Source organism: Mobula hypostoma, chromosome Y (assembly GCF_963921235.1).
Source record: "Mobula hypostoma chromosome Y, sMobHyp1.1, whole genome shotgun sequence".
Lineage (NCBI taxonomy): Eukaryota > Metazoa > Chordata > Chondrichthyes > Myliobatiformes > Myliobatidae > Mobula > Mobula hypostoma.
Window position 1 is genome coordinate 1,329,189 of NC_086130.1, and position 132,027 is coordinate 1,461,215.

General features: G+C 41.8%; 1 protein-coding gene across 1 annotated transcript; it reads left to right on the plus strand.

Moving 5' to 3' along the window:
* Positions 1-7,512: 7,512 nt before the first annotated feature.
* On the plus strand, positions 7,513-121,336 carry LOC134341068 (nucleolar transcription factor 1-like). Its single transcript, XM_063038818.1, has 20 exons — positions 7,513-7,567; positions 12,918-13,090; positions 18,022-18,105; positions 45,331-45,486; positions 45,619-45,683; positions 46,601-46,721; positions 49,597-49,707; positions 52,654-52,787; positions 56,154-56,295; positions 56,569-56,610; positions 58,660-58,791; positions 64,532-64,687; positions 73,389-73,553; positions 76,381-76,491; positions 84,599-84,681; positions 93,136-93,325; positions 100,796-100,843; positions 101,153-101,224; positions 119,022-119,150; positions 121,238-121,336. The coding sequence occupies exons 1-20, from the start codon at positions 7,513-7,515 to the stop codon at positions 121,334-121,336; spliced, it is 2,268 nt and encodes a 755-aa protein (XP_062894888.1).
* Positions 121,337-132,027: the final 10,691 nt, after the last annotated feature.

Below are 132,027 nucleotides of genomic sequence, written 5' to 3' on the forward strand. Positions count from 1 at the left end.
CCATCATAGGAAACATCCTCTCCACATCCAATCTTAAAGGTATCAATGAGGTTACTCCTCATTCTTCTAAATTATGGTGAATACTGGCCTAGAGCCACCGAACATTCTTCATCTGACAAACATTTCAATCCTTGAAGAATATCATTCCCTCTTGAGTTTCAGGACATCCTTTCCAAGATAAGAGGCCCAAAATGGCTCTACTCCCCACGTGTAACAAACCAAGCAGTTTCTGTGTTTCGTGAGTATATTGTTCTCTGAACTGAAGCCTCTTTCAACAAGATAGGTGGATGGAAATGCAATGTGAAGCAGTTTGTCTCTTCTCCAAGGACCAGGAAACTTTGTGTCACAGTGTACCACATACCACACAAGCTGACATATGTGAAAAGCTTTTTTGCTTCTTCGTCATTCTGAATTTCTTCCTGCAAGCTCTCTCCTGTTCTTCCACCTTGCAAAGAAATGGGTTAATTACCCAGTCCAAGATTTCTAGGTTGTTCAAATCCTTGAATCGATTCTTCAGAGACTGCAGGTGTAAGCAATACTCTTACAAATCACTGTCTGTGAAAGAGAGTGCCATACCTTACATGCGGGGAAATTGTGAGGATATTCTTTTCTCAGTGTTTTACTTACATATTACCAAATTTCTGATAAAAGTGGGTACTGTATTTTCTGCCTGCATTAAATGGAAATTCTCATTCCATAGTTTAATATTTAGAATGTTTATTTTGTCATGCAGATCAGCCAGGTATGTCACATCTCCACGTAGAAGTTCAGTCTTGTTTTCCAAGCTCTTGTTGACTTTGAGGAATAATTCAGACATTGTCAAAAAGATCAAAGAAACATTTTAAGCTGCAGCCTTTTGAAAGCCAACATACTTCAGTACGAAGAAGCAAGCATTCAAACTCTTCATCATTATCTTGGTGTAACTGGCGAAATATTCTGCTAATTGATGGATGAGTTTAGTTTGGTTGATAGCAGATATTATAAGAGTCATGCTTGAAAAGAATCACTGGCTGAAGTCTTTGGCTGCAAGATGTTTGTTGATGAATTGCACAGTGGATTGCAAACAGACTTGGAGTTTCTTTTTGAACTGGCATGGTGACCTTTTGTTGCACAAGAAATCATGTTCCTAATCAGAATATGTTTATCCTCAATATACATTTTGATCTCATCGTAGAGAGATTCTCCATTGATATTTGTTTGTAACTTTATAAAAGAGAATCTTACATAAACTTATCCATTTTTGATAAACTGTACATATGCCTTTAGCAATGCTTCATTGTTTCACATAGTTGATTCATCCAGTTGTAACCCAAGTTCTGTTTTTTTGTAGCTCTGTGCATAGTTATACTCAATGTCTTCACCCAATTTGTCAATAAGATGAGCTACAGAGTTACTATTTAGAGGAATTGATTTTAAAATACTGGAATCCATTCTGAGATCAGTGGTGAGCAGTTCTGTTACAGCAGGCATTATTAATCTTTAACCAATTGTATGAGATTTTCCACACTTTGCTATTATTTTGGAAATTTTATAAGAAGCAATGAGACCACTCTCAAAGTCATTTTTAGCTGTCTAGGCAAATTACTCGAATGTGCAATGCATTTCTTTCTTGCACCATACACTAGGATGTTCTCTTTAATTACCTAATGAGTTAACTGAAGCCTTTGGCCAGTGACAGATGTCGTTAGGTGGTGTCCAAGCTTCAGAGTGTTTTGACCCATGACCAATACATTCTCCACTTGGTGGGTCAGCAGTGGTGGGCAAGTCACAGTCTTTCTGCTTCCTCCTGCATCCTGTGAGCTACTTGGTTCTTGCTCTTTTCATCAAGGCCCAGTGCAGACAGCAACCTCCATACCAACCTTACCAGGAACCCTCTGCAAATAATCTCCACAGGGAATAGTCCTATCTAACAACCTTGGCCCCTGCACTCCTGGACTAAGTCTGGTATTTCAGGGCCTTCTCCTTGTGAGCTTCCTTGCAACCTTCCTCCCATGGTACTGTGAGCACCACCAGCATGATTTTCTTAACTTTGGTGGACCATAGTATGATATCTGGTCAAAGTGTGGTTTGCACCACCTGCAGGAACTGCAGCTTCCTCTCCACATTGACTCTCATCTACCATGATTTGGCAGTTTGCTGCATTTTGGATTTAGACCCCTTTGATATGACTACCATTGCTCTCTCCTTGATGAAAGTGACTGCATTGTTTGCCTCTCTGTTAGATGCTCTCTTTACACCTCTCCCGCTCCAGTGTGTTAGCAAGAGACAGCAGGACCTTGTTGTGGCGCCACCTATACCATTCTTTGTTAAAACTGTTTTGCATGAACCCCGCTCTCCACAAAACTTGCAGTTAGGGTCCTCTCTCAGCTCCCATATGTGCAACTGGGATGGTTTAGGGAGAGTGTCATTGACGAACTGCAGAAGGAAAGAAATGCTGAAGGACTCCAGTGTCCAAAGCTCTACTAAGTGATCATGTGTTTGGGAAGATCCCATTTCATCCAGATACCCTGTGACCCCAACTCCACTGTCACAGTTCCATACCTCTGCCTGGACCATGTCACACCCATCCCTTGCACTTGCACTCCCCCATCACTGGAGGTGTGCAGCCAAGGCCTTACCATCCCAGGCATGGGTTGCCACTGATGTCTCTCAATTGCAGGAAGCTCACTGCTTGGTCTATGACTGAGCTGACTGCCCACTTTTGGTACAGACATTTCTTAAATTTACCAGGGTGTCCAGTTTTGTCGATCTTCCTCGGCCATTCTTCTGTCTACAGTATCGGTGATGTTGTCTGTCATTGCTGCATTAAACCACTTTCCAAGACAGTTTATTGGATTGTCCTCTATAGATGGAATGACTTCTCTATGTACCTGAAGACTGACCTTGCTAGTAACATTGCTGTTTTTGATTACCATGCAAGTAGATTTCAGGCCTTGAAGGACATCCTAGTCCATCTGGCTACATTGTCCTTGGTTTCCAACACCCATCTTGCTTGTACATGAGTTACAATACGAGGATATTGCTGATCCCCCAGTGGACTCGACCACAAGATGCTCTAAAAAGTCATCTTATAGGAACTCTAGATATTCCCGTCCTGTAATCCGGCAGCAGTCTGATTTTCCCCATCTACCTGCATATTGAAATTCCTCATGACTGTTGTAACAATGCCCTTTTGGCATGCATTTTCTATCTCCTGTTGTCATTTGTAGACCACATCCTTACTACTGATATGTAGTCTGTATACAATGCATGTTGGCACGTGGCCAAGTGGTTAAGGCGTTGGTCTAGTGATCTGAAGGTCGCTAGTTCGAGCTGTGGCTGAGGCAGCGTGTTGTGTCCTTGAGCAAAGCACTTAACCAGACATTGTTCTGCGACGACAGTGGTGCCAAGCTGTATTGGCCCTAGTGCCCTTCCCTTGGACAACATCGGTGCGTGGAGAGGGGAGACTTGCAGCATGGGCAACTGCTGGTCTTCCATACAACCTTGCCCAGGCCTGCACCCTGGAAACCTTCCAAGGCGCAAATCCATGGTCTCACAAGACTAACGGATGCCTATATACAACTCCCATCAGAGTCTTTTCATCCTTGCTGTTCCTTATCTCTATTGGCTATGAGTCTGTTAGGGTCATATACTGTGTTCAATGCTCCCAGTGTGACCTCTTGTATATTGGTGCAACCTGACATAGATTGGGAGACCGCTTCGTTGAGCATCTACACCCGTCCGCCAGAACAAGCGGGATCTCCCAACAGCCACCTACATTAATTCCACTTCTATTCCTATTCTGATATGTTCATCCATGGCCTTCTTCATTGTTGTGATAGGGCCACACTCAGGTTGAAGGAACCACACCTTATATTCTGTTTGGGTAGCCTCCAATCTGATGGCATGAACATTGATTTCTCAAACTTCCAGTAATGTCTCTATCATACCCCCCTATCCATTTCCCAGCCCCTTTTCCCTCTCTCACCTTATCTCCTTGCGCATCCATTGCATCCCTCTGGTACACCTCCCCACCAGCACCACCCCTCCATCTGCTTTCTTCTGTGGCCTTCTTTCTCTTTCACCTATTACCTGGCATTTCTCTCTCTCTCTCCCCTCCCCCACCCACCCACCCACCCACCCACTTTTCGAATCTACTCCTCAGCTTTTTTCCCTTTAGTCCTGCTTAAGGGTTTTGACCCAAAATGTCAGTTGTACTTTTTTCTATAGATGTGGCTTGCCTGCTGAGTTCCTCCACCATTTTGTGTGTGTTGCTGTTCTGTACAGGTCCCACCTTCTCTGGAAGAGAGCTCAATGATCCCAAAATCTTATGCACTCCTTCCTACACCAGCTCCTCAGCCAGCTGTTAAACTGCATGATCTGGCCTCACTAGCACATGACATGCGTGACAATCCTGAGATCACAACACTATAGGTTCTGCTCTTTAACTTAACACCTAATTCATTGAACTCCCTTTGCGGAACCCCATCACTCATCTTACTCGTGTCATTAGTTCCTACATGGCCACAATTTCTGGCTGTTTGCCCTCCCACTTAAGAAAGCCAAGGATTTGATCACCCAGGAGGCAACAAATTGTCGCAGGAAGAAGTTTGTGAACCCTTTGCAATTACGTGGTTTTCTACCTTAGTTACTCATAAAATGTGATCTGATCTTGATGTAAGACACAAAATAGACAAAGAAATAATGCACAAGCAATTGTACTTTTAAAATCTTTCCCCTTTCTGACTGTTAGCCAGCTTCCTGCACCTTGGGTGTAACTACCTTTCGATATATCCTATCACCCCTTCGGCGTCCCAGATTAACCGGAGTTTGTCATTTCCATCTCCTTAACACCGATTGATAGAAGCTGCAGCTGGGTGCATTTTTGCAGTAGTCGCGACACTGGAGGTCTCCCTGCATTTCACTTCCCACAAGAAGAGCATTTGGCTACCCTACCTGACATCTCTCCTGTTCTAACTGAGCAGCTATAAGAAGGAAAGGAAAAATTATTTACCAAGAGCTTTTTTTCTTTGATTTCTCTGACTGAAGAAACCTCAAAAAGCACTCTGAATGCACACTCCAACAATGGCTACTGCGACAATGGCCACTGTGCTTGCCTCTGCCTTCTTTTAATTTGCTCTTGCTAAAGTTGGTGGTCAGAGCTCAATTACAGTGCTGCAATCTACTGCTGCTTTGTTCCACTCAGGCAGTAGACCTGAGTGAAACACCCTTCTCTGAAACTTTGAATGTTGGATTGGTCAATGATTAAAGCATGGACAGGCCGACAACAGTTGGATCAGACTTCGCTTCACTTTGGAAACACGCCTTTTATAGGCTAGTTTTTTTAAGGGCAATTTGAATATTTGTCAAAGCCTTGAGCATAAAGGAATTGAACAACTATAAATAACTTGGTCTTAGCAATGCTGAAGGGGTAATTTGAGGAATGAATTGTTTGAATTAGTTGAAAAAAGGAAGTGCATTACTACAGACATTTGCTAATCTTTTATTAAATTGTACGAATAGGAAATATTCAATCTGAAATTTTTAAGCATACATTTTGAGGTTGGTGATTGTCATGCAAAAAGTAATATGTTTGTCAATGGCAAAGTGTGATGTGGTGAGAAAATTAGTTGAAGCTGTTTAGAGGAGTATGTTGTTGCTTAAAGCTCCAATTTAATATTTAGCAAGTGCGAATTATGCTGTATCAGGTGTGAGAAACATAATGTTTGATAGAAGACTGGGCTTGTACTCGTTGGAATTTAGAAGATTGAGGGGGGATCTGATTGAAACGTATAAGAACCTAAAGGAATTGGACAGACTAGATGCAGGAAGATTGTTCCCGATGTTGGGGAAGTCCAGAACAAGGGACCACAGTTTGAGGATAGAGGGGAAGCCTTTTAGGACCGAGATGAGGAAAAACTTCTTCACACAGAGAGTGGTGAATCTGTGGAATTCTCTGCTGCAGGAAACAGTTGAGGCCAGTTCATTGGCTATGTTTAAGAGGGAGTTAGATATGGCCCTTGTGGCTACAGGGGTCAGGGGGTATGGAGGGAAGGCTGGGTTCTGAGTTGGATGATCAGCCATGATCATAATAAATGGCGGTGCAGGCTCGAAGGGCCGAATGACCTACTCCTGCACCTATTTTCTATGTTTCTATGTAAGACAGCGGGTCAATCCAGATTGTGCTATTTGTCAGCATTTCAAAGAAGCACTTACATATTTATACTTGTGGGAAAAGATACTTAAGTGTCTATTAATTGTGATGTGGTTATGTGGATTGAACTTTGGATTGTAAGCATCAATGATGGATTCCTCATTGGTGCAGAAAATTTTGTATTTTAGTCTCTGTGGCTAGGAAGCTATCATTTTAATATCTAAAATAAAATTCGTGTTTTTATCATTTATCATTTCTGCCATTTGTCATTTTTGTTGTGTTTTTGTCAGACTATTATTTAGATGGGGAGAGAATTCAAATAGAAAAGGGACTTGGAGGGCTGGCTGGTGGCGCAATGAAATCGGCGCCGGACCCGGGAGCGGAGGTTCCCAGGTTCAAAACCAGTCGGGTCCGCTCGCGAGTACGCTTTCCATCCGTGCTGGGTTGAGTGTCGAGAACGCAACTGGACCGCGTAAAATAAAGGGAAAATACTGTGAAAATGTCTGTGTGAGGAGTGGCACGTCACACAGTCTCTCTCTGTCTCGCTCCACGCCTTGTAACGGCATGAGAAAGACATTATCACAGACTCGCACGCGCCAAAAAAAAGAAAAAGGAATCCTGGGAGTCTTTGTGCAGGATACTCTAAAGGTTAACCTCCAGGTTGAGTTGGTGGTGAAGAAGACGAATGCATGTTGATTTTCATTTCTAGAGGTATAGAGTATAAGAGTAGGGGTGTGTTGTGAGGCTCTATAAGGCACTTATGAGACCACACTTGGAGTATTGTTTGCAGTTTTGTGTTCCTTATTTTAGAAAGGATATACTGACTTTGGAGAGATTTCAGAGAAGATTCATGAGAATGATTCCAGGAATGAAAGGGTTACCGTATAAGGAATGTCCAGCAGCCCTGGAGTTTAGGAGAATGGTGGCGGGTGGGGGGGGGGGCGGATCTCCTAGAAACATTCTGAATTTTAAAAGGCGTGAACAGATTAGATGTAGAAAATTATTTCCCATGGTAGGGGAGTCCACGACTTCAGGATTGAAGGACATCCTTTTAGAACAGAGATGTGGAGAAATTCCTTTAATCAGAGGGTGGTAAATCTGAAATTTGTTGCCACGATTGGCTGTGGAGACCAAGTCTCTGGGTGTATTTAAGACAGAGAAAGTCAGGTTCTTGATTAGCCAGGGCATCAAAAGGTATGGGGAGGGGGGACTTCCGGTAGAGCTCATGGAGTGAAGTCGTGTTCTTGACTTGCTCCATCAACTCTTGAGTTTTTTTTTCCTATGATCAGCTATATTTAACTAACCATTAAGGCATCGACTTTTACAATAATCTGAAATAAATTGGGCTTTTTGATATTTGGATGCTTTTAAGGTCTGCAATGTCTAAGAACGGAAAAAATGGGAAGGACGACAAACCTCCGGTTAGACCGAAAGGTACCGATCTCCCTCTGACTGAACCACCTTTGACTCTGAAAGTCATATCGGATCTAATTCAAAGGGAAATTTCAACCTCTATAAAGGAGCTGATTCGTGTGGAAATTTCAATTAATTTCCAGAAAATTGCCGATTCAATCGATAAAATGCAAACATCTATCACGGAACATCAGTGGGCTATTTTTAACCTTCAAAAATCCACGCAACAAAATGACCTCAAGATGGAGAAAATTGAAGAAACAGTTGCTTCAATGAAGAAAAAACTTGACTTTCTGACTTTTAAAAACTCTGACTTAGAATCCAGAATGCGACGGCAGAATATTCGAATTATTGGTGTTCGTGAAGCTGCTGAATCTGACAACCCTATAAAGTTTTTTTCTCAACTTTTAAAAGATGCATTTCCTACTGTATTTCCTGACCAACCACTGTTATTGGATCGGGCTCACAGAGGTCCATCATATTCGTCTAAGTCAGATAAACCTCGGCATGTTATTTTACGTTTTCATTACTTTCAAGACAAGGAGAAACTGCTTTGATTTGTTCCATCTAAAGGTTACATGGGGATTCGTGGAGGACTTCAGCAAACAGATTCGGGATCAACGGGTTCGTTACAGATCTGTGATGTCGGAACTCTACAAGATGGATTTAAAACCAGCACTGCTTTACCCGGCGTGTTTAAGGATCCGCACGCCTGACGGAGCTTTCCGTTTTTTTGGAATCTCCATCGGATGCCCAGAGTTATCTGGATCAATTTTCACCTTCAACATCTTAATCGTAATTTTTAATTATCTCTGTTTGAGTGGAGGTTTTGAATCTGTCGGGTTTAATTTTTGTTTGCTTTATATGGGCAGAAAAGTTTATTTTCGATTAATTAATATGGTTGCCAAACTTCCTTTCTAACTGCGTCATTCCTTTCTTTTTCTCTGGGGATTATGGGTGGTTATTCCCTTAGTATCATTTTGCGTATTTCCTTTGAGGCCTTAAATTTCGTAGTCTTTAAATGTACTTTTTTTTGTAGGTTTTCCTAACTAGTTTATATTAATAATTTCGTTTCTTTTTTTTTGGTTAATCATAGGGTCTGTGGTCTGTTGCGGTTTTCTTTATATTTTCTGGCTTTTTCTCTGTTTTACGTTGTGCTTGTCTTAATTGATGTACCTTTTTTTATTCTTCTACTGTTTTATAACTAGCTGATCTTTTTTATATTTACACTTTTTTTTAGTGAGCATCTATTGGAAGTCATGGGGGTAGTTTTAGTGCTTGCTTCTTTCTGGCGGGTCTGCTTTAGATTTAGTCTTGGGGTCATGGGGTGGGGGGTGGTGGGAGGGGCTTCACGTTTTAGTTTTTTTCTTCTTGGGCTACTTACTTTACTGAAGTGTTGGTTGCGTTCTTCTTCCCGTTATCTGTGGTTTGTTCTGCTCCCTTTCCGGGTTCGTGGGTCGAACCTATCGTCAATCTTTTTTCTTGCCGGTTGAATTTAGGGTTTATGGGGTCTATTATTAATTTTGTCGCCTGGAATACTAATGGTTTTAATCATCCTATTAAAAGGAAAAAAGTTTTTAAAGTATTCCGGAGACTTAACGCACATGTTCTATTTTTACAAGAGACCCATGTGCGGAGGGGGGACAGACTACGTTTTTTTTAAATTCTGGAAGGATTTTGGAGGCTTCATTAAAACTTGGTAAACTTCCTGAATCCTTCTATAGAGCGTCAATCTCTCTAATATTAAAGAAGGATAAAGATCCTGCTCAATGTGCATCTTATAGACCAATATCTTTATTAAATGTTGATTCTAAAATTTTTTCTAAATTATTAGCAAACAGATTAGAAAAAGTTCTCCCTTTTATTATTTCGGAAGACCAAACGGGTTTTATTAAAGGTCGTTACTCTTTCTATAACATTCGCACACTGTTAAATATTGTTTATACCCCCTCACAAAATGTTCCTGAGTGTGTTATCTCTTTAGATGCTGAAGAAGCTTTTGATAGAGTAGAATGGCCTTACTTATTTAAGGTGCTTGAAATGTTTAATTTTAGCTCGAAATTTATATCTTGGATCAAACTGTTATATCATTCTCCTATGGCCTTGGTCCGTACTAACTCTTTAAGCTCACCTTTTTTCCCTCTTTTTCGAGGTACTCGACAAGGTTGTCCTCTTAGTCCTTTATTATTTGATATTGCATTAGAACCTCTTGCAATTGCCATTCGAGAATCTCCAAATATTACTGGGATAACTTGGGGCTTAAAGTCTCATAAAATATCACTCTATGCTGATGACTTACTTTTATATTTTTCTAATCCTCAAAAATCTATCCCTGCTGCTTTAGATTTATTAGCACAATTCAGTCTTTTTTCAGGTTATAGGTTAAATCTTAGTAAGAGTGAACTTTTTCCGATTAATGAACAACTTCCCTTGTATCATAACTTTCTGTTTAAATTGATTAATAATTATTTCTCATATTTTGGGATTAAAATTACTTATAAACACAAAGATTTATTTAAGACTAAATTTTTACCCTTAATTGATCATATTACTCAACTTTCATCTAAATGGTTTCCATTATATTTAACTTTGATTGGTCGTGTTAATGCAGTTAAGATGTTTATTCTGCCAAAATTTTTATATATATTTCAGGCATTACCGATTTTTGTTCCAAAATCTTTTTTTGATAAAGTTGACTCTAAAATTTCTTCATTTATTTGGCAAAATAAAAACCCGAGACTGGGTAAAATACATTTACAGAAAGCTAAGAGAGATGGAGGTTTAGCATTACCTAACTTTAGATTGTATTATTGGGCAATTAGTATTCGACATATGAAATTTTGGTTACTTGACCAAGATACACTATCCATCCCTAAATGGGTAGTATTGGAATTACAGTCTGCTCAGGGCTATGCACTTGGCTCTATTTTAGATTCCTCTCTTCCTTTCGATTTGAAACGTCTCAAACTGGTTTCTAACCCGATAGTTAAATATACCTTACGTACTTGGTTTCAATTCAGAAAATTTTTCGATCTTAACCAATTTGGGCTAGCGATCCCTATTTTAGGTAACGTATTTTTTTCTCCCTCTTTCATGGATCGTGCGTTTCAAATTTGGAAGACTAAGGGTATTTCACGGTTTTTGAACAATTATCTAATAAATATAATTTACCAAGAATACATTTTTTAGATATCTTCAAGTTAGAAATTTCCTCAGTACTATACTTTCTTCCTTTCCACTGCTTCCTCCTACATATATTTTAGATACTATAATTAACCTTAATCCATGTCAGAAAGGTGCAACGGCTATTATTTATAATAATTATTATGAAACTTAGGAAAGCTCCATTTGATAAGATTAGGTCAGATTGGGAACAAGAATTGGGTTCTATTATTTCCGTGGATGACTGGGGGCAGATTTTACAATTAGTCAATACTTCCTCTATCTCTGCTAAACATTCCCTAATTCAATTTAAAGTTGTTCATAGAGCACATATGTCCAAAGATAAATTAGCTCATTTTTATTCTCATATTAATCCTTTTTGTGATAGATGTCCAGGACAGATAGCTTCCTTAACTCATATGTTTTGGTCTTGTCCTACTCTGGAAACTTTTTGGAGAGACATTTTTAATATTATCTCAAAGGTATTGAATATAGATATCTCTCCTCATCCTATTACTGCTATCCTTGGATTACCTAAAATTTCCAGTAATATTTCCCCTTCAGCCCGTAGAATGATTGCATTTCTTACTTTAATGGCGAAAAGATGTATCTTACAACATTGGAAAGAGCCTAATGCTCCAACTACCTTTTTTTGGTAGTCTTTGGTAGTCATAAAGTAATCTTTATGATTCCTCATTTAAATTTGAACAGACCTGGAGATCTTTTATTCAATATTTTCATTTAATGTAATTTTTTTTTCTCTTTTGTTTCATATTTATATTCCCTTCTTGCTTTTTTTTAACTGTTTTTAATGGAGGTCGGGTTTGAGGACGTGATTTTAAGTTTTTTAACTCTACCTGTTTCCAAGTTAGCCCATTGCTTTGCTTTGCTTTTAGTTTAGTTGCACGGTGGGTTTTTTTTGGGGGGGTTTTCCCTTTTCTCTATTGATATATATATATATATAAAATTAGTATACTATTATTTTACCTTATTATTTTATGTTTAAATTGCACTGTTTGTATCAATTTTTTTCTGTATTAATATCTCCTGTAATTTCTAACAGTGTATTAGTGCTTATATGGTTTACCTTTTGTATACTTATTTAATAAAAAGATTTAAAAAGAAAAAGAAAGAAAAGGTATGGGGAGAAGGCAGGGGAGTGGGGATGATTGGAAGAATTGGATCAGCTCATGATTGAATGGAGGAGCAGTATCTGCTCCTATACCTTATGGTTTTAATGGTCTTATTTAGCCATACAAATATATACCAAGTGAAATGACATTTCTCCAGACCAAGGTGCACAACAGAGTACCTACAATTAACACACATAAAGTAATATTAATACTAACAGAGAATAAGGTGCGCTTACAATTCAAGTTTAAAAGTAAACAGTATAATGCTACTGGCACTTGATGCTTGATAAGACCTGGGTACAGCCTGGGAGTTCAAACCATAAGTGGATTTGAATACTTGTGGACAGTCTAGATGTGGTCTTTAGTAACTGCAACAAAAGACAAGATTGTTAACACGAGGAATTCTGCAGATGCTGGAAATTCAAGCAACACACATCAAAGTTGCTGGTGAACGCAGCAGGCCAGGCAGCATCTCTAGGAAGAGGTACAGTCGATGTTTCGGGCCGAGCCAGGACTAACTGAAAGAAGATCTAGTAAAAGATTTACTCTTACTAGATCTTCTTTCAGTTAGTCCTGATGAAGGGTCTCGGCCCAAAACGTCGACTGTACCTCTTCCCAGAGATACTGCCTGGCCTGCTGCGTTCACCAGCAACTTTGATGTGTGTTACAAGGTTGTTAATCTTTTTTAAAATTTGAAATGCTGACCCATATCTTAAGATTCATGCATATGCAGAGACTGGGCAGAAAGTCAACAATTCTCATGACTCCATTCTCAGAATTTCATACTTTATTTCCTTGCAATATCGGGGGAAGCCATTTACCTTGAGCCACCAGTCCTACCTTACTGATGTTTCTTGAAGGGTTTTTTCTTATCACTGTGGTACTTTATGGTATTTCAGTTAAATGGAAACCTACAACTTGCTGTGTTTTGATACTGGTAGATTGTTATTGTTGAATTCCTGGTTGTTGTATTTAAGAGAGATCAAATTTCTGTTTGAGTGAAGAGTTAATTTCAAAGGGTAGGGGAGAATTTATTGTTTATGTGCTGTAAAGGTTGATTCACTTCTTCTTTACAGAGTGGCCAAAAGAGGATCTCCTGGGCCTATTGAACAGCATGAGAACCATGGTTCCTACCAATGATGTGATGAAGTTTAAAACAACAGAGTCACATATGGACTGGAATAAGGTGACCTTCTCACATTATACAGCAGAAATGTGTAAACAGAAGTGGTCGGAGATCTCACATGAGGTAAGTGTCGACATTTAACTCTTGTACCTAATAGGGCTCAGTTTTAAATATCAAAGTAGCTGCATGCCATAATTTTTAAAGTGAATAGTACCATTTTTGTGTAATGAATATGATAGGGTTAGGTTCTAACTCTAGATTAGTGAGTGTTGCTTTTGGTAATGAATTAAAGAATGTTCTACAGCTCAGAACTTCCACTTTATAATATTTTTAAAACAAACTTCAGATTTTATTGAGTGGGGTTAATGACATATACCATTTAACGCGGGTAACTGGAGGTATAATATTTCTGGGAATGGAATTCTGACTATGCCAAACCACCTGGTACCTGATAAACCATGAAAAATTTTAGGTTGTCAGTGTTGGCCAAGAAGTTGGAGCGCTATTGATAACAAAATAAATTTTTGATGTATTGGCAGTATCATTCCAATTTGAGAAGGAATACCTATAACTTTCACAGAGCACAATTTTAGGAGCTCATCATTTAGGAGTTTGGGTTTGACAGGACAATACCCCAGATTAATTTCTTCATGAACATGTTTAAGTTAAAGGTTGCTTTTGAATTTTATTCATTTCGTGAGGTCTCATTAATTCGCCTTGGTCCTGCAGTCAGTTGTGAATCGATAGCATTTGCATTCATTGGTTAAGCCTCCTGAGGATGACCAGTCCTTTCCATACGGTCAGATATCAAAGCATAAGTACCTCTTGCATCCAGAACTTGTCATGCCATCAAACCTACAAATTCTATTATTGAAATCACACCCTGGAATACAGGATGAAAATATTCAAGACCTTTAATATAAATCTTTAACAAGGACTGTAAACATGATTGGGACTTAAAATGGAGGATGAAATAACAATTATTTTAAAAGATAAGGGGTTAGAAGGGAGTCAGAATGTGGAGTGGAAAAAGAGAATACATGGAGGGATGGGGAGAAATTACTTCTTACCCCTTTTCTTCACCTGTCCATCACTTCACGCTGGTGTACCTCACCTTTCTCCCATGATCCACTCTCCTCTTCTATCAGATTCCTTCTTCAATCTTTTATCTTTTTTACCTATCATCTTCCTGCTTCTTACTTCACTGACACTTCTACGTACTCAGTCATTCATTTCCTCACCTGGTTTCAGTTATCACCTGTTAGATTGTACTCCTTCATCCATCCACTTTCTTATTTTCCCTTTTCCTCAGTTCCTTACTGGTCTTGATGGTCTTGCCCTGAAACACAACTGTTGATTACCTGCTGTTACCTGCTGAGGCCATGCCTTCGACACAGAGTCTGGCCCTGTGGCTCAGAAGGGTAGGGAAAGGTAGAGGATGGCAGTAGTGATAGGGGTCTCTATAGTTACGGGGTCAGACAGGTGATTCTGTGGACACAGGAAAGTAGTTTGCTTTCCAGGTGCCAGGGTCCGGGATGTTTCTGATCGCATCCACGATATCCTGAAGTGGGAGGGAGAACAGCCAGAGGTCGAGGTACATATTGGTACCAATGACATAGGCAGGAAAAGGGGAGAGGCCCTGAAACCAGACTACAGGGAGTTAGGAAGGAAGCTGAGAAGTAGGACCACAAAGGTAATAATCTTAGGATTACTGCCTGTGCCACGTGACAGTGAGTATAGGAATAGAATGAGGTGGAGGATAAATGTGTAGCTGAGAGATTGGAGCAGGGGGCAGGGACTCAGATTTCTGGATCATTGGGACGTCTTTTGGGGCAGGAGTGACCAGTACAAAAAGGACGGTTGCACTTGAATCCCAGGGGAACCAATATCCTGGCGGGGAGGTTTGCTAAGGCTATTGAGGAGAGTTAAAACTAGGATTGCTGGGGGGGGGCAGGGGGTGGTTGGAAACCAAACTAAAGAGACGGAGGAAGGGGCAGTTGGCTCACAAATAGAGAAAGCTTGGAGACAGTGTGAGAGGGAGGATAGGCAGGTTATTGAGAAGGGATGTGCTGAGACAGATGGTTTGAGTTGTGTCTATTTTAATGCGAGGACTATTATGAATAAAGCGGATGAGCTTACGGCGTGGATCAGTATTTGGAGTTATGATGTTGTGGCTATTACAGAGACTTGGATGGCTCAGGGGCAGGAATGGTTACTTCAAGTGCCAGGTTTTAGATGTTTTAGAAAAGACAGGGAGGCAAAAGAGGTGGGGTGTGGCACTGTTGATCAGAGGTAGTGTCACGGCTGCAGAGAAGGAGGAAGTCATGGAGGGATTGTCTACGGAGTCTCTGTGGGTGGAAATTAGGAACAGGAAATGGTCAATAACTCTATTGGTTGTATTTTATAGACCGCCCAATAGTAACAGGGACATCGAGGAGCAAATAGGGAGACAAATTCTGGAAAGGTGTAATAATAACAGGGTTGTCATGGTGAGAGATTTTAATTTCCCAAATATCGATTGGCATCTCCCTAGAGCAAGGGGTTTAGATGAGGTGGAGTTTGTTAGGTGTGTTCAGGAAGTTTTCATGACACAATATGTAGTAAAGCCTACAAGAGGAGAGGCTGTACTTGATCTGGTATTGGGAAATGAACCTGGTCAGGTGTCAGATCTCTCAGTGGGAGAGCATTTTGGAGATAGTGATCACAATTCTATCTCCTTTACTATAGCATTGGAGAAGGATAGGAACAGACAAGTTAGGAAAGCATTTAATTGGAGTAAGGAGAAATATGAAGCTATCATCAGGATCTTGGAAGCATAAATTGGGAACAGATGTTTTCAGGGAAATGTACGGAAGAAATGTGGCAAATGTTCAGGGGATATTTGTGTGGAGTTCTGAATAGGTACGTTCCAGTGAGACAGGGAAAGGATGGTAGGGTACAGGAACCATGGTGTACAAAGGCTGTGGTAAATCTGGTCAAGAAGAAAAGAAGAGCTTACGAAAGGTTCAAAAAACTAGTTAATGAGAGAGAGCTAGAAGATTATAAGGCTAGCAGGAAGCAGTTTAAGAATGAAATTAGGGGGTCCAGAAGGGGCTGTGAGAAGGCCTAGGCGAGCAGGATTAAAGAAAAACCGAAGGCATTGTACAAGTATGTGAAAAGCAAGAGGATAAGATGTGAGAGAATAGGACCAATCGAGTGTGACAATGGAAAAGTGTGTATGGAACTGTAGGAGATGGCATAGGTACTTAATGAATACATTGCTTCAGTGTCCACTATGGAAAAGGATCTTGGCGATTATAGGGATGATTTACAGCGGACTGAAAAGCTTGAGCATGTAGATATTAAGAAAGAGAATGTACAGGAGATTTTGGAAAGCGTCAAGTTGGATAAGTCACCGGGACCGGATGAGATGTACCCCAGGCTACTGTGGGAGGCGGGGAGGAGATTGCTCTGCCTCAGGCAATGATCTTTGCATCATCAAAGGGGAAGGGAGAGTTTCCAGAGGATTAGAGGGTTGCAGATGTTGTTTCCTTTATCAAGAATGGGAGTAGAGCTAACCGTTGGAAATTATAGACCAGGGAGTCTTACTTCAGTGGTTGGTAAGTTGATGGAGAAGATCCTGAGAGGCAGGACTTATGAACATTTGGAGAGGCATAATATGATTAGGAATAGTCAGCATGGCTTTGTCAAGGGAAGGTTGTGCCTTACGGGCCTGATTGAATTTTTTGAGGATGTGACAAAACACGTTGATGAAGGTAGAGCAGTAGATGTAGTGTATATGGATTTCAGCAAGGCATTTGATAAGGTACCCCATGTAAGGCTTATTGAGAAAGTAAGGAGACATGGGATCCACGGGGACATTGCTTTGTGGATCCAGAACTGGCTTGCCCACAGAATGCAAGAATGGTTTTAGATGGGTCATATTCTGCATGGAGGTTGGTGACCGGTGATGTGCCTCAGGGATCTGTTCTGGGACCCCTTCTCGTTGAGGTTTTTATAAATGACCTGGATGAAGAAGTGGAGGGATGGGCTACTAAATTTATTATTGACACAAAGGTTGGGGGTGTTGTGGATAGGGTGGAGGGCTGTCAGAGGTTACACTGGGACATAGATAGGATGCAGAACTGGGCTGAGAAGTGGAAAATGGATTTCAACGCAGACAAGTGCGAAGTGGTTCAAATTTGGTAGGTCAAATATGATGGCAGAATATAGTATTAATGGTAAGACCCTAGGCAGTGTGGAGGATCTGAGGAATCTTAGGGTCCAAGTTCATAGGACACTCAAAGCTGCTGCGCAGGTTGTCTCTGTGGTTTAGAAGACATACGGAGTATTGGCCTTTATCAACCGTGGTATTGAACTTAGGAGCTGAGAGGTAATGCTGCACCTGTATAGGACCCTGGTCAGACCCTACTTGGAGTACCGTGCTAAGTTCTGGTTGCCTCACTACAAGAAGGATATGGAAACCATCGAAAGGGTGTGGGGGAGATTTACAAGGATATTGCCTGGATTGGGGATCATGCCTGATGAGAATAGGTTGAGTGAACTCGGCCTTTTCTCCTTGGAGTGGCGGAGGATGAGAGGTGACCTGATAGAGGTGTTCCAGGTGATGAGAGCATTGATCGTGTGGATAGTCAGAGGTTTCTTACCAGGGCTGAAATAGCTAACACAAGAGGGCACAGTTTTAAGGTGCTGGGGAGTAGGTACAGAGAAGATGTCAGGGGTAAGTTTTCTTACGCAGAGAGTGGTGAGTGCGTGGGATGGTTTGCTGAGGACAGTGGTGGAGGTGGATACGATAGAGTCTTTTAAGAGACTCCTGGATAGGTACATGGAGCTTAGAAAAATAGAGGGCTATGTGTAACCCGAGGTAACTTCTAAGATAAGGACATGTTCGGCACAGCTTTGTGGGCCGAAGGGCCCATATTGTGCTGCAGGTCTACAGAAATGATATGAGTTATAGGCTATCAGATTCTTTACCCCCATTTATGATTTGCCTTCAAGTACTGCTGTTAGGAGTTTTTGTTTTTACTAGTTTAAGTAATAAATTTCGTGTTTAGGTGAGAAAGTTTCGCACTTTATCAGAATTGATTCTGGATGTCCAAGAAAACGTGAAAAATCCCTATAAAGGGAAGAAACTCAAGGTAAGCATTCCGTATAGGAAAATAATTTTTTGCTTTGCTTTAAGTTCAAACAGACTTTAATAATGTGTGCCATCTATAAAATTCTGATATTACACTATATTTTGATTTGAATTGAAAGCAATTTGGTATTTTGGAAATGCTAATTATTTTTTGCCACATTTTTGAAGAGAGCAATGAAATTGTGGTGGTGGTTCATTGAATTTTATTCATGCATTGATATATTCTTTTAAGTACAGCTAATAATATATTTGAGTTTTGTTTGATGCATTTCAGTGGTTGATGAAATTTCATTCTGAGTTGATTTCTTGTGATGACTACATTAATCTATACAGTCAACTCTTTAGTATGTAGTAGTTTCTCCACAATTACACAGTCTTGGTAATGTATGATCAGTGAAGCAGTATGAATCTGTTGTAACTATGGAATATTCATGCTGTTACCTTTGATCTTAAGCTTAAAAATATTATGAAGTAATGGATCAAAGAGTCTCTTCCTTCAAGAGTGTCTCCAATACGACGCCTGCTTGTTGTGCTGAATAATAAAGACTGCCATATCACCAGCTTAAGTGTTTCTTCAATGACTTTGTTCATCACAATATTAAACCTGGTTCTAATTCTGAATCCAGTAATACCACATCAAGAGAAGGATGAAATTAATATCTTAACCTCAAAACGGATTGCTACAACTTTGTACATTGTGAAACTGTAAAATCGTGTGTGTGTGTGTAACAGCTGGACAATTCCATGGTTACAATAGATTCTTAAACACAAAATAATCTGCAGATACTGTTGTCAAAGGAACACTCACAATTTGCTGGAGGAACTCAGCAGGTCGGTCAGCATCAGTTGAAAAGATTAGTTGATGTTTTGGGCCGAAACCCTTCGTCAGGACTGAAGGAAGAACTTTGGGGAGGGTTTGAAGAATGCTGGTAGTGAAAAAAAACAGTAAATTGAAAGACAAAGGGGTGGGGAAGGGGAAGCAGGGAGGTGATTGGCAGGAGAACAATGCGCAGTAGTAGAAGGAGGCGGAACTATGAGGGAGGTGATGTGAAATAGGGATAGAGGAAGGGAGGGGGAAGGAATTACCAGAAGTTGGAGAATTCTATGTTCATACCAAGGGGCTGGAGACTACCTAGATGGTATATGAGGTGTTGCTCCTCCAACCTGAGTTTAGCCTCATTATGGCAGTAGAGGAGGCCATGTATGGACATATCTGAATGGGAGTGGGAAGCAGAGTTGAAGTGGGTGACTACCGGGAGATGCTGTCTGTTGTGGCGGACGGAGTGGAGGTGCTCGACGAAGCGGTCCCCCAATCTGCGTCGGGTTTCACCGATGTAGAGGAGGCCGCACCGGGAGCACCGGATGCAATAGATGACCCCAACAGATTCGCAATGGAAGTGTTGCCTCACCTGAAAGGACTGTTTGGGGCCCTGAATGGTGGCAAGAGATGAGGTTTAGGGACAGGTGTAGCACTTACACTTACAGGGATAAGTGCCGGGTGGGAGATCCGTGGGGATGGACATGCGGATAAGTGAGTCGCGGAGGGTTCGATCCCTGTGGAAAGCAGAGAGGGGTGGAGAGGGAAAGATGTGCTTAGTGGTGGGGTCCTGTTGAAGGTGGCAGAAGTTGCGGAGGATAATGTGTTGGATCCAGAGGTTGGTGGGGTGGTAGGTGAGGACAAGGGGAACTCTGTCCCTGTTGTAGTGGCGGGAGGATGGGGTGAGGGCCGAAGTATGGGAAATGGAGGAGATGCGGGTGAGGGCATCGTTGCTGACGGTAGAAGGGAAACCACGATCCATTTGAGATGTCCTGGAACGGAAAGCCTCATCGTCGGAGCAGATGCGGCGGAGACGGAGGAACTGGGAATAGGGAATGGCATTTTTGCATGTGGCAGGGTGGGAAGAGGTATAGTCGAGGTAGTTATGAGAGTCAGTGGGCTTGTAGAAGATGTCAGTGGACAGTCTGTCTCCAGAGATGAAAACCGAGAGATCGAGAAAGGGGAGAGAAGTGTCTGAGATAGACCAACTGAATTTGAGGGCTGGGTGGAAGTTTGAAGTAAAGTCAATGAAATTGACGAGCTCAGCATGGGTGCAGGAAGCAGCACCAATGTAGTCGTCAATGTAGTGAAAGGAAAGTTGGGGAGCAGTACCAGAATGGGTTTGGAGCACAGACTGTTCCACATAACCAGCGAAGAGGCAGGCATAGCTGGGTCCCTGGGTCTCCTGCCAATGATCTCCCTGCTTCCCCTCCTCCACCCCTTTGTCTTTAAAATTACTGCTTTTTTCAACTACCAGCATTCTTCAAAACCCTCCCCAAAGTTCTTCCTTCAGTCCTGACGAAGGGTTTCGGCCCGAAAGGTCGACTAATCTTTTCAACTGATGCAGACTGACCTGCTGAGTTCCTCCAGCACATTGTGAGTGTTACAATGGATTATTATTTGATTCAGACTACTTCCACACTAGACTGGATAATTTTTGAAATGCCAGTTTCGCCTAAAAACGACAGGCGTCCACCCTAGGCGTTTTTGAAAATACAGTACCTCCGTCTACATTAAAACGGATATTCGGGTGAATCTCCTACTGGGCATGTGCAGGACACATCTACAGAAAACAACCGAAGAGGAGGCGGAATTCTGTTTTCGTTTCTGCTGCGGCGTTTTGCTATTTCCATTGGTCAAAAACTGGAGTATCTACAACAACAGCGAAAGAAAGTTTTCAACAATGTCTTCAAGGGATACAAAGAAAACCTCTGCTGGAGAAAGCAGGCCAAACTTCTTCATTTGGACAGACAATGAAATTGAGTTGTTTTTGCGAGTTACAAACGACTACAAAGTCAGCAAAGCAGTGGAGAATGTGGACTGGGAGTCGTGCCAAACCAAATACAGTGCTATCCTCGACTGCTATAAAGAACATTACCTTGCAGCAGAGCAGTCAGAACTTGTGGGTAAGGACTACCCGCACAAATTTGACGATATAACCAAGACAATTATTGTAAGCAAACTTAAGGCGATTTGCCACAAATACCATCAAAGATGATGGTGAACGCAACAGGCCAGGCAGCATCTCTAGGAAGAGGTACAGTCTTCGTGAGGACTAACTGAAGGAAGAGTTAGTAAGAGATTTGAAAGTGGGAGGGGGAGGGGGAGATCCAAAATGATAGGAGAAGACAGGAGGGGGAGGGATGGAGCCAAGAGCTGGACAGTTGATTGGCAAAAGGGATACGAGAGGATCATGGGACAGGAGGTCCGGGGAGAAAGACAAGGGGGGGGGGAAACCAGAGGATGGGCAAGGGGTATAGTCAGAGGGACAGAGGGAGAAAAAGGAGAGTGAGAGAAAGAATGTGTGTATGTAAATAAATAAGGGATGGGGTACGAGAGGGAGATGGGGCATTAGCGGAAGTTAGAGAAGTGAATGTTCATGCCATCAGGTTGGAGGCTACCCAGACGGAATGCTGGAGTCAGTTATCAAAGATGTGATAACAGCACATTTGGAAAGCGGTGAAATCATCGGACAAAGTCAGCATGGATTTGTGAAAGGAAAATCATGTCTGACGAATCTCATAGAATTTTTTGAGGATGTAACTAGTAGAGTGAATAGGGGAGAACCAGTGGATGTGGTATATTTGGATTTTCAAAAGGCTTTTGACAAGGTCCCACACAGGAGATTAGTGTGCAAAGTTAATGCACACGGTATTGGGGGTAAGGTATTGATGTGGATGGAGAATTGGTTAGCAGACAGGAAGCGAAGACTGGGAATAAACGGGACCTTTTCAGAATGGCAGGCGGTGACTAGTGGGGTACCGCAAGGCTCAGTGCTGGGACCCCAGTTGTTTACAATATATATTAATGACTTGGATGAGGGAATTAAATGCAGCATCTCCAAGTTTGCGGATGACACGAAGCTGGTTAGCTGTGAGGAGGATGCTAAGAGGATGCAGGGTGACTTGGATAGGTTGGGTGAGTGGGCAAATTCATGGCAGATGCAATTTAATGTGGATAAATGTGAAGTTATCCACTTTGGTGGCAAAAATAGGAAAACAGATTATTATCTGAATGGTGGCCGATTAGGAAAAGGGGAGGTGCAACGAGACCTGGGTGTCATTATACACCAGTCATTGAAAGTGGGCATGCAGGTACAGCAGGCGGTGAAAAAGGCGAATGGTATGCTGGCATTTATAGCGAGAGGATTCGAGTACAGGAGCAGGGAGGTACTACTGCAGTTGTACAAGGCCTTGGTGAGACCACACCTGGAGTATTGTGTGCAGTTTTGGTCCCCTAATCTGAGGAAAGACATCTTTGCCATAGAGGGAGTACAAAGAAGGTTCACCAGATTGATTCCTGGGATGGCAGGTCTTTCATATGAAGAAAGACTGGATGAACTGGGCTTGTACTCGTTGGAATTTAGAAGATTGAGGGGGGATCTGATTGAAACATATAAAATCCTAAAGGGATTGGACAGGCTAGATGCAGGAAGATTGTTCCCGATGTTGGGGAAGTCCAGAACAAGGGACCACAGTTTGAGGATAAAGGGGAAGCCTTTTAGGACCGAGATGAGGAAAAACTTCTTCACACAGAGAGTGGTGAATCTGTGGAATTCTCTGCCACAGGAAACAGTTGAGGCCAGTTCATTGGCTATATTTAAGAGGGAGTTAGATATGGCCCTTGTGGCTACGGGGATCAGGGGGTATGGAGGGAAGGCTGGGGCGGGGTTCTGAGTTGGATGATCAGCTATGATCATAATAAATGGCGGTGCAGGCTCGAAGGGCCGAATGGCCTACTCCTGCACCTATTTTCTATGTTTCTAATATAAGGTCTTGTTCCTCCAACCTGAGTGTGGCTTCATCTTTACAGTAGAGGAGACCGTGGATAGACATGTCAGAATGGGAATGGGATGTGGAATTAAAATGTGTGGCCACTGGGAGATCCTGCTTTCTCTGGCAGACAGAGCGTAGGTGTTCAGCAAAACGATCTCCCAGTCTGCGTCGGGTCTCGCCAATATATAGAAGGCCACATCAGGAGCACCGGACGCAGTATATCACCCCAGCCGACTCACAGGTGAAGTGTCGCCTCACCTGGAAGGACTCTCTGGGGCCCTGAATGGTGGTAAGGGAGGAAGTGTAAGGGCATGCATAGCACTTGTTCCGCTTACAAGAGTAAGTGCCAGGAGGGAGATCAGTGAGGAAGGAGGGGGGGGGATGAATGGACAAGGGAGTCGCGTAGGGAGCGATCCCTTCTCTAACTTCCGCTAATGCCCCACCTCCCCTTCATACCCCATCCGTTATTTATTTATATACACATATTCTTTCTCTCTCCTTTTTCTCCCTCTGTCCCTCTCACTATACCCCTTGCCCATCCTCTGGGTTCCCCCCCCCTTTCTCCCTGGGCCTCCTGTCCCACGGTCCTCTCATATCCCTTTTGCCAATCACCTGTCCAGATCTTGGCTCTATCCCTTCCCCGTCCTGTCTTCTCCTATCATTTTGGATCTCCCCCTCCCCCTCCCACTTTCAAATCTCTTACTAACTCTTCCTTCAGTTAGTCCTGACGAAGGGTCTCGGCCCGAAATGTCGACTGTACCTCTTCCTAGAGGTGCTGCCTGGCCTGCTGCGTTTACTAGCAACTTTGATGTGTGTTGCTTGAATTTCCAGCATCTGCAGATTTCCTGTTGTTCGCCACAAATACCAGCAGGCAGTGGACGCGGGACGAAAAAGTGGACACGGTAGAGTTGTTCTACTGTACTTTGAGTTATGTGAGCAGATCTGTGGGGGCGGGGGCTCATCAGCCACAATGGCAGTTCAAGGTGGCATTGAAACCTGCGATTTGGAGGATAGGGTCGACGCATATCACAGCGACCGATGTACAGCCTCTTCACCTGCTTCGACAAGTACGCCTGACTCTGACAGTTTGGACCAAGCAACAGGTGACGGGTGCAACATGTTTGGTGTCAAATCTCGCCGCGAAAAACTTGGTGTGCATTTGTCCAGTTACAGACTAGAAAAACTTAAAAGGAAATTACCATACGACGGACAGCTGTTGGCTGTCATGCAGGAGGACTTAAAACTGAAAAAAAAATACTGGAGCATATGGAGGGAACTGACAGGGAGTTCACGGACAGTATGACCTGGCTGACGATGAACATTGAAAAACTGATTAACTCTGTTGCAGAGAGCTTTTCAATGATGAGGAATATGATGGCTCCCCCCCAGTACTTTTTACTGCCATAATACCAGCCTCACAGCCACTACAGTAACTACACATACGGACACATAGACCCCCGGGTGGCCCCACCAACATCTTCCCCACTCCCACAGAGGGGTCACCCTGGAAACATTTCCTATAGCCATAGTCTCTTCACCGATGAAAGGGATGACAGCTACAACTAAATGCAATAAGGCTTGTTACCGGGCAAAAGTGAAATTTGCTGTTACCTCATTTGTTTGCCTTTACTTTTGCCAAGTCTTTCTGTATTATTTTGCTGTATTTAACATGTGCAATAAAATGAGATACTGGGCAAAAGTGATTTTATTTTTACCTGAGTAAAAGTGAAACTTAGCATTTTCCCTTTTTGGCCTTAACATTTTCACGTCCATGCCAAACATAAGCTACTACTTAAAAATAACATTTTGGAAGTAGTGAAAATTGCATTTATTGAATGTTTGCACAAGTAATATAATAATAAAGCACCTTGTTAAATGTATAAAACATGTCTGCATCAGTGTTATCTTGTATTTCCATACAATGTTACATTAGGCTGTTACACATCTATTGTCAGAGAAGTACTTGCATAATTAGGTAAACCACCTTCTACAAGCAAGGACAGAAAACAGAGCAAAGTGAGTACACTTATTTATTCAGTAAGCTATGGGTCAAAGTATTTGGTGAGTACATTTCTAACTCTTCTGGCTTCAGTCTCGTTGCCATCTGTTCTGAAGTTGTTAGGTTGTGTGGGGGGTTGAAATTCTCTGTCATACTGCAAAGCTGCAGTAACATTCTGCTCAGGAACAGTCTCTTTGTTTGTCTCACAGAAATTGTGCAGTACAAAGCATGCATAAATAACAAAGGGAAGGTCTTCCATATTTATGTCCATTGCTCTGCGCAGAGCACCAAATCTTGCCTTCAAACATCCAAAAGAGCATTCAGTTACCATTCTTGACTTGCAGAAGGACATGCCAAAGTACTGTTCCTGTGAGGTCACACCACCTTTAGTGTACTCTTTCAGGGGGCATCGGGGGTATGCAGAGTCTCCCAGCAAAAACTCAGGAATGGCATCCTCACCCCCCCATCACAACTCGTCTGTAAGAGGGGATCCTCTCGTTTTTCAAGTAGTCATTAATTTTTGAATTTGCAAATATATGAGCATCATGGACACTGCCTGGCCATTTCACAACAACATCCATAAAGCAGAATTTGTAATCACATGTAGCCTGTACCTTCAAGGAAAATCTGCCCTTTCTGTTCGGGTGATCTGTGGAGTTTGTTGTAGGCTGTTTAACTTCGATATGTATGCAATCAACCACCCCCAAACACCGTGGCATGCCATGAGCATGGTGGAAGTTGGTTACAAGGTACTTCACTTCGGACTCTGTGTGTGGGATCTTGATATATGCAGGGTCCAGATGTGCAGTTATAGCCTTGCATACTTCTCTAATTATCTTGGACACCACCTGCCTTGATAATCCAAACTTGTTAGCTGTTTTCCTGAGCCTTCCTTCGTCGCTTAGGTAGTACAAAGTGCAAGCAACCTTTTTAACCATATCCACTATCTCATTCGTGTTGTCTGGCCTTCGATGTGAGGACGTAATAGTTCACTTAGACGAAGCAAGGAGCTCCTGGACATTCTAAAGTTATCACATCATTCTTCAGGAACCACAAGTTCATTTGCAAAATTGTCCCACCACGCACTGGTTTGGCTGGGTCGACTCCAAAACCACCTGTCTTTGTACGGTTGATAATGGCGTTGACGTTGTGCAGATCCATTGCACAGCCACTGTGAGCACAAATAACGCCCTTTTGTACATAGATATGCTGTCTGTGTGTGGTAGTTAGCTATGTTTAACTCCAAACAAGCTATTAACGTAGACAAGAAAGTAAACAACACACGAAGCCGTCCGCCATTATTGTTGTGGTGTTGGAGGTTGCATTCAAGAAAACAATGAAATGCCGTGCTACTGCCACCATTTCTTCCGGCACGTCATGGCAGTGTTTTTAAAAAGAGCCGGTTATCCCGTATACGCTACACCGTCTAGTAGGCGTTTTCAGATTTATTCAGTCTGGAGATCGTTTCTGAAAAGCTCTGTTTTCTGGGGAGGAAAACGCTGTTTCAATGTGGACGGAGGGTCAAAATGAAGAAAGAAAGCTTTGGTTAAGGATTTATCAGGTTTAGTGTGGACGTAGCCTCCGTGACACCTAGGCCAATACTCCAAACACTCTAAATTGAATGTTAATGATTGGTATCTCTGATCTGCATTCATACATATGCAGAAACTCAGGTGTGTGAGGGTATGCTGGTTTGCAATCAACCCCAGTCTGCAGCTCTGAGAACATCATTGTTCTGAGTGTATTTTAAACTCAATCTACAATTTGCATTCTGATCTGAAGACTGGTTGCTGTTGAAATTAATATTTGCTATATTTGAACTCCAGAATACAATGCACCTTAACAAATATCACTGACAGATGTCTTGAAATTTGTTTTTTGCAACAGCAGTACATTGAAGTACATAATAATGAAAATATGTCCTGAGTAATGGGAGTCATTAATGATGGATGTCGCCTTTTTGAATAATTACCTTTTGATGCTGTCCTCAATGCTGGGGATGTTAGTGCCCATGATAGAGCTGGCTGTGTTTGCAACCTTCTGCAGCCTTTTCCCAATCCTGTGCAGTGGCCCCTCCATACTATTCAGTGATGCAGAATCAGAATCAAGTTTATATCACTGGCATGTGACATGAAATTTGTTAAACTTAGCAACAGTTCAATGTGATACATAATATAGAAGAAAAAATAAATAAATTTCAGGATCTATATACTGAATAGATTAAAAATTGTACAAAAACAGAAGTAATATATATTTAAAAAGTGAGGTAGTGTTCTGGGGTTCAATGTCTATTTAGGAATCAGATGGCCTAGGGGAAGAAGCTGTTCCTGAATCACTGTGTGTGCCTTCAGGATTCTGTACCTCCTACCGGATGGTAACAGTGAGAAAAGGGTATGCCCTAGGTGCTGGAGGTCCTTAATAATGGACGCTACCTTTCTGATACACCACTCCCTAAAGATGTCCTGGGTGCTTTTGTAGGCTATTACCCAAGATGGAGCTGACTAGGTTTACAACCCTCCACAGCTTCTTTCAGTCTTGTACAGTAGTCCCTCCATACCAGACAGTGATGCGGCCTGTCAGAATGTTCTCCACGGTCCAACTATAGAAGTTTTTGAGTGTATTTGTTGACATACCAAATCCCTTCAAACTCCCAAAGAAGTATAGTCACTGTCTTGCTTTCTTTATAGCCACATTGATATTGTGGGCTCAGGTGATCCCTCTATAAGAATTGGTATGTGATCCTTCATCTTACCCTTCCTGAAGTCTACGAACAGCTCTTTCGTCTTACTGACATTGAATGCCACCATTCCACTAGTTGTCATATCTCACTTTTGTATGCTTCTCGTCACCATCTGAGATTCTGTCGTCAGCAGAATGGTTGTATTGTCAGCAAATTTATAGATGGTATTTGAGCTGTGCCTAGCCACACGGTCATGTGTATAGAGAGCGTAGACCAGTGGGCTAAGCACACACCCCTGAGGGGCAACAATGTTGATCATCAGTGAGGAGGAAATATTAACACCAATCTGCACGACTTCCGGTTAGAAAGTCGAGGATCCAATTGCAGAGGGAGGTACAGAGGCCCAGGTTCTGCAACTTCTTAATCAGGATTGTGGGAATGATGGTATTAAATGCTGAGCTATAGTCGATGAACAGCATCCTGACATAGGTGTTTGTGTTGTCCAGGTGGTCTAAAGCTGTGTGAAGAGCTATTGAGATTGCGTCTGCTGTTGACCTATTGTAGTGATAGACAAATTGTAATGGGTCCAGAACCTGGCTGAGGCAGGAGTTCAGTCTAGTCGTGACCAATGTCTCAAAGCATTTCATCACTGTATATGAGAGTACCTCTGGGCGATGGTCATTAAGGCAACCCACATTACTCTTTTTAGACACTGGTATAATTGTTGCCTTTTTGAAGCAAGTGGGAACTTCTGCCCGTAGCAGTAAGAGGTTGAAAATGCCCTTGAATACTCCTGCCAGTTGGTTGGCACAGGTTTTCAGAGCCTTACCAGGTACTCCACCTGGACCTTCTGCCTTACGAGAGTTCACCCTCTTTAAAGACAGTCTAACATCAGCCTCAGAGATGGAGATCACAGAGTAATCAGGTGCCACAGGGATCTTCACACCTGTAGTTATATTTTCCCTTTCAAAGTGTGCATAGAAGGCATTGTGTTTATCTGGTAGTGAAGCCTTTCATTATTTTGGGTTTTGCTTTGTAGGAAGTAATGTCTTGCAAACCCTGCCAGAGTTGTCATACATCCGACGTTGTCTCCAATCTTGTTCGAAATTTTCTCTTCGCTCTTGAAATAGCCCTCTGCAAATCATACCTGGTTTTCTGGTACAGGCCTGGGTCGCCAGACTTGAATGCCACAGATCTAGCCTTCAGCAGATGACGTACCTCCTGGTTCATCCACGACTTTTGGTTTGGGAATGTACTGTAAGTCTTTGTAGGCACGTGCTCGTCCACACAGGTTTTAATGAAGTCAATAACAACTGCAGTTGTAATAAAGTAAATTTGATTCCTAGTGTTATCACCTGGACTTTTCCAGGTCCACAAGTGTCTCGGATGGTTTTTAAAGTAGGTATTCATAATCACCTGATTATTCATCTTACACCATTCTACCCAATTCTCACCTCTTTCATTTCTTTCCCCTAGTCCAAATTTTCCTATAGCATTTCCATCAGCAGCTTGTCCTACTTTAGCATTTAGATATCCCATGACAGTAACAATATCTTGAGATTTGTATCCATTCTTTGCTTGTTCAAGCTCTTCATTGAATTTATCTATATCCTCATTTGTTCCATCTGTTGTTGGTGCATATACCCGTATATTTGCTAATTCAAATGGTTGTCCTCTGAATCTAAAAAAGAACATTCTTTCTGATATTGCCCAATTTCCTAAAGCACTTTTTGCCAAGTTTTCATCCATAAGAATTCCTACTCCATTAGTATGGGATGTTCCACAAGAATGGTGTTTTATTTCTAATCTGACATGTTCCAGCACCTATCCAACGAACTTCGTTAATTCTGATGATGTTAATCTTTAGTCTTTCCATTTCATTTATCACATTGTCCAATTTTCCTGCTTGGTATAAGGTTCTTACATTCCTAGTGGCATTAATTTTCTTTTGTGTTACTTGAATTTTATGAGCAGTAGATTGATGACAGTCAGGGATCCCCTGCCGGTCAGAATCAACCCTACTGAGGGAAGCATCTTCAGAATTGCCTTGAAGATCCCCTTGACGCTGTTGTTGTGTGATATGTTTTGTGAGTTTGACCATGGTTTTCTTAGCAAATTACAACAGTGATTAGCTATTGCCTACCGTTGTGTGAACTAAAGAAATTGCCATTTCTATTCCCAAATGTTCATCCACCTATACTATAGCTGTTGACATTTGAGGTCATAGCTCATCTGCCTTCTCCGTTGTAAGTTCAGTTACCGAACCTGCTGGATCTGCCGTTGGCCCTCGCTCGTATCCTGAGCAGGAAACTTTGCAGGTGCTACTGTTCCGGGTCAGAGCGGCCCTGGGAGCAATGAATGACTAAGGGGTAACTCCACCTGCCCCAAAGCTCTGGAAGTCCCCAATCAGAGCCTCATCACCGGTTGCAGTTTAGAGTCATAGGCAGGACTGAATAATAATAATAATAATAATAATAATAATAAAAAAACTATAAATTACAATAAAATTTAAATATAAAATATAAATTAAGTAGTGTAAAAAGAGTGGAAAAAAGTAGTGAGGTTGTGTTCTTTCAGAAATCTGATGGAGGAGCGGAAAAGGTGTTCCTGAAATGGTGAGTATGGGTCTTCAGGACCTGTCCATCCTCCCTGATGGCATCAATGAGAAGAGAGAAATCCTGGGTGATAGATGCCATTATTTATGAATGCTGCCTTTCTGAGGCATCATCTTTTGATGCCGGGGAGGCTAATACCCATGATGGAGTTAACAGAATTTACCATTTTCTGCAGCTTTTTCCAATCCTGTAAGAGGCCTCTCCATGCCAGGTGATGCAACCAGTTAGAATGCTCCCCACAACACATCTGTAGAAATTTATAGGTGCCTTTAGTAACCTATGAATTCTCCTCAAACCTCTAGTGAAATATAGACATTGCCTTACCTGCTTTGTAATTCCTTTAATATATTGTGTATAGAATAGATCCTCAAATATACTGACAACCCAGGAGCTTAAAACTGCTCAAAATTTCCACTTCTGAAAAAGGATCTAGTGCTTTTCTGGTGTATGTCCCATTTTTGAAGTCATTGGCATTTCACCAGGAGGACAGGTACACCTCTTAATGGGTAAAGTACAGATGTAATTTATTTTTCTCCACTTGAGATTACTTTTATTGAAATAGCATTTCAAACAAACAAAAAATATATGCTTGTGAATCTACACACTACCTTAATCCTTCTTGGCAAAATGTAAACCTGGAAAATTTCAATTTGAATGTCATCTTTAATAATCCATCAAAAAAAACAATTAAGTCATTAGAATAAATAAATACTTGTTAACCACTGTTGAGAATTTATCCTGCATTATTACTTGCCACTGGCTGTTGAAGGTGGAATCATTATTGAATGAGTTACAAAGGTATTTCTATCAGAGAGCTATGAGACCTGAATATTTTTTTGAATGAGAAAATATTGGCAGCTGATAGACTTACCTTTTATAAAAATAAGAATGGTTTCGGGAGCCTAATTACCAAAACACATTTAAAAAATAAGATATAGAGTGTAAATGATAACATGATTGTTGACCATAGATGTGTGGTTAAGTTAATGGGGGAATTTTTTCATGCGCTGTCTGGGGATCAAAGATGATTTGCTTCTTCTTCAATCGGTAATGTGTAACTGATGAAGCCAAGGTGTAAACTACCAGATTTTGAACTGCTGGGGGAACTATGTACTCCCAATACATTGTCATAAGATCTTCATCACCATCCTGAATGCTCATAATTAAACCATTATCTGCTTGTATTTTAAGGAGCCTTTATAGACGTAACAGTTTAATACATCTCTAGTGGCTGTACAAAGTATATTTTTAAGATTCTTTCATTAAAAGGATTTGATCGATGGATGACTGCACAAGCATGTGGATGTCAGCAAGTTAGACCAGCAGGAAGAGCTTAAAAGGAGACAGTTTTTTCTTCAGTAGTTTGATCGAGGGACGACACGTAGGCACGTGAACATTAGTGAGTTAGACAGGCAGGAAGAGATTAAAGAGAAGACAGCTTTATAGAGTGGGCGCCAGAGGAATGGGCGATAGAATAGATGGAGTCAGAGTAGGATGGCTTTGGCTCAATAGGGCTTTGGTGATAATGGTGATATTGGTAGACTTAGTGGAAGATCAGGAAAAAAGATTCCCACTAGGGAACTCCTCAATGCCTCATTTGACAGTGGCCATAAAGCCACCAGCGAAACCTAAAGATGCCGGGTCAATGATAAAACAAATGGCGAAAGAAACCAAGGCTGTTAGTACTATAACTCTGCCGGTACTGGGACAAGAAGCACGAATTGAATTCTTTAACGAAAAGGAGAGGAGGATTATGTTAAAGTCCAAGAGCTGAGAAACAACCTTTGAAAAGTGACAGCCACTAGCAGAAGACCCTCTATTTCTCCCTAGAGCCTTAGCGCGGGTACCAGGGAACCTAAGGTGTGGGAAAGGCCCAAACAGGTCCGGAGCATAAAAGTTACTCAAAAAAGAATATGCCACTGCCCTGTATTAAACAGTACTGTATAGCCACTGAAGCTGAAGAAGGTGTCGCTCCAGTAATAGACTCATTGCAGCAAGGGGTGCTGGTGAAGACGCAAAGCCCGTGTAACACCCCTATTTTACCTATTACAAAAGCGGGCTGAAGGAATGAGTGGCATTTTGTGCAGGACGTTAATAAGGTAAGTCACCCTATCGCACCGCTGATGCCGGACTCCAACACTATACCTGCAGAAGCTAGTACCTTTACAGTAATCAATATGTGCTCAGCATTTTTCTCCATACCTTTGCACAAGGATAGCCAGTATTTATTTGCCTTTACTTATGAGTGTAACCAGATGACCATCGGATCTTATTCAGTACCGTTAAACGTGTACTTAGGCATCCATCCGGGTAATGCTAGAATAGTTGTCTGTGCCTTTAAACCTGAGCAATCCCTTGACTACTTGCAATTAATTAAAGAAGAAAACTTAGGACAAAAATTTGCAATTGAATTAAGGAATAGATTTCAAAGTCTAGAAATAGAATCTGTTGAAGATGTTAGCAATCATGGCGAAATGAATTTTAACTCTCTAAAGGATGCCTTGGTAGAATCAGCAAAGTCAGTGATTCCTAAAAAAGAAAAAAGCACAAAAAATAAATAGATGACAGATGAAATCAAAAATCTAATGGAAGAAAGGAGAAAGAAGAAAGCAAATTCTATAGAATATAAGCCCTTAGATAAAAAAGTTTAAAGCTTATGTCAAAAAGCCAAAGAAGAATGGTTAAACCAGGATTGTGAGCAAATAGAAAGAATCCCTATTACTGATCCAAAAAGGTTACATCAACAAATCAAGAATATCACTGGTGAAAAGCTCCTCTGTTCTTCAGGTGGAAGTTTGAAAGTAAAGGACGGTACCATTATCATGGAAAAAGATGAGATTATGAACAGATGGACTGAGTATATTCAGTTTGAAGTCGATCGAGGCGAAAAACCAGAAATTAAGAAAAACATTGAAGGTCCAAGTATTTTAAAATCTGAAGTTCATAATGCAATAAACAAGATGAAGAAAGGAAATGCAGCAGGCTCTGATGAATTAGTAATAGAACACATTATCGCCCTTGAAGATTATGGAATTGAAAAACTTACTGATTTAATCAATGACATTTATGAGACTGGAATAATACCAGAAGAGATGAAAAAATCAGTATTTATCACTCTTCCTAACATAGCTGGAGCAATAGAATTTGAATTACATAGGACCCTAAGTTTAATGAGTCACATCACCAAGCTGAAATAGGCAAAGAACAATGTGGTTTTGTGAAAGACAAAGGTACAAGAAACGCAATATTGATGTTAAGGATACTATCAGAATGAGCTATTCAAGTGCAAAAAGATTTGTTTGTTTGTTTTATCAACTACACGAAAGCATTTGATAAAGTGAAGTACAATAAGTTATTTGAAATATTACGGAAAACTCTAGATCTAGATTCGAAAGACCTCTGCCTAATCAGAAATCTGTACTGGGAACAAACTGCTGCTGTAAGAATAGATGGAGAAGTGAGTCAGTTTACGAAAATCAGGAGAGGTGTTAGACAAGGGTGTGTTTTCTCCCCTGATTTATTTAATGTGTATGGTGAAACAATATTACAAAAAATAAGAGACATCTTGGGAATCAAAGTTGGCGGTGAAAACATCAATAATTTCAGATATGCAGATGACTCTGTGTTAATTGCAAGTACAGAGGAAGAACTACAAAACTTAATTGATATAATTCTTGAAGAAAGTGCAAAACTGGGTCTGTCTATCAATTGCAAAAAGACAGAATGTACGGCGATATCCAAAAAGAAGGAGAATCCTATCTGCAGGCTTCAGAGTAAATGGGGAAGACATAAAACAAGTACTGAACTTTTGCTACTTAGGAAGCTGGGTGACATCAGATGGCAGGTGCGACATGGACATTAAAAGAAGAATAGGGATGGCAAAAGGCACCTTTACAAGAATAAAGCGTGTACTGACCAATAATACTAAACTAGGCATGACAACCGGCCTCAGAGTACTGAAATGTTATGTTTATCCAGTTATGTTATATGGCTCAGAATGTTGGACAATATCTAGTAACATGAGAAAACGAATTGTAGCAGCGGAGATGTGGTTTTTGAGGAGGATGCAAAGAATATGGATGAAACGAATATCTAACGAGGATGTCACGAACAGAGCAAACACAAAAAGAGAAATAATGTATGAGATCATGAAAAGGCAACGTAACTTCATTGGACATGTGATTAGGAAAGAGGAGTTAGAATGCATGGTAATTATGTGAAGATTGAAGGGAAGAAAGCAAGAGGAAGACAAAGACAAATGACGATGGAGACAGCAGCCAGAGAACTGGAAATGAATACCAGTGAATTGATCCACTTGACATGAAATAGGAGAGTGTGGACCATGGCAGTCAAAGATCAAACTGGGCATGGCACCTGCAGTATACTCATCCAGTTTTGAAGATGAATCCCTAAAACACAACAAACCCGAGGAAATCTACAGATGCTGGAATTTCAAGCAACATACATAAAAGTTGCTGGTGAACGCAGCAGTCCAGGCAGCATCTCTAGGAAGAGGTACAGTCGAAATTTCGGGCCGAGACACTTTGTCAGGACTAACTGAAAGAAGAGCTAGTAAGAGATTTGAAAGTGAGAGGGGGAGGGGGCGATCCGAAATGATAGGAGGAGACAGGAGGGGGAGGGATGGAGTCTTGGCACAAAGGTTGGTGGTGTTGTAGATAGTGTAGAGGATTGTCGAAGATTGCAGAGAGACATTGATAGGTTGCAGAAGTGGGCTGAGAAGTGGCAGATGGAGTTCAGCCCAGAGAAGAGTGAGGTGGTACACTTTGGAAGGACAAACTCCAAGGCAGAGTACAAAGTAAATGGCAGGATACTTGGTAGTGTGGAGGAGCAGAGGGATCTGGGGGTACATGTCAACAGATCCCTGAAAGTTGCCTCACAAATTCTGTGGTTGCTGCAGAGTTATCACCCCTATGTATATGGAACTCCTGACTCTTATAGAGGTGAACTGTTGGATTGCTGTCCCATTGACTCAAGGTCATCTAACCTACCTGGGTCACCTTATTGGTTCTACTCCAGGGCTACAAACAACATTGTTTCGTGACTCTGCCTACCCCAGCCTTGTGTATTTGTGACTTTCAATAGACAATAGGTACGGGAGTAGGCCATTTGGCCCTTCGAGCCAGCACCGCCATTCACTGTGATCATGACTGATCATCCACTATCAGTACCCCATTCCTGCCTTCTCCCCATATCCCTTGACTCCACTATCATTAAAGGCTCTATCTAACTCTTTCTTGAAAGCATCCAGAGAATTTGCCTCCACTGCCTTCTGAGCCAGAGCATTCCACAGATCCACAACTCTCTGGGTGAAAAAAGTTTTTCCTCAACTCTGTTCTAAATGGCCTACCCATTATTCTCAAATTGTAGTCTCTGGTTCTGGACTCCCCCAACATCGGAAACATGTTTCCTGCCTCTAGCGTGTCCAATCCCTTAATAATCTTATATGTTTCCATCAGATCCCCTCTCATCCTTCTAAATTCCAGTGTATACAAGCCCAGTCACTCCAATCTTTCAACATATGACAGTCCCGCCATCCCGGGAATTAACCTCGTGAACCTCCGCTGCACTCCCTCAATAGCAAGAATGTCCTTCCTCAAATTTCGAGACCAAAACTGTACACAATACTCCAGGTGTGGTCTCACCAGGGCCCTGTACAACTGCAGAAGGACCTCTTTGCTCCTATACTCAATTCCCCTTGTTAGGAAGGCCAACATGCCATTAGCTTTCTTCATTGCCTGCTGTACCTGCATGCTTACTTGCAGTGACTAATGAATAAGGACACCAAGATTTTGTTGTACTTACCCTTTTCCTAACTTGACACCATTCAAACGGTAATCTGCCTTCGTGTTCTTGCCATGAAAGTGGATAACCTCACATATATCCACATTAAACTGCATCTGCATACTCACCCAACCTGTCCAAGTCATCCTGCATTATCTCAACATCCTCCGCACATTTCACACTGTCACCCAGCTTTGTGTCATGTGCAAATTTGCTAATGTTACTTTTAATCCCTTCATCTAAATCATTAATGTATGTTGTAAATAGATGCGGTCCCAGCACCGAGCCTTGCGGTACCCCACTAGTCACTGCTTGCTATTCTGAAAAGGACCCATTAATCCCTACTCCTTGTTTCCTGTCTGCCAACTAATTTACGATCCATGTCGTTACCCTAGCCTCAATGCTCTAATTTTGCCCACTAATCTCCTATGTGGGATCTTATCAAAGGCTTTCTGAAAGTCCAGGTACACGGCATCCACTGACTTTTAACTCTGGCTGGTCCAAACCAGTTAAATGAGATGACCTATAGAGTGTAACGAGATTACAGATTGCAGGTATGGCATTTTACATGAGAAGTAGCTACTCCTGTGGGAATGGTCTCAGCTTTATTGTTCTGATTAGATTGTCCCAGGTCAAGAATCAGTTCATCGAGTCCACACCCTTTCCAAAACAAATAGGTACTTGTTTGAAATGGTCTCAGGTTTAGTAGATTTTCTCGTGTTTGTAATTTATACTGCCTGTTGCATCTGATTAACAATTGTATTCCCATTACACTCTGTTCCTATTACTGCAGAAAAGAGGTTCGTATTATAAGAAGTTGTAGTGGATGGTTATTGAGGTGTATAGCAGAGACAAAGGCCCTTTGGCTCAACGTGTCTATGCTAACCTATCTATAATAATTCTACTTGCTTACATATCCCTATAAGCCATACTCATCATGTACAAGTGTCCAGATGCATCCTAAATGTTGTTACTGTTCCTGCCTCCATACCTTCTTTGAGAAACAAGCCACTCTTTGTAGGAACATTTACTCTTCAGTTCTCCTTTAAGCCTCCTTCCCCCATGGATTCTAGTTTTAGAGGACCCAGCTTGGTAAACAGACTTCAGCTGCCTGCCCCACTGTTTGGAGTTCAACGAGTAAGAGTGATCTCATCAAAACAATGGACTTTTACTGTAAAGATTAAACTGCCAGAATCTTACATGACGTATCATAGTTTGGTATGGCAACAGCTCTGCACATGATAATAAGAATGGACTTCTCCAAAAAGAGAATCTGGAGAAATGCAACTTCCTCCACTGTCCTGTTCTTCGTGGATATTAGCAGCACCCTTTCTGCAGTTTGGCTTCCTCATACAGATCCAGCAGTTTAATGCATTACTATGGTTTGCAATCTCATACACCATTCATATGAATGTGTTGTATGAGCTCACAACGACCACCATCATCTCCACTGCTATCACCATCCACCACTTCACTATTCTGAAATATTAGAAGACATACAAACTCACTCCCTCATGGTTAGTTGCTGAATAGATGAAGTATCCCCTGTTCCCTGGTAATGCCAGCCATCAAATATTCCTGGTCTGCATGCCACAATTCCCTCCCCCCCCACACTGATGGCCCCTTGGGTGCTGCACCCAAACCTTCCCTGACCCCTCCTCCAACTCTACACCTTCTACCTTTGGAGGATCCGACACTTGCAAGTGTTGGGACTTTGGGGACTCCCTTAGGTCCACTGGCTGAGAGTTCAGGTTATCCACCACCTGCTGCAGCACACCAAACCACCTTGTGGATGGAAGTCCTAATTTATTTTGCTGTTTCAACAGCACATTTATACACTCGTTCAGACTTGTAGCTGTGAGTAGTTTGAGATGTGGAAGTATCACAAAATGCCAGAATCTGTACTCCACTCCTGCAGAGTGTGACCCATTGTTTGATTGGATCTCGGAGATCCCATATAAGTGCCTCAAACCTTTATTGTCCTTTCCCTGGTCAACATGGTTACAACAACACTGCCAGTAGTACTCTGGAATATATATCTGCCATTGTGAACACAAATTATTTCTTATTCTGTGGCGACAGAGGCTCCACATAATCTACTTGCCCTACTTAACCAGCCATCATGCTCCTACAGATGTGTCTCAAGGAGTTCCTGGCTGCTCCCAGGCTTAAGCTGCTGTTTTGACCTCAATAAAAGCTCAGATTTGAGCTTCTGCCCCATTTCTTTGCTGCTTCCCTCCCAGACATCTGTGGCCATCATAATCGGAGCCACTTGATTGACAGAAACATGGCTTGGCATAAACTGGAACTGGACATACCCGTGTGAGAGTGACAAAAGTGTACTGGTACCCCTCCCAGGTAAAGTGAACTGGTGTTGTGTCTTGGGACCAGAGGGATGGAGAAGAAGTCATTAGCTAGACCTGCTACTGGAAACCAATACTTCCTACCTCTTGGCCCACATGTCCTCAAAAACTTACACTACATCTGGGACTGCCACTGTGATGGTATTCAAGGACATCTTCAACCTCTCATTGCTAAGGGTGGAAGTTCCCAGTTGCTTCAAAAAAGCAACAACTATACCAGTGCCTAAAAAGAATAATGTGAGCTGCCTTAATAACTATCACCCAGTACCTCTCACATCTACAGTGATAAAATGCTTTGAGAGGTTGGTCATGACTAGACTGAACTCCTGCCTCGGCAAGGACCTGGATCCATTGCAACTTGCCTGTTGTCAGAATAGGTCAACGGCAGACACAATCTCAGTGGCTCTCCACACAGCTTTAGACCACCTGGACAACACAAACACTAATGTCAGAATGCTGTTCATCGACTATAGCTCAGCATTTAATACTATCGTTCCTACAATCCTGATTGAGAAGTTGCAGAACCTGGGCCTCTGTACCTCCCTCTGCAATTGGATCCTTGACTTCCTAACCGGAAGACCACTATCTGTAAGGATTGGTGATAACATATCCTCCTCGCTGAGGATCAACACTGTTGCACCTCAGGAGTGTGTGCTTAGCCCACTGCTCTGCTCTCTCTATACCCATGACTGTGTGGCTAGGCATAGCTCAAATACCATCTATAAATTTGCTGACAATACAACCAATATTGGTAGAATCTCAAGTGGTGACGAGAGGGCGTATAAGAGTGAGATATGCCAACTAGTGGAGTGGTGTCACAGCAACAACCTGGCACTCAATGGCAGTAAGATGAAAGAGCTGATTGTGGACTTCAGGAATGGTAAGACGAAGGAACACATACCAATCCTCATAGAGGGATCAGAAGTGGAGAGAGTGAGCGGTTTCAAGTTCCTGGATGTCAAGATCTCTGAGGATCTAATCTTCTCCCAACATAGTAATGTAATTATAAAGAAGGCATTAGGAGTTTGAAGAGATTTGGCATGTCAACAAATACAATCAAAAACTTGTACCATGGAGAGCATTATGACAGGCTGCATCACTGTCTGGTGTTGTGGGGAGAGTGAAAGAAGCCGCAGAAGGTTGTAAATCTAGTCAGCTCCATCTTGGATACTAGCCTACAAAGTCCCCAGGACATCTTCAAGGAACGGTGTTTCAGAAAGGACCTCCAGCACCCAGGGCATGCCCTTTTCTCACTGTTACCATCAGGTAGGAGGTACAGAAGCCTGAAGGCACACACTCAGCGATTCAGGAACAGCTTCTTTCTCTCTCATCCAATTCTTAAATGGATATTGAACCCTTGGACACTGCCTCACTTTTTGAATATACAGTATTTCTGTTTTTGCACGTTTTTTAATTCTATTCAATCTATGTATACTGTAATTGATTTTCTTACTTATTATTCCAAAAATTTTGTTTATTTTTCTTCTTTTGTCTTACGTATTGCCTTGAACTGCTAAGTTAACAAATTTTATGTCACATGCTGGTGATAATAAACCTGATTCTGATTCTGAATGTCAATAGTTATTCAACTGTATATTGTTAATAGCCTTGCACTGGACTCATGTTATGCAGATGCAGGTTTGGTAAGTGGGACAGAAGACACAGACTGCAACTAAGCTTGTTAACAATTTATTTACAAGCAGTGAAACACTCTAACATTTAAGTCTAGCAAGTACTTATCTAGGCCCCTTAAGATAAAAAAAAACTGACACTAAATATTTAATGATAGTTCTAACTCAAACAGGTACTTTGCTAAGTTCTTCCAAGCTACACAACTACAATACTAACTGTTCAAGAAACAGGCAAACAGCCCCTCAGTCAAGACTTATACCTTCAACCTTCTCACATCATCATCACCTTAAGGAGTTTTGGACACCCATCCCAATCTAAGAAAGGTTATGCTAACATTGGAGAGGGTTCAGAAGAAGTTCACGAGAATGATTCACAGAATGAAAGTTATCAAATGAGGAGCTTTTGACAGTTTTGGGCCAATACACACTGGAATTTGGAAGAATGAGAAGGATCTCATTGAAATCTATCAAATATTGGATATCTGTATAGGGTGGATGTGGGGAGAATGTTTCCTGTAGTGAGTGACTCTAGGACCAGTGAGCATAGCCTCAGAATTCAAGGATGTCCATTTAGAATAGAGATAAGGAATTTCTTTAGCCAGACAGTAGTGACTACATGGATGACGGTGGAAGCAAGTCATTGAATATATTTAAAGGGGAGGTTGTTGGGAACTTGATTAATCAGGATGCCAGTTTTTAGGAAGAAGGCAGGAAAATGGGGATGAGAGGGTTAATAAATCAGACATGATGGGGTGGTGCAGAACACTGGATGGGCCAGATGGCTTGTTTCTGCCAGTGGTCTTAACACCAGAATGTAAGGCATATTCTACCCAGGTCTCTCCTGGCTCATAGGGCTGCTCAGCCAGGAAAAAATGATCTCCTACTGACTGAGTACACATTTGACAATTTACAAATGGTTCCCTAAAGTACATTGTGTACATTGTAGCTCAGAGGGTCAAATCCTCATCTCTGAGCTAGAAGTTTGAAAGTTGCACTTCATACTGCTGAAGAGAAATCTAGACCAATGAACACAAGAGATTCTGCCAATGCTGGAAATCTAGTGCAACACATACAAAAAGCTGGAGAGTCTTGCTGGTTATGCAGCCTCTATGGAGAAGAATAAACAGTTGATGTTTGAGGCCTGATAAGGGTCCTGGTCTGAAATGCTAATTTTGCTCCATAGATAGTACCTGACTTGCTGAGTTCCCCCTGCACATTATGTATGTTAATATGAACTGATATCCTTGGAGTCAGCCAGTATTCAATGATATCTAGGTGTTCAATCTGTTGTTAGTAGTTTTCTCAATGCATATTGATCACTGGATTTCTTTACCTTTTTAAAAAAATTGAATTAGATCACCTGTCTTTCTTCTAAACTGGGATCAGTTGTGACAACACTTTGTCTTTGCATTTATCACTTCTATATGTGGCTTGATACTGCTGATTGCAATAGTGGTCTGCAGGATCAGGGAGTGACGTTCTTCCCTGTGTACAAAGAATAGTACATCACAACTGCTACAAGAACCACCCATTGAAATAATGATCAGTGAGGCACAGAGAATCTGTATTTACCAACAAGTAACTTTTATTGATTCAAGTAAAAAGGACATGGGTTCACATTGCCTGGGAAAGGAGTCTACTCTGGCCAGGCATTCCTTGTGGTCCCAATCTCTATGGTGATTGGTCTCTAGTTGCTGCAGAGTTATCGTCCCTATGTATATGGAATTCCTGACTCTTATATAGTTCCTCATCAGTTGAACTGCTGGATTGCCATCCCATTGGCTCAAGGTCACCTGAACTACCTGGGTCACCTTTTACTGGTTCTAGTCCTGACCTACAACCAATGTCGTTTCATGGTTCTGCCCACCATAGCTTTGTGTATTTGTGTCTTTCAACTCTGGCTGGTCTAAACCAGTTAAATGGGGTGTCCCAGACATAGGCTATGTCCACACTAGACCAGATAATTTTGAAAATGCAAACAACAGAAATTCTGCAGATGCTGGAAATTCAAGCAACACACTTCAAAGTTGCTGGTGAACGCAGCAGGCCAGGCAGCATCTCTAGGAAGAGGTACAGTTGACGTTTCAGGCCAAGACCCTTCGTCAGGACTAACTGAAGGAAGAGTTAGTCAGAGATGTGAAAGTGGGAGGGGGATGGGGGAGATCGAAAATGATAGGAGAAGGCAGGAGGGGGAGGGATGGAGCCACGAGCTGGACAGTTGATTGGCAAAAGGATATGAGAGGATCATGGGACAGGAGGCCCAGGGAGAAAGACAAGGAGGGGGGGACCCAGAGGATGGGCAAGGGGTATAGTCAGAGGGACAGAGGGAGAAAAAGGAGAGAGAAAGAATGAATGTGTATATATAAATAAATAACGGATGGGGTACGAAGGGGAGGTGGGGCATTAACGACAGTTAGAGAAGTCAATGTTCATGTCATCAGGTTGGAGGCTACCCAGACGGAATATAAGGTGGTGTTCCTCCAACCTGAGTGTGGCTTCATCTTTACAGTAGAGGAGGCCGTGGATAGACATGTCAGAATGGGAATGGGATGTGGAATTCCAGTCCTTCCAGGTGAGGCGACACTTCACCTGTGAGTCGGCTGGGGTGATATACTGCGTCCGGTGTTCCCCATGTGGCCTTCTATATATTGGTGAGACCTGACGCAGACTGGTAGACCGCTTTGCTGAACACCTATGCTCTGTCCGCCAGAGAAAGCAGGATCTCCCAGTGGCCACACATTTTAATTCCACATCCCATTCCCATTCTGACATGTCTATCCATGGCCTCCTCTACTGTAAAGATGAAGCCACACTCACGTTGGAGGAACAACACCTTATATTCCGTCTGGGTAGCCTCCAACTTGTTGGCACGAACATTGACTCCTCTACCTTCCGCTAATGCCCCACCTCCCCCTCGTACCTCATCCATTATTTATTTATATATACACATTCTTTCTCTCTCCTTTTTCTCCCTCTGTCCCTCTGACTATTCCCCTTGCCCATCCTCTGGGTTCCCCTCCACCCTTCGCCTTGTCTTTCTCCCTGGGCCTCCTGTCCCATGATCCTCTCACATCCCCTTTTGCCAATCACCTGCCCAGCTCTTGGCTCCATCCCTCCCCCTCCAGTCTTCTCCTATCATTTTGGATCTCCCCCTCCTCCTCTCACTATCTCTTACTATCTTTTCTTTCAGTTAGTCCTGACGAAGGGTCTTGGCCCGAAACGTCGACTGTACCTCTTCCTAGAGATGGTGCCTGGCCTGCTGTGTTCACCAGCAACTCTGATGTAATTTTGAAAATGCCCGTTTTGCGCAAAAATGGTAGGCGTCCACACCAGGCGTTTTTGAAAATACCTCCTTCCACATTAAAACAGGTATTTGGGCAAATTTCCTCCTGCTGGGCATGCACAGGACTCATCTACAGAAAACACGCGAAGAGGAAACGGTGTACTGTTTTTGTTTCCACAGTGGCATTGTGCTGTTTCCATTAGTCAAAAACTAGAGTAGCTACAACAACAGCAAAAGAACATTGTCAACAATGTCTTTGAGGAATACAAAGAAAACCTCTGCTGGAAAAAGCAAACCGGACTTCTTCGTTTCGACAGACCGTGAAGTCAAGCTATGGTGTTGGAGATTGCGTTCAAGAATACGCCGTGCTACTGCCACCATTTCTTCCGGCACATCATGGCAGTGTTTTAAAAAGCTCCTGTTACTTCGTACACAGTACAACGCCCAACCGGTGTTTTCAGATTTAAACACTCTGGAGAGCGTTTTACAAAAGCTCTGTTTTCAGGGGGAGAAAAAAAACGATGTTTCAGTGTAGATGAAGGGTCAAAACGAAGAGAAAAATCTTCGGTTACAGATTTATCCAGTCTAGTGTGGATGCAGCCTCAGATTTAGCAGGTCCTTACCTGAAATGCCTTTTACTCACATTCAATTTTTCTGATTAGATTGTCCCATAGCAAGAATCAGTTCAAAGTTCATGTTCTTTACATAACAAATAGCTATTTATCTGAGAATGGTCTCAGGTTTAGCTGGTCATTACCTGAAACTCCTTGTATCCACATTCACTTCCTCTGGTTAGATTATCCAAGAGCAGGAATCAGTTCAGAGTCCACAAAGTTGGTGGGGTGGGGTGGGGGGCATGCAAAAAGATAATTCAGTTCTGTTTTGATCACCACAGTTTTGGCATTCAGACATAGAGACATCAGAAACAGCATGGAGTAAAAATGAAATGATTTCACTATTTCAACAAGTTGAGTACTATGAAGTTATCAACAATTATCTTGAATGTTCCAATAAAAATAAAGATTTGCAGTGTGCAGTCTTTAAAAGCATTCTATGAAGACAGTCCATTACCTAACTAGATTTCAATGCTGATTTTGTTCTTTTATAGTCAATTGAAAGTACACAGCAGATGAGTTCTTCCATCAATAACTATTAGGAACTAATACACAGTTTTATAGTACTGTAGTACTATTGTTAGTGTTCTAATTTGTTCTTCATTTCATTTAAGTACATAATTTGTTACTTACTTATAAGGTGGTTTTGTCTGATAGCTCTTAACTATTTCTATGAAACCAGCTATTTAGAGCAGCCATTTTTAAACGCAAACAACAGGAATTCTGCAGATGCTGGAAATTCAAGCAACACACATCAAAGTTGCTGGTGAACGCAGCAGGCCAAGCAGCATCTGTAGGAAGAGGTGCAGTCGACGTTTCAGGCCGAGACCCTTCGTCAGGACTAACGTAAGGGACTCCTTACTCACTCTTTCTTCAGTTAGTCCTGACGAAGGGTCTCGGCCTGAAACGTCGACTGCACCTCTTCCTACAGAGGCTGCTTGGCCTGCTGCGTTCACCAGCAACTTTGATGTGTGTTGCTAGAGCAGCCATTTAACTGGGTCAGAATGTACTGGTCCATTGTTTCCCAGTTAACCAGAATCTACTGTATTTGACATAGAAATGCAAAGGTAAGGAGAATGGCCACAGAAATTGTTCTAGTTTATTGATTTATTTTAGCAAAAATCTCATACAGACCCAGGGTTATATTTGCACTTAATTTGAATTATAATATAAAAAGCATTGTGCCTGAAAACATTCTCAATATGTTTGAGACAATTGCTTGGTCAGAAGATCTTGTTAAAATGGAGAATCAGAATAGTTAATAAAGGTGTTTATGCATTGTCTTGCTGAAATTTCTTGCAACATTAAAATTACAAGACCTGGTTAATGCATTTCTACTGTTGCATTAGTGTCATTTTTGAAATTAACTTTGTAGTGGGTGCAGATATGATGTAGTAGTGATTCTGAATCAGTTTCTTTTATTGTAGAATCATCCTGATTTTCCCAAAAAGCCTCTCACACCTTATTTTCGATTCTTCATGGAGAAAAGAGCCAAGTATGCAAAGCTTCATCCTGAAATGAGTAACTTGGACCTGACTAAAATTCTTTCCAAGAAATATAAGGAGTTGCCAGAGAAGAAAAAGGTCAGTGCATCTTCCTATCTGAACTTGTCCTTAAATTGCATAAAGGATGTAGAGTCAGAGTGTTATATGAAAATGAAAGCATTTTCAGTACAGTTGACAGTAGGAAATTTGAGCCTTCTTTTGCACCTGCAGATGAAATATATTCAGGAGTTTCAGAAAGAGAAAGAAGATTTTGAACAGAGTATGGCCCGCTTCAGGTAATGACTAACAATTTAATATCTTAATGTTTTTGACTTTCCATCCTTCTTTCCACCCTCTCCACATTCATTTTGATTCACTAAGATTCATTAAACCTTCTTTAACTTATCACCATTTACCACTAGCCTGGATAAATGTGTTGTGATTAAACCTATGATCAAAAGCGATTAGAATGGATAGAAAGTGATGATAATGCTCCTAATTTTCTAAGTATTTTGTTCAGTATAGCTTTAAGTGTGTTTTATGCAGATGCTTGGACTTTTCAGGCAAATAAAAGAAATGTTCCTGTGCAAATTTGCCATTAATCTATATATGCACCCCGTCCCTACCGTACACAAATCTTAACTGTGCTCTTGGCTGTAGAGTTCTTTCTATTGTTTCTCCAATACTGATGTTAAATATTCAATCACTAATTAATAGACCTATTTTACGGTCACTGGCAGATACTCTTACCATAATGTTGCTGTCTGAACTGTCTAGCTAATTTTGTAGGTTGGGTCTTGAACTAGTCTAAGGTAGGGCAGGCTAAATTCCCCATGATTCTCAGTGATCTATTCTAAGTAGTTACTTTACCACAAGAGACTAGGGCTCTTGAGTCTTCTTGGCTCTTCTGCTTCCAGTGGTAATAGGTCCAAACAAGATGAATAGGAAATTACTAAGAATAATGAGGATACGGGTTAAGGTATTGATGATGGAGGTATGTTTCAAGATTGAGATTATCGACGTTTCTGATGTTGATATCACTGCAACCATTCCAGAATCAGAAACTGTTTAATTAATATTAATTAACTACCTAACATTCTGGAGAGCATGGTAATACTTGATTTAATTAATTAATTAACTAACTAACTAACTTAACTATTTAAATTGTTACCTAAAAAAGTAACAAAATTGATTTTGTTTTTCTCTCAAATAGAGAGGATCATCCTGAACTACTTGAGAGTGTAAAGAGAACAGATGTTCCAGAAAAACCTAAAACACCACAGCAGTTGTGGTATCTTCATGAGAAGAAGGCATTCATGAAGATGCATCCAAAGGTATTGATTGGTGTTTGCATTTTCTATTCATAATTGGCTATATGAAAACTTAACTACTGAGAACAGATTTGATGAGTGACATCAACATCTGAGGCATTGGTTTCTGATCCACAGACATTGCTTTCTTTTAATGCCTTATCAGTAAATTTAGGCATTATACATAGGTTTCCATTAGTAGTTTTGTACAAGCCCTCATGACTTGCAATATTTAGCAATGCTTTGGTTCTAATACATTAAAGCATTCTTTTAAGTTTTGCAAATAAACTCATTGTGTACATTATGAGTGTGGAGTACTAGAGTGATAAAAGAATCTAATGCTTTCTCAGCATATATGACAAATAAACTTCTCGGGCTTCCAGTCGGTAACAGATATCAACTCTAACTTACATTTTGATGACAGACTTTGCCATCTTCATCAGGCAGACATGACTTCTGTCCCTGCTGATGTGGAGGGCTGAACGAAGTGAAAACTGCCTTAGAAAGATGTTCAATGAGGCCCAGTACCATTACTTGTCTATAATAGAAATTAGCTACTTTTTGAGATTTAAGTAAAAGCATATACTCTGTATTTTTATTTCACCTTTTAATGATTAATAAGTGTAACATTTCAAAGTTCTAAGTAAATTTATTATCAAAGTACATATGCAATCCTGAGATTCATTTTCTTGCAAGCATATTTAATAAATTCATCAAATAATAACCATAATAGAATAATTGAAAGACCTCCCAATATGGATGTTCAACCAGAGTGCAAAGGACAATAAAGTTGGTGGGAACATTTCAACAATGGGGCTAGTGAAGTTGAGTGAAGATAATATCCTCTTTAGTTCAAGAGCCTGATGGCTGAGGGATAATAACTGTCACTGATGCTGTGAGTCCTGAGTTTCTTTTTCCTGATGGCAGCAGTGAAAACACAGCATGCCCTGGGTGATAGGGGTCCATGAAGATAGATGACACTTCCCTGTGACAGCGTTTTGTGTAAATGTGCTCAATGTTGGGAGGTCTTTACCTGTGGTGGAAAAGGCCTTATCCACTAATTTTCAGTTCAAAGGCGTACCAGGCTGTGATACAGCCAGTCTATATACTCTCCACTAAACATTATAGAAGTACATCTAAGTTTAAGATGTCATTCCTAATCTCCTCAATCTCCTACGGAATTAGATGCGCTGCTGTGCTTTCTTCATAATTGCATTCATGTGCTGGGCCCAGGACAGGTCCTCTTGAAATGATAATACGAGGTATTTAAAATTGCTGACCCTCTGCCCTGCTGATTCTCCAAAGAGGACCGGCTCATTGTCCTCTGGTTTCCTCCTTCTGAAGTCAATAAACAGCTCCTTGGTCTTGATGACATTGAGTGAGAAATTGTTGTTATGGCACCACTCAGCCAAAGTTTCAGTCTCCTTCCCTCCTGTATGCTGATTCATCACCACCAAAATAAAATGATGGAACATAGCTCGCCTTTTCTAAAGTAATCTATAGAGCTGTGTCTACATTTAAATTCATGCCCTGACCTCCTAAATTATGACTGACTGGAGTGGCATGGGACATGTGGATCCCTCATTGGTTCATGAAGGACCTGGATGATTATGTGAAAGTAACTAAATTCACATATCCTTCAGCATTCCCTTCAGAATAGTCAACCAAACCCATGTGTATTTTTCCTAGTGATTTCAGTAAGGGATCCTAGTGTAAATCAGCAAGATTAGAGGAACTGTTGCCCTTCTATTATTCTATTGTATCAAAAGTCTATTATTTGATCTTTTATTCTCTCCATTTGGAGGGTACATAAAAGCCACCTTGTATTTACATTAAACAAATTGGGTAACTATAGATATGATATGTTGAATGAGGTTATTGGTACTTGGGATTGTTAAACTTTTGGATAGTTTTCAGTTAACATCATATCAGCCTCAATGAAATCAAAGGCCAGCAGGTGATCTTTGATGTCAGGTTAAGGAACATTTTCCGCAAAAACAAGCATGAAATTTCTTTCTGTACTGAAAGTTCAAGTGCCGTCAGCTCAACCCTGGTTTTTAAGGATGTTAATTTGATTTATTCCATCTATTAGTCTTGATTCTGACTTGCATCTAGTAATAAGGCTTAAGTTCTACCTTCTCCAAGAAAGATTTGTGTTTAGTGAAAACTTATCATTTAATGTTGAAGCGGATTAGATCAGCTAATGAGGTGTGGCGTGGCATGATAGGGTAGCAGTTAGTAGTGACAGGGGTTTCCTTTTCATCGCTGACTGTAAGGAGTTTGTAGATTTTGTCCAAGTGTTCATTTCCTCCCACATTACAAAGCCATGCAAGTTAGCAGATTAATTTGTCACATGGGTTTTAAATGGTCAGCATGGGCTTAATGGGTCACAAGGGTCATTTAACATACTGTATCTCTAAATTAAAATTTTGCTGTCATTGTATTTTGATGAGAACCCTAATCTTCTGTTTTTATATAAACATCATGTAGGCTAAAGCGAATAAGAAACTTTTACATAAAATACTATAGCAAGTTAGTTGATTAAACAGTACCTCAAGTAATGAACATGAATATTTCAGGTGGATGACCATTTGTGAGAAATTCTTTTTAATCATGCCTTTGATTTTCTTTCACTTTCCTAGGCTCAACATTTTGGAGAACTAATGTGTAGTGTTTTGTTTATGTAGTTTACAGATCAAACATAGTGGATTTACAAATCTTAATAAATTTCTCTATCTGCAGTGGATGTGCAACAGCTGGCCTTCAACCTAGTTTGAATGGCTGCCCTTGTTGCAGTTGCCAACTAGTCCAAGCCCAGGATTGCTGGCTACCTGGCAATCAAATGATGTAGCTATCATTTGATGAATGCCATGTATCAATAAACCTTATGTTTTTCCAGGCCACTATGAAGGATGTTAAAGAGGCACTGGGTAAGCAGTGGTCCCAGCTGTCTGACAAGAAAAGACTCAAGTGGATTGGAAAGAGCTTAGAGCAGCAAGAACTGTATGAGGTAAATAAATGGCGACTAAAGTGATCTCTTCCTAGCAGAGCAGTACAGGAACAGGGTTATTTATATGACAAAGTGATGAAACTTAAGTCATTCTACCTTTTGCTAAAAGTTTGATTTGAGAAATGGCCATGATTAAGAGTTATATATGCATTCTCCAAATGTGTAGCTAAGTGACTATGACTATATCTTTCATAGATAAGTGTCTTTAGGAATATACTTTCAGTAGAGGCAAGTACTCAGGTAATCCTCACTGCCTGCATGGGTTCATTTTAAAATATAAAGTCCATATGGCAATGGCAATTGATAAAAAGAGTGAGAAAAAATGCAAGTAAAAGTGACCCAAAATAGAAATGTGGAATAATTCAGGAAGTTCCTCTGAGTAAGGAAAACTATTCAGCATCACTTCAAAGTTTGTTATTGATAGTGTTGAAATATAATTGAAGAGTGGAATAACAATTGGGTTTCAGGGAGATGTAATTGGTAAATGGGGCAGGCTGTGATTTTAAAGTGGCATAAGAGAAATTGAAGCTGCACACTCTTGAAATTTGAGAAAGAGAAGCTGAAATCTGATGTGTTGGTATTTCAGTGGAGTAAAGGAAATTACAGTAGCATCAGAGAGGAACTGGCCGAAGTTGACTGGAAATGGACACTAGCGGGAAGGACGGCAGAGCACCAGTGGCTGGAGTTTATGTGAGAAGTGAGGAAGGTGCAAGAGAGATATATTCCAAAAAAGAAGGAATTTCCAAATGGAAAAAGGATGCAACTGTGGCTGACAAGAGAAGTCACAGCCAAAATTAAAACAAAGGAGAGGGCATACAAGGAAGCAAAATTTAGTAGGAAGACAGAGGATTGGGAAGTTTTTAAAAGCTTGCAAAAGGAAACTAAGAAGGTCATTAAGAGGGAAAAGATGAACTATGAAAGAAAGCCAGCAAATAATATCAAAGAAAATACTGAAAGCTTTTCAAGTATATAAAGCGTAAAAGACAGGTGAAAGTAGATATAGGACCGATAGAAAATGATGCTGGAGAAATTGTAATGGGAGATAAGGAGATGGCGGAGGAACTGAAGGAGTATTTTGCATCAGTCTTCACTGAGGAAGACATCAGCAGTATACCGGACACTCAAGGGTGTCAAGGAAGAGAAGTGTTTGCAGTCACAATTATGACAGAGAAGGTACTCAGGGAGCTGAATCGTCTAAAGGTCGATAAACTTCCAGGACCAGATGGAATGCACCCTCGTGTTCTGAAGGAAGTAGCTGTGGAGATTGCGGAGGCATTAGCGATGATCTTTCAAAAGTCGATAGATTCTGGCATGGTTCCGGAGGACTGGAAGATTGCAAATGTCACTCCATTATTGAAAAAGGGGGCAAGGAAGCAAAAAGGAAATTATGGACCTGTTAGCTTGACATCGGTGGTTGGGAAGTTGTCGGAGTCGATTGTCAGGGATGAGGTTACAGAGTACCTGGAGGCATATGACAAGATAGGCAGAACTCAGCATGGATTCCTTAAAGGAAAATCCTGCCTGACAAACCTATTACAATTTTTTGAGGAAATTACCAGTAGGCTAGACAAGAGAGATGCAGTGGATGTTGTCTATTTGGATTTTCAGAAGGCCTTTGACAAGGTGCCACACATGAGGCTGCTAAACAAGATAAGAGCCCTTGGAATTATGGGAAAGTTACATACGTGGATAGAGTGTTTGCTAATTGGCAGGAAACAGAGAGTGGGAATAAAGGGATCCTATTCTGGTTGGCTGTCGGTTACCAGTGGTGTTCCACAGGGGTCCGTGTTGGGGCCGCTTCTTCTTACGTTGTACATCAACGATTTGGATTATCGAATAGATGGCATTGTGGCTAAGTTTGCTGATGATACAAAGATAGGTGGAGGGGCCGGTAGTGATGAGGAAACAGAGTCTGCAGAGAGATTTGGATAGTTTGGGAGAATGGACAAAGAAGTGGCAAATGAAATACAGTGTTGGAAAGTGTATGGTTATGCACTTTGGTTGAAGAAATAAACAGGTAGACTGTTACTTAGATGAGGAGAGAATTCAAAGTTAGAGAAGCAATGGGGCTTGGGAATCCTCGTGCAGGATACCCTTAAGGTTAACCTCCATGTTGAGTCGGTGGTGAAGAAGGTGATTGCAATGTTGGCATTCATTTCTAGAGGAATAGAGTATAGGAGCAGGGATGTGATATTGAGGCTCTATAAGGCACTGGTAAGACCTCACTTGGATTACTGTGTGCAGTTTTGGGCTCCTTATTTAAGAAAGGATGTGCTGACGGGGAGGGTTCAGAAAAGATTCACTAGAATGATTCCGGGAATGAGGGTTAACATATGAGGAACGTTTGTCCGCTCTTGGACTGTATTCCTTGGAGTTTAGAAGAATGAGGGGAGACCTCATAGAAACATTTTGAATGTTGAAAGGCATGGACAGAGTGGATGTGGCAAAGTTGTTTCCCATGATGATGGAGTCTAGTATGAGAGGGCATGACTTAAGGATTGAAGGGTGCCCATTCAGAACAGAGATGCAAAGAAATTTTTTTAGTCAGAGGGTGGTGAATCTATGGAATTTGTTGCCACGGGTGGCAGTGGAGGCCAAGTCATTGGGTGTATTTAAGGCAGAGATTGATAGGTATCTGAGTAGCCAGGGCATCAAAGGTTATGGTGAGAAGGCAAGGGAGTGGGACTAAATGGGAGAATGGATCAGCTCATGATAAAATGGCGGAGCAGACTCGATGGGCTGAATGGCCGACCTGCTCCTTTGTCTTACGGAAATGAATTTTAGCCATAATCTGGCAGCACGCATGGAGAAGATAGTTAGGTACAGGAGACACTGAAGAAACTGGAATTGTTCACAGGGCAGAGAAGTTGGAGGAAGTTATTAAGAATGTTTCAAAATTATGAAGAATTTTGATGGAGTAGTTGAAATCAAATTTTCTGTTTGCAGGAAGCTATGAGAGATTATGTTTTACGTCACCCTGAACAAAGCATCAGTCTGGATGATTTGACCAAGAATACTCTGACCAAAGCAGAAAGACAGCTCAAGGATAAGTTTGATGGTCGACCCACAAAACCACCTCCGTACGTTTATTTCCTAAATGTGTCTATAGAAGAAATTTTGAATGTAACAACTAAATAAACTATTCGTATTTGCAGGATGGAAAGCATGCTGTATTCTGCATTTTAACCACATTGTGGTTTTAACATTGTTAGAAATTTATCCTGTTGGTTCAATTTTGTTTTGTTATTGACAAAATTTTCTGCCTAGACAATTTTCACTGTTATGACTACACGACATTGTTGTTCAACACTCTTTATGGCATTCAGATGAAAGGTATTCTATCTTGACTGTTGGTACCCTGCTATAAATTGAGATCGTAACTGATGTGCCTTACCTCTGACCTATTAGATAGCCTTCATATAAATTACGTTACTACAGACGTAAAATTATTATTTGATTGTCCTTTTGCTTGAAAAAGAGAATTCCAAATAACTACCTTTAAGTAGTAAGATATGTCTCTTAACTTATCTCCCAAACAATCTGTTCCTTATCCTAAACTCTATATTTCTTGGTCAGTTCTTTTGTTAAACACTTGTCGAATTTCCATTCTCCATCCAGTCCTGAGGTAACCAAGCTACATTTTAGGTAGCTTAATCCTGCTTAATTATCTCGTTCAAGAACTGACCATTGCAACTTCTCGAATTTGTGTGCATTTTTTACAAGATCATATGAAAGTGAACTTGAGGTGGCAAGAACTGTGGCATAGACCTCCAGGAGCAGAATGATGCAGGTATCAGCCTAGACTGTGAGTATTGAGGAGTCTGATGGCTTGGGGGAAGAAACTGTTGCACAGTCTGGTTGTGAGAGCCTGAATACTTCAGTACCTTTTGCCAGATGGCAGGAGGGAGAAGAGTTAGTCTGAGGGGTGCGTGGGGTCCTTCATAATGCTGTTTGCTTTACGGATACAGCGTGTGGTGTAAGTGTCTGTAATGTTGGGAAGAGAGACCCCGATGATCTTCTCAGCTGACCTCACTATCCGCTGCAGGGTCTTGCGATCCGAGATGGTGTAATTTCCGAACCAGGCAGTGATGCAGCTGCTCAGGATGCTCTCAGTACAACTTCTGTACAATGTGGTGAGGATGGGGGTGGGAGATGGTCTTTTCTCAGCCTTTCGCAGAAAGTAGAGATGCTGCTGGGCTGTCTTTGCTATGGAGCTGGTGTTGAGGGACCAGGTGAGATTCTCCACCAGGTGAACACCAAGAAATTTGGTGCTCTTAATGATCTCTATGGAGGAGTTATCGATGTTCAGCGGAGAATGGTCGTTCCGTGTCCTCCTGAAGTCAACAACCATCTCTTTTGTTTTGTTCACATTCAGAGACATGTTGTTGGCTCTGCACCAGTCCGTTAGCCGCTGCACCTCCTCTCTGTATGCTGACTCATTGTTCTTGCTGATGAGACCCACCACGGTCGTGTCATCGGCGAACTTGATGATGTGGTTCGAGCTGTGTGTTGCTGCACAGTCGTGGGTCAGCAGAGTGAACAGCAGTGGACTGAGCACACAGCCCTGGGGGGCCCCGTGCTCAGTGTGATGGTACTGGAGATGCTGCTCCCGATCCGGACTGACTGACTTGCAGAGGGAGGTGTTCAGGCCCAGTAGGCTCAGCTTTCCATTCAGTTTCTGAGGAATGATTGTGTTGAATGCTGAACTGAAGTCTATGAACAACAGTCGAACGTATGTGTCTTGTTTGCCCAGATGGGTTAGGGCCAGGTGGAGGGTGATGGCAATGGCGTGGTCTCTTGAACGGTTGGGATGGTATGTGAACTGCAGCGGGTGTAGTGGGGGGGCAGCAGGGTCTTGATGTGCCTCATGACGAGCCTCTCGAAACACTCCATGATGATGACTGTGAGTGCAACAGGATGATAGTCGGTGAGGCAGGACACTGAAGACTTCTTCGGCACAGGAACGATGGTGGTGGCCTTGAAGCACGTAGGAATGACGGTGCTGCTCAGGGAGATGTTGAAGATGTCAGTGAGAATCTCAGCTAGCTGGTCTGCACATCCTCTGAGCACTCTGCCAGGAATATTGCCTGGTCCAGCAGCCTTCCGTGGGTTGACCCTGCACAGGGTTCCCCTCACATCGGCCACAATAAGACACAGCACCTGGTCGTTTGGAGGAGGGGTGGTCTTCCTCGCCATCACGTCATTTTCTGCCTCAAAACGAGCATAGAAGTTATTCAATGCATCTAGGAGGCAGGCATCACCCACACAGTCAGGTGGTGTTGTCTTGTAGTTGGTGATGTCCTGAATGCCCTCCCACATGCACCGTGTGTCGCCGCTGTCCTGGAAGTGGCTGTGGATTCACTGGGCGTGTGCACGCTTTGCCTCTCTGATGGCCCAGGACAGTTTGGCCCTCGCTGTTGTTAGGGCTGCCTTGTCACCTGCTCTGAAGGCAGAGTCACGGGTCCTCAGCAGCGCAGGCACCTCCGCGGTCATCCGTGGCTTCGGGTTAGTGCGTGTGGTGATGGTCTTGGTCACAGTGATGTCATCGATGCACTTGCTGATGTAGCCAGTCACTGATGCCGTGTACTCCTCTAAGTTGGTAGAGTCGCCATCGGTTGCAGCCTCCCTGAACATGTGCCAGTCAGTGTGCTCAAAGCAGTCTTGAAGAGCAAAGATGGCTCCTGCTGGCCAGGTTTTCACCTGCTTCTGAACTGGTCTGGAGCGCCTGACGAGCGGTCTGTATGCTGGGATTAGCGTAACAGAGGTGTGGTCTGAGTAACCGAGGTGGGGGTGGGGCTCCGCCCAGTACGCACTGGGAATGTTTGTGTAAACAAGGTCCAACGCGTTCTCCCCTCTCGTTGCCCTGGGATTTATTTTCTTGTGGGCATATTCAATAAGTCCATAATCAAATATGAATTAGAATGATTGAAAGACCAATTCTGCATTGCCTTCAGCCAAGTCAACAAACCGTGCAAATACAAAAAGAAAGAAATAATAACAATAAATAAATAAGCAATAAATATCAAGATGAAGAGTCCTTGAGAATGAGTCCGTAGGTTGTGGGAAATTTTGTTGATTGGGCAAGTGAAGGTGAGTGAAGTTATTCACTTTGGTTCAAGAGCTTGATGGTTGAGTGGTAATATCTGTCCAGGGTGATGTGAGTCCTGAGGCTTCTTTACTTCTTCCTGATGGCAGCAGTGAGAAGAAAGCATGATTTGACTGGTGGGATCCCTGATGATTGATGCTGCTTTTTTGCAGCAGTGCTTTGTGAAGATATGCTCAATGGTAGGAAGGACTTTACCGAGACGTAACCTACACTATTAGTACTTCTGATCTTGTTGTTATTTTCCTTGTATCAGTATCGATTTATGATTCCAGAGAGTATACTTGCCATTATTCCTGTGTCAGTATTGATATATAATGTTATTACTTCCTCTTGATTTTAGAAATGGTTATTCTCTTTATTGTGCTGAACTGATGTCCAACATGAAAGATATTCCAAGCACAGAACGCATGGTTCTTTGCAGCAAGCAATGGAAGATGTTGTCTCAGAAAGAGAAGGATGCGTATCAGAAACGATGTGAACAGGTCAGTGTGGCAGTAATTTTCATTTTCTGAAATCTGATGTGGAAATCTATGACTAAGTCATTCGACTACTTCTGATCCTGAATGAACAATAGTCTTTATTCCTCAATTATCCTGATGACTTGTATGATATTGAATAGATATTGCATGTGACCAACAGGTGATTAGTTTGGGATATAATTACAATTGTTTAAAGAAGAATAAATTAGATTTTTGGATTTTGGGGCTGCAGACATTAGCTTATAATAACTTGGTTTATTTGTTTACTTCCAATAGAAAAAGAAAGAATATGAAATTAATCTTCATCGCTTTTTGCTGGTAGGTGTCATTGTATTGGTATTGATTGTGGATTACTGTATTGTCTTATTTACAAAGATACAGTTGGCCCTCCGTATTCGTGGGTTCTGCATCCACGGGTTCAAGCAACCGCGGATCGAAAATACTGTACAGGTTTCCCCCACTATTCGAAAGTAGAGCAGAAAAGGATTAAATTGAAGAAGGAATTACCATTAATTTATATGGGAAAAATTTTTGTGTTCCCAGACCCAAAAAATAACCTATCAAGTCATACCAAATAACACATAAAACCTAAAATAACACTAACATATAGTAAAAGCAGGAATGATATGATAAATACACAGTCTATATAAAGTAGAAATAATGTATGTACAGTACAGTGTAGTTTCACTTACCAGAATTGGGAAGACAGCGAACACGCTGGAAGGTTCACGCGTTTTTCTATCATAATTGTAACAATATTTGTAAGCGCTCAAAACATCCTGCAAACCTGCCCTAAACCTACTTGCCCTTTCAAAATTGAAGTCAAACTTTTCAATTGTCAGCACTGTCAAACGTAGTGAAAATCTCATGCAGTCCAAAGCTATGGCGTCCACGCTGCCTCTATAACGGCTTGCTGCAGAACAGACGCTGAACGCTTTGCTGCCCGGGGTGTGTGCTGCCTCTATAATGGCTCGCTGCAAAACAAACATGAACACTATTTTCGCTGAGGCAGCATCAGTATTCCCAGAAGAGCTACGATGGTTGCGTCTGTACTGAACATGTACAGACTTTTTTCCTTGTCGTTGTTCCCTAAACAATACATTATAACAACTATTTACATAGCATTTACATTGTATTAGGTATTATAAGTAATCTAGAGATGATTTAGAGTATATGGGAAGGTGTGCGTAGATTATATACAAATACTTTGCCATTTTATATAAGGGACTTGAGCATCCACGAATTTTGGTATCCACGAGGGGTCCTGGAACCAAACCCCTGTGGATGCAGAGGGCCGACAGTAATAAGAAAAGCTTGTCATACATACTGATTATCGATCAACATTACTTAGAATTATAATGCAGAATAAAGAGTAAAAGCTACTGAAAGAGGGCAGTGCGGGTAAATAATAAAGTGAAAGATCATATTGAGTTAGATTGCGAGGCTACAGGTTCGTCTTACTGTGCAATAGATCTTTCAAGAATCTGATAACAGTGAGATAGAAGCTGTCCATGAGCTTGGTGTTACATTCTTTCAGGATTTTGTATCTTCCAGCGGATGGGAGAGGGGAAAAGAAAAATGTTTAGGTGAGGCAGTGAGATGAAAGGTTAGGCTTTCTGTGATGTGTTGAGCTGTGACTAAAATCAGAATCAGCTTCAGGTTCAGAATCTGAAACTCAACATGATCACTCCATAAACTCTCTCTGGAGCTCCTGTGGTCACAAACAGAACATTTGTCAAATCAAACAATTAGACATCCAAAATGCTTTCTATGATGCATCAATAAAAATTGGTTAGTTAACTGGTACATGCTGAATTTCTTTAGCCTCCTAAGGAATTAAGAGGAACTCATAATCTTCTTAACATCAACATGGATGCACCAGTATAGGTTATTAGTGATGTTCACACACAGGAACTTGAAGATGTTAGCCTTTACAACCTCAACACTGTTGATACAGATGGGAGCATATGCAATGCCCTTCTTTTCTGAAGTTGGTGACCAGCTGTTTTGTTTTATTGACAATGATGGAAAAATTGTTGTCATGTCATTGAGCATTCTCCTTTCTGTACTTCAACTTATTGTCATTTAAGATATGGTTCATTACATCAGCAAACTTGTAGATGATGTTTTATCAGAATATGGTCCTGCATACAAGAGTGTACAGGAAGTACAGTAGGAGGCTGAGGACACAAAGTTATGTTTGTGTCATTGAATTGTTGATGGGATGTGTCATAAATGAATAGAATAAATTGTTCCATTTTTCTTTGATGAAATTACAAAAATATTTTATATTGGGATTAAAGCAACTATGTATTGTATATTAGGATTTTCATGTAACTGAATTAAACATTTGTTGCCCTATTGCAGAGCCTTCCTGAGCATGAACAGCAAAGAGTCCTGTCTGAGGAAAAGATGACTGGATTAAACAAAAAAACAGCAAGCAACCTAAAGCAGGGTGGAGTGAGAGGTGTCCCTTCATCTCCTTCAGATGCCACAAAGGTGCAGAATAATGTTTGGCCAGGCATTTTTGATTTTATCTCTGATGTTATGGAAAAGTTTCATATTATGTGTAGAGAAATGAATCAATCTTTGTCACACCAGTTTGTTGCACAGTGTCCAGTTTTAATGTTGGAAATTTAAGCTGAACAGATTTATTACATTATTGCATTAAATATTGTAAACCTCATTTGATTTAATATTGTTGAAACTGTTGTAGTGGTTATCTCAAGTGCCATTGCAAACCAAGGACCCAATTAATCATATTCCTCTCTTAGGCACTGATTATGGATTATATTTTAATTATCTGATCACCAAATGTTGAATGTTAGTAATTTCTCTTCTGTGGTGGTTCTGATTAAAATCAGATTTACGCACTTACTTTACCTCCTTGAGTCCTTCCATAAAACATGCAATATTTAACCAGTTCACTTCAATTATGCCACATTCATTGTAGAATTTTGTTTTATTTAATGTGAAATGTAATATAGGATTATCTTGATAATACGATACTATGTAAGGGTTCCAGGTGTTATAACTAATTTGAAGTTTGTTGTATTACATGCAGGAGTTCTAATGCAGGTTTCAACCAAAACCTTGACATTCCTTTCCACAGATGCCAATTGTGAAGTCCTTCAGCAGATTATTGCCTCAGGCTATAGTACCATATTTTGGTTTTAAAATCCAAATTTTTTATTAGATCTGGAAGTTGCATGGATGGTGATATGGATATTTATCTTGTTTTTGTTTTGTAGATAAACAGTAAAGTAATTACTTTCCACACATGAGCTACCTGATCGAATTTCATTGTAGTTGCCCCTGGTCTGTTGTCTCTGGTTACTTCAGTAGAAGTTACAATGTTAAAATGAAAATGAAGATTTAGAAGAAGCAAACATTGCAATCATTGTATGAAGAAACTCCATCATCTGTACTAGGTGTCTAGAAACATAGAAAACCTACAGCACAATACAGGTCCTTTGGCCCACAAAGTTGTGCTGAACATGTCCTGTCCTTAGAAATTACTAGTGTTACCTGTAGCCCTCTATTTTTCTGAGCTCCATGTACTTATCCAAAAGTCTCTTAAAACACCCTATTGTATCCGCCTCCACCACTGTCGCTGGCAGCCCATTCCACGCACTCACCACTCTCTGAGTAAAAAACTTACCCTGACATCCCTTCTGTACCTACTCCCCAGCACCTTAAACCTTGTCCTCTTGTGGCAACCATTTCAGCCCTGGGAAAAAGCCTCTGATTATCTACACGATCAATGCCTCTCATCATCTTATACACCTGATTTTGGTGTATAAATCAGGTGATTTTGATCATTTACAGTCAATCAAAAAAAAGTACCAGCATACAGTGAATGAATTCCTACATTATTAACTATTATGAACTTATACAAAGTTTTATGGTACTGTAGTAGTAGTCTAATTTGTTCTGCATTTCATTTACATATATAATTTGTTACTCCATTAAATGGCAGTTTATCTTTTTTTATATATTTTTTTATTTATTTCCATGAAACTTCAGCTAATTGGTGCAGCCATTTATTTGGGCCAAGATGTACTGATCCTAATGTGTCCCATTTAAATGGAATCCACTACAGTTTCCATATGAGGTGTTATTACTTTTCTCTGAAGACTCTTTAAAGTTACTGGTATGTCTATATGGGTATTTTTGACTTGCTTCCAGTAGGCTGGTTTAGCTTGAGTGTTATATGTCATCCATTGCTTAAGAAGTCAGGGGTATGGAATGCCCCATGTATTTAAATGATGCCACATTTTTTGTGAGAGAAATTGAAAATCTGGCTGATTGGTGCCACAGCAATAATCTCTCATCAACACCTGCAAAACCAAAAAACTGATAATTGATTGCAGGAAGAAGAAACCGGATGTCCATTAGCCAGTTCTCGTTAAGGGTCAGTAAATTTACATTTTTTGCTTTAGCATTTCAGAGGACCTTCTGGGACCAGCATGTAAGTGCAGTTACAAAGAAGGCACTTCTGATTTCCTAGAGGTCTGCATAGATTTGGTATGTCATTAAAAATTTTGACAGATTTCTATAGATGGTTGAATCTGATTGTTTGTATCATGATCTGGTGATACTACCAATCAGAATAATGAAAAAAAATCTACAGAAAGTAGCAGAGTACGTCCAAGCTATCAAAGGAAAATCCCTTTCACTACTGAGCATACCTGTAAGAAGCACTAAGCAGAATCTATTAACAAGTGTCCTCACTGTCCAAATCATGTTCTCTTCACATTGCTGCTATCATAAAGGAGCAGGAACATTGGGTACCTCATCACCTGATTCAACCATCAGTCTCCTGAGCTCAGTCACCTCAACAATTAAATATTTCCACCACCTATGGACTTACTTTGAAGGACTCTATAATTCATGTTCTCAGTGTTATCTATCTAATATTTTGGGTTGTTTGCCTGTTTTTGTGTGTAGTTTTTAATTGATTCTATTGTATTGCCTGTAACTGCCTGCAAGAAAATTGATTTTAGAGTAGTATAGGGTGACATCTAATGGTGGGACTGATGATGAAATTGGAAGTAGGGTTGAGATTGCTAAATGCATTGTTGAATACAGGTCGACCTTCACTAATCCGGCACCACTGGGACCTGAGGAGTGGCAGATTAGTGAAAATTACAGAAGGATCACATTAAGCATAATCAGTGCCAGATTATCGAAGGAACCGGATTACCGATAGTCGAATTAGTGATGGTCTGTTCTGTATTGGTCTATAACTTCAAAACATTAAACTAATTAGAAGGAAAACAAGAGAGCTGAGGGATCAAAGACTTGGCTTGTTCTTTAAGTGAGGCATATGCATATCTCATAGTAGCATACTGACTAATGCAATTCACATACTTATAGATATAACTCATAATGAATTATAGTTGATGCTCACGTCTTGCTTCAGTTGCCTTTATCCATACGGCAGGGTGTTTTTGGTTTCTTTACTTGTTATCTTTGTCATTAACTTGCCTTACTTTGCATACTTGCTTTCAACTATTCTAACCATTCTTGTAAATATGAATTCATTCAGTTGGCTCTTTTATTTTCCAGTTTGTTTAATCCAAATGAAATTGTAAAGAATAGATTCAAACTCAAATGAGATGTGACTGTGATTTTAAATAGTACAGTTTTCAATTAAATTATTTCAGTTGTGTTTATTGCCTCATTTGTTATCTCTCATTCTAGATGCACGTAATTATTTACGATACATAAACAAAAAGATGCAGCCTGCTTGTCTTTAGCTTGATTACTGCAAAATGTTCCAAATTTCTCTATTCCTTTGCTCCTTTGTTATATGTAGTTATCCAGCAATAGGTTGTTGGTTCTTATCAATACTGTTTACCCTAAGTAGATCCAGGTGGAAATAGGGCAAGTGGTATGCAGGCATTGTTGAAGCACATAATAGCAAATGAGTAGTTGTTTCAGTTAAAACAGTGGTCCCCAACCACTGGGCCGCAAAGCATGTGCTACCAGGCTGCAAGGAAACGATATGAGTCAGCTGCACCTATCCTCAGTCACACACTGTTGTACTTGAACATAGGGTTGCCATCTGTCCTGTTTTTGCCGGGACATCCTGTATATTGGGCTAAATTGGTTTGTCCCATATGGGACCGCCTTGTCCCGTATTTCCCCCCGCTAAGGTAGAGCGTACCTATGAAACATTTCATAAGCGGAAATCTGAAAAGCGAAGAAGCAATTGCCATTAATTTATATAGGAAAAATTTTTGAGCATTCCCAGACCCAAAAAATAACCTAACAAATCATACCAAATAACACATAAAACCTAAAATAACACTAACATATAGTAAAAGCAGGAATGATATGATAAATACACAGCCTATATAAAGTAGAAATAATGTATGTACAGTATAGTTGGGAAGATTAAGCCAAAACCGATTTGTGGGGAAAAAATCAATACGTACACACATGCGCACACAGGTGCTCACACAAGGCTTCATGGTCATGGTAGACTTCCCTGGGGTAAAGTGTCCCGGGATTTGACTGCTAATTTTGTCCCTTATTTGGGAGTGAGAAAGTTGGCAACCCTTTGTAAAAGACATGTTGAGGTGAGTTTAACCCTACTTGAAGTTTGGGGCCCCTGAGTTGGAAGGTGAGTGGTTGGGATAATGATCAAGAAAATAGGGTTGTCCTTCTATTCTGAGGCTGTGCCATTTGATTCTAAACACCCACTAAGCAAAAATACTCTCCATATCCACTTTGTCTGGGCCTTTCAATATTCAGTAGGTTTAATTGAATAACCTTAATCTTCCAAACTCCATCAAATTCAGGCCCAGAACCGTCAAATGTCCTCCATGCATTAATTTTTAATATCTGGAATCATTCTTCCGAACTTGTTCTGGACCCCCCTCCAATCCCAGCACATTTGTTCTTAGATAAGGACCTGAAGTTGCTCCAAATTCACTGAGGGGCCTTACCAATGCTTTACATCCTGGCTCTTATATTCTAATTCTATTGAAATGAATGCTAACACTGATTGAATTTGCCTTCTTTACCATCAACTCAATCTACAAATTAGCCTTTAGGGAAATCTGCACAAAGTCTCCCAAGTCTGATTTTTGAATCTTCTTCCAGTTTAGGAAATAGTCTACACCTTTTTGTTTTCCTTCCTCCAAAGTGCATGATTATCTAAATAGATGGCAATGTGAAAAGAAGTGGTCCCAATATTGACCCCTGCTGAATGATAGTAGTCACCAGCAGCCAGCTAGATAAGGCCCTCTTTATTCGCACACTTTGTCCTTATCTTACTAGTTAGGCATTGTTCTAACTGTCTTAGTTTCTTTCCTGTAATATCATGGGCTCTTTAACTCGTTTAGCTGCCTCATGTGCAGAGCCTTATCAATGACCTTCTGAAAATCCAAGTAATAAACTGATGCCCAATCAATATGTAGTTAGGTGATTATTTATGTATTTTTATTTAACTGAATGCCTTCTTCTCCTACAACAATTTGTGCTGCCTTAGTTATCTATTGAACTGGGTATTACATTTTTCATGTGGGGATATCTATGCAGCAGCATTGCTAAGAGTTCAGTGCTTATGTATATGCATGGCAATTTAAAGTGCTGCCAGAGTAGTAAGAATAACCTTGTTCACTAACTTGGTGTACCCTTACAGGATTCTGTTTATCCTTCTATGTTCAAAACGCTGGATACCAAAAGCTTGGCAATGATAATCATTTAATAATATGACTGAATGTTTTGTTCCATTCCTTTGAAAATCAAATTTTTTACTGTTTGGGTACCGTAATTAGAACTAAATATGAATCCAGACAACTCCACTTAATTATTCATCTTTTGAATAACTTCTAAATATTTCTGCTCTGAGCTGAAATAATGATCGATGTGGGTAGATTAGTTACATACATCATACATTTCAGTGGTAATTAAAAAGGCAAATAGACAGCTTGGCAGGAAAAATCTGCTTTGCAGAATCTCCTGTATTGTATTTACCGGAATGGTAGGCATTAGAGGAAAATTGATAATGTGCATTTGGTCCTCTGCACCCACAAGAGTTCATCCACATCTGGATAGGCTCGAGCTTTGTTTTCATGCATCACAGTTTGAGGTATGTGTCGTGATGTCCTTTGTGGGAAAGTGGTTCTGAATTAAATAGGACCAAGGGAGAATGGTAAAGGAAGTGAAAGACCAGCTGCTGTAGTACGCAAATGGTTAAAGGGTCTCTTCTCACGTTTGTTATCAGACAACTACTGACAAACCAAAGCGTCCAATCTCTGCCATGTTCATTTTTTCGGAAGAGAAGCGCAAGAAGTTGCAAGAGGAGGAGCCAGAACTCTCGGAAAGTGAACTGACACGAAAATTGGCCAGGATGTGGACTGAGCTCTCTGAGAAGAAAAAGGTAATAATTGTTCTGTGGCTAACAATTTCCGCAATGTAGACTGCCATTACAGATTGAATAATGCAGTTATATACTTGTATTTATGGTGCATATTAATAAACCAGGAAGTTGAGCAGCTCATTGAGGCCTCAAATATTGAGGTATTAGTCAAGGGTAGTAGATATAGGGAAATTGTATTGAATTTATGTGATCTGGATAGGACACACTTTCAGTTACCTGAGTTTTTATAACAGCAGAGGATGTTGGTTAGTCTTGTCAAGTGACATTGTAGCATTACGGTTAGCATAATGTTTAACAGCAGGGGTCGGCAACCTTTTTGCCTCTGTGGGCCAGATCGTGTATTAATGAGCCGACGATGGGACAGATAAATGCGATAAAAACCTTGAAATATGGGGATTATCCATTTAAATACATCTAGTTATGTTTTGCCTCAAATTAATGTATAACACATGCTAGAAAATCATTTGTGCTTAATCAAGGCTGCCAATTAGTAATCAAAGAACTGAGTTTAGTTTTTCTGTCCCACCATTGCTGGTGCCCCATCAGTTGTGATGCCAATTAGCTTCGACACATTAAGTTTCATTTCAGACATCATTTTCAACAAAGGTTCAAAAATGTCTGCCCCAGTAACCGTCTCCTTCACAGGAATTAGTTGAAAAAACATTTCAAAAATTTGAAAAGTTGAGGTCACTGCTCGCACAAACACTGCAAGTTGCGCAGTGTCTCTCAAGTCTGTGCTCTCATCAAGCGCAATTGAAAAAAAAATGCAATTCGTTGCACGCATCCCTTAAACAATTTTTAACATCTGCTGACATTTCTTCAACTCGCCATGTGATCGTTCTTGCTGACAGGCTGATAGATGCAAATAAAGATTTCTTTTCAGGACAAACAATATCCACCACTGCCAGTAAACGTTCTTTGATAAACTCTCCATTTGTAAAAGGCTTCATCTTTTCTGCAGTACGTTTTGAGACTTCGTAGCTGGCACGGGTATTTCCTTCATTTTCACTGCTTTTTTGGCACTCAGTGTCTACCTTCCTGCGTTTTGCATTCGTTGCCACTGGAATTTTATCAATGATTTTATTTCGAAACACGAGTTATTCAACAAGTATCGTAGCACATGTAAATATCTGGATATTTAGCGTGGATTTCTTGTTAAAACACAGTAGCGCTGTTTCTGTTTACAAATTTGAACAATCCCATCTGAAAATCTGCAGGTGCACTGAGAGTATCTAATACAAATTAGTAAGGTAGTCTGCCTTCCCGTCATTCGTATATACCAGTGTTTGGTTTGGAACAAAACGGAACCTGCAGCCAGTGTAACAAGACACCATGCATGTCCATCAGTGAGGTCGCGTGAAACACTCAGAATAAGGAAAAATCGCTCGTGGGCCGGAAAAGCGTAGTATCCCAATATTTGCTCACAGGCCGGATCTGGTTGCCTATCCCTGGTTTACAATATCGTAATCACTGATTGGGATTCAATTCCTGTCGTTATCTGTAAGGGGTTTGTGTACCGTGATACCATATTTGTTTGCATGCTCTGATTTTCTCCATATTCCAAAATCATATGGATTAGTAATTAATTGACCAAATGGGTGCTGCTGAGTGGCCCATGCCTGTTGGGCTGGAAGGACCTGTTTATCATGCTGAATCTGTAAATTAAATAAAAATAATAAAATAAAAATATAATTTGCTAATGTTTTGGACTTGAGCAGCACAGATGTAACTGGAGTAAATGATGGCACTCCATTATTATGTCTGATTCAGTCTTTCAAATCCCATCAAAATAAAACCTCCAATATTTTAGGATTCATAGACTGACTGCAAATTTTGTTACGCAAGTAGATGGTATTTGTCAAAAGCAGAAGGAAGTGAAGATGTGATATTTTCCAAGCTTTAATACATTTTGGTTTGGGAGTGAAGAAATCTATACTGTGCAATTTTATTCCATTTGCACATCCTATTTCAAATAAAGGTTTTTGAAGTTGCTACCTTCTTTTGTATTCTGAAGGTCACACAACTACTCTGTCTTGCTCCTATTAATTAGAACTACAGTCAATGTCAAATTTTTGCTGCCTGTGTGTCGTTATTGACTCTGTAATATTGTTTAAAGCAAATTTCAACACTTTCTATGTATATGGAAGTACTATGTAAGAAACTGTTTTTTAATTTCCTCTTTTTATTTCCCTTTTCTATTATTCATTGTTTTATCATTTACTTTGTTTCCTAGCCTCCCTGTTTGGTGTAGTGGAATTGTATGGTTGCCTTACTCTGCAATATGCATTTGACCATGCACAGAAGAATATTGTGTAATAGTTGCATTTTCTTTCCTTCCTAGTCATCATGCTTCCTGTTTTATGGTGTTCTCGGATATCCATGGTTTGTAGATTGTAATTAAAGGGGGAAGAGGTTAAAGATCCTATATGATAAATTCTAAGACTTTTCTTTAAAGATTTTATCTCATTCCACTATATGTACATTGAACTGAAATGTGTTAGTGCATAACCAGTGTTATAGGAAGTTTAGATTGTTGCAGTGAAATATGTGCTGAGGCGCAAGATTAAAAGATGATAGTTTAATATTTGAGCAGCACATAAAAGAACTGGAGCAGTTCAGGAAGGTAGGCAGCATTTATGACGGAAATGGAGCTGATGTTTCTGTTATTTCATTAGGCCGTTCGTTAGTCAAGTCCTGATGTGAGTAGGGTTTTGAACCAAGTCATTGACTTTCATTTTCTTTGCTAGATACTTGCTGATCCACTGAGTTATTCCAGTTGCTTTATATGATGCTTTAGATTTCTAGCATGCGCATCTGCAGCCTTTCGTGTATCACAGATTTATGCAGCATACCCATTTGTAGCGCTAGACATCAGCTGCATTACAATTACAAGCAGACTAAAATACGGGCTGAAGTTTGGGTTCCTAATTGGGACAGACCAGTGGCGTTTGAGTCCACTGTTGGTGTGGCAGGACCCCAGCTGCCATCACTGAAGATTGCTTATTGTTTATTGCTTATTGCTTATTGTTGCATGGGCTGACTGATATAGACCAGGTTAGGCCTTGGATCCCCAAACCCTGAGAGTCACTCAGTGTTAAAGCTGTTAATGATGATCTTTGTTCACAACAATTGGTGCTACGTACATGAAAGAATTAAAGATGCTTTTCTTCTAAAAATAATACATGTAATTTAGGTGTGTAAGTTTTCTATTTTTCACCTATTGGTTGATATCTCTTCTTTAATTATTGGGGATGAGGTTGCTTTGACAGTCGAGGTGAAGGATAATCCGAAAAGCTTCTACAGGTATATTAAGAACAAAAGGATAGTAAGGGATAAAATTTGTCCTCTTGAAGATCAGAGTGGTCGGCTAAGTATGAAACCAAAAGAAATGGGGGAGATCTTAAATTTTTTTTTTGTGTCTGTATTCACTAAGGAAACTGGCATGGAGTCATTGGAAATAAGGCAAACAAGTAGTGAGGTGATAGAACCTATAGAGATTGAGGAGGAGGAGGTGCTTGCTATCTTGAGGCAAATCAGAGTAGATAAATCCCCAGAAACTGACAGGGTATTCCCTCGGACCTTGAAGGAGACTAGTGTTGAAATTGCAGGGGCCCTGGCAGATATATTTAAAATGTCGGTATATATGCTGAGGTGCCGGATGTTTGGAGGATAGCTCATGTTGTTCCGTTGTTTAAAAAAGGCACTAAAAGTAATCCAGGAAATTATAGGCTGGTAAATTTGACATCGGTAGTAAGTAAATTATTGGAAGGAGCACTGAGAGATAGGATCTACAAGTATTTGGATAGACAGGGACTTATTAGGGAGAGTCAACATGGCTTTGTGCATGGTAGGTCATGTTTGACCAATCTATTGGAGTTTTTCAAGGAGGTCACCAGGAAAGTGGATGAAGGGAAGGCAGCGGATATTGTCTACATGGACTTCAGTAAGGCCTTTGACAAGGTCCTTCATGGGAGGTTAGTTAGGAAAATTCAGTCGCTAGGTATACATGGAGAGGTAGTAAATTGGATTAGACATTGGCTCAATGGAAGAAGCCAGAGACTGGTAGTGGAGGATTGCTTCTCTGAGTGGAGGCCTGTGACTAGTGGTGTGCCACAGGGATCAGTGCTGGGTCCATTGTTATTTGTCATGAATATCAATGATCTGGATGATAATGTGGTAAACTGGATCAGCAAATTTGCTAATGATACAAAGATTGGAGGTGTAGTAGACAGTGAGGAAGGTTTTCAGAGCCTGCAGAGGGACTTGGACCAGCTGGAAAAATGGGCTGCGAAATGGCAGATGGAGTTTAATATAGACAAGAGTGAGATATTGCACTTTGGAAGGAGAAACCAAGGTAGAACATACAGGGCAAATAGTAAGCCACTGAGGAGTGCAGGAGAGCAGAGAGATCTGGGAATACAGATACAGAATTCCCTAAAAGTGGCGTCACAGGTAGATAGGGTCGTAAAGAGAGCTTTTGGTACATTGGCCTTTATAAATCAAACTATTGAGTGTAAGAGTTGGAATGTTATGGTGAGGTTGTATAAGGCATTGGAGAGGCTGAATTCGGAGTATTGTTATATTGGTGAGACCCGATGCAGACTGGGAGACCGCTTTGCTACATTGGTGAGACCCGACGCAGACTGGGAGACCGCTTTGCTGAACATCTACGCTGTGTCCGCCAGAGAAAGCAGGATCTCCCAGTGGCCACACATTTTAATTCCACATCCCATTCCCATTCTGACATGTCTATCCACGGCCTCCTCTACTGTAAAGATGAAGCCACACTCAGGTTGGAGGAACAACACCTTATATTCCGTCTGGGTAGCCTCCAACCTGATGGCATGAACATTGACTTCTCTAACTTCCGCTAAGGCCCCACCTCCCCCTCGTACCCCATCTGTTACTCATTTTTATGCACACATTCTTTCTCTCACTCTCCTTTTTCTCCCTCTGTCCCTCTGAATATACCTCTTGCCCATCCTCTGGGTCACCCCCCCCTTGTCTTTCTTCCGGGACCTCCTGTCCCATGATCCTCTCGTATCCCCTTTTGCCTATCACCTGTCCAGCTCTCGGCTCTATCCCTCCCCCTCCTGTCTTCTCCTATCATTTTGCATTTCCCCCTCCCCCTCCAGCTTTCAAATCCCTTACTCACTGTTCCTTCAGTTAGTCCTGACGAAGGGTCTCGGCCTGAAATGTCGACTGCGCCTCTTCCTATAGATGCTGCTTGGCCTGCTGCGTTCACCAGCAACTTTGATGTATGTTGCTCGGAGTATTGTGTCCAGTTTTGGTTACCAAATTACAGGAAGAATATTAATAAGGTGGAAAGAGTGCAGAGAAGGTTTGCAAGGATGTTGCCGGGACTTGAGAAACTGAGTTACAGAGAAAGGTTGAATAGGTTTGACTTATTCCTTAGAATGTAGAAGAATGAGGGGAGATTTGATAGAGGTATATAAAATTATGATGGGTATAGAAACACGGAAAATAGGTGCAGGAGCAGGCCATTTGGCCCTTCAAGCCTGCACCGCCATTCAGTATGATAAGGCTGATCATCCAACTCAGAACCCTGTACCAGCCTTCCCTCCATACCCGTGCAATCCCTTTAGCCACAAGGGCCATATCTAACTCCTTCTTAAATATAGCCAATGAACTGGCCTCAACTGTTTCCTTTTAGGACCGAAATGAGGAAAAACTTCTTCACCACTCTCTGTGTGAAGAAGTTTTTCCTCATCTTGGTCCTAAAAGGCTTCCCCTTTATCCTCAAACTGTGACCCCTTGTTCTGGACTTCCCCAACATCGGGAACAATCTTCCTTAATCTAGCCTGTCCAGTCCCTTTAGAATTTTATATGTTTCAATAAGATCCCTCCTCAGTCTTCTAAATTCCAGCGAGTATAAGCCTAGTGGATCCAGTCTTTCATCATATGATAGTCCTGCCATCCCAGGAATCAATCTGGTGAACCTTCTTTATACTCCCTTTATGGCAAGAATGTCTTTCCTCAGATTAGGGGACCAAAACTGCACACAGTACTCCAAGTGTGGTCTCACCAAGGCCTTGTATAACTGCAGTAGTACCTCCCTGCTCCTGTACTCGAAACCTCTCGCTATAAATGCCAGCATACCATTTGCCTTTTTCACCGCCTGCTGTACCTGCATGCCCACTTTCAATGACTGGTGTATAATGACACCCAGGTCTCGTTGCACCTCCCCTTTTCCTAATTTGCCACCATTCAGATAATAATCTGTTTTCCTGTACTTGCCACCAAAGTGGATAACTTCACATTTATCCGCATTAAATTGCGTCTGCCGTGAATTTGCCCACTCACCCAACCTATCCAAGTCACCCTGCATCCTCATAGCATCCTCCTCACAGCTAACACTGCCGCCCAGCTTCGTGTCATCCGCAAACTTGGAGATGCTGCATTTAATTCCCTCATCTAAGTCATTTATATATATTGTAAACAACTGGGGTCCCAGCACTGAGCCTTGCAGTACCCCATTAATCACTGCCTGCCATTCTGAAAAGGTCCCGTTTATTCCCACTCTTTGCTTCCTGTCTGCTAACCAATTCTCCATCCACATCAATACTTTACCCCCAATACCGTGTGCTTTAAGTTTGCAAACTAATCTCCTGTGTGGGACCTTGTCAAAAGCCTTTTGAAAATCCAAATATACCACATCCATTGGTTCTCCCCTATCCACTCTACTAGTTACATCCTCAGAAAATTCTCTGAGACTCGTCAGACATGATTTTCCTTTCACAAATCCATGCTGACTTTGTCTGATGATTTCACCGCTTTCCAAATGTGCTGTTATCATATCTTTGATAACTGACTCTAGTATTTTCCCCACCACAGATGTTAGGCTAACCGGTCTATAATTCCCCGGTTTCTCTCTCCCTCCTTTTTTTAAAAAGCGGGGTTACATTAGCCATCCTCCAATTCTCAGGAACTAATCCAGAAACTAAAGAGTTTTGAAAAATTATCACTAATGCATCCACTATTTCATGGGCTACTTCCTTAAGCACTCTGGGATGCAGACCATCTGGCCCTGGGGATTTATCTGCCTTTAATCCCTTCAATTTACCTAACACCACTTCCCTACTAACATGTACTTCCGTCAGTTCCTCCATCTCACTAGACCCTCGGGCCCCTACTATTTCCGGAAGATTATTTATGTCCTCCTTAGTGAAGACAGAACCAAAGTAGTTATTCAGTTGGTCTGCCATGTCCTTGTTCCCCATGATCAATCCACCTGTTTCTGACTGTAAGGGACCTACATTTGTCTTAACCAATCTTCTTCCTTTCACATATCTATAAAAACTTTTACAGTCAGTTTTTATGTTCCCTGCCAGCTTTCTCTCATAATCTTTTTTCCTTTCCTAATTAAGCCCTTTGATACTATCCCTAATTTCCCTTGTCAGCCACGGGTGCACTACCTTCCTTGATTTATTCTTTTCCCAAACTGGGATGAACAATTGTTGTAGATCATCCATGCGATCTTTAAATGCTTGCCATTGCATATCCACCCGTCAACCCTTTAAGTGTCATTTGCCAGTCTATCTTAGCTAATTCACGTCTCATACCTTCAAAGTATAGAGTGAATGCAGCAGGCTTTTTCCACTGAGGCTGGGGGAGAAAAAACCAGAGGACATGAGTTAAGGTTGAAGGGGGGAAAGTTAAAAGAGAACATTGGGGGGGGGGCTTCTTCACACAGAGTGGTGGGAGTGTGGAATGAGCTGCCAGATAAAGTGGTAAATGCGAGCTCACTTTTAACATTTAAGAAAAACTTGGACAGATACATGGATGAGAGGTGTACGAGGGGATATGGTCCAGGTGCAGGTCAGTGGGACCAGGCAGAATAATGGTTTAGCATAGCTAAGAAGGGCCAAAAGGCCTGTTTCTGTGCTGTAATGTTTCTATGGTTCATTGTGCGGCACTAGGTTTCACCATGCAGGCTTCACAACCTAAAAGCTAGGAATCAGAGTATATTGCCATAAATATTTTTACACTGAACATGGTTAAATTGTAGGTAATATGCAGTATTTTAAACTGAATAAAAGAGTTGATATTTTGTGTTTAAACTCTTCATCAGGACAGGACAGGAAAGGAAGGAGATGGATTTTCCCAACTTTTGCTTTGCTTTGCTTTGTTTTGTTTTATATTTTAGGCACAGTATCATTAATGGAGAGTCTCAATTTATTCCATGTATGGGATGTTTGTAGTTCAAGACTGACATGAATAGTATCCATATCTTGTTCCAATGCCTTTGTTTGTAGTGTTTGAACCAGAGGTAAACTTGTTACTGACTAAATCAAAGATATTCAAAACTCCCATTTTATCATGCACCTTGGGTTTCTGTATGGTGGTAAGACCTACAAGGTTAGAACTGAGTTTGCAAGGCAGTGAGCAGTAAAAGTGCTAAAGGTGTTGCAGAAATGTGAATTTGTGAAAGGGAAAATGGCAGATTGTTGTCCCCTAAGGGTGATACTAGTAAATTTAGTATTTTCATTTGGCAATCCTTTGAAAGACCTTGTAAAATTCATGCGTAATTTTAGTTGGAATGGAATATTATAAAATGATACCATAGATAATCAATAATCCAGCAAAAAGTAGCTCTCAAAACTGTGAGCTAATATTGTTACTATGTCTAAAGGAAGCGGTAAATTTTTTAAAGAACTTATTAAAGTTTTTGCTGCAACAGGAAAAATATCGACAAATGGAGGCAGTGGCAAAAGCTGAATTGGAGCAGAAAAGGCAGAGCTATGGAAAAGGCTTTGCTGTCCGTGGAAAACTGCCAGAACCACCCAAGACTGCAGAAGACATCTGGCAACAGAATGTGATTGGCGATTATCTGGTCAAGTACAGGGTATGCATTAGTCTAGTTGTTAGAATAGAGAGGAAGCAACCTCTTTAAATGGATGGTGATCAAGGCTACTTACCAAACTTGCAGGACTATGCATCCTGGTGGGAGGTTTGAAATGCTGGCAGAGACCAGATAGTTCAATGCATGTTTGTGCTCTTAACATGGAGGAACCTCCTGCTGTACAGTTTTTCCAAGAGGTTCCGTTAGCTTTTTTTTTACATGGTCATCAGAGCAGCTCCATCCACTACTGTAACTACTCTAATTTAGCTGCATTTTCTGCTTCCTTAATTATAGTATATCAAACAACCATCACCCCTCACTTGCTTCCATGACCTGGATCAAACTATCTATCTGGATTCTTCTGTTATGATTATGTGCAGTAAATGTTCCCACAATGTGGTTGAAAGTGCACTTTGAAATGTAATGTTGCAAAGATCACCTAACACCCCTCCCCAATAAAGGTTTTCTGTAAATAGCAAATTAGCAAAGCTATGATTATGAAACTTGCTCCATTGTAATTATTAATGCAGAGTACTCTGCATTCCTTTATTTTTAAAATTATAACTTAGTTTTATTTGGTTTCTTGGAATGCCTTCAACAGTTTAGAAATAAAGAATCAACTGAACTAATTTTTTGTCCATTTGACATGTTTCCCAAATATGATTACCCTCCACTACAATTTGAGATTGCTGTGCTAACTAAACAGTTGAAATCTTGTGTTAATGAAAGACCATTAATAGTACTAACACAGCAACAATACTTGGAATTTTAACTTTTTACAAACACAGCCCTTCAGGACTAATCCTGAATACATTAGTCCTGACGAAGGGTCTTGGCCTGAAATGTCAACTGTACCTCTTCCTAGAGATGCTGCCTGGCCTGCTGCGTTCACTGGCAACTTTGATGTGTGTTAGTAACATCTCCCTCAGCTTTTGAAATGAAGAATTCAATCGTATCAAGCTTTATGTTTATTTAAACTGAGCTGTTGAACGTGGTGAGTTTTAAATGCTCAAGTTTGTGACACTCTTGATAACATCCTTGAATTTCTTCTGGAAAATTTCCACAAGAAACTTTAACTTGAAATCCTGTTACTTCGGCATCTTTTTGTATTTTTGTTGATTCCAATTACGTAAATTTTATTGTAACTTGGATATAGATGAAATTTTCCTCCCAACAGGTCTTTCCATATATGTACAGATCTATATTAAATTGGCACTTTATGGAATTCATTTAGTCACTACTGTTTCAAGTAATAATTTGTTTTTCTAAAGGGAAAAATTGGTCAGAATTAAAATTTCAGCAAATCTAATCTCTCAGCCTTGAGCAGTACTGTTACTGAAAATTTGCATGTTCATAGGAAGATAAAGGGATTGTATTGAGCACCTAGACTTCCAGGTTTATGTTCCTGACCCTCTAGCCAAATTTACATGGAAATAATATCGCACCAGAGAAAGATTTTATAGCTGTTTTAATGAGCACTCATCTCTCCTTGATCATTATATGGATTAACTTGATTATTGGCAAATATCTTTTTCCTGTCTGCTTCTTGACTTTGATTCTGGGTTTAAGAGAATTCAGATTTTCACCAACTGATGAACCTAAAGGATTTCCAAGTTATGAGAAGATGCTCTATGAAGCCCAGCATTATTGCTTACATTAGCTGGTGAACATACAAGATTTCCAAGTTTTGAGAAAAAATTTTTTTCAACAGATGCTTTTAAATCTAAAATGTGACCACATTTTTTTGAGCATTTCTTCTTAGAACAATTGTAGGCTGTATCAGTCTAAGATACTGATGTAACATTTAAGTTACATTTGTTGGGAGGAGGAGAAGATGGCACGACGCAGCTCGCAGCGGCCACTCCGGTGGCGATATCTGTTATCTGTCAAGTAGGGTGCCGTGCACAATCCTGATTTGATGGAGACAGATGTGAGAGCACGGAGGAACATCTGGTGAAGCTTTTGAAATGCCTGCTTCACTGCCGCTGCTATTGTGTGATCCAGAATCTCCGGAGGGGAAAGCCGCGAGTCCTCGGCTTTGCTTGTTGCTCGGCGGCTGGGGTGGGGTCGAAGTGCTCGGCAAAGGTTGGTGCTCAGTGCTCGGTGTCAAAGGGCTACGGAGGCTCAAAGTTTTCAGACGGACTCAGAGTCGGACTGTGGTCGGGTGCTTCCAGGATGCTGCATCGGCAAGTTGGCGACGCTGGAGGCTCATGGCAGGGAGAGTTTCTCCCTTCTACCATCTGCGTGAGATGTTGGGGCTATCGGGACTTTGAGACTTTTTTTTACCGTGCCCATGGTCTGATCTTACCAAATTACGGTATTGTTTTGCACTGTTGTTGTAATTATGTGGTTTTTGTCAGTTTTAGTCCTGGTCTGTCTTGTGTATCTGTGATATCATACCGGAGGAACATTGTATCATTTTTTAATGCATGCATTTCTAAATGACAATAAACGAGGACTGAGTGTCCTCATAATCTAAAAAGTTACTTTTCTTCATTTTACATATCAAGAGCCCAGTATTATGACATGCTTGATCCCACAGCATCGTGGCTATAAGTAGTCTGTTTACTTCCTCTGCAATCTATAGTGTTACATTCTATAAACTTTGCACATTACTACTAAATCCTGTGTAATTTGGACCCTATTTCACTCTCATTTCTTAATTAACTCATCAATCATGCCCAGCATTTTTTTGGGATTTGTTTAATCCGCAATCGAGAGAATGGAAATTTTTGAAATAATGCACGTGCGTTTGGTGTGAACTGATTGTGATCTGGGCAGGATCTTGCAAAAATGCTGGACTTCATAGTTGATCTTTTGTTATTTTTAGAATGACCGCACTAAGGCTTTAAAAGCAATGGAGGCAACTTGGAGTGCGATGGAGAAAAAGGAAAAATTAATGTGGATTAAAAAGGCCGCTGAGGATCAAAAGCGATATGAGGTATACTCACCGTTGTTAAGGAAAGTTGGATTCCAAGGCAACTGGCTCTTGACTGAGTTAGGAAATAAAATACTGATTCACAGCAAAATATCAGCATGTTATATTTGTGTTTCTGCTCAGGTGTTTATTGCAGTGATAAACCTGGTTGTAAACTTGCTTTGCTGCAGAGTTGTTTTGTAATATGATTGTAGAATGAAAAATGCAACACTTTCAGCTCCGTATCTTGAGAAACTGTTGAATTGAAAAGACTTTATTTTTACATCCTTCATATACATGAGGAGTAAAAATCTTTACATTACATCTCCATTCAAATGTGCAGTGTGCAATTATAGTAACTTATAATAAATAGTATGTACAACAGGATAGTCAGAAATCTAGCATGAATTAATCAGTCTGATGGCCTGGTGGAAGGAGCTGTCCCTGATCCTGTTGGTCCTGGCTTTTATGCAGCGGTACTATTTCCCGGATGGTAGCAGCTGGAACAGTTTGTGGTTGGGGTGACTCGGGTCTCCAATGATCCTTCGGGCCCTTTTTACACACCTGCCTTTGTAAATGTTCTGAATATTGGGAAGTTCACGTTTACAAATGCATTGGGCTGTCTACACCACTCTGCCGGGTCCTGCGATTGAGGGAGGTACAGTTCCCATACCAGGCAGTGATGCAGCCAGTCAGGATGCTCTCAATACTGCCTCTTCAGAAATTTCTTAGGATTTGGGGGCCCATACCAAACTTCTTCAACCGTCTGAGGTGAAAGAGGTGCTGTTGTGCCTTTTTCACCACATAGCCGGTATGTACCACGTGAGATCCTAGATGATGTGTATCCCAAGGAACTCACACTCTTTCAACCCCAGATCCATTAATGGCAATCAGTTCCAAGTGGAGCTCTCAACACTATTGTGCATGTGTTTGGTGTTTGGCTAAATTAATGTAATAATTGACTAAAATCTTTTGCATGTTGTCTGTGGAGGAGGTGGAAAACAGTTCAGCTGTGCCATCAACGTAACCTATCTACATATGTTGCAACTCACAGTAGTTATTGGTTCTATACTCTGGTTCCATTGAAAAGTGCATTACAATTTCAAAGTCCTTCAGTGTGGCTTAACTCTGTGAGGGATTTCAGTGAGATGTAATCAGTGGGAAAGATTGGCATCGGCACTGACCATATAAACTGCTTTTCTGTTTTATTTTGTTATTTTAGAGATACAGCAAGGAATAGGCTCTTTTGGACTTTCAAGCCATGCTGCAGAGCAACCCACCTACTTAACACTAACCTAATCACAGTAGAATATACAATTCCCAGTTAACCTACTAACTGGAATGTCTTTGGACTGTAGGAGCAAACTAGAGCACCGGAGAAAACCCACGCATACTCGGGAAGGAACCTACAAGCTTGCTTATAGAGTACGCTGTATTTGAACTCCAAAATCTGACATCTTGGGATATAATAGTGTGCCCTTACTGCTACGCTAATATGGCACTAATCAGAACTAATATGCTTTATTTCATGTTAGTCGTGATCTCTGTTTAATATGGGTTCAACACTTTACCGTACATTTCATTTATCAGTTGCAGTATAGAAATTGAGAATCATCAAAATTCATATATAATTATATTTTTCTCTGAATCCAGTGTTGTTAAATGGCCCAACACAAACAATGGTTTTTTGTCAGTTAATGATGTTATAGTCATAGTCATAGTCATACTTTATTGATCCCGGGGGAAATTGGTTTTCGTTACAGTTGCACCATAATTAAATAGTAATAAATAGTTAAATATGTAAATTATGCCAGGAAGTAAGTCCAGAACCAGCCTATTGGCTCAGGGTGTCTGACCCTCCAAGGGAGGAGTTGTAAAGTTTGATGGCCACAGGCAGGAATGACTTCCTATGACCCTCTGTATTGCATCTCGGTGGAATGAGTCTCTGGCTGAATGTATTCCTGTGTCCACCCAGTACATTATGTGGTGGATGGGAGACATTGACCAAGATGGCATGCAACTTAGACAGCACCCTTTTTTCAGGCACCACTGTGAGAGAGTCCCGTTCCATCCCCACAACATCACTGGCCTTACGAATGAGTTTGTTGATTCTGTTGGTGTCTGCTACCCTCAGCCTGCTGCCCCAGCACATAACAGCAAACATGATAGCACTGGCCACCACAGACTCGTAGAACATCCTCAGCATCAACCGGCAGATGTTAACGGACCTCAGTCTCCTCAGGAAATAGAGACGGCTCTGACGCTTCTTGTAGACAGCCTCAGTGTTCTTTGATCAGTCCAGTTTATTGTCAATTCGTATCCCCAGGTATTTGTAATCCTTCACCATGTCCACACTGACCCCCTGGATGGAAACAGGGGTCACCAGTACCTTAGCTCTCCTCAGGTCTACTACCAGCTCCTTAGTCTTTTTCACGTTAAGGTGCAGATAATTCTGCTCACACCATGTGACAAAGTTTCCTACTGTAGCCCTGTACTCAGCCTCTTCTCCCCTGCTGATGCATCCAACTATGGCAGAGTCATCCGAAACAGTAACAGTATTATAATGATGGATCAGTACTTGGAGATATGATATGATGACCATTACAGAGACTTGGATAGCTCAGGGACAAGAATGGTTATTTCATGTACTGGGTATTAGATATTTCAGAAAGGACAAGGAGGGAGACAAAAGAGGTGGGGACATGACACTGTTGATCAGAGATAGTGTGACGGATTTAGGCAAGGTGGACATCATGGACGGATTGTCTACGGAGTCTCTGTGGGTGGAGGTTAGGAACAAGAAAGGGTCAGTAACTCTACTGGGTGTTTTTTATAGACCACCCAATAGTAACAGGGACATCGAGGAGCAGATAGGGAAACAGATCCTGGAAGGGTGTAATTATAACAGAGTTGTGATGGGAGATTCTAATTTCCCAAATATCGATTGGCATCTCCCTTCAGCAAGGGGTTTAGTTGTGGTGGACTTTGTTAGGTGTGTTCAGGAAAGTTTCTTAACACAATATGTAGATAAGCCTACAAGAGGAGAGTCTGTACTTGATATGGTATTGGGAAATGAACCTGGTCAGGTGTCCGATTTCTCAGTGGGAGAGCATTTTGGAGATAGTGATCATAATTCTATCTCCTATACAAAGCATTGGAGAGAGATAGGAACAGACAAGTTAGAAAAGCCTTTAATTGGAGTAAGGGGAATTATGAGGCTACCAGGCAGGAAATTGGAAGCTTAAGTTGGGAACAGATACTCTGAGGGAAGAATACGGAAGAAATGTGGCAAATGTTCAGGGGATATTTGTGTGGGGTTCTGCATAGGTACTTTCCAGTGAGACGGGGAAGTAATGGTAGGGTACAGGAACTGTGGTGTACAGAGGATGTAATAAGTCTAGTCAAGAAGAAAAGAAAAGCTTACAAAAGATTCAGAGAGCTAGGTAGCGTTAGAGATCTAGAAGATTATAAGGCTAACAGGAAGCAGCTAGGAAATTAAGAGAGCCAAAAGGGGCCATGAGAAGGCCTTGGCGGGCAGGATTAAGGAAAATCCCAAGTCATTCTACAAGTACGTGAAGAGCAAGAGGATAAGACGTGAAAGAATAGGACCTACTAAGTGTGGCAGTGGAACAGTATGTATGGAACCGGAGGAGCAAATAGCAGCGGTACATAATGAATACTTCACTTCAGTGTTCATTATGAAAAATTATCTTGGTAACTGTAGTGATGACTTGCAGCAGACTGAAAAGCTTGAGAATGTAGATATTAAGAAAGAGGATGTGCTGGAGCTTTTGGAAAGTATCAAGTTAGATAGGTCACCAAGACCGGATGAGATATACCCCAGGCGACTGTGGAAGGCGAGGGAGAAGATTGCTGAGCCTCTGGTGATGATCTTTGCATCATCAATGGGGACGGGAAAGGTTCTGGAGGATTGAAGGGTTGCGGATGTTGTTTCTTTATTCAAGAAAAGGAGGAGAGATAGCTCAAGAAATTATAGACCAGTGAGTCTTAATTCCTGTGGTTAGTAAGTTGGTGGAGAAGATCCTGAGGGGCAGGATTTATGAACATTTGGAGAGGTATGATATGATTAAGAATAGTCAGCATGGCTTTGTCAAGGGAAGGTCGTGCCTTACCAGCCTGATTGAATTTTTTGAGGATGTGACTAAACACATTGATGAAGGAAGAGCAGTAGATGTAGAGTATATGGATTTCAGCAAGGCATTTGATAAGGTACCCCATGCAAGGCTTATTGAGAAAGTAAGGAGGCATGGGATCGAAGGGGACCTTGCTTTGTGGATCCAGAACTGGCTTGCCCACAGAATGCAAAGAGGGGTTGTAGACGGGTTATATTGTGCATGGAGGTTGGTGACCAGTGGTGTACCTCAGGGATCTGTTCTGGGACCCCTTCTCTTTGCGATTTTTATAAATGACCTGGATGAGGAAGTGGAAGGATGGGTTAGTAAATTTGCTGATGACACAAAGGTTGGGGGTGTTGTGGATTGTGTGGAGGGCTGTCAGAGGTTACAGCGGGACACTGATAGGATGCAGAACTGGGCTGAGAAGTGGCAGATGGAGTTCAACCCAGATAAGTGTGAAATTGGTCATTTTGGTAGGTCAAATATGATGACAGAATATAGTATTAATGGTAAGACTCTTGGCAGTGTGGACGATCAGAGGGATCTTGGGGTCCGAGTCCATAGGACACTCAAAGCTGCTACGCAGGTTGACTCTGTGGTTAAGAAAACATACGGTGCATTGGCCTTAATCATTCATGGGATTGAGTTTCGGAGCTGAGAGGTAATGTTGCAGCTGTATAGGACCCTGGTCAGACCCCACCTGGAGTACTGTGCTCAGTTCTGGTCGCCTCACTACAGGAAGGATGTGGAAACCATAGAAAGGGTGCAGAGGAAATTTACAAGGATATTGCCTGGATTGGGGAGCATGCCTAATGAGAATAGGTTGAGTGAACTTGGCCTTTTCTCCTCGGAGTGGTAGAGGATGAAAGGTGACCTGATTGAGGTGTATAAGATAATGAGAGGCATTGATCGTGTGGATACAGCCATATAACCATATAACAATTACAGCATGGAAACAGGCCAACTTTGCTCTTCTAGTCTGTGCCGAACTCTTACTCTCACCCAGTCCCACCGACCTGCTCTCAGCTCATAACCCTCCGTTCCCTTCCTGTCCATATATCTATCCAATTTAACTTTAAACGACAGCATCAAACCTGCCTCAACCACTTCTGCTGGAAGCTCGTTCCACACAGCTACCACTCTCTGAATAAAGAAGCTCCCCCTCATGTTACCCCTAAACTTTTGCCCTTTAACTCTCAACTCATGTCCTCTTGTTTGAATCTCCCCTACTCTCAATGGAAAAAGCCTATCCACGTCAACTATATCTATCCCTCTCATAATTTTAAATACCTCTATCAAGTCCCCCTTCAGCCTTGTCAGAGGCTTTTTCCCAGGGCTGTAAATGTTGCCACAAGAGGGAGTAGGTACAGAGGAAATGTCAGGAGTAAGTTTTTTACTCAATGATGGGGGCGTGGAATGGGCTGCCAGCAGCAGTGGTGGAGGCAGATACGATACGGTCTTTTTTAAGAGACTTTTGGATAGGTACATGGTGCTTGGAAAAATAGAGGGCTATGGGTAAGCCTAGTAGTTTCTAAGGTAAGGACATGTTCAGCACAGCATTGTGGGCCGAAGGGCCTGTATTGTGCTGTAGGTTTTCTATGTATTGACCACTAAGCTAAGATCTTGGAGACCTAGTTGTATTTGTAATTTTGCTTCTGCTGGAGAACCAAATTGTTTTTGGATATGGAGAAGTCAGTTTCTTCAAATGAAGTTTTCGTTGATTGAGTTGCCAGTAATAATTTAACTTTTGGTCCATCAGTGAAACTAATGTCTCTGAAAATTTAATGCATGACTTAGTGAACCCCGGGAAACAAGTGTTGACTCTCCGTGAATTCTGCTGGCTAGCCACCTGAGATATCAGTCCCCGGTGATTAACTTTTTAATTGGTCTGAAAAATTATTTACTGAAATGCAAATTAGGTAAAGTAGTAGTGTGATTACCATAGAGAAAATTCTCTGTTAGAAAAATGTTTATGATCTGGAAGTGATGTTAGGTATCTGACCAAGGGAGTGAGATCAGCCAAGACCACATAAATTGTATCCAAAATCTTATAGCCATCAGTTACACCTAAAAGTCCAAATATGGATTAACAATCTTCCGTTGGAGTAAATGTTACATATATTTTAATATAGGCCTTGTTTCTTCATATCTTTGATATCAACGATTTCTCCATATCTTTGTGAAAATGTGGCATTGACAGAACCCGTAATAGTGTTTTTTTTAACAAGAGAATGCAATTTATTTAGAGATACAGTGTGGAATAACCCCTACTGGCCCTTCAAGACACACCACCCACTCATTAAGTAAGTGCCAGTATTGGTGGCATTAAAAAAGGTGTTATTGAAGAGCATTAGGAGCTTGGCAGCAGTGGCTTATAACATAGCTCCACTATCAACATAACTGTTAGTCAATATGAAATTAGTTGGTTATCCATTTGAAACCATTTTACTGGGGATCCCTAGAGACATAGATCGTTAGCCCCTTCGCTATAGCCACTAGACTGAGTGGTGAGAAAAGTACCTGTCTCAAGGTCCATTCTTGTAGGGTCGATGTGACTTGGGTCCCACCAAATCTGGGAAGTTGGGATGTCTCAACCACCCGTACTCCAATCTGAATGAATACAGTGTAACTACTGCCCCCATGCAATTAGCTGTCAGCAAGAAATAACATCATATGCTGCATACAATTATAAAGAAACTATATTTACAAATCTCCGTTTTATCAAATAGTTAGTAGGAAAAAAGAAAAAAAGGACTCATTACAGTAAACTAGTAAAACTCTGCACATAAGTTGGAGCTCGTCTTGAAGTTTTCTTTAACTCTTACGCTGGAGTAAAAGTGCACACCACCTTCCAACTGCCGCATGAAATCTATATCAAACAACTGGGCTCTCGCATCGGAGTGTTAGTTCTTTCTTCTTGAAACCATTCATCTGCACAAAGCACCATGTGCAACAGGAATGGCAGTGTCTGCCATCTTCTCTCCTGTCTTCTCCTGGCTCCTGCCAAAAGGACCTCGATTCACACGTCCATCACAAAAACCTCTCCAACCAGCGTTCTCTAAAATTTTCTTCCAATTCCATCATCCTGATTGGCAGACACAATATTCCCAAATTGAACAACGTAACCCTTTATCTTTAGCTCAAACCCAAACAGGCTAAAAGCAGAAATGACTACTCTTACTAAACGGCTAAAATGAAATACCTACAGTACAGCAGTAGAAATCTTAACCACGGCATTACACATTGTTAGCTGTCAAAATGATTGGTCTCTCCATGATTTGACAGACAGTTACTTTAGTTTCTTTCATTGGAAAGACAATGCTATCTGGACTAGAATGTCAGAGGTTGAGGAAAGATCAGATTAAGATTTTAATTAAGGAATGTGTAGATAAGAACCCTTTCCTCAGGTTAAAAATGGCAAATACCAGAGGACCTGTTTTTTAAGATTAGAGTGGCGGGGAGTTTAAAGGCAATATGAGAGGAAAGAACTTTTTATGCAGTGTGATAGGGGTTTGGAATTAGCTCTTAGGAGTAGTGGTTGAATGACATAATTTGGAATCGATGCTTTTAGTTAGACACATCAGTATGAATGGAATGACTTGATAATTGAAAGTAGGACATTTACCTAAATCGTTATTAAGATCACCCACAGCATTCTAGACTGAATGGTCTGTACATGCTGTACAGTAAGAGGAATTGCTTCAATTCTGTTCCTTCATGGCATTTAGATATATATTCTCTAATTATTAGATCACTTTAAGAACTGAAATCTTTGGTCCATATTTACTATCTCTTCTATTTACCTAAAGTAGCTGAAGTTCAGAGCAATGTATTCTACCGTGGTCTTTTACTACATCTACATATACTAGTGAAAGAAAAGAAAACCTTTGAACAAAGGCCTAAAGGTGAAAAGGACTAGTGTCCTGGTTTTCACTTCATAAGTGTTTTACTTTTATTATTGTAATCCTTTTTTTACAAATGTTTTCCTCTTTTAGAAAGAACTGAGTGAAGTACGAACACCAGCTACAAATGTGAACAAAAAAATAAAATTTGAGGGGGAACCAAAAAAGCCACCAATGTAAGTACTGTTTTTTTTGTTATCAGAGTCACAGAGAAGCACTTATAATCCCTGGTATATATAAGTGTCCCCTGCTTTTCGAACGTTCACTTTATGCAACCTCACTGTTACGAAAGACCTACATTAGTTACCTGTTATTGCTAACAGAAGGTGTTTTCGCCATTATGTAAAACAGGCAGCACGGGAAAAAATCAACGCGCGCCCCAAGCAGCCGCTCTCCCCCAGATTCGGAACAGCATTCTGGCCGGCGTTGCTTAAAACACGTGCCTGTGAGCAGCCGTTAGCGAGATAAGGTCTAAGGTATTGGAAAAGCCTAAAAGAGCTCGTAAGGGTGTTACACTTAGCATAAAACTAGACATAATTAAGCATTTCGATCGTGGTGAACCAAGTAAGGACAACGTGAGTTTGACTTGTATAAGTTGACGAAGATGACGTTGAAGAGGTTTTGGCATCCCATGACCAAGAACTGATAGATGAAGAGCTGATGCAATTGGAAGAGGAAAGGATAACAATCAAAACTGAATGCAGTAGCGAACGGACTGAAAGTGAAGTTGTCCAGGAACTGAACGTGAAGCAACTGCGTGAGATTTTCGCTGCAATGATAAATTATGACTTTAATTTTGAAAGGGTACGTCAGTTTAGAGCATATTTGCAAGATGGTTTGAGTGCTTACAAAGAACTGTATGATCTAAAAATGCGCGAGGCTAAGCAGTAAAGCAAGCCTTTCACAACAGCCACAGCAGACGACAAACCTTGACCTTTGACATCGAGGCAGGCAGACATAGAAGAAGATGACCTGCCTGCCCTGATCGATGAGATGACACCCCAGTGTCCCACCACCCCAACCCCCAGGCCGTGGACAGATACCAATTCGCGGAGAATGCGGCGGTAGCCGGGATGCACCCAGCACATCTTTAAGAAAAAAGCCAATAAACAAGCTAATTAATTAGGTGCCACCCAGCATGTAAATGTGGGCCCAGATCAGAGGCAATTGCCGATTGTGTCGCTTCTGATCTGGGCTGATGTTTACGTGCTGGGCGGCACCTAATTAATTAGCTTGTTTATTTGGGCTTTTTTCTCAAAGATGTGCTGGGTGCCTCCCGGCCACCGCTGTACCCCGCATTCTTCGCAGATCGGTATCGGGTCGCTGCCTGGAGGGTGGGGACCACTGCACCACCCCAACTTCCGACGACAGCCTAACACACCATCATCAGTGTGCACGGTGCTGTCTTCCCGATTCCCATAAGTGATACTACACTGTACATACATTATTTCTACTTTATATAGGCTGTGAATTTTTATGTGTTATTTGGTATGATTTGGCAGCTTCATAGCTTAAAGGTTACTGGAGAGAGTGTTTCTGCGGAGAGTGCTTGTGTGAGATTTTCGCTATGGAGAACAGTGCAGGCAATGATTGTAGAAAAGTATTTCTACTTTATATAGGCTGTGTATTTATCATATCATTCCTACTTCTACTATATGTTACTGTTATTTTAGGTTTTATGTGTTGTTTGGCATGATTTGGTAGGTTATTTTTGGGTCTGTGAATGCTCACAAATTTTTCCCATATAAATAAACGATAATTGCTTCTTTGCTTTACGACATTTCGGCTTACGAACCGTTTCATAGGAACGCTCTACCTTCGGATGGCGGGTGAAACCTGTATCCAGTAATTAAATATACACATATTTTATCTCAACTAAAGTTTATAAGTTGTTTTATATTTCATTGTCCTGGTGAATTGGGAGCAGTGTTATGGAAAAGTGAGAAAGTGACACACTGAGGACTCTGAATGGCATGAAGAATAAACCTAAAGGAAGATGTCTGTTATGATTATCTTAGAAGTTGTAGTTTGAGATTATAAGACCATAATACATAAGGATAGAATTAGACAATTCAGCCCATTCCTGTGTGGGTGATTCATTATCCCTCCCAACTCCTGCCTTCGCCCTGTAACCTTTGACGCTCTTACTGATCAAGAACCCATCATCTTCAGCCTCTACAGAGTTGGTGACAGTGAATACCACAGATTCACCACTCTCTGGCTAAAGAAATTCCTCCTCATCTGTGTTCTAATCCTAGACTTTCCTATTATTAGGAACATCCTCTCCCTGTCCACTTTATCTAGGCCTTCCAATATTCAGTTAATTTCAATGAGACCTCCTCTCATTCTTCTAACTCCAGTGAATATAGGTCCATCAATCACACCTTTTTCGTTCCCGGAATTATTCTTGTGACCTTCTCTGGACCTGCTCCAGTTCCTGTTTAGATAGTGCCCAAAACTGTTCACAGTATTCCAGACATGAGGAATTCTGCAGATGCTGGAAATTCAAGCAACACACATCAAAGTTGCTGGTGAACGCAGCAGGCCAGGCAGCATCTCTAGGAAGAGGTACAGTGAACGTTTCAGGCCGAGACCCTTCATCAGGACTAACTGAAGGAAGAGCTAGTAAGGGATTTGAAAGTGGGAGGGGGAGGGGGAGATCTGAAATGATAGGGGAAGACAGGAGGGGGAGGGATGGAGCCAAGAGCTGGACAGGTGATAAAGGGATATGAGAGGATCATGGGACAGGAAGTCCAGGAAGAAAGAAAAGGGGGAGGGGGGGAAAAACTCAGAGGATGGGCAAGAGGTATAGTGAGAGGGACAGAGGGAGAAAAAGGGAAAAAGAGAGAGAGAGAAAGAATGTGTGTATATTAATAAATAACGGATGGGGTACGAGGGAGAGGTGGGGCATTAGCAGAAGTTAGAGTAGTCAATGTTCATGCCATCAGGTTGGAGGCTACCCAGACGGAATATAAGGTGTTGTTCCTCCAACCTGAGTGTGGCTTCATCTTTACAGTAGAGGAGGCCGTGGATAGACATATCAGAATGAGAATGGGATGTGGAATTAAAATGTGTGGCCACTGGGAGATCTTGCTTTCTCTGGCGGACAGAGCGTAAGTGTTCAGCAAAGCGATCTCCCAGTCTGCGTCGGGTCTTGCCAATATATAAAAGGCTGCATCAGGAGCACCGGACGCAGTATATCACCCCAGTCGACTCACAGGTGAAGTGATGCCTCACCTGGAAGGACTGTCTGGGGCCCTGAATGGCAGTAAGGGAGGAAGTGTAAGGGCATGTGTAGCACTTGTTCTGCTTGCAAGGATAAGTGCCAGGAGGGAGTGATGGGGTGGGGTCCTGAATGCACAAGGGAGTTGCATAGGGAGCGATCCCTGCGGAAAGCAGAGAGAGGTGGGGAGGGAAAGGTGTGCTTAGTGGTGGGATCCCGTTGGAGGTGGCAGAAGTTACGGAGAATAACATGTTGCACCCGGGCTGGTGGGGTGGTAGATGAGGACCAACCCTATTCCTAGTGGGGTGGCGGGAGGATGGAGTGAGAGCAGATGTGCGTGAAATGGTTGAGATGCGTTTGAGAGCAGAGTTGATGGTGGAGGAAGGGAAGCCCCAGCCCCTTTCTTTAAAAAAGGAGGACATCTCCCTCGTCCTGGAATGAAAAGCCTCACCCTAACAGCAGATACAGCGGAGACGGAGGAATTGCGAGAAGAGGATGGCATTTTTGCAAGTGACAGGGTGAGAAGAGCGGGGTGTCCATGAAGAGGAGGAGGGTTGAAGACTGGAGAAGGGGTCATCGGTGGGGGTGAAGAGTCCAATATTCCAAGTGTGGTCTAATTATTGCTTTATAAAACATCAATACATTGTTGCTTTTGTTTTCTAATTCTTTCAAAATGCATGTTAACATTCCATTTGTCATTCATACATCTAGTAGCCTGCAAGTTAACTTTTAAGGAATCGTACACAAGGTCTCCCAATTCTCTCTGTACCTCTGATTTTTGAATTTTTTTTCCATTTGAAAAATAGTCTACACCTTTATTCTTTCTACCAAAGTGAATGACCCTACACTTCCCTATAATATATATTCCATCTTTATACATTCTCCATAAATACCCAAGTCGTTCTACATCCTTCCTGCTTCCTTCTGTAACGCTACCCTAAAACCATCAATTCCTTTTCCCAAATCATGGCATATAATATGAAAAAAAGGCATTCATAAGGCAAGTGAAAGGAATTAGGCAAAATATCATCCGATATAATCAAGGTTTGCTCTAGGGAAGCGGTTTTGTCGAGGGAAGTGTGAGTCTTTTGCTTGAGAGTCTTTGGCGAGGAGACTGAGGGAGGAGACTACGCCACATTTGGAGAGGGTGAGAGGTGGTGAAGAAATGACAGGTAAACTGACTCAGTGTGCTGCTTGCATGATGTGGGAGGTCAGGGACACAGATGGTGCCTCTCGCTGTTACAAATGTGGAAAGTGTGTCCAGGTTCAGCTCCTGAAGGACTGTGTTGGGGCACTGGAGAAGCAACTGGATGACCTCAGGTTCATCCGGGAAACCGAGAGTTTTCTGGACAGGACCTACAGCGAGATCGTTACACTGAAGACACTGGAAGAGAGAAGGGGGGCGACGATGAGGAAGGGATGGATGCTTGGAGTACCGGAGACCCCGGGGGATTTACCTCTTGAAAACGGGTTCACCCTCTTGGAAGCTGTCGGGACAGAAGACATTGCCAGTCAGAGGCGGTCAGGTGTGTGAGTCAAAAATTGGCGCTGAAGCAAAGCCGAGAAGACAGACGTCAGGCAGAGCTGTGGTAGTAGGGGACCCCATAGTGAGAGGTACAAAAAGGGGTTTCTGTGGCAACAGGCTGGATTTAAGGATGGTGTGTTGCCTTCCTGGTGCCAGGATCCAGGATGTCACAGACCGACTGCAGGGCATCCTCAAGAGAGAAGGTGATCAGCCGGACGTGGTGGTGCATGTCGGCACAAATGACGTCGGGAGGATGAGGAAAGACATTCTACAGCGCGACTTCAGAGAACTGGGAAGAAGGCTGAAAAGCAGGACCTCCAGGGTGGTTATCTCCGGTTTGCTTCCAGTTCCTCGTGCTGGAGAGGGCAGGAACAGGGAGATAAGGGATCTGAATGTGTGGCTGAGGAGCTGGTGCAGGAAGCAGGGATTTAGATTCTTGGACCACTGGGATCTATTTTGGGGTAAGGATGAGTTGTACAAAAGGGACGGGTTGCACCTTAATAGGCAGGGGACCAGCATTCTGGCAGGCAGGTTTGCCACTGTTACACTGGTGTGTTTAATCTAAGTAGTGGGGGGCAGGGGATGAACAGGAAATATAAGGATGGAGTTAAAGGGAAAGAGAGAATAAGAAAAGTTGAGAAAGACAACAGAATCAACGGAGCAGAAAGCTCAAGAAGGGATTGTACAGTATGGCCAAGTGAAATAGGAATTGATATGGGAGATGAGGGGAGTAATGAATTAAAAGTATTGTATATGAACACACGGAGTATAAGAAATAAAGTAGATGAGCTTGAGGCACAGTTGGAAATTGGTAAGTATGATGTTGTGGGAATAACAGAGACATGGCTTCAAGAGGACCAGGCCTAGGAAATGAATATTCAAGGGTATACATCCTATTGAAAGGACAGACTGATGGGCAGAGGGGGTGGGGTGGCTCTGTTGGTGAGGAATGATATTCAGTCCCTTGCAAGGGGGGACATAGAATCAGGAGACATAGAGTCAGTATGGATAGAACTGAGAAATTCTAAGGGTAGAAAGACCCTAATGGGAGTTATCTACAGGTCCCCAAACAGTAGTCTGGATGTAGGGTGTAAGTTGAATCAAGAGTTAAAATTGGCATGTCGCAAAGGTGATACTACGGCTGTTATGGGGGATTTCAACATGCAGGTAGACTGGGAAAATCAGGTTGGTACTGGACCCCAAGCAAGGGAGATTGTGGAATGCCTCAGAGATGGATTCTTAGAGCTGCTTGTATTAGAGCCTACCAGGGAAAAGGCAATTCTGGATTTAGTGTTGTGTAATGAGCCAGATTTGATCAGGGACCTCGAGGTAAAGGAGCCATTAGGAGGTAGTGACCATATTATGATAAGTTTTAATCTACAATTTGAGAGGGAGAAGGGAAACTCGGAAGTGTAAGTATTGCAGTTGAACAAAGGGGACTATGGACCCATGAGGGAGCTGCTGGCCAAAGTTGACTGGAAAGATACCCTAGCAGGGATGACAGTGGAACAACAATGGCAGGTATTTCTGGGAATAATACAGAAGGTGCAAGACCAGTTCATTCCAAAGAGGAAGAAAGATCCTAAGGGGAGTAAGGGGAGGCCGTGGCTGACGGGGGAAGTCAAGGACAGTATAAAAATAAAAGAGAAGTATAACATAGCAAAGATGAGCAGGAATCCAGCGGATAGGGAACCTTTTGAAGAGCAACAGAAGATAACTAAAAAGGCAATACGGGGAGAAAAGATGAGGTACGAAGGTAAGCTAGCCAAGAATATAAAGGAGGATAGTAAAAACTTCTTTAGGTATGTGAAGAGGAAAAAATTAGTTAAGACCAAAGTTGGGCCCTCGAAAACAAGGGATGGTGGGACTGTCATATATTGAAAGATTGGAGTGACTGAGCTTGTATACACTGGAATTTAGAAGGATGAGAGGGGATCTGACTGAAACATATAAGATTATTAAGGGATTGGACACGCTAGAGGCAGGAAACATGTTCCCGATGTTGGGGGAGTCCAGAACCGGAGGCCAGAGTTTAAGAATAACGGCTAGGCCATTTAGAATGGAGTTGAGGAAAAGCTTTTTTCACCCAGAGGGTTGTGGATCTGTGGAATGCTGTGCCTCAGAAGGCAGTGGAGGCAAATTCTCTGGATTCTTTCAAGAAAGAGATAGAGCTCTTAAAGATAGTGAAGGGATATGGGGAGAAGGCAAAAACGGGGTACTGACTGTGGATGATCAGCCATGATCACAGTGAATGGCGGTGCTGGCTCGAAGAGTGGAATGGCCTACTCATGCACCTATTGTCTATTGTCTGTTAACACAGACGCCTGTGGAACAGCAGTAGTCACAGACTGGCAATCAGTAAGGGCCCCCTTTATTCCCACAATTCGCCTCCTGCCAATCACAGCTCTATTCATGCTAGTATCTTTCTTTTCTTTTGTTATCTTATTTAGAAGCCTCATGTCTGGTGCCTTGTAAAAGGCCTGAAAATCCAAGTAAACATCCACTGATCCTCCTTTGACTAGCCTGCCTCAAAGAATTCCACTGGATTTGTCAAGCACGATCTTCTCCTAAGGAAACCACATTGACTTTGGCCTATTCCAGCAGTCCCCAACCACTGGGCCGCAAAATATGTGCTACTGGGCCGTAAGGAAACGATATGAGTCAGCTGCACCTTTCCTCATTCCCTGTCACGCACTGTTGAACTTGAACATAGGGTTGCCAACTGTCCCGTATTTGCCGGGACGTACTGGGCTAAATTGGTTTGTCCCATACGGGACCGCCTTTACCTGTATTTCCCCCGCTAAGGCAGAGAACTCCCATGAAATGGATCCTGCCAAAATGGCGTGAGGCAAAGAAGCAATTGCCATTAATTTATATGGGAAAAATTTTTGAGTGTTCCCAGATCCAAAAAATAACCTACCAAATCATACCAAATAACACATAAAACCTAAAATAATACTAACATATAGTAAAAGCAGGAGTGATATGATAAGTACAGAGCCTATATAAAGTAGAAATAATATATGTACAATGTAGTCGGGAAGATTAGCCAAAACCGATTTGTGGGGAAAAAAATCAACACATATGCGTGTGCGCACACAGGTGCCCGCGCAAGGCTTCATGGTCATTGTAGTCTTTCTCAGGATAAACACAAGTGTCCTGTATTTGACTGCTACTTTTGTCCCTTATTTGGGAGTGAGAAAGTGGGTAACCCTAACTGTAAAAGACGCGTTGAGGTGAGTTTAACCCTACTTGAACCCACCCCTCAACCCCCGATCGGCTGGTCCGCAAGAATACTGTCTTAATATTAAACCAGTCCGCGGTGCAATAAAGGTTGGGGACCCCTGGCCTATTCTACCATGTTGTTCTTATCATGTCACCTCTTCCTAAGGATTTCATTTCACTTTTAAAAACTGAACCACCCCACCCCGTCTGCCTACCTGACTGTCTTTTTGATACAATGTGTATCCTTGGTTGTTAATCTCCCAGCTATGATCTTTACAACTCCATATCTGCCTATCTGTAAATGTGCTACAGGATCATCTATATTATTTTATACTGGATCCATTCAAACATACATAACTTCACTCCTGTATTCATCATCCTTTACAGCTTTGTTTAGACTAGAGAGGCTGCTGCGACTCTGCATGCTGGCAATGACCAAATCATATTAAAGGGTAAAAAGAAATGCCAGAGGTCTGTTTTATGTGTCCTCTGTAATTTATAGTGTGCTGTTGCTTCTGGTGCTTGGCTGAGGAATGCTGAAGATGTGGATTTTGTAATATTTTTCTGAATTAAAATTAACCCTGAGTGCATCTTGAGTTTATTTTGGTACTTACAGGCTGAAGAATTTTAATCGATTGAGTAATTTCTGTGTTTCAGGAATGGCTATCAGAAATTTTCCCAAGAACTACTTACAGGTGGTGAACTGAACCATTTGAATCTCAAAGATCGGATGGTGGAGATTGGGAAAAGATGGCGGAAAGTTTCTCAGGCTCAAAAGGATCGTTATAAAAAGATGGCTGAAGAACAACAATGTCAGTACAAAATCAATCTAGAAGCCTGGCTTAAGGTAACAAGCCTTTCTAGTCTACGAATGATAAATGGAAAATGGTGTAGTTAACATGTGGAGTACATTTTGCCAAATCATATGCCCTAGTCATGAGTTTGGAGTGAATCTGTCAATATCAAGCTTGGAAAAAGGGACTAGTTCCTTTCTGCCACTAAATGGCTGATTTGGTTCACAATCCTCAAAAAGTTATTGCATACTTTGGAAAGGAAATAGGAAGTTAAAAATGGTTGCCTAGAGAATACAATATGATAAAATGATCAAGGGGTAATTTCACTGAAGTGTCAGTATCATCAAATGGCAGGCATAAGGTAAAAAAAAGAGAAGAACATCTCTTGTTAGTTCACCCAAAGATATTGTGCTGACCTAAATTAACCTACTTAGTGAGTTTTGACCAGCAACCAGTCGGGAAATCAGAAGCTTGAGAGCAGGGAATTTCACTTGCTAACAGAGTAGAAAAAGGCAGCCTAACCCTCTGTGTTACAATCCATAGACCTCCTTTTTAAATGCTCATGCCTATCTAAGAGTCTGTTAATTGTCTCTAACGGATCATCCTCAACCATGACACCCACTACTTAGCTCTCTGTTTAGAATAAAGTATCTTTGATTTAATCTCCCCTACATTTCCCTACACACGCTTTAAAATGGTGCCCTCTGGTATTAGCCATTGCTGCTATCTATGCCATTTTATAATTTTATATGCTAATCAATATACGCCATAGACATTTTGCACTTGTGACAATTGTCACAAACCCTGTGACGGGAATAAAGAACCAATAGAGATGGAAAACACTTTGGAGTCCAGTATTGCTATAAACTAATAATATTTATTAGTAACTACACAATACAGTAATATAAATAGATAAATTAAACAGGTCAGCAATGATTATCTATATAAGTAAGTATATCAGTAAGTGTGGAAATATATGTATGAAAAACCAAGCTTCTTTGAGTCTAGGGGTAAAAGGATAACAGTCTTACGATGATGTGTAAAGTTGAGTTGAGTAATGATGGAGAGAGAGGGAGAGAATTGAGTCTTCAGGTGAGCTGACGCGATAGATCTTCTTGTTGTCCTTCGAAATCCTTTAAAAGTCACCGACTGTGACTTTAACAAAGGGGACTGGTTTTCTGTGGTGGAGCTATCCCCCAGGTGAGGGTGGACACATGGACAACTCCCCACCAGTCAACCCTTTTCCTCTTTCCACTGCAAGAGTGACTGATCGATCCGCCTGATCAATCCTCTAAAACCCACTTTTCCTGCGAGCACAACAGTGCTCAGTGTCCACAACACGTGTCTGAAATCTGTATCATCTGACCTCCTGTTTTATCTTCCCGTCATGAACATCAACAGTCATTCAAATAACTCCTCTTTCCTCTCTGTGAAAGAAATGCACAAACAGACAAAAAGTCCTTGAAGAAGTATCAACAACCTGTCTTCGGTCACCATAGCAATTTTCGAGCTGCTCGGTGTTATCTCCACTTCAGCAGAAATCCAACAGTTAACCAGTTCTTTCTCGTTTCTTAAAGTGACAGTCCCACAGTTAGTTCTCGTCTCTCTCTCTCTCTCTCTTTTACAAGGAAGCTATCGGTGGTAAATAACTCTCTTTCTCTCCTTTCCAAAGCACAGTTAATAGGGGTAAGTGAGCACAGTCCATAGGGGTAATTCAGCATCCCGTCACACAACATTAGTGTAAAATGTTAAGTAATTGTGAACTGTAAATCTGCTGCTGCAAACTCACTTGCGTGAGTGATGATAAACCTGATTCTGATATGGGTGTCTATTGAGCACTGAGAGTGGGAAGGGGGCAGGGAGAGGGGAATCATGGTTGGGAAAATTGGAAGGGAGAGGGGAAGGAGCGGGAAGCACCAGAGACATTCTGTTATGATCAGAAAATCAATTGCTTGGAGTCAAATGACCTTGCCTGGTGTTTCCCCCATCCCTAGCGCACCTTCTTTACTGCCTGTCCCATAGCACTCCATTGCTGCCATTCCCAACTTTCCATGTCCCTGCTAGATTTCCTGCACTTCAAACACACTCCCTCTCTGCTCCATGTCGACAAATAGAGTACTAGCTGTAAATACGTGTGTAAGGCTTTGGTGCAGTACTATATTTTTAAATCTATTGTGAATTTGGCTCTCAGTTTTCCCATCATGGTGAGTGTTTATTTAGCTTTAGCTTTTACCTTTATCCATTCTATTTGATTGTGTGGATATCTTAGTGAAGTTGTCTCTCAATTAATCTATCATATCTTTATTCACTGGGTAACCATTATTGGTGATTTTTGCTTATTTGATATATTTTATCCTCCTGAGAAATGTGATATTTCAACCACGTATGAGAGAATTCCACTATAGTTCAGAGAGATCTTTATTTCATTTTTTTTCTCATTTGTGGTTGAATATTGTATCCTTTAAATCTGTCATCTTTTAAATGCCAAAATTTGTGCTCCATTTTTGACAATATGGAGAATTTTTTACTACTTGATTTTGGATCGGGATTACGGAGCGTCGTGGGAGCTGAATGCTGAAGGAAGGCAGTTTTTTTAAACACTTCTTCGAGTGCAAGAAGGACGAGACTGTGCAGGCGCATGACGTCAACAGGACAACGCGGAGAGTTTAAAAAGGAAGATTGCTACCAATGGCTGTCTTTTGGATCGGGACTACAAAGCGTTGTGGGAGCTGAATTCTGAAGGAAGGCAGTTTTTTAAAAAACTTCTTCGAGTGCAAGAAGGACGAGACTGCGCAGGCACGGGACGTCAACAGGACAGCGCGGAGAGTTTAAAAAGGAGACCACCGTATACAGCGGGCAGCGGAGTGAGTGGTAGCAGAGTGTAGGGCTTTGGCTTCAACGGGCTTCGGCAGTAAACGGGAAGAGGCAACAGCGAAGCACCAACTCTTTTTTTTCTCCCCCTCCCCCCCTTTCGTGAATCGGCCCAGACAGACAGGAACAGCAGGGCTCTCACAGCTAACGGTACAAGCTAACCGTTTAAAAAGTTCATCTGTTTGGTGAGGTAAGTGGGTGAGTAGACTTATTTTACTTGTTTCATTCCTGTAGAATTAGATAGCATGCCTGCAGGGTTAGTGCTTTGTTCAGGGTGTCAGATGTGGGAATCCTGGGAGACCTCCAGCCTCCCCGATGGCCACATCTGCGCCAGGTGCACCGAGATGCAGCTCCTCAGAGACCGTGTTAGGGATCTGAAGCTGCAGCTTGATGACCTACTGCTTATCAGGGAAAGTGAAGAGGTGATAGAGGGGAGCAACGGGGAGGTAGTCATCCCTAGGCTACAGGGGTCAGAAAACTGGGTCACTGTCAAGAGAGGGAAGGGAAATGCCCGGATTGTGGAGAGCACACCTGTGGCTATCCCCCTCAACAACAAATATCTTGTTCTAGATGCTGTTGAAGGGGTTGACCTGACAGGGGACGCCAATGGTGACCGGGTCTCTGGCACTGTTGTGCAGGAGGGAAGGAGGGAGAAGAGAAATGCGGTAGTCGTGGGGGATTCCATAGTCGGGAACGGACAGGAGATTCTCTGAGCCGGATAGAGATACCCACATGGTGTGTTGCATCCCAGGTGCCAGGGTACAGGATGTCTCGGATCTGGTCCTGAATATTCTGAAGGGGGAGGGTGAGCAGCCAGTTGTCTTGGTACATGTTGGTACCAATGACATAGATAGGACAAAGGAGGAAGTCCTGAAGAGAGATTTCTGGGAATTAGGCAGGACCTCCAGGGTAGTAATCTTGGGATTGCTACCTGTGCCACGTGCTAGCGAGGGCAAGAATAGTAGGTTCAAGCAGATGAATGCGTGGCTGAGAGACTGGTGTAGGGGGCAGGGCTTCAGATTCTTGGATAATTGGGATCTCTTCTGGGGGAAGTATGACGTGTTCAAAAAGGACAGTTTACACCTGAACCCGAAGGGGAACAATATCCTGGCGGGAAGGTTTAATAGAGCTGTTAGGGAGGGTTTAAACTAATTTGGCAGGGGAATGGGAACAGGAATGACAGAGCGGAGGAAGGGGAAAACAGAAATAAATCTAAGATAGTGAGCAGTAAAGATGTCAGGAAAGATAGGCAGGTGATGAGGCAAATTTGTAGCCATTGGGATGAGTTGCAGTGAAATCAAAGCGAAAAGTACCAAATACTGGTCTTAAGGTGTTATACTTAAATGCACGCAGCATAAGGAATAAGGTGGATGATCTTGTCGTACAGCTACAGATTGGCAGGTATGATATTGTGGCCATCACTGAGACGTGGCTAAAGGATGCATGTTTCTGGGAGCTGAACGTCCAAAGATACACGGTGTATAGGAAGGTAGGCAGAGGGGGAGGCGTGGCTTTATTGGTAAGAAATGATATTAAATCATTAGAAAGAGGTGATATAGGATCGGAAGGTGCAGAATCTTTATGGGTTAAGCTAAGAAATTGCAGGGGTAAAAGGACACTGATGGCAGTTATTTATAGGCCTCCAAACATTTACAGTGATGTGGACTACAAATAACAACAGGAAATAGAAAAGGCTTGTCAGAAGGGCAGTGTTATGATAATTGTGGGGGATTTTAACATGCGAGTGGATTGGGAAAATCAGGTCGGCACTGGCTGTCAAGAGAGAGAATTTGTAGAATGTCTGCGAGATGGTTTTTTAGAACAGCTTGTTGTTGAGCCCACTAGGGGATCAGCTGTACTGGATTGGGTATTGTGTAATGAACCGGAGGTGATTAGAGAGATTGAGGTGAAGGAACCCTTAGGAGGCAGGGATCATAACATGATTGAGTTCACTGTGAAATTTGAAAAAGAGAAGCCGAAAGCTGATGTGTCAGTATATCAGTGGGGTAAAGGAAATTACAGTGGCATGAGAAAAGAACTGACCAAAGTTGACTGGAAAGAGACATTAGCAAGAAGGACGGCAGAGGAGAGAGCATACAAGTAAGCAAAAACTAGTGGAAAGACAGAGGATTGGGAAGTTTTTAAAAGCTTACAAAATGAAACTAAGAAGGTCATTATGAGGGAAAAGATTAACTCTGAAAGGACCTAGCAGATAATATCAAAGAGGATACTAAAAGCTTTTTCAAGTATATAAAGAGTAAAAGACGTGCGAGTAGATATAAGACCAATAGAAAATGATGCTGGAGAAATTGTAATGGGAGATAAGGAGATGGCAGAGGAACTGAATGAGTATTTTGCATCAGTCTTCACTGAGGAAGACATCAGCAGTATACCGGACACTCAAGGGTGGCAGGGAAGAGGAGTGTGCGCAGTCACAATTACGACAGAGAAGGTACTCAGGAAGCTGAATAGGCTAAAGGTCGATAAATCTCCCGGACCAGATGGAATGCACCCTCGTGTTCTGAAGGAAGTAGCTGTTGAGATTGCGGAGGCATTAGCGATGATCTTTCAAAAGTCGATAGATTCTGGCATGATTCCGGAGGACTGGACGATTGCAAATGTCACTCCACTATTTAAGAAGTGGGTAAGGAAGCAAAAAGGAAATTCTAGACCTGTTAGCTTGACATCGGTGGTTGGGAAGTTGTCGGAGTCGATTGTCAAGGATGAGGTTACAGAGTACCTGGAGGCATATGACAAGATAGACAGAACTCAGCATGGATTCCTTAAAGGAAAATCCTGCCTGACAAACCTATTACAATTTTTTGAGGAAATTACAAGTAGGCTAGACAAGGGAGATGCAGTGGATGTTGTCTATTTGGATTTTCAGAAGGCCTTTGACAAGGTGCCACACATGAGGCTACTTAACAAGATAAGAGCCCATGGAATTACGGGAAAGATACATACAAGGATAGAGCGTTGTCTGATGGCAGGATTGGCTGGCGGTTACCAGTGGTGTTCCACAGGGGTCCGTGTTGGGGCCACTTCTTTTTACATTGTACATCAATGATTTGGATTCTGGAATAGATGGCTTTGTGGCTAAGTTTGCTGACGATACGAAGGGTAGGTGGAGGGGCTGGTAGTGCTGAGGAAACGGAGTCTGCAGAGAGACTTGGATAGATTGGAAGAATGGGCGAAGAAGTGGCAAATGAAATACAATGTTGGAAAGTGTATGGTTATGCACTTTGGCAGAAGAAATAAACAGGCAGACTATTATTTAAATGGGGAAAGAATTCAAAGTTCTGAGATGCAACGGGACTTGGGAGTCCTCATACAGGATACTGTTACGGTTCACCTCCAGGTTGAGTCAGTAGTGAAGAAGGCGAATGCAATGTTGGCATTCATTTCTAGAGGAATAGAGTATAGGAGCAGGGATGTGATGTTGAGGCTCTGTAAGGCACTGGTGAGACCTCACTTGGAGTAGTGTGGGCAGTTTTGGGCTCCTTATTTAAGAAAGGATGTGCTGACGTTCGAGAGGGTACAGAGAAGATTCACTAGAATGATTCCGGGAATGAGAGGGTTAACATATGAGTACCGTCTGTCCACTTTTGGACTATATTCCTTGGAGTCTAGAAGAATGAAGGGAGACCTCATAGAAACATTTCGAATGTTAAAAGGCATGGACAGAATGGATGTGGCAAAGTTGTTTCCCATGATGGGGGAGTCTAGTATGAGAGGGCATGACTTAAAGGATTGACGGGCGCCCATTCAGAACAGAAATGCAAAGAAATTTTTTTAGTCAGAGGGTGGTGAATCTATGGAATTTGTTGCCACGGGCAGCAGTGGAGGCCAAGTCATTGGGTGTATTTAAGGCAGAGATTGATAGGTATCTGAGTAGCCAGGGCATCAAAGGTTATGGTGAGAAGGCGGGGGAGTGGGACTAAATGGGAGAATGGATTAGCTCATGCTAAAATGGCGGAGCAGACTCGATGGGCCGAATGGCCGACTTCTGCTCCTTTGTCTTATGGTCTTATGATTGGCCAACTTCAGTTGAATTGTTGCAAAACCTCAAGCATAATGCTAACCCCTACTTCACTCTAAATATTAGCTGCAAATTTATGAATCAAGATTGAAGTTTATTTTGTACATATTGGAACTTACAGTGAAATGCATTGTTTACGTTAACAAGTATCACACCCAAGGGTGTGCAGCTGCCACAGTAGCTTAAAGGTTAGCACATGCTATTAGAGCTCGAGACAGTCCAGAGATCGAAGTTCAATGCAGCACGTGGGGCTCTATACTCGGCAGCGATCACAGGATAAAAACCACATCTTTTTCAAATGTTGTTTTCAATAACAGTTTTCTTATCTGATTTCCATAGATTTTTCCCTGTTTCTGCAGCTCAATTTTTGTTGTAAAGGACTTCAACAGTTGAACAAAAAGAGCAGAATAATTTTGACTGCTCCTGTTCCTCAAATCTGGCTGTGAAAATTGATATGTCATTTAAGTGCTTCCTAGGTAGACAAGCAGATTCTCATTAACTGTTATTTAATGGAATGAAGATGCAATGTTAAGAAAGCAGAATATACAGCAGCTTTGAGGCAACATTTTATTTTGAACAAGATTTGATTCTGGCCACTGATTTGTTTTCTTAGAGCATATCCCCACAAGAGAGGGCGGCATATAAGGAATACACTTCAAATGTAAGTGATGAGTCATATTTTCACTAATATGATTTAAAATTCTATTAGTTTTATCAACTCAGTTACAAAGAAAATTCTTTATTTCTGTCACTATTTTCTGCTTGTTTGCTTTTATGAATTGAGGAAGAGCAGTTATGGTCTGTGAACTAACATTTTAATCATGTGGAAATTGTTGTGGTAATTTGACTTTATGTCTGATCACTGAGGGGGTAGAGACTTGCTTTTCTATGCTAAGATCTGTCTGGGGGTAGTGTGACAGGGGTATAACTGCTGAAACTTTGATGTCTGAATTTGTAATGTCATTGACAGAAGCGCAAAGGTATTGCAAAAGTATCCAGTTCAAATCCCAAAATGAAAGTCGCTATACCACAGAATGCAAGTGTAAGTATTGAAGTTATAAGGTTACATACTGGGCTTTTTACTATGCTTGGATCTTATGTCTTCCTATTCCCAATTTAGACCATAAGACAAAGGAGTAGAAGTCAGTCATTCAGCCCATCACATCTGCTCCTCCATTTTATCATGAGCTGATCCATTCTCCCACTTAGTCCCACTCCCCCGCCTTCTCACCATAACCCTTGATGCCCTGGCTACTCAGATACCTATCAATCTCTGCCTTAGATACACCCAGTGATTTGACCTCCAATGCCACCCGTGGCAACAAATTCCATAGATTCACCACCCTCTGGCTAAAAAAATTCCTTTGCATTTCTGTTCTGAATGGGCACCCTTCAACCCTTAAGTCATGCCCTCGCGTACTAGACTCCCCCACCATGGGAAACAACTTTGCCACATCTACTCTGTCTGTGCCTTTCAACATACGAATATTTCTATGAGGTCTCCCTTCATTCTTCTAAACTCCAAGAGCGGACAAATTTTCCTCATATGTTTTTTTGAACCAACATGTCGAGGAACCAACTAGAGAGCAGGCTATTCTAGACTGGGTTTTGAGCAATGAGGAAGGGTTAATTAGCAATCTTGTCCTGAGAGGCCCCTTGGGTAAGAGTGACCATAATATGGTGGAATTCTTCATTAAGATGGAGAGTGACATAGTTAATTCAGAAACAAAGGTTCTGAACTTCAAGGGGGGTAACTTTGAAGGTATGAGACGTGAATTAGCTAAGATAGACTGGCAAATGACACTTAAAGGATTGACGGTGGATATGCAATGGCAAGCATTTAAAGAATGCATGGATGAACTACAACAATTGTTCATCCCAGTTTGGCAAAAGAATAAATCAAGGAAGGTAGCACACCCGTGGCTGACAAGAGAAATTAGGGATAGTATCAATTCCAAAGAAGAAGCATACAAATTAGCCAGAAAAAGTGGCTCACCTGAGGACTGGGAGAAATTCAGAGTTCAGCAGAGGAGGACAAAGGGCTTAATTAGGAAGGGGAAAAAAGATTATGAGAGAAAACTGGCAGGGAACATAAAAACTGACTGTAAAAGCTTTTATAGATATGTAAAAAGGAAAAGACTGGTAAAGACAAATGTAGGTCCCCTACAGACAGAAACAGGTGAATTGATTATGGGGAGCAAGGACATGGCAGACCAATTGAATAATTACTTTGGTTCTGTCTTCACTAAGGAGGACATAAATAATCTTCCAGAAATAGTAGGGGACAGAGGGTCCAGTGAGATGGAGGAACTGAGCGAAATACATGTTAGTAGGGAAGTGGTGTTAGGTAAATTGAAGGGATTAAAGGCAGATAAATCCCCCGGGCCAGATGGTCTGCATCCCAGCGTGCTTAAGGAAGTAGCCCAAGAAATAGTGGATGCATTAGTGTTAATTTTTCAAAACTCGTTAGATTCTGGACTAGTTCGTGAGGATTGGAGGGTGGCTAATGTATCGCCACTTTTTAAAAAAGGAGGGAGAGAGAAACCGGGAAATTATAGACCGGTTAGCCTAACATCGGTGGTGGGGAAACTGCTGGAGTCAGTTATCAAGGATGTGATAACAGCACATTTGGAAAGCGGTGAAATCATCGGACAAAGTCAGCATGGATTTGTGATAGGAAAATCATGTCTGATGAATCTCATAGAATTTTTTGAGGATGTAACTAGTAGAGTGGATAGGGGAGAACCAGTGGATGTGGTATATTTGGATTTTCAAAAGACTTTTGACAAGTTCCCACACAGGAGATTAGTGTGCAAACTTAAAGCACATGGTATTGGGGGTAAGGTATTGATGTGGATAGAGAATTGGTTAGCAGACAGGAAGCAAAGAGTGGGAATAAACGGGACCTTTTCAGAATGGCAGGCAGTGACTAGTGGGGTACAGCAAGGCTCAGTGCTGGGACCCCAGTTGTTTACAATATATATTAATGACTTGGATGAGGGAATTAAATGCAGCATCTCCAAGTTTGTGGATGACACGAAGCTGGGCGGCAGTGTTAGCTGTGAGGAGGATGCTAAGAGGATGCAGGGTGACTTGGATAGGTTGGGTGAGTGGGCAAATTCATGGCAGATGCAATTTAATGTGGATAAATGTGAAGTTATCCACTTTGGTGGCAAAAATAGGAAAACAGATTATTATCTGAATGGTGGCCGATTAGGAAAAGGGGAGGTGCAACGAGACCTGGGTGTCATTATACACCAGTCATTGAAAGTGGCCATGCAGTTACAGCAGGCGGTGAAAAAGGCGAATGGTATGCTGGCATTTATAGCGAGAGGATTCGAGTACAGGAGCAGGGAGGTACTACTGCAGTTATACAAGGCCTTGGTGAGACCACACCTGGAGTATTATGTGCACTTTTGGTCCCCTAATCTGAGGAAAGACATCCTTGCCATAGAGGGAGTAGAAGAAGGTTCACCAGATTGATTCCTGGGATAGCAGGACTTTCATATGAAGAAAGACTGGGTGAACTAGGCTTGTACTCGTTGGAATTTAGAAGATTGAGGCGGGATCTGATTGAAACGTATAAAAACCTAAAGGGATTGGACAGGCTAGATGCAGGAAGATTGTTCCCGATGTTGGGGAAGTCCAGAACGAGGGGTCACAGTTTGAGGATAAGGTGGAAGCCTTTTACGACTGAGATTACGGAAAACTTCTTCACACAGAGAGTGGTGAATCTGTGGAATTCTCTGCCACAGGAAACAGTTGAGGCCAGTTCATTGGCTATATTTAAGAGGGAGTTAGATATGGCCCTTGTGGCTACGGGGATCGGGGGTATGGAGGGAAGGCTGGTGCAGGGTTCTGAGTTGGATGATCAGCCATGATCATAAATGGCGGTGCAGGCTCGAAGGGCCGAATGGCCTACTCCTGCACCTATTTTCTATGTTTCTATGTTAACCTTCTTATTCCCAGAATTATTCTAGTGAATCTTCTCTGTACCCTCTCCAACGTCAGCACATCCTTTCTTAAATAAGGAGCCCAAAACTGCCCACCCTACTCCAAGTGAGGTCTCACCAGCGCCTTATAGAGCCTCAACATCACATCCCTGCTCCTATACTCTATTCCTCTAGAAATGAATGCCAACATTTCATTCGCCTTCTTCACCACTGACTCAACCTGGTGGTTAACCTTAAGGGTATCCTGCACGAAGACTCCCAAGTCCCGTTGCATCTCAGAAGTTTGAATTCTCTCCCCATTTAAATAATAGTCTGCCCGTTTATTTTTTCTGCCAAAGTGCATAACCATACACTTTCCAACATTGTACTTCATTTGCCACTTCTTTGCCCATTCTTCCAATCTATCCAAGTCTCTTTGCAGACTCTCTGTTTCCTCGGCACTACCGGCCTCCACCCATCTTCGTATCGTCAGCAAACTTAGCCACAAAGCCATCTATTCCATAATCCAAATCGTTGATGTACAATGTAAAAAGAAGTAGCCCCAACACAGACCCCTGTGGAAAACCACCGGTAACCACCAGCCAACCAGAATAGGATCCCTTTATTCCTACTCTCTGTTTCCTGCCAATCAGCCAACGCTTTATCCATGTATGTAACTTTTTCGTAATTCCATGGGCTCTTATCTTGTTAAGTAGCCTCATGTGTGGCACCCTGTCAAAGGCCTTCTGAAAATCCAAATAGACAACATCCACTGCATCTCCCTTGTCTAGCCTACTGGTAATTTTCTCAAAAAATTGCAATAGGTTTGTCAGGCAGGATTTTCCTTTAAGGAAACCATGCTGAGTTCTGCCTATCTTGTCATATGCCTCCAGGTACTCTGTAACCTCATCCTTGACAGTCGGCTCCAACAACTTCCCAACCACCGACGTCAAGCTAACAGGTCTAGAATTTCCTTTCTGCTTCCTTGCCCCCTTCTTAAATAGTGGATGACAGTTGCAATCTTCCAGTCCTCCAAAACCATGCCAGAATCTATCGACTTTTGAAAGATCATCGCTAGTGCCTCTGCAATCTCCACAGCTACTTCCTTCAGAACACGAGGGTGCATTCCATCTGGTCCGGGAGATTTATCTACCTTTAGACTATTCAGTTTCCTGAGTACCTTCTCTGTCGTAATTGTGACTGCGCACACTCCTCTTCCCTGCCACCCTTGAGTGTCCAGTATACTGCTGATGTCTTCCTCAGTGAAGACTGATGCAAAATACTCGTTCAGTTCCTCCACCATCTCCTTATCTCCCAATACAATTTCTCCAGCATCATTTTCTATCAGTCCTGTATCTACTCTCACCTGTCTTTTACTCTTTATATATTTGAAAAAGCTTTTAGTATCCTCTTTGATATTATTTGCTAGCTTCCTTTCATAGTTCATCTTTTCTCTCTTAATGACCACCTTAGTTTCCTTTTGTAAGCTTTTAAAAACTTCCCAATCCTCTGTCTTCCAACTAATTTTTGCTTCCTTGTATGCCCTCTCCTTTGCTTTAACTTTGGCTTTGACTTCTCTTGTCAGCCACGGTTTCATCCTTCCTGTATTCAAAAATTTCTTCTTTTTTGGAATATATCTGTGGCACCTTCCTCACTTCTCGCATAAACTCCAGCCACTGCTGCTCTGCCGTCCTTCCCGCTAGTGTTCCTTTCTGGTCAACTTTGGCCAGTTCTTTTCTCATGCCACTGTAATTTCCTTTACTCCACTGAAATAGTGACACGTCAGATTTCGGCTTCTCTTTTTCAAATTTCACAGTGAACTCAATCATGTTATGATCACTGCCTCCTAAGGGTTCCTTCACCTCAATCTCTCTAATCACCTCTGGTTCATTACACAATACCAAATCCAGTACATCCGATCCTCTAGTGGGCTCAACAATAAGTTGTTCTAAAAAGCCGTCTCGCAGACAGTCTACAAATTCTCGCTCTTGAGGTCCAGTGCCGACCTGATTTTCCCAATCCACTCGCATGTTAAAATCCCCCACAATTATCATAACACTGCCCTTCTGACAAGCCTTTTCTATTTCCTGTTGTAATTTGTAGTCACAACACTGCAGCTGTTTGGAGGCCTGTATATAACTATCATCAGGGTCCTTTTACCCCTGCGATTTCTTAGCTCAACCCATAAAGATTCTGCACCTTCCGATCCTATATCTCCTCTTTCTAATGATTTAATATCATTTCTTACCAATAAAGCCTCGCCTCCCCCTCTGCCTACCTTCCTATCCTTCCGATACACCATGTATCCTTGAACGTTTAGCTCCCAGAGACATGCAAACTTTAACCACATCTCAGTGATGGCCACAATTTCATACCTGCCAATCTATAGCTGTACGACAAGATCATCCACCTTATTCCTTATGCTGCGTGCATTTAAGTATAACGCCTTAAGACTAGTATTTGGTACTTTTTGTTTTGATTTCACTGCAACTTTATTGTACTGCAGCTCCTCCCTTCTCCTATCTATGTCATTGGTACCAACATGTACCAAGACAACTGACTGCTCGCTCTCCCCCTTCAGAATAATCAGGACCCGATCTGAGACATCCCGTACCCTGGCACCTGGGAGGCAACACACCATGCTTGTATCTCTATCAGGCTCACAGAATCTCCTATCTATTCCCCTGACTATGGAATCCCCTATGACTACCATATTCCTCTTCCCTCTCCTCTCCTGAACAACAGCGACAGGCTCAGTGCTAGAGACCCGGTCTCTGTGGGCATCCCCTGTCAGGTCATCCCCCTCAACAGCATCCAGAACAAGATATTTGTTGCTGAGGGGGAGAGCCACAGGTGTGCTCTCCACTATCTGGGCATTTCCCTTCCCTCTCTTGACAGTGACCCAGTTTTCTGACCCCTGTAGCCTAGGGATGACTACCTCCCTGTAGCTCCTGTCTATCACCTCTTCACTTTCCCTGATAAGCAGTAGGTCATCAAGCTGCAGCTCCAGATCCCTAACACGGTCTCTGAGGAGCTGCATCTCGTGCACCTGGCGCAGATGTGGCCATCAGGGAGGCTTCCTCTACTGCCTACGGTAACAAGTTTGAGGAGCAACACCTCACACTCTGTATGATTCGTCTTCAAACTGATGGATTGAACATCAATTTCTTTAATTTCCAATATGTACTCCCTACTACCTCCTGTCTTTCCTATTTGCATTTTGGCTACCCTTTCCCTGGCTCCCTTCATCCTCTTTATTCTGTGATTCATGCTCCTCTCCTATTAAATTTCTGCTTCACTCCTTTATTACTTTCCTCCCAGCTTCTCACTTCATCCCCCTACCCCTATACACTCATCTACCCCTTCCTGTTTGTATTCTTTATTTCCTCCAACTAATTATTCTTTCTCGTAGTCATAGTCATACTTCATTGATCCCGAGGGAAATTGGTTTCTCACCTCCTTTCCAGTCATGATGAAATACTTCAATGAAATACCTTCAGCATTTTTATTGTTTCAAAGTGTTAGATTTTGATAGCAAAGTCGACCTAGCTCTGTTTGCTTCTGTAGCTGAAGATTCTGTAGTTATAAATACTGGGTTTATAAGACTACAGGGAATGGGAGCAGAATTAGGCCAGTTAGCCTATCAAGCTTCCTTTTGATCATAGTTAGTTTATTATTCTTGTCAACCCCCATTTTTGTGCATTTTTCCTGCAACTTTTGAATCCATTACTAATCAAAGCCTCTCAACTGCCACATTAAATTTACCCAAAATCTAGGCTCTACATCGGTTTATGAGAACGAATTCTACAGATTCCGTCTCTAGTTAAAGAAATTCCATTTCATATTTGTTGTAAAAGGACATCCTTCTGAGGCCCTCAGGCCCTAGATTTCCACATTATTGGAAAAATCTTTTTCAAATCCACTCCATCTACTGTTTCAGCTTTCAGTAGGTTTCAGTGAGATTCCCCACTCATTCTTCAAAAACTCCAGTGAGTACAGGCCCAGAGCCATCAAACACTCCTCATACATTAACCCTTTAATTTCTGGTATCATTCATATGGATTGCCTCTTGACCCTCTCCAATATCAGAACACCTTTTTTTAGATAGGAGGTCCAAAACTTCTTAAATTACTCCAAGGTGCAGTCTGATTGATGACTTATAAGTAAAGCCTCAACATCGGGGTGTCATGGTATTGTAGTGGTTAGCACAATGCTTTACATTATCGACAACCCAGATTATTCCTGCTGCTGTCTGTGAGGAGTTCTCACTGTGACCTCATTGGTTTATTTTTGACGTTCTAGTTTTCCCGCCACATTCTAAAAATGTTGCAATTTGTGGTAATGGCCCCCCCCCCCACTTCCGCCTTCTCCTTCACCAGGCTCCATCCCCTTTTCCTTCTCTCACCTTATCTTCTTTGCTGCCCATTGTTTCCCTCTGGGGCTCTTCCCCCCCTTTTCTTCCATGGTCTTCTATCCCCACCTATCAGACCACCCCCCCCCCCAGCCCTGTATTTCTTTCACCAATCAACTTCCAGGCTCTTTACTTATCCCTCCCCCACCCAATTTCACCTGTCATCTTGTGTTTCTCTCTCCCTTCCCCCATCTTTTAAATCTACTCCTTTATCCTTCTTTTCCCCAATACAGTTGAATGATCTCAACCCAAAATGTTGACTGTTCTCTTTTCCATGGATGCTGCCTGAACTGCTGAATTCCTCTGGCATTTTACATAAGAACATAAGAAATAGGAGCAGGAGTAGGCCATCCAGCCCATTGAGCCTGCCCCACCATTCAGTAAGATTGTGGCTGATCTGTCTGTAAACTCAGCTCCATCTACCTGCCTTTTCCCCATAACCCTTAATTCCCCGACTATGTAAAAATTTATCTAACTGAATCTTAAATATATTTAGTGAGGAAGCCTCAACTGATTCCCTGGGCAGAGAATTCCACAGATTCACCACTCTCTGGGAAAAACAGTTTCTCCTCATCTCCATCCTGAATCTTCTCCCCTGAATCTTGAGGCAATGTCCCCTAGTTCTAGTCTCACCTATCGATGGAAACAACTTTCCTACTTCTATCTTATCCCTTTCAAAATTTTGTATGTTTCTATAAGATCCCCTCTCATTCTTCTGAATCCCAGACAGTATAGTCCCAGGCGACTCAATCTCTCCTCATAGGTTAACCCCTTCATCTCTGGAATCAACCTGGTGAACCTCTTCTGCACTGCCTCCAAAGCCAGTATATCCTTCCTCAACCAGAACTGCACACAGTACTCCAGGTGCAGCCTCACCAGTACTCTGTATAGTTGCAGCATGACCTGCCTGCTCTCGAATTCAATCCCTCTAGCAATGAAGGCCAACATTCTGTTTGCCTTCTTAATAACCTGTTGTACCTGCAAGCCAACTTTTTGTGATTCATGCACAAGCACTCCCAAATCCTGCTGCATAACAGCATGCTGCAATCTTTCACCATTTAAATAATAATCTGCTCTTGTATTATTCCTTCCAAAGTAGATGATCAGGCATTTACCAACATTGTATTCCATCTGCCAGACCTTGGCCCACTCACTTAACCTATCTGTATCCCTCTGCAGACTCTCCACATCATCTGTACAATTTGCTTTTCCACTCAGTTTAGTGTCAACAGCAAATTTTGCTGCGCTACACTCAGTCCCCTCTTCCAAATCATCAGTGTAAATGGTAAACAGCTGCGGGCCCAGCACCGACCCCTGTGGCACCCCACTCACCACTGACTGCCAACCGGAGAAACACCCATTTATACCAACTCTCTGCCTTCTGTTGGTTAACCAATCCACTATCCATGCCAATACACTGCCTCCGACTCCATGCATCGGTATCTTATTTATAAGTCTCTTGTGCGGCACCTTACTGAACGCCTTCTGGAAATCCAAGTATACGACATCCACCTGTTCTCCTCTATCCAATGCACTCATTATGTGCTCAAAGAACTCCAGTAAGTTTGCCAAACAGGACCTACCCTTTCTGAATCCATGCTGCGTCTGTCTAATGGAACCACTCCTTTGTAAATGTTTTGCTATTTCTTAATGACAGCTTCAAGCATTTTCCCGGCTACAGATGTTAAGCTAACTGGTCTATAGTTGCCTGTCTTTTACATATGTTGCTCAAAGGTCTTTGGATGGATAATTCACCTGGGCCAGATGGATTAAATCTGAAGAAATAATGGATGCATTCTCATAGTCATAATCATAGTCATACTTTATTGATCCCGGGGGAAATTGGTTTTCGTTACAGTTGCACCATAAATAATAAATAGTAATAGAACTATAAATAGTTAAATAGTAATATGTAAATTATGCCAGTAAATTATGAAATAAGTCTACGACCAGCCTATTGGCTCAGGGTGTCTGACCCTCCAAGGGAGGAGTTGTAAAGTTTGATGGCCACAGGCAGGAATGACTTCCTATGACGCTCAGTGTTGCATCTCAGTGGAATGAGTCTCTGGCTGAATGTACTCCTGTGCCCACCCAGTACATTATGTAGTGGATGGGAGACATTGACCAAGATGGCATGCAACTTAGACAGCACCCTGTTTTCAGGCACCACTGTGAGAGAGTCCCGTTCCATCCCCACAACATCACTGGCCTTACGAATGAGTTTGTTGATTCTGTTGGTGTCTGCTACCCTCAGCCTGCTGCCCCAGCACATAACAGCAAACATGATAGCACTGGCCACCACAGACTCGTAGAACATCCTCAGCATCATCCGGCAGATGTTAAAGGACCTCAGTCTCCTCAGGAAATAGAGACGGCTCTGACGCTTCTTGTAGACAGCCTCAGTGTTCTTTGACCAGTCCAGTTTATTGTCAATTTGTATCCCCAGGTACTTGTAATCCTCCACCATATCCACACTGACCCCCTGGATGGAAACAGTGGTCACCGGTACCTTAGCTCTCCTCAGGTCTACCACCAGCTCCTTAGTCTTTTTCACATTAAGCTGCAGATAATTCTGCTCACACCATGTGACAAAGTTTCCTACCGTAGCCCTATACTCAGCCTCATCTCCCTTGCTGATGCATCCAACTATGGCAGAGTCATCTGAAAACTTCTGAAGATGACAAGACTCTGTGCAGTAGTTGAAATCCAAGGTGTAAATGGTGAAGAGAAAGAGAGACAAGACAGTCCCCTGTGGAGCCCCAGTGCTGCTGATCACTCTGTCGGACACACAGTGTTGCAAGGACACATACTGTGGTCTGCCAGTCAGGTAATCAAGAATCCATGACACCACGAAAGCATCTACCTGCATCACTGTCGGCTTCTCCCCAGCAGAGCAGGGCGGATGGTGTTGAACGCACTGGAGAAGTAAAAAAACATGACCCTCACAGTGCTTGCTGGCTTGTCCAGGTGGGCGTAGACACAGTTTAGCAGGTAGACGATGGCATCCTCAACTACTAGTCGGGGCTGGTAGGCGAACTGGAGGGGATCTAAGTGTGGCCTGACCGTAGGCCGGAGCAGCTCCAGAACAAGTCTCTTCAGGGTCTTCATGATGTGGGAGGTCAATGCCACCGGTCTGTAGTCACTGAGACCGCTGGGGCGCGGCGTCTTCGGCACAGGGACGAGGCAGGATGTCTTCCACAGTACAGGAACCCTCCGGAGCCTCAGGCTCAGGTTAAATACATGGCGAAGTACTCCACATAGCTGAGGGGCACAGGCTTTCAGCACCCTGGTACTGATACCATCCAGTCCTGCAGCCTTGCCTGGGTTGAGATATTTCAGCTGTCTTCTCACCAGTTCAGCCATGAAGCCCACCATGGTGGTTTCGTGTGGGGAAGGGGTATAGTCATGAGAGCAGGGTGGGGGACTGTGAGCAGGGGTAGGAGGGGAGGGTGGAATATGTGTTGGTTGGGGGCTGACAACAGATGACTCGTGTGGGATGGGCAGGGGCCACAATGTTAAATCCGTTAAAGAACAGGTTAAGTTCATTGGCCCTGTCCACACTGCCTTCAGCTCCTCTGTTGCTAGTTTGCCGAAACCCAGTGATGGTCCTCATCCCACTCCAGACCTCTCTCATGTTGTTCTGCTGGAGTTTCCACTCAAGCTTCCTCCTGTACCTGTCTTTAGCCTCCCTGATCCTGACTTGCAGGTCCCTCTGTATTGCCCTCAGCTCCTCCCTATTTCCATCTCTAAACGCCCTCTTTTTAGCGTTCAGGATGTCCTTAATGTCCTTCGTCATGCATGGCTTGTTATTTGAATAACAAAGGACAGTTCTTGTCGGAAGATTGCAGTCCACACAGAAGTTGATGTAACCAGTGATGCACTCTGTGAGCCCATCAATATCCTCTCCATATCGCTCACAGAGTGCTTGCCAGTCTGTCACCTCAAAATAACCCTGGAGCGCCTCATAAGCCTCCTCCGACCATTTTCTCACTGTCCTCGAGGTTGCAGGTTTACTCTTCACCAGAGGCACGTAGCAGGGTTTTAGAAGTACCAGGTTGTGATCTGACCTTCCCAGTTGGAGGGGAAAGGAGCTGTATGCATCCTTAACGTTAACATACGTCAAATCCATAGTCCTCTCTCCTCTAGTTGTACAGCTCACATACTGCGTGAAGTTGGGCAGTGTTCTAGTCATGGCAACATGGTTGAAGTCACCCGAGATGGTAATGAAGGCACTCGGGTGCTGGGTTTATAGTCTGGCTATGACGGTGTAAATGATGTTACACGCCGACGTCGGGTTGGCAGAGGGAGGGATGTACACAACAACCACAATTGCATGCGAGATTTCCCTTGGCAAATAATATGGCCGGAGTCCAACAGGAAAAAGTTCAATATCTGGGCTACAGACCTGTTCCTTGATCATAATACGCCCAGGATTGCACCATCTGTTGTTTACCAGAACCGCCAGACCCCCTCCTTTACGCTTACCGCTCTCAGTGCGATTCCGGTCCGCTCAAACGGTCTGGAAGCTCTCTATGGAAACGATTTGATCGGGTATGTCCTCGTTCAGCCACGTCTCAGTGAAGCACATGATACTGCTCTCCCGAAATGTTCCCTGACCCCTGACAAGCGCAGTCAGTTCGTCCATTTTATTCCCCAGTGATCTCATATTTCCCATGATGAGAGAGGGGAGACACGGCTTATAACTTCTCTTCTCCATAAACCTCTGTTGTCTCGACCCGGTCCTGTTCCCTCACCTTTTTGATCCCCCTCTGCATCCTCTGTGTTTTCCTCCAGATTTCAGCCGGTATGTCCACTGCTCTGTTCACTAAACCGGCAGGCATGAGCGCAATCAATTGGTCCCTGGAATACACAATGCGGCCATCCTGCTGCCACGCTAATGAGACGTGTCCGAATGTAACTAATTGGTCATGATCTTTCATGAATCACTTGATTCAGGCGTGATTCCAGAGGACTGGAAGAGTGCAAATGTTAATCCACTCTTTAAGAAGGGAGGAAGTCAAAAGAAAGGAAATTATTGAGCAGTTGGCTTAACCTCAGTGGTTGGGAAAGTGTTGGAGTCTGTTACTAAAGATAGGGTTTTGAGGTACTTGAAGACTAATGGTAATATAAGACAAAGTCAGCATGATTTTTGTCAAGTGAAATCTTGCCTGACAAATCTGTTTAGAGTTCTTCAAGGAGAAACAAGCAAGGTGGACAAAGGAGAGTAATGGATGTCATTTACTTGGATTTTCAGAAAGCATTTGATATGGTACCGCACATGAGGGTGCTTAACAAGATACAATTCTATGGATTACAGGAAAGATATTGGCATGGATAGAGAAATGGCTGATAGGTAGAAACATAGAAAATAAGTGCAGGAGCAGGCCATTTGGCCCTTCGAGCCTGCACTGCCATTCAGTATGATAAGGCTGATCATCCAGCTCAGAACCCTGTACCAGCCTTCCCCCCCCCATACCCCGTGATCCCTTTAGCCACAAGGGCCATATCTAACTCCCTCTTAATTATAGCCAATGAACTGGCCTCAGCTGTTTCCTGTGGCAGAGAATTCCACAGATTCACCACTCTCTGTGTGAAGATGTTTTTCCGAATCTCGGTCCTAAAAGGCTTCCCCTCTATCCTCAAACTGTGACCCCTCGTTCTGGACTTCCCCAATGTCGGGGACAATCTTCCTGCATCTAGCCTGTCCAATCCCTTTAGGTTTTTATACGTTTCAATCAGATCCCCCCTCAATCTTCTAAATTCCGAGTATAAGCCTAGTTGATCCAGTCTTTCATCACATGAAAGTCCTGCCATCCCAGGAATCAATCTGTGAACCTTCTTTGTACTCCCTCTATGGCAAGGATGTCTTTCCTCAGATTAGGGGACCAAAACTGCACACAATACTCCAGGTGTGGTCTCACCAAGGCCTTGTACAACTGCAGTAGTACCTCCCTGCTCCTGTACTCGAATCCTCTCGCTATAAATGCCAGCATACCATTCGCCTTTTTCACCGCCTGCTGTAACTGCATGGCCACTTTCAATGACTGGTGTATAATGACACCCAGGTCTCGTTGCACCTCCCCTTTTCCTAATCGGCCACCATTCAGATAATAATCTGTTTTCCTGTTTTTGCCACCAAAGTGGATAACTTCACATTTATCCACATTAAATTGCATCTGCCATGAATTTGCCCACTCACCTAACCTATCCAAGTCACCCTGCAACCTCTTAGCATTCTCCTCACAGCTAACACTGCCGCCCAGCTTCGTGTCATCCGCAAACTTGGAGATGCTGCATTTAATTCCCTCATCCAAGTCATTAATATATATTGTAAACAACTGGGGTCCCGGCACTGAGCTTTGCGGTACCCCACTAGTCACTGCCTGCCATTCTGAAAAGGTCCCGTTTATTCCCACTCTTTGCTTCCTGTCTGCCAACCAATTTTCTATCCACATCAATACCTTACCCCCAATACTGTGTGCTTTAAGTTTGCACACTAATCTCCTGTGTGGGACCTTGTCAAAAGTCTTCTGAAAATCCAAATATACCACATCCACTGGTTCTCCCCTATCCACTCTACTAGTTACATCCTCAAAAAATTCTATTGAGATTCGTCGGATATGATTTTCCTTTCACAAATCCATGCTGACTTTGTCCGATGATTTCACCGCTTTCCAAATGTGCTGTTATCACATCTTTGATAACTGACTCTAGCAGTTTCCCCAGCACCGATGTTAGGCTAACCGGTCTATAAATTCCCTGGTTTCTCTCTCCCTCCTTTTTTAAAAAGTGGGGTTACATTAGCCACCCTCCAATCCTCAGGAACTAGTCCAGAATCTGAAGAGTTTTGAAAAATTAGCACTAATGCATCCACTATTTTTTGGGCTACTTCCTTAAGCACTGTGGGATGCAGACCATCTGGCCCTGGGGATTTATCTACCTTTAATCCCTTCAATCCCTTGAATTTTCAGGAAGTGAGTGGGACTAAAAGGGGACTTTTATGGTTGGCTGATGGTGATTGGTGGTCAGTATTGGGACCACTAATTTTCACATTGTTTGTCAGTAATTTAGATAATGGAATAGGTGGCTTTGTGACAAAGTTTGCTGATTATACAAAGATAGGTGGTGAGTTAGAGAGTGCTGAGGAACCAATGGAATTGCAGCATCTGGATGTTCCACAACACATCCGGGACAATGTTCTTTGGACAGATGAGACAAAAGTTGAACTTTGGCAGAAATGCACTTTGCTGTGTTTGGAGGAAATAGGGCTCAGCACCCCAACACCAAAACTTCTTCACAACAGTGAAACATGATGGAAGGAGCATCATAGTTTGGGACTGCTTTGCTACCTCAGAGACTGGATAGCTTGCAAGCATTGAGGGAACAATGAATTCAAAATTGTATCTAGACATTTTACGAGAGAGTGTCAGGGTAGCAGTCCGTCACCTGAAGCTTAATTCAAATCAGACGATGCAACAAGACATTGCTGCGAAACATAAGAGTAAATCAACAACAGAATGGTTTAAAAAGAAGAAACTTTGTGTTTTGGAATGTCCAAGTCAGAGCCCACACCTTAATCTAATTGAGATGCTATGGCATGACCTGAAGAGAGCTGCTGTTGCAAGGAATCCCAAAAACATTGCCTTCTAAAAGTGTATACCAATTGTATACAAATTGTATACCAATTCATTTGTGGCAGACAGAAGGTCTTCTATTGGTGCTGTTCTGAGTTCCAGAAGGACCCAAATGAGCTGACCATGCCAACACTCCTTGGTTAAGGAGACCCTCAGAGCAGTCCTAAGGAGCAATGAAACCTCTTGCACAGGCCGTTAGTCTGTGGATGATATACTGTGGTGTGTTGTATCCTAATGTCATGGTTCTGGGCCATCACAGCCTAAAAGTCTGAAATGAATTGGGGAACTCAGTCAGAGGAAATATTAGATAGGGTACCAAAGCGTGCAATCCATCTGCTGATGAACGCCCAAGTCATGTCTGCACCCATTGTCAAATCTAGAGATGACCTTTGGCCATCTGGTCGTCCAGGGTAAGGAAGTGTGTGAAACTCTGGGGGTGGGGGGTAGGGGGTTAAGAGGATCAAACAAGGTCCACATTGACCTGGTCAAATCATCACTCGGAGACCTCAAAAAAACAGCACCTGAGCATGACAGTTAATTGTTGCCCGAGGCATTCCACACAAACTTTAGTTCAACCAGTTTCTGTGAGGCCTCTGGCCAGGATACAGGAGGCCATGTATGGAGTCAAAAACAGTCCATTTCCAGTTTGTGGACATGAAGTGGGGGTGGGGGGGAACCAGTTGAGACATCACATAGGAAAGAAATCCCAGCTTCTCTGAACTTAATGTTAGTCAACCGCAGGGTCTGATATTTTGGCTATCACATGCACAAGGATTTGTTGTCAATGATCACTGTGAAATGACGACCCTCTAGAAGAAAACGAAAATGGCAGACAGCCAGATAGAGACTGAGAAGCTCATAGTCAAACATATACTTCATTTTGGGGAGGGATGGAGCTGCCAGCAGAAGAAAGCAATTGGCTGCCACATGCCTCTGACCAACTGTCATGCACAGCACCCACAGGTCCACAGGTCTGAGGCATCAGGAGTAATGGCTACAGATGCGTTGGGGAGTAGGTGAGCTAGTAGAGTCATGTTGGAACGAGCTTGCTTGGTATCATCAAATGCCCTGGTCATATTTGCTGACCAGTCAAGCACTTGATTACGGGCATTGCCATTAAGTACACTACGTAGGGGGATCATAAGTCCAGCAGCTCGTGGAATGAAGTAATGATAAAAATTTACTCCTGTTGTTTTTTAGTAGTGCGGGCAGTAGGAAATACATAATAGCGGCTACCTTTGATGGGAGGGGTTTCACACCATCTGTGGAGATGTAATGGCAGAGAAAGTCAATGGTGGACAATACAAACTGGCATTTAGTAGGGTTAATAATCAACCTGTGTTGGCTTAAGTGCTAGCAAAGTGTGTGGAGATGAGATGTGTTCGGATTTGGATGCCCCTGGTGACAAGCATGTCATCCAGGGAAACAAAAGAAAATCGAGGTATTTTAATACAGAATCCATCAGTTGTTAGAAAGTCTGTGCTGAATTTTTCTGCCCAAATGGAATGCACAGAAACTCAATAAGGCCAAGTGGTATTTTGCAGTTCTTGGAATGTTCTGTGAGCAACAGGCACCTAATTAGATGGACTTAGGAAAAAAATTAACTTTCCAATTAAACATGCTGAAGAGTCTTGGATGTGTGGAACCAGGTAATGCTCAGGGGTGGTGACTTCGTTAATGATCAAGTATTACCACATGGGTAGCAACTGCCATCACACTAAATGACCATATGGAGGGGTGAAATGTTTGATTGAGCTGTGGGGAATTTACTGGGGGAACAGGGTAACAACCTAAAGTCCTTGACATCTACAAGCTGGCAGTTCTTAAGATTAACTAACAGTCGGCACACAGGAAATCTGCATTGAACAGAGAACTAGTCACCTTAGTCCCATGTGTAATGATGCCCACTGAAGCAGAGTGTTTCCTGTTGTGTCCCGTAAGTTGGTGGCCTCCAGAGAGATTTTGTCTCTCTTTGCCTTCTCATCAATAGGCGATGCCAGCAGGACACTCACTTGAGCACCCGTGTCACACAGGAAATGTCACAGGATAATGAACAATAGATGACCCTGGCAGCTGGAATCCATGGTGTTTGCTGATGTACATGAAGCTACCAGGCAGGTAGCAATGCGGTCCATTAGCTCTGTTGGTTGAGCAGCGCTAAGGCCAGACAGGGAGAGCAACAGTTTGGCGTGGTTGGGCTGTGATAGTTCAAAAATCTGCAAAAGATGAATTTTAGTGATTTATATTTTATTATTTTCAGGAAGGTGCTCAAGTAGACTCAGCATTCACACAGCTATGGAATTGCAGAGCGATACTACCACATAGAGATAGTTGGAGTCATCAGCAGTGATTTTTCCCAGAGCAGATTGGGCTTGCTGTGTACAAGCCAAGCAATGGCATTTTTACCCCAAAGCTCCCGCAATTTCAAAGCAACTGAGTTGGCCGATAACTGGAATCATCCTAGAGCATTGTGTCACCAATGTAGGTTTTCCAAAATAAGATGAAGTGAGGCTTTTTATGTTTAACAAAACCCATAACACATTTTTGTTGAACTCCAAAAACCACACAACAAAAGTGCACTGGAAACCTTTACTTAATAACATCATCGTGTCAGACCAGATTCTTAAAGTGAAGCACATCACAATGTCAGTGATTGTGAATTATTTACGTTACTCTACAAGTTCAGTAGCTGTGCAGGACAAATGTTTAGATGGAAAATATAGTTAAGAATTTTTCTAACAGTAAGCTTGATAACCCACTCTTGACATGAATTATTTCCACTTTCAGTCATGTGCTCTCTGGTCTTTAAATTTTGATCAGGATTAATGAAATAATATTCTGAGCTGTTAATGGTTACTGCAGGAAACAGAGGACTCTGAGGAGGAGGAGGAGGATGAGAATGAGGAAGGAAAGGCCAACTCTTCAGATTCTGATGATTCATCAGGTTCAGACAGTGATGAAGAGACTGAAGAGGATGATGATGCAGATGAGGTAAATGCATGAAGATTCTTTTGAAGTCTGCTATTAGAAGCTGTAGTGGATTGAGAATGCTCCCTCTATCCCTGCCTAGTTTCAATGCAGCCAATAAGTGAGTGAGTCCACTCTGAACATCTGTGCACTACAGATCACTAGAAGCCATTGAAATTTCATAGTGGCAGTGAGATTTGAGAAGTGAGCGGGGTCTATCAACATTCTACATGCCTAGATTGTTAGGAGCTTTTGGATTTTGTGTAGAGGATACAGTTTTGAAGAAGTGTATGAGGCCATTTGGGACTTCCTCTGCAGAGATTATGAGGAGTTATCGGACTGGGTGGAAATATCATTTGAAAAAGTGAATAGGGATAGTCGGGGCATTCTGTGCATGTAAGATTGCATGGTTATTAGGTACTTGGCAAGGGCCAATAGGACGAAGTTAGATTTAAGCAGAGCAGCCATTGTTGGAATGGACAATATTGTATTGTGGAGCTTCAGGCTTTGGAAAGGAGAAGTAGAAACTGTAGGTAGATTTTCAGGTAACATACTTCCTTATTACATATTTGCTAGGCAGGTTAATAGAATATTCATCTTGTGTGTTGAGGGAAGGCAGTGAGATCTCCAGTGAAAGAATTGTATCCAGTTTCTTACAGATTGTGTTAAGAAACTGGACCTGAAGCTGAATTAACTCTGTAGCATTTGGAAGGCTTGAGGTGTTGATCGACAGGTAATAAGGAACAAAGTTACACATAAGGTGCAGGGTACAGGTGATGGGATGGCGGTCATGAGGACGAAAAGGAACAGGCAACCTCATTGGCAAGTATATTGCTCATGGGAGGATGAGGAAAGTCATAGCTGTCACTAGAGTAGAACAAAGGTATTCTGGGAATACAGGTCCATAATTCCTTGACAGTGGCTTCACTGCTTGATAGGTCATAAAGAGAGCTTTTAGCACAATGATTTTCCTTAACTATTGAGATACTGTTTCAGGTGTATGAGAGATCGATAAGGCCTAATTTGAAGAATTTTTACAGTTCTGTTCACCTGCTTACAGCAAAGATAGCAATAGAAGTAATACAGAGAAAGTTTATAAGGATGTTACCAGGACTGGAGGACCTGAGTTATAGGGTTAGGTTAGGACTTGGTGGAATAGGTTATGAATTTATTTCCTGGAGTGGGGGCAGATTTAATAGTGAGGGGTATAGATAAATTCATCAATCTTTTCCCACTGAGTTTGGGTGAGATTGTATAGGGTCTTAGGGTAAAAGAGTGAAATGTTTAAGGGGAGCATGAGGGTGAACTGTTTCACTCAGAGGGTGGTGAGAGTGTAGGACCATCTGCCAGTGGAAGTCTTGGAAACTGGTCTGATTTCAATATTTATGAATAATTTGGTAAGTACATCAATGGGAGGGTTATGGAAGGTGATGGTGTAGGCACAGCTTGATGGAACTTGCAGAATATTAATTTGGCATGGGCTGGATGGGCGGAAGGCTGTAATGCGGTATGATTTCATGGCTCGAATATCTGTATCCTTGCTGGGGATTGTAGATATACTCAAATTGATTGGTATAAAACCTTGGGATGAAAAAATTACCAGAATATACAGCAAATGGACATAGGAATAAAGTCAGGTGTTTAGTTTTGCTGTACTGACGTAGTAATTTGGGTTGTGCAAATTGATTCAAAAATTTTGGGTTTCTAACATCCAGACTTAAAAGAGAATTAAAGTTTTCAACAGGCTGATAGTTTTCATGAATGATCGTAAGCATATATTTGGAATATTATAAATATTTCTAGCTGACCGTGATGTCTCAGTTAATTTTTCAGTTCTACTCACTGCTTCAGAAACTATTTCATTTGCACTTTTAGATCATTCTGTAATAGGTAACAAAGGACTTGCAATCAATTCTTCACACAAATGAGCTATTTACAATAGAAGTTGAAGTAATTTGTTTGCTGCTTAGCCCCCTGTGGAATGTTTCCCTTTACTCCTTTCCTCCACTTCTTTAGCTGCACTAATGTTTAATGTTTAGATGTCTAATGTTTAAATCAATTGTCTACTGGCAAACCATTGCTTGTTGACCATTTTCATGCTTATTTCTTAGAATGCAGATGAAGATGAGGATGAAGAGGAAGATGAAAACCAATCCGACAGCAGCAGCAGTTCTTCATCTGAAGAGTCTTCTGACTCAGACTCTGACTGAAGTGTTCTGCTTTGATCTTCCTCAAACTGTCATGGGCCTAAAGCTGAGCCCTCATGCCCATACCAGCACAAGTGGCAGAAGAAAACATGCTAAATCTAATGTGATACAGTGATCATTATCCAATACAATCAGTTTCTTGGAACAAATTTTCTGGGCTTTTCTGAGTTGTTTTAAGCTCCTTGAAAACTACTAAGATTGCAAGTAAGAATGGACCAAATGAAGAATTAGTGGTTTTCACTGGAACAATTATAGTTACAAATTATCCAGAAATTACCCTCCATCTGTTTGGTAATGAGTGACTTTCAGGACCATTTAAAAAAGACTGACATACAAATTCTCCGGTATAGCTTGGAATAAATTTTGTAATCAGTAGTTTAGGCACCATAGAACAAAGTTGTATGTTATTAAGAGTGAAGTCACTCAGTTTTTAAAGAAGTGTTTGGTTTATCCGGTTATTCGTACTTGAATTTCCAGACACAAAAGCTTTGATTTTTTTTTTGCAATATTCATTACAATGAAGTTGGCTTCTGCCTCATTTACATGGCTGTAGTTCTGGTCTCTTGTACAACCTTTGTGATTAAGGACAACAGAAATATCAGGGTGATCACATGCTAATACAATTCTCAGTATTTCCCTTAAATTGGCTGCTCTGTTATTTCTATTGCATAAAAACACAAAGAATGTTTTTAAGGGGTCTTTCAATTTTGTATTTTATAAATGGAATCTTCTTAGTAATGTGTAGAGAGTTATTGGGAACTTTGCACCAAAGCAATTGCTCATTCACTTTAGGCAGATGGAAGAAATCTGCTTCTGTTGTCCAGTTCCCATTAAGATTGCAAATGACTGTTGTCTTTCTAACACACTTCTTGCTAGTTATTTTTCAGCATGTGTAGTCTTTTCTTATTGTGCTTTATTTATGGAGGATGTAACTGCAGTGGCTAAAGTAGTTTGTATCATTTTAGTTTGTTAGTTTGGTTTGACTGAAATGTCACAATGTTGGTGAAACTTCATTTTAATGCAGATAGATTTATATTTTCAGATTCTGTTTTGTCCTGTTTAAACGGAATGTACATTAAATCATCTTAAAAGAAATTGATTAGTTTTAATAGATCATTTCAAGCTGGGTGTAGAATTATAGAATTGAAAGAATTTATTCCTGGGGCCTTTAAGAGTGAAAGCGCAGAGCTGCTGAAGTCAGGTCACAGGCATAGCTGACTTGGTTTTGGAACACTACTGTACTATCTCACAAATACAAGTTTAGCACTATTTGCACAACCAATGGCAAGACTGTTTCTTTGCACAACAGACTTGAAGAATTATGAATTTGGTAATTGGGGTGAAGTTTGTTACTTATGTACAAGAAGTTTTCTGGACCCAGCTTGAAAAGGGAGAGACAGGATGAGACCTTGTGGTCTCTTCAATCAAAACATACCCTCTTGAACTGGATTGTTGCAAGTTCAATGTAAAATTGATAGAGGGTGGAAGATGGATTTGGCTTTGGTGGAAGAATGCTGTGCATCTAAACCTTCCTCTTGCAGCTTAGCTTAAACTCTGGATACCTTTTCAGCCTGTGCACAGCTTCAGAGCAAGGTGAATGTCATTTTAAAGGATACTGAAAGAGGTAGTTTGTCGTACTTGTATTGAATTTAAATGAGGAATTATGGTATCTGTATATAATGTTTGTATTTTGCAATTTTACCTTCCATCTTATTTTCTGGTTCTTCCAGTAAGGCCAGGAGCACTGGGAGTGTGTACTGTAAGAGGTGAAATGAGTGCATTTTTGCACTCCAGTGAAGCTATCCTAGTAACCCATACGTACCATATAACTTTTAGCTTCTGTGACCTTCTAGAAATTTTTCTAATGTTTGAAGATTGTTTTGTAGAGAGAATGCCTCACTGATTTGTATTTGCTGATTCTTGTAATTAGATGTTGGAACTTCTGAAACATTTTATAGGGAAAGTATTCCTTTTGTTCAAGCAGTCAACAGCAACCTTTAAAAACTAAGAACTCATTTGCTAGGTGAATAGAATTATTTGAACATGCCTTGGAAATACAGGGCCATGAAAAGCTTGTGTTTACAAAGTAGCATATTTTCAATTGTGAAAGCAATGTATATTTGTTAAGCTCTCCAAGGTGGAAATGATTGTTGAAAACATATGATCAGAAGTGCTGTAAATTCAATGTTCCTTTCTTAGCACATCCTACTTCTGGATCTGAGAACATTTGGTCTGGTAGGTTTAGTCACATTTGTGGGCCATTGATCCATAGGCATGAATTTGAATGACATCGAATTTAATTGAAATAATTAGTGTTTAGTTAAACCTTTATTAATCTTTTTTAAAAGGAAATATTCTCAGATTTCCTTTAGGGTAATTGTGGAAGATTAATAAATGTTTCTGTGCTAATGACATTCCTAACTCTAAATAAAAACTGAACATTCAAGCTCTATGGTTGAGATGCTACATAGATGAAATTGGCATAGCCGAACTAACTGTGTCTTGGTTTGTATAGGGAAATCTAAGTGCCACTTTGTAAGTTGTAGAGTCATCAGATGGAATAGATAAACAAATCAATTTAGCAGTGTTCTTCTTGAGTGCACTCACCTTTCCCAAAGTTAATTCTTTTATTTGTTTAGTAATACATTGCAGAGTTGGCCCTTCGAGTCGTGGTGTCACCAGCAGTGCCATAACCCCAATCAACCCTAACCTCAAAACAGGACAATTTACAATGACCAGTTAACCTACTGAGTAAGTCTTTGGAATATTGGTGGAAACCTGGGCACCCAGGGAAATTTTCATGCATTCCACGGGGAAGACATATGGAGATTCCTTACAGAACAATGCCAGAAATGAACTTCAAACTCTGGAAAACCCTCAGTTGTAATAGCATCATGCTAACTGCTATGCAACAGTGGTACCAAAGTTGTCAAGCCGTTTTCTTGTGTTAATGTTTCCCTTGTGGGATAATCTTAAATGTGTTGTGAATGGAAATTTAAAGATTTCCCAAGTGCAATGAGTTAAGTTTGGTAGCCCATTAACTATTACATTGCTATCCATTATTGATTAATTATTGCTGAAATATAGTAACATGATCTCTTTAGAGACAGCAGTAAGGAAAAAGATTTATTTTTATTTGTTTAAAAATTATTCCATGCTAGTATAGCCTTGCACTGCAGAAAAAATGGTTTAGTTGATTGTTATTCAAAACAGATGAAGTTGGCAGGTTGAAAAATGCCTATGCTAAGGATTATATAAATAACATCGACATGTTTGGACTGCCCAGTTTCTTGCGATGGAATTGAAAGAGTGAAAAGCAGAGTGAGCAAGTTCTTAATTAAAAAAAAACAAAAATAAAGCAACCTTAGTGCAATACATTATGAATGGGGGTGGGGGGAGGGAATAGTTCTGGATTTTGGTTTTCCAGTCCAGACCTAGGGATAATTGAACATTATGGAATTTGGCAGTTCCTTTTCACTTGTGGCACATGTTGTGGATACCTGCAAAAGAGTGACCATGAGAAATAGCTAATCATGCTCACAATTAATGTCAGGTGGTAAATGGCTATGTGGAAAACATTCCAAATGTGGCCAGGACATTTGCCTGACTTTCTACTAGAGTCCCTGAGTTAAAACAATATCATAGTGTCATCAAAGTTGCTGGTGAACACAGCAGGCCAAGCAGCATCTATAGGAAGAGGCGCAGTCGACGTTAGTCCTGACGAAGGGTCTCGGCCTGAAACGTCGACTGCGCCTCTTCCTATAGATGCTGCTTGGCCTGCTGCGTTCACCAGCAACTTTGATGTATGTTGCTTGAATTTCCAGCATCTGCAGAATTCCTGTTGTTATCATAGTGTCATGTTGGTCAACTAATGTCAGTGGCAATAACCAGACCTTGTGCTTTAAAACATCTGTGTAAATTGGAACTTAAATCTATGCAGGTCCACCCTTGATATTAATATTAGGAAACTGCAGAAAGTTAGACCTCAAATTATTTTGATATTGACACGACTGATATTTAAGAGGATTTTTGAGAAGGTTTTCAACCTAAAAGGCGTTAAATAGTTTACAAGAAAGATCGCATAAATGTAGCTTATGTTCTTCAGAGTAATATAATGGCATGAACTGATAAAATAGTTTAAAACCAAGTTCTATGGAGAGGGGGGAATGGGTGGACTACGTGAGTAAGAGGATATGCTTAAAATCTACAGTGAAAGATAATTTAGGAAATAGAAAATTAGAATTCAAGAATACCAGGTCTCAGTTTCTGTCGTTATTAGTTGATTAGAAGATTGGTTATTTCAACAATGAATTTTTAAAATAGAATTCAATCTGCTTAATAGGGAATATTTAGCTTAATGGGGTTGTGACAATGAACACCATCCAAATGAACGTTAGGAATACACACAGAATGCTGGAGAAACTCAGCAGGCCAGGCACCATTTATGGAAAAGAGTAAACAGTCAAAGTTTCTAGCTGAAACCCTTTGTCAAGACTGGAGGAAAAAAAAGCTGAAGAGTAGAGTGAATGATGAAGCAGGTTATTTTCAGGCAAATGGATTGCCATTTAGAGGCAGAGCTGTCAAATACTTAAAATGTTAATAGAGGCAGATTAATCCTCTGCCATTGAAAAAGATCATTCCAGATCTACCCAATTCTATAGTTTCATAGAATTCCATATACTCTTTATCTAAACATTTATTTCTGCTTCTCAAGAATATTCAATTACCAGCCACAGCAGTTTAGTGTAAAATTCCAAAGCTTCAAACATTTCATTTTCCTGATGTAATATGCAAACAAACCAACTAATGGAGAGAACATATTGGATCTGGTTCTAGATAATGAACCTAGTCAAATGTCAGATTCTCAGTATGTATCTTCAGAGGCAGAAACCACAAGCCTGGCTTTTCCCTTCGACTCGAAAAATTATGATAATAGATAGTATGGGAAAACATTTAATTGGAGAAGTGAGAATAATGATGTTGCTGGCCAGGAACTTGGGAGCTTAAATTGGGAACTGATGTACTTAGGGAAATGCATAATGGAAATGCGGACATTATGAAAAACGAATGGGAAAGCATGATATGCTGAAGAAACCATGGCTGTGGAATATTTTGTCAAGAGGAAGAAAGAGTCTTAAGGTTTACAAATCAAGGATGAGACCGGACTCCAGAGAAATTACAAATTAGCCAGGAACAGGCTGAAATAAATGAACATACAGGAGCTAGAAAGAGACATGAGAAGGCCTTGGTGAATAGAATTGAATATCACAATGCACCCTACACATAGATGAAATACAGATGTCTGGTAACTGCATCTGTTGAAAGTCTGATGACTGCTGCATCTTGTGAGGATGAGGTCAAGTTAGTGCCAATGTTTAGACCTGAGATGTCTCTATGACACTTTCTGCTGAGGCTTGATATTAGTGATGTTGTGTTGGCAGCCAAATTCAAGGAGAGTTCCAAACTGTCCCAGACAGGAGGGACTCTTGCTTTAAAATTGCTGAGAATGAATAGTTACCCTTGAGAAGGGACTTTTCTTATGACAGCGCTGAGTTCATCATAGAACATGTCCTTAGGTTCCTGGGTAGAGGTTAATGTAGGCACATAAGCACTGATAATACTAACCAGGTCCACAGATGTTTGAAGCTGAATCCTGAGCAGTCTTTCAGTTCCTACGTTTGGTGATATGATGGTGCCAACTGGGCTCTTTCTTATGGTGAAGCCAACATCATGGTCCCTTGTTTCTTGAAGGGTGACAATTTCCATCTGCAGTCTGCTCAGTTTTTGTGTTGATTACTGTGGTCTTGCAGGCGTCACTCATATCTTGCAGGAGTTTTGTAAGGCCTGGTGTTATGGTCCATCCATTCCAAGTACCCATCTTGAGGACTGGATACTTCTGACGTTTCCTTTTTTTTGTTGCCAGGTGTAAGGTTATCGATCTGTCTGTCGGGGGTTCCCTGAATCCCACACACCCAGTGGAGCAAGTGGACTTTGGCGAGGCAGCATCTATTTGACTGGGCACTGCTCAGCTTGAGGCAGGGGGTAGCTGCCCAGTGAGGTTCTAGGCCCTGTCCCGCCATCAGAAGCAGCCCCTAGTGCTTCACTCTAAACCAGTCGAGTGCAATGGCTTATTACTGGTAACTGCTGCCTCCCACGTTAAGTCAACGCTGAGCAGTGATGCTGGAGTGTCCTCTCCAGGGTGCAACCCTGGGCAGGAAGGTTTGAAGAACTGGCTGTTGCCTATGCAACAGGTTGCCCCTCTCTATATCACCGATGTAGTCTAAGAGAAGGGAAGGCGCTGATACAGCTTGGCATCAGCGTAGTCGCAGCATCTGCCAGAGTGAAGTTGTAAGTAACCTCAAACCACCTTAGGGACACTGGCTCCTGATTTCTTCCTTCTGAAGCCTTTCCCATGGATGTCTATGGCCAGAAAGGAACAGAGGTTTAAAATCAGAGTTTTCCTTCTCCTAGTTGGCTGCCATCAAAGGCTGTTGAGCCCTACCTGTCTGAAGCAACTGGTTTTGAGACGCCAGTGGTCTGCCTTTGCCCCTTCTCTCGTCAGTAGAAACAGTTCCACCACGCCTAGTAGCTAAGCACACGTGAAGGCCGAGAGTTTGTTGTCAGAAGCTGTTAGAGCTGCATGCCATTTGGAGCACTTTATATGTAGTGGGAGCTTATCCCACTACCAGCCCCAGATATGACAACCTTAGGAATGATAGGAAAAAATGAGCATAGCCTTATACAAATGTTTAAAATTATAAGGTATAGACAATAGACTGTTTCCCAGGACTAGACAGACCAAGTCTAGAGAACACAGTTTTAGGGTAAGATGCGTGAAAATGTAACGGTCTTTGCCCGCGGACTCCCGTTGCCCAGGGTGAATAGCCGTCGACCCCGCCAAACACTGCAATTGCTTTGATGTGGATAAAGTGTGAGTCGCCCAATGATCAGCCACGACACAAATATGAAACAATATACAAAGTGTGAGTAAAGAATTATACTTCATAGCAAATTTTCGGTGTTGGGTTAGTAGAAACAACTACAAGAAAAGGCGCCACATAAGTAACTTATCAGTCTTGTGCACATAGGATTTTAATACATTGGAGCTCACGCCTCCGATTCCATCCACAACGTCCTTCCGAGACTCCGGCCACCCTCCGAACCCCCGAGGTCCGGTGTCCGCTGTCTGTTCCTCACACGTCCGTCCTCTCTGCTTGCCTCCCGAAAAAGCCCGCGCTCCTCAACTCAGCACACATATACAAGATAACAGAACATGACTTCCATTGGCTAACAAATGAATACAATTTCCATTATCACACTGTATAACCCAAACATTGCAGTTACAGAGAACCCCTTGCTCAGCAGTTAACATTACGAGAGACCATTTTAATATAACACTTCAGAGAAGCCATTTTGGTAATAAGCGATTAACAGTTAACAGTCTGTCTAGTACTACTGAAAGCCCTATATAATATTTTGAAAATACTCGGAGGGCAGCTTTTTCATGCAGAGGAAGGTGAGTCTATGGAGGGAGCAGTCAGAGGAAATTGTTAAAACAGGTACAATAGTATCATTCGAAAAAAAGACTTGAATAGGTGCATAGAAGGGTGGATTTACAGGACTATGGGCCAAAGCAAAAAAAAAATGGCATTAGTTGGGTAGGCACCATGGTTGTCATAGACTGATTGCGCCAAAGGATTTATGTCTGTGCTTTATTTCTCTGTGAGTCTATGACTATATCTTAGAAATGGTATTAGTGCATTCCACTTAAAGACAAAATATGTTTTTAGTCATATATTCCTGAAAATAAAGGGAACTGTTTGATTTATTATTTAGTTACACATATCTAAGAACATTTGCTGTGAGGCATAATTATGTGCCTGGTTAAAGATCTTAACTGGTCCACTGGAGGAGATTTGTTATGTTACCAAATTTCTAAAGTAAAAATCTACAATATAGAATTATCATTGAAATAATCCAGCAAATTTCTACAGATGTATGGGGGAACCAGCACCTCACAAGCTGGTTATGGAGGCTCAGATGAGCAGTTTTGAAAAAGGCTGCAAAGTGTTGTAGACGTAGTCAACTGTGAGTTGGACTGCATCCAGTCAGTGAGTGGAAGCACAATAAGACGACACACTTTCACTTAGGTTCGCAGATCAAGGTTAAAAGGCATACTCCGCGGCAGTTTTTTGGACTTGGATTGCATGCAATCAGAGTACATTAGAATGGATGAATAAAAATAAAGCAGAGCAACAACAGTGAGTAAACCAGTGTGGTTTTGGCTCATCAGGTTTGGGTGAGGTAAGTATCTGGTGCTTGGTCTGTTAGATCAAATTTCAGTAATAGACAAACAGAATCTGCTTAAAGTAATAAAACTGAAACAATTGTACTTTTCATCAGTACTGAGTAAACCATTTAAACAATCAAAGTCTAGGCTCAAAAAAGTATGTGAACATCTGGGGTAATGCCTTCTACAAAAGCTATTTGGAGTTTGGTGTTCCAGTCAGTGAGAGGTCTGGGGTGTACAGGTGCCCTACCCTGGTAAAAAAAAAGACGTATGAGATCAGGTTACTGACAGAGCCTGCTCTTCTCAAGGAAGATCTGCTTATGTGCACCATGTCTTGATCAAAACAACTTTCAGAGGATCTTACAAGAAGATTGTAAGTTGGAAAAGGCCCCAAAAGCATTTCTAAAGACCCGAGTTTATGTGTGCCATGCCTTGATCAAAACAACTCTCAGAGGACCTAAGAATTGTAGAGATGCATGAAGCTGGAAAAGGCTACAAAAGCATATCCAAAGACCGAAGTGTTCATCAGTCCACAGTAAGTGAAATTGTCTACAAATAGTGGAAATTCAGTACTATTGCTACTCTCCCCAGGAGTGGGCTACCTGCAAAGATCATACTGAAGGAGGTGAAAAAGAACCCAAGGTAACAACAAAAGACTTGCTGAAATCTCTAGAAATTGCTAAAGTCTGTGTTCGTATGTCCACTACATGAAAAAATCCTGAACAAGAATGGTGTTCATGGAAGGACACCTTGGAGGAAACCACTACTCCCCAAAAAAAGCATTGCTCTATGTGCAAAGTTTACAAAAGACCATCTGGATTTCCACAACACTTCTGGGACAATGTTCTGTGGACAGATAAGACAATATCTGAACTTTTTTGGCAGAAATACACACTGCTATTTTTGGAGGAAACAAGTCCAAAACCTCATGCCAACTGTGAAGTATGATGGAAGGATCTTCATGGTTTGGGCCTGCTTTTGCTCCCTCAGGACCTGCACATCTTGTATTCATTGAGGGAACAATTAATTCAAAATTTTATCATGACATTTTATAGGGGAATATCAGGGTTGTGGTCCATCCCCTGAACCTTAATAGAAATTGAATGTTGGAACAAGACAATGAACAGGAAAGAATCAACCCAAGAGTAAATGAATAACAAAATAGTTTAAAAGAAGAAATGGCCAAGTCAGAGTCCAGACCTTAACCCAATTGTGAAGCTGTGGTATAATCTGAAGAGGGCCGATCATGAAATGTATCCCAAAAGATTGATAAGTAAAACAGTTCTGTAATTTAATTGCAATAAATGTATATAATTCACGATCACAGAGATTGTGATTTGGTTTCACTTTAAGGATCTGTTCCGATATGATGACTGTGGTAATTTCCACTTTGAAAAAGGCACACTTGACAAACTTCATGCCCAAAGAAACAACTTTATCTCTTTATGTATATACAGAGGCTTTCACAACCCGTACGGCATGGCAGGAACACTATATACAGTGCACACTGGAAGTAAAAGAACGGAAGTAGAACCCCTCCCCATTATCCTAATTAGTATTAACTCACTTTTAATAATACTCACATTATAACACTTCTCCCCCTTTAAAATCCAACATTCCCCAAATATAAAAAGCTAGGAAATAAAAACAGTGGTGTTATTAACTTGGGTACCCCTGAAAACTTATAATAGTATCTCAGCAACAGTTTACAAATACAAAACATCTGGAAAACATGACAGATGCAACATTCAATGTAACAACAACAAAAAAGAACTGTCTCATCAAAGATTCAGTCTGTCAGGAGGTTTACGAGTGCGCTGTGATCTGCGCACTACCCCCCGGTGACCCAGCAGACACTGCTGGTGAGGGTGTTTTGGGTGGATCTGGTTTTGGGGGCATGAGAGGGGTCTGTGTGTCTGCGTGAGAACGTCCATCCTCCTCAGGGGACTCCGACCCCCTGCCAGCGTCTCGCCCTCTGGCAAAGTCACTGGTGGACATGCTTCCACCGTAGTCTGTCTCACTTTCGTCTTCATGTCCGGGTGCAGCAGGTCCAATCTTGACTTGGGCCTATGCCCCATCAGTATCTCTGCTGGAATGTGGGCAGTCGTAGTCTGTGGCATGAGGCAGTTTTTAAACAGGAAACGTGAAAGCCAAATGCTAAGAGAGTCCCCTGTCATCTGCTTCAGGCCTTCCTTCACTGTCTGAACAGCTCACTCAGCCAAACCATTGGAGGCTGGGTGGAAAGGGGCCGTCCGAATGTGATGAATGCCATTCTGCTGCATGAACTCACTGAACAGCTCACTGGTGAACGTCGGACCATTATCAGTGACCAGAGTGTCAGGCAACCCGTGGACTACAAACACTTGCCTGAGTTTGTCTATGGTTGAGGGGGCTGTGATGTTGC

Coding starts and splice junctions, on each gene's coding strand:
- LOC134341068 (XM_063038818.1), top strand. CDS start 7,513: ATGTCTAAGAACGGAAAAAATGGGAAGGACGACAAACCTCCGGTTAGA. Junction 52,788..56,153: donor CGACCCACAAAACCACCTCC/GTACGTTTATTT, acceptor TCTTGATTTTAG/AAATGGTTATTCTCTTTATT. Junction 56,296..56,568: donor ATCAGAAACGATGTGAACAG/GTCAGTGTGGCA, acceptor TACTTCCAATAG/AAAAAGAAAGAATATGAAAT.